Source organism: Heterodontus francisci, chromosome 15 (genome assembly GCF_036365525.1).
Source record: "Heterodontus francisci isolate sHetFra1 chromosome 15, sHetFra1.hap1, whole genome shotgun sequence".
NCBI classification, from domain to species: Eukaryota; Metazoa; Chordata; class Chondrichthyes; order Heterodontiformes; family Heterodontidae; genus Heterodontus; species Heterodontus francisci.
Window position 1 is genome coordinate 42,400,676 of NC_090385.1, and position 122,100 is coordinate 42,522,775.

Below are 122,100 nucleotides of genomic sequence, written 5' to 3' on the forward strand. Positions count from 1 at the left end.
GAAGATCACTATCTCATGCTGTCTGTGTTGATACTTCTCTGGAGCCGTGGAAATGCCAAACGGCATGTGCAACCATCTGTATCTCCCAAATGGTGTCCAGAATGTGGTTAGAAAGCTGCTGCTTTCATCCAGCTTCAGTTGCCAGGAACCATCCTTCGCATCTAGAGTAGTGAAGGTTTTTGTCTTTGCAAGTTGTGGCAAAATCCCTTCGATGGTTGGTATGGGGTAGTGAGGCCGCTTCAGAACTTTATTTAGATCCTTTGGGTCGATGCATACTGTCAGCTTTCCAGGTTGTTTCACTGCTACCATGCTGCTAATCCATTCTGTAGGTGTTATCACTTTGTTGATCACTCCCTTCTTTTCCAGCTCTTCTATCTTGTCTTTCAGGCTGGCCTTGAGGGCAGCTGGAACTTTCCTCGGCAGTTGCTGAATTGGTCTTACCCTCTCATCTACTTTGAGATGATATTCTCCAGGAAGACATCCTAAACCTGTAAATACTCTCAGATCTGTTCTGTGGTCACTGGTTTAGTGTGCTGCGACACGTTGAGAATATCTTTTTGCATGTTGAGGGTTACCAGTCCAAGCTTTAGACTTGCTCCGGCTGAGACGAGTGGCTTTTTCTTGCTGTCTATGATCTGGAACTCCAGATCTTCGTTCTTGCCATTGCATTGGGCTCTCAGAGTAACTTGTCCTCTCGGCACTAGTATGGTGCCATTATATAACCTCAACCTTACTTTCGAGAGCTTCATTTTTGGATTGCCATGTTGAGACATTTTGCACAGGTCTGTGAAGGTCATGATGTTGCACGACACACCAGTGTCTATCTGGCACTTTATGCTAACGTGATATTCTCCTTCTGCCATCATCATTCCAACAGTCACAAACCATTTATCACCTATCGACCTGACTGAACCAACCTGTTGTATGGTGTATAATGATTCGTCAGAATCTTCAGCTGACATCTCTCTAGTGGCCATCTGTACCTGTTTGTTGTGCTTCCTTCTAGCTAAACATTTGTGTGCAAAATGATTCAGCTTCTTTCAGTGAGAACACTGCTCTCCCCATGCTGGACATGCCTTCTTTTCCTGTGCATGATGTCCTCTGCAGTATTTGCATCCTGCCCTTTGTGATCTTTCTGCCCTTTCGGCCTGGAATGTCTATCAGCAGAATGCAAGGCCTGGTCTGTTCTGCCATGAATATGCTCTAGCTGCCGATTTACAACCTCAGCGCTTCTGCACACATGAATTGCTTTCCTGCGAATCAGTTTTTCCTCTAAGTAGACGTGTGCTCACTACAGGATCTCTTCTGCCTAATCCAATCCTGTCTTTAATTAGATCATCTTTTACTTGCACAAATTCACAGGATTCTGTGAGCTCTGTTAATGCAGTCACATATTGATCAATGGACTCTTTTTCATCTTGGGATCTAATATTGAACACATAGGTTACGTTCATTTGGGGTTCAAATGTGCCTTCAAGGCTTTCAAAATTTCTCCTGTCCATTTTTTTTTGTTCTTCAGAGAGATTTAGGATGGAATACACTTTGTAACAGTCTCTCTCCAACAGTGAAAAAAGTGTAGCTACTTGCAGCTGCTCTGGTTCGTTAATTAAATCTGTTGCGATTTCGTAATTTTGCCATTGCGAGTGGAAAAACTGCCAGTTCTGTTTCATATCGCCTTTCATTTTGACCAGCGCAGGCAGAGAAAAATTTGCAGCCATTGTCTTACCCTGTGCTTTCAGCTGTTTCTTTGTTCCCTTTCTGATGCTTCCTGTGGCTTTTAGCAGCTGTGACCATTCCTGTGGACTTTGTTCCATAGCTGTGCTTCTAAACAGCTCTTCAACACTCACCTCAGCTCCACTCTGACACCATGTTATGAGCTCACAGGACACTAGTCTGGTGGGACTCTGTCTTTAATGAAACTGCCTGTAATGGCTGCCCCCAGTCAGAGTCCCTCATGGTAGAGGTCACATGACTACGGCAAGCAAGGAGGCACATTGGTACAGTATTGCATTTCTATCCCAAACAATATCCTTGGGTTGGGTATGGAAGAATCAGTCAAGATTCCCACTCCTATTGACTATCCAGTGACCCCAGAATATGATGTACACATGAACAACAGGATGAAACACAGCTGTAATAATTGGCATGGTTGAATTCCTGCTGATACTTCACTGTCTTGTCTTGAACAAGAGGACTGGATATTTGGGTGAGGTAACTGAGGGCTGCTGATGCCAGTGAAATTGTATCCCAGCATGAATTACTGCTTTTACGAATGGAGGGAGAAAATTGAAGGTGAAGAGGCAGAAGGGGTTTCAGTGACATCTTAAATCAGACAAATGAGGTTTGAGCAATCCCCAGCATCAGAACGTCAGTACTCAGTGCAGCTTTGTAGGTCCACCACACATTCCTTATGGTAAATCCCAGCTACCGTTTGCTCTTCAGTTCTGAAGCTTGTATGCGTGTCCAACCCCATCCACCTCTCCCCCACCACTGCCAGTATTAGCTGCTGCTGTTATTTTAGTGTAGAAGACAGGGAAAAACAGATAAGAGCGCTGTCAGACTACGCAAGTAATAGCGGAGGCTGAATTTTCGGGTCCTGCCGGGTGGGAATGGAAGTGGGCAGGGGTCCAAAATGCCAGGGTGCCTGTTTTTCAATGCCAGTCCTGGTGCCAGCCATTTTCACCAGGGTGACAGGAGGGCAGCACTGCAATCCCACCTGATTGATGATGAAAGCCAATTAAGATGTTTAAGGAGCTCATTAACAGCTTGTTAATGGGGGATGTTATGATTTTCGGGGGCACATGGGCTGCATGCATTGTCTGTGGCAGACCAGTGGAATGGAGGTGGGTACACAGTGGGGAGACAGTCATGGCCACTCCAGGGAATTATCTGGGTCTTATAAAAGGGCAAACAGTGGAGAGGGGGACTCAGCCATTGGGAAACAGGTGCCATCGGTGCAGCTCAGGTGGCAGGGAGAGTGGGCAGTAAGCACTCGGGCAGTGCTGGGGGTTGTCACCCCCAACATTGCGGGAGCAAAGGAGCAGTAGGATGTTGGAGCTCTTCATTCCAACTCCCAAAGTCTGTGGATGGATTCAAGGCTGCCATGTGCAACTGTGGGGCGATGGGGCACCTGATCACAAAGAAGGCAGAAGCTGTCAATGGGGGCACGTCACTCAGATTTTGAGCCCAGTGGTGATGAGGAACAACAACCTCTGCAGCAAGAGCGGAGACCTGGGCATCAGGAAGGCAGGGGAGAAGGACAAAGATCAAGATGGACATGGAGACCATACCCTCAGCATGGGATCTACCGCCAAAAACGGGGCTACCTGGAGATGACTGAGAACCAGTGCCGCAGGAGGCTGTGACTCTCCAGGCAGATGGTCACAGACATCTGTACCCTTGTCACAGCAGTCCTCACACCTCACAGCACTGGACGCTATGCCCTGCCAGTAGCCATAAAAGTCACCGTGGCCTTGAACTTCTTTGCATCTGGCTCCTTCCGAGGATCAGCTAGGACATCTGGTGGCATTTCGCAAATGGCAGCACATCACTGCATCTCTCAGGTTACTGTTGCCCTATTTGCTGGACCTGGGCAGTACATTCAGTTCACAACAGATGCAGCCTCACAGGCACAGAGGGCAGTGGGTTTCGCAGCCATTGCTGGGGTCTCCCAGGTGCAGGGCATCATTCATTGCACCCATGTGACTATCAAGACTCCCAGTGACCCCCCCCCCCCCCCCCCACTTAAATTCATCAACAGATAGGGATTCCACTCCCTCAACTTTCAGCTGGTCTTCAAACACAAGAGCTTTGTCCATGTGCGCTCGATTTCCTGACAGCTGCCACAACTCCTTCATCATGCCTGCCGCAGATGCATCTGTCCATGACAGTATTGGTAGGAGTGACCACTATACAGTCCTTGTGGAGACAAAGTCCCATTTTCACATTGAGGATACCCTCCATCACATTCTGTGGCACTACCACCGTGCTAAATGGGATAGGTTTCAAACAGATCTAGCAATGCAAAACTGGGCACCCATAAGGCGCTGTGGGCCATCAGCAGCAGCAGAATTGTACGCAACCACAATCGGTAACCTCACGGCCCGGCATATCCCCCACACTACCATTACCATCAAGCCGGGGGAATCAACCCTGGTTCAATGAAGAGTGCAGGAGGACGTCATACCAGACATATCTAAAAATGAAATGTCAACTTACTGAAGCTACAACTCAGGACTACTTGCATGCCAAACAGCGTAAGCAGCATGTGATAGACAGAGCTAAGCGATCCCATAACTAACAGATCAGATCTAAGCTCTGCAGTCCTGCCACATCCAGTCGCGAATGGTGGTGGACAATTAAACAACGAACTGGAGGAGGTGGCTCCACAAATATCCCTATCCTCAATGATGGGGGAGCCCAGCACATCAGCGCGAAAGATAAGGCTGAAGCATTTGCAACAATCTTCAGCCAGAAGTGCCGAGTTGATGATCCATTTCCGCCTCTTCCTGAAGTTCCCAGCATGACAGATGCCAGTCTTCAACCAATTTGATTCACTCCGTGTGATATCTAGTAATGACTGAAGGTACTGGATACTGCAAAGGCTATGGGCTCTAACAATATTCCGGCAATAGTACTGAAGACGTGCTCCAGAACGTGCTGCGCCCTTAGCCAAGCTGTTCCAGTACAGCTACAACACTGGCATCTACCCTACAATATGGAAAAGCAGGACAAACCCAACCCGGCCAATTACCACCCCATTAGTCTACTGTCATTCATCAGTAAAGTGATGGAAGGTGTCGTCGACAGTGCTATCAAGTGGCACTTGCTTAGCAATAACCTGCTCAGTGACGCTCAGTTTGGGTTCCACCAGTGCTACTCAGCTCCAGACCTCATTACAGCCTTGGTTCAAACATGGACAAATGAGCTGAACTTCAAAGGTGAGGTGAGAGGGACTGCACTTAACATTAAGGCAGTGTTTGACTTGAATCCGGAGCCCTAGCAAAACTGGAATCAATGGAAATCAGGAGGAAAACTCTCCGCTAGTTGGAGTCGTACCTAGTACAAAGGAAGATGGTTGTGGTTGTTGGAGGTCAATCATCTCAGCTCCAGGACATCACTGCAGGAGTTCATTTGTTTTTGATCTACAGATGTGTTGGTAGAATGTGTATATTAAGATCTGTTGGAGACCTGCTGAGCTGCCACTTTGGAGCTTTATTTACTACTCTTGCCCTTCCCATACCACCACTAGCACACGTTAACTTGTGTTTTCTCTCCCTGTCTGACTCTGACCATTTAAATCATAATTGTTCTACTGGTATTTTCAGTAGCGTTGAAGTGGAAGGCAGAGAATCCTGGGTACAATATCATCCTTGTACACATAGTTAGAAATAAACTTAAGGTAGGGAAGGGCACAGAGAAGGCTATTTTCACATCAGCCGATAATGTGGTTTGGGTCATGCCTCATTTTGTTTTATCATAATATGCCAGTAAAGTATCTTGTGTTGTTTTGATCATTGTCTCCCATCTTAGAATCTATTGTTCAGTGGTTTAAAAAGAATATGCTGGTTTGTTTCTGAAAAGCTGTCGAATCATTGCAAGGTTATAGTGCACGTTGCAGAAATTACCTGGCACAATTAACTGCACATACATGCATACCAACCAGATCAAAGCATATTTCTGATCCAGGGATAAATTCCATGCACAGGAAGATTTTCTCTTTATTCGATTTCAAAAGGGAAAGGATTACTTGACCAACCTCATTGAATTCCTTGGAGAGGTAACAAAGTAAACAAGGGCAATGGAGTACAAACAAGAAATGCTGGAAATACTCAGCAATTCTGGCAGCATCTGTGGAGAGAGAAGCAGAGTTAACGTTTCAGGTCAGTGACCCTTCATCTGGAATCAAAAACACAATTTCTAAATTGCAGACGACACCAAATTGGGAGCGATAGTCAACACTGAGGAGGCATGCAACACATTACAAGACAACAATAAACTTGCGGAGTGGGCATATATTTGACAAATGAATTTCAGCTTGGATAAATGTGAAGTATATAAAGTACAAAAGCAAGGAGTTATTTGAACTTTTAAAAAACACTGGTTCAGCCTCAACTGGGCACAGGATCTACAGAAGGTGGATTTGGTAGGAATATACCATCACCCTCAATGGTTTCAGCCCCGCTACTGGCCATGATCGTACCAATGATTGCAAACACCATCTCGTCGATGAGGGTGAGGGCATGCAGCTGTGTCTGTACCCTGCCAGTTAGGTCCTCTGCCTCTGATTATGCACCATCTTGTCCTGCCATAGACAGGACAGTGCGTCAGTGAGCATGGTGCAGCATATTTGAGTGATGTGCCTGTCATAGTTGAATAGCTGGCAATGTATGCAAGCTGAGTGTGAGGCTTGCAGCAGTGCTAAGTGTGTGAGGGTTAGCTGAAACTATGAATATTTGGTATGTGTTGTGCTTGATGGAGACTGTTGGTGGGTGAGTGAAAGGAGGATGGTGAATGGAGCAGCCTGTGAGGCTAGTGCCTCATTTGTCAGGATATGGTATTTGAAGATGAATATTCACTGACCGTGACCACTTGCGTGAGGTCATTGAACATTTTGCAGCAACGCATCCAGGTCCTTGGAGCTCGACTGTTGGCATTGACTGCAACAGCTATCTTCTCCCACTGCCTTCAGGTTTGTCCAGAGGGTCTCCTGGCCCCTTGAGGGAAGAGGATGCTTTCTGGTTTGTTGCGCCACTTGCACTCTTCTTGCTCAAACTCTTTCCTAACCACTTTCAAGCATGTTACAGCCAGATTGCATCTCACCTTTAAGAGGTGCAAGCTGGCTTTAAGTAGGGCAGGTTAGCTTTATGTGATGCTAGCCTCGCACAAACTTGGGCCCCCTGCTGAGGTGTACAACTGCTCAACAGCACACTTAGCACTGGGCTACATGCCATTATCATTTAAATTAGCAGGCAGCACAAAGTTTGCATGTTGCCAGCATCGCTCAGAATGGGCGTGGGTTAATAGTGCATAACAATCCCCATGCCTGATTACCAGTCTTATCCAATTTTTACCCCCATGGATCTGTAAGCACTATGATAATCGGAGATCCTGAAGAGAAATTTTATAGCTAGTGTAAAATTAAACGTCAAACAAGATTTCAAGTTAAGATTGCACATTTGCCCTCTAGTGGCAGTGACAAATATGACACCCATGTTCAAAATTGGAGACGGATTAATGGAGAAATTCTCTAACTACTGGTAAACTATAGAATCTATAATACAGGCTAACATTTCTAAGTACTTGGAGAAACACAAATGAATCGGGCTAGATTTTTAAAAAAAAATTAAGGTAGTTACCACTAGGAAGTAGAACTCTTCACATTTCAGGGCTTCAGTGGCAGCATGCTCATGTACAGAACAGTGTGATTGGAAGTAAAGCACCCTCTACTATGCCCCAGCCAGACCAGTGATTTTTTTTTTTCATTTCCCACACCAGCCACTTCAGAGTAAAATATCCAAATAGAAGAAAATTAGGAAGATTTGCGCAGAGGCCATGTTCCCCTCATTTGTACGTTGTGAATATAAACCGAGGGGCTGAATATCAGAAAATGGCAGCCAAGCAAATTTTGTTTTAGATTGCTTCTTTTTTCTACCCCACCTTACTTGGGTCAGGATCTCCTTGCCTGGTGTGGCCAGAATCACCAGAAAAGATCATGTGTATTGGTGGCATTGGCTGAGGGAAGACACAATGTTGGTTAGGACATCAGAAGAGTTCCCTGATGTTTGATTAGTATCATGGAATCTTTCGCATCCATCAGAGCAGGCAGATGGGGCTTCAGTTTAACATCTCATTCCAAAAGATACCAGCTCCAACGATGCAGCATTCCCTTAAATCAGCCTAGATATTATCATGGAACTTTGAACCCACAACATTTTGACTGAGACCAGAACCAATACAACACATTTGAAAGAAAGGCAAGGAAAGAAAATATACCTTAAATGATAAGGTTCTTAATGGACCTTGGTATGCAGATATAAAAAACAGTCAGCACTTCGTACTCAGACACATAGAAAAGGAGGTAATGGTGAACTTGTATAGGACCTAAATTAGGCCAAAACTGGAATATTGTGCACTTTTATGTATCTCATTATTGGGAACATATAAAAGAAATAGAAAAGGTACAGCCTAGATTCACTTGTGGCTGTGCTGGTGAGTTTAAACCAGAACTATCTACTACAGTTTCCAGCTTTCACTGCATGTTTATTTAATGCACTCATTAAGTAGCTATGAGAGATTCTACAATCCATATTTGAACAACTCTGCATGAAAAGATTTCCTCCAACCTCCCTCATTATGCCTCTAGCATTAAGCCTGTGTATATTCATCCTGTAACCAATGCATGACTAATAGAAAGAATCTTATGGAATATTTCACACTCCGTACCTCAATTTGAATGGAACAGGCAACAGGGGCAGCAGCTTCAACACGGTTGAATCAGGCAAAAGAAAGTTGTACCAACCCTCTATTCCATAGGGGAGATGAGTTTATGAAGTTGGGGGGCGGGGGGGTGGGTGGGTGGGTAGTGCAGGGGAAAGGACAGATATATGGTCAGGTTGGATACTGAAACAGGGACAGAGTAACCTGGCGTTATTTTTGCTTTCTTAGTTGCAGCTTTGAGTAGCTGAAAGACAAATGGTTCAAAAAACACCATATTTTAAAATGCTATTCATCTTTTTTCAGTTACCAACTGCAAAGAGATCAGCCATGTTAACATTTTGGGTGTATTCCCTGCATCAGAAATGCTAGTTTGTTCTCTTCCCGGATACTGACCTGCTGGGTATCTTCAACACTTTACTTTTATTCAATTTCCAGCACCTGCAGTTTTGTGGTCTTTAGTAAGCCATCTGGTTCACTAACGTCCTTTAGGGAAGGAAATCTGCTGTCCTTACCTGGTCTGGACTACATGCGACTCCAGACTCACAGCAATGTGGTTGACTCTTAACTGCCCTCTGAAATGACCTAGCACACGACTCAGTTCAAGGGCAATTTGGGATCGGCAACAAATGCTGGCTTTGCCAGCAATGCCCACATCCCATGAAAAAATAAATAGAATCTGCAACACTGAACCAGGCCATTCAACCCAACTGTCAGTGTTTACTCTCAAGAGCAGCCTTTTCCCCATATCCCTTTAACTTTTCTTTCAAACACCTATCTAAACTATTCTCAAATGTTAGCATAGCCTCTGCTACAATGACAAACTCCAGTACTGCATCCCACAGCCTCCATGTCTCTGTAAACCCCTAGTTTTATATTCAAATACTAGGTCAATGCACACATCTACAGCAGTTTTCCCTATACCCATTACCTCCTCAAAGAAGTCAGGTGTAACAAGCATAATCTTTCTTCTGTAATTGGTATTAGCTGCTGTAATCATTTTTTTCCCTCTAGATTGAGTAATTTCATCTTTTATTAAAGATTACAAAATTTGCCATAGCAGATGTTAAACTGCCTGGCTTGCAACTACCCAAGTTATCTCTAACTCAATTTTTGAAAATAGGTATTGCATTGGCCACTTCCAGTGCACACCATCTTACAATAGAAGCTTGGATAATGATCAGGCTTCCACTGTTGCTTCTTGCATTTCTTTCAAGATCCTTGGAAGTATCCAGTCAGTTTCCTGACTTATTAATCTTTTTTGAGATTTTCTTTATTATCCATTAGTACTATTTGCTTCAATAACTTTTTTCTGGTAACATTCTAAATCTCCCTCACTTTGAGGCAACAACTGCTTAACTTGGTTTTTTAACTAAGATTTTTTTTTTTTTTTAAGGCTGGCACCCCCACTACTTGAACCTTTCACCAGTGAATACTATGTCCCTTCATAATCCCCAAAATTTTAAATTGGGTCTTTTCCAAAGAATAAAATTCCAGTTTCTTTAACATTTCTTTTTAACTTGGAATGAATTTAATTTGATTTTTCATCTCAATCCTCAAGGGCATTATTCCTATGCATGACACTACTCCTAAATAGATTATACAAACAAACTTCCATGAGCTAATTAAGGCAATAAGAAGCTGAGTCATACAGACCACATAGGTCCTGTGTGATGTGTTGATGTTAGTTGATCACATTTGAGGCATTACAACTTACGGCCTTGTACTCCCATTAAACTGTAAATGGCATATATGGACATGAGTGAGGACAGTTTACCCTCAGCTTTGATGACATTGCGATCTTAGAACTTGTGGAGCTCACTACCAAATTATCATTTGTAAGGCTGAAAAGAAAAGGAAAAAAGTAAGTGAATCAATCCATGTGTAAGCTCATCTCAGTAGCATGACTGAAGCCAGAAGCCAGAAGCTTCTGGAGTTTATCAGTGTAGAATGTCATGCAAACAATTCAGAGACTCTTCACTGAGTTTTATACTGGTTATATATTTTTTAAAGCTTTTATACATTTAAGCAAATTCCAAACTTTTTGAACAAGATTTTTTAAAAGCAGACATATCCAACCCATCTACAGAAGTAAATGTGTTAACATAATTGTTAAATTAGATCATACAATTATTAAAAGCAATACATTATTCATGATTTAGATTATTATACAATAATTCATTCCCCTAAAGTCCTTTTGCATTTTGAATCACAGAATACTGAAAAAGCTTCAGCATTTCAATTCCTTCAAGATTTTGCTGCAAAAACATGCTCAGAATTGCAGCCATTAGTTTCTTACAGGTCGTTTCCCATTTATTCATTGCTTCTGCGGTGAATGTGTTACATTAAGGCGGCCACTTGGAGAGCAGCTTCTTTTTAAAAAGCCACGGCCGAGATGTAACTGGATCAACAAAGTCCATTTTGAGGGTCAAACAGAAGAATGCTGAACAAACAATCCTGAAATTAATAAAGCAATGAATATACAAAGATCAATAAGTCCAGTTGCAGCAAGGTTACACAACCAAAACATCAATTTGTGTTCTCTTCACAGAATCTGATGGAGCTGCTGTGTATTTCAGCATATTATTTCAAATTTCCAACATCTGCAGTTTTCAGTTTAAGAAATGATAGAGTCGGATGAATGGTCCCATTAGAATTGTGAAGGACATCAGAATCCTATCCTCATGCAGCATAGAAAGATCGGGGTGAGAAGCCAGCTGATTTCCCCTTCCCTAACCTCAATAGGTGCCATTATCAATTGCATCATTTCTATTACCCAAGGCAAGAACTGCGAACTCAATACAGACAAGGGATAAAACCACAAACTATCTATCCTATCTTTATAACTCAGATGGAAACTTTACTTCAGCATCAAGGTGACCCATTATTTTTTTGTTGAATACATGTAATCACTTTTAGTCAAAGAAAATTCCACTATAAAGGGTAGGACAGCCACTCAACAGGGTGCATTTCCACTTTAAATTTAGTGTTGGTGTGGAGCAGTTTCTACTTCAAACAGATGACATTATAGATGTGGAGTTGAGGTCTAAACCAACTCTGTAGCAAGTATTCCAGAGAATTTAACACTTTAATGTCAAGTCAGGCTCAGACTCAGGATTTAAGCTACATTTACTCTATAATAAAGTGAAACTGTTTCTTACAGACACTACATTTGTAGCGTAAATATACCCTTAAGACTGACAGTAAATATTATTGCTTTCATCATATCACTCCTGAAGCCAAAAGTGAAAAAACCCTATGGATTTAGATTCAAATTAAAATCAAAGCAACTATTTCATTGTGTGGATGGCAGGATGTAGAAGGGAAGGAAGTGGGAAATAAGGATCCTATCTGACCACTCCTACAATTAGTGACATCAATAACAAAATCACTCACAAGATAATCACTTCCATCATATCCAATCCCCAGATGTATTTCATGATCAAATTTACCAAGAAAACCGCTGGTGGAATTTTTAATTTAGAGTCAGGATAGCAAGGATTGCAACTCAGCATCAGCAGGATAAACTTTAGGTAGTTTTCCCATAACATACAAACACAAGCACACAATTTAAATCACGTCCCCAAAACATACAGTACTCTTTTTTTTTTAATGTCAAAATGGATTACCTGTTTATAGACATGTAAATATGTCACCTGTTTGTTACACAAATGCAGCTTTTCTTGGGCAGCTAAGAGTCAGAGAGATACAGCACTGAAACAGGCCCTTCGGCCCAACGAGTCTGTGCCGACCATCAACCACCCAGTTATACTAATCCTACATTAATCCCATGTCCCCTACCACATCCCCACCTTCCCTCAATTCTCCTATCACCTATCTACACTAGGGCAATTTACAATGGCCAATTTACCTATCAACCTGCAAGTCTTTGGCTGTGGGAGGAAACCAGAGCACCCGGCGAAAACCCACGCGGTCACAGGCAGTACCCAGAACCAAACCTGGGTCGCTGAAGCTGAGGCTGCGGTGCTAACCACTGCGCCGCCCATGAGACAGTTTGTTCTGCACAGTTTCATTTCTTCATTCCACAAACATGGTTTTTCTCTATTAAGAATGGAACTTTTGCAAAAGGTGCAATATTGTAGATATTTTGCTTTGATTCATTCATTCATTATGTGGGTGTCATTGACAGGGTCAGCATTTATTGCCCACTCCTACTGCCCTTTAAAGGTGATGGCAAGCTACCTTCTTGAACTGCTGGAGTCCATGTGGTGAAGGTACTCCCACAGTGCAATTGTAGGGAGTGTTTTCCAGGATTTTGACCCAGTGACGAAGAAGGGATGGCGATAAATTTGCAAGTCAGGATGGCATGTGGCTTGGAACTTGGTGGTTGTTGTGGGGATTTCATTTTATAGCCCTCTACTGAATAGCAGGCACACCTGTAAAAATCTAACAGTAGTAAGGATGGGAGAGAACTTCAGTACATTGTACACAATTCCAGATAATGAATGTTCACTAGAAGTCCAAATGCACCACTATCTACTTCTGTTTTCTTCCTTTGCAGATGAATGGTTTGTTGGAGGTATTAAATTAGGAGACACAATAAGTTGTGTGGATGGGAGGAGGAAGTTACAAAGGGACATAGACATACTAAGTAAGTGGGCAAAACTATGGCAAGTGGAGCGCAATACGAGCAGCAATGGAATTTTTGTCCATGTACAAGATAAAAGCTAGTGCGCAGATACAGAAAGGTGAATGGAATGTTGGCCTTTTTCTCAATAGGGCTGGAATTAGAAAGTGAGGATGTTATGCTTCAGTCATATGGAGCCTTGGTCAGACCCCATCTGGAGTACTGTTTTGGGCACTGAACCACGGGGAAGATATTATGCTCTTGGAAGCACAGATTCACCAGAATGATACCAGGGTTCAAAGGATTAAATTATGACACCAGATTGCGTAAACTTGGTGTTTATTCCTATGAGTTTGAAGGTTGAGGGGTGATCTAATCAAGTTGTTTAAAAAGATGGAAATTTAATAAGGTAGATACAAACAAGCAATTTCCTTTGAAGGTGCTATCCAGAATAAGTAGGCATAATCTTAAAATTAGAGTTAGGCCATTTAAAATATGGAAGCACTTCTTCCACAAAACGTAGTGGAAATCTGGAATCCTTTCCCCAAAAGGCTGTGGGTGCTGAAATTTTCAAGAATGAGTGATAGATTTTTGTTAGGTAAAGATATTAAGGGCATGTAAATGGACTTGAGGTACAGATCAGCCACAATCTAATTGAATAGCAGAACAGAAGAGAGTCTGAATGACATACTCCTGCTTGTATGGTGCAGGTTACACAAAATTGGGTTTCTGTTCCCCAGTAGCAAGGATCAGGCTAAGTCAATATTCAGGATTACTACAATACTTTGAAATGTGAGTAAATGACAATTTCCTTCAATCTTAAGTAGACAGTAAATAAATGTATTAAGAGCCTGCAGCAAGATCGCTCAAGCAATATATCTGGAGTATATCTGTATATATCTGATGCAGAGTCAAACCCATTCAAGCTTCCAATCTAAAGTGTTGCACAGGAGAGGAAAGGACAAATCTTTGACAGTCAAAATAGCAGCAGTTTCATTCTACTGAAAGAACAGCAGTTTTTGGAACAACTTCAGACATGCAAACTGTAAACCAGGAAATAACATTTCTTGGCCCTCACTGACAAAACTTCACACAAAACATTCTGAAGAGTCTTCACATGATAGGCAGACAGATTCCAAATTACAAACTCCTCCTCCATTGTGTCAGGTTATTAATACAAAGGCTGGATGTTACCCTATAGTGCTAACATTAAATCTTTTTTCTTTTAAAAAGGACCTATTGCAAAAGCACATGCTGCAATAGGTGCAATGTCTGAAGGACATTTTCACCACAGCTAAACTGGATAGCAAGGGTGTCCCATATTCTCCAACGAAGGTGACTGTTGCAGAAAACTAAATCTCCCCCTCCTTAAAAAGGCTATGATAATATCTAACAATTAAACTCAAGTACAGACCATAAAAGCAGCAAAAGGGGTTCATAAATGGCCTCAGTGCCCTGAATCAAGGAGGGAAAAAAAATTGGCAGCCAATGTTACTTCTACTGATCATTACTTAAGTGATTTTTGCTGTAAAGTGTATGATCAGACATCGGGTGAGAAAAGGATCAGGTTCAGCGGTGTGATGCCCCAGTGGTCAAATAGCCCAATGATAGTTATGTGTAGGCCCCGACACTAAATAAGAGTCACTTGGACAAGGCACCAGAGAGTGGCAGACACATATGGAGCTGTATCCAACAAAGAGGTAATACTTACAGGATGGAAGGGAAGAAAATTGGAGAAATCAAAACCATAGTTGAGAAAAAGTTAATTAGAAAAAATAAATATCACAATGGAGAGATTTCGTTCCAATGTAACAGCTGCTTCTCCATAGCAGGACCATCCCCTTTGCTTTGTACAGATGTGAATATCTAAAGTTCTGCCCAGGCAGTTCAGCCTGGGCAGAATATAAATGCTTAATATAATAAATGTCACAGTAGAATTCTATGGATTGATGAGAAATACTTTAAGTTAATAAGCAACAACTTGTAATCAGTCAGCTGTATACCAATCTCTTGAATGGGAAGACTCTGGGATAATTCTTACGAGTTCCTTTAAAAAAAAAGTCTTCTTTTGATTTGCAGCTGCACTGTACAAGGCAAGCAGTTCTCACAAGATCATACAGCAATTGCTCTCTCCAGTCTTCTCCCGATTTCTTTGACCTGGACCAAAAAAAGCAGAGCAAAAAAAACAACTGCAGCAAAACTGAAAAGTAGTTTCGTAGCCATTAAAGAAAACTAATGTTTTAGCTCCATCTTTTCCATTAGGCTACATTTTCAGCTATTCCAATAACTTTTTGGCCAGATAATCCTTTGCCAAGCTTATACAAGGACATTAAAAGCTTCCTTAGCCCACTTTCTCCACCACCACACACACCCCCAACCCCAGAGCACACTGGGTAAATGCCAGGTACAGTGAGCCACAGAGATCTGATGGTTCCAGAAATCTAATCTGTGCTGACATCATGATACTACTCTGATATGAATAGATCACTATTAACTTCAGCAAATGAAAAGCAGAATTAAACCTAGATTTTGGGGAATATGGAGGTAGGAGTGAGAAAGGAGGGAAGAGAAAAAAAGAAACAATGTTGCAGGAAAAAATGGCTTTTTTTTTAATTAACTATCTTGACCAAAGCAAGAGAGTCATTTCAATACACACATTCAGAAGATCATCAAGACTAGTAGCCAAATTGAATTTGCCTTTGCTAAATACTACTGTCTATCATACTTTTGGATATATTTTTAAATAGGGGAGGAAAAGGTCCTGCATTTGTAGGCACACAGAGGCAGGTCAATTTCAACATTCTCGCTACATTATGGTAAATTGTAAGAACCAATACTTGAAATTTTTATTCCGCCTTGACTGCAGCTGTAAGAAAGTTAGGAATAGCAAAACAGTCATCTAATATACACCACCCTCAAATCCTGCTGTGGTACTTGAAGGCGGCAAACTGACCAGATAATAACTGCCCCTCCTCAAAGAACACTGGCCCCCTCAACCCACAACATGGATGCCGTGTGTGCAAGTTAATGACCTTTACAAAAAGCGAGAGTTTCCTGGGGGCTTAGTTGGTAAATGCCTGGTGCGGCCCTGAGCCAGTCAGAACCAGGAAGTTCCAGGTTCAAACTCTCATCCATGCCAAAGTAATTGATAACAGCTACAACTGACATAAGCATGCAGTCAAGATTTCTATGCCTGTTATCCAAAGATGACTTCGGTAAGGGCACAAATGTGGACATTAAGCAAGGGCAGATTACAACTTCCGTGCAATACCCTCCATGGTTAACAACCTGTGAAGCTTGTAGACAAGCTTCACATGTACAGAATGATTATTTAAGTGATGTACCAGACAACTGCTGTTGGCACGCTGGAATCATACCTCAGCAAGAGTTACTGCTTTCAAGGGGTAGTGAATAAAAATTGAAAAAGCAAAAAGTTTTACACTATTCTTTTTAAATTTAATTGGTATTCTCCTGTAGTAAAAAAAGTGGGAAGGAACAGAAGTATGGAAACGCTTCAATAACTTCAACTTCTGAGTACACATTATGTAACCCAACGTTACCTTGGGAATTGGGTTCTGGCAATGTCTCTCTAGCAACCAAGTGCATCACTGTCATCCTTCCAGGAGGAAGCTTCAGAGCTGTCAAAGAAGGGACAAATGCTTTCAGAATACATTAGCAAGACAGATGTTATACCAGATGTGCACAGAATTGGAGGCAATCTTGCAATATAGGTTGGGAGGTAGGAGACAGTAGGATAAAGTATATGTATGCTAATTGTATATCAATCCTGTTTCATTATATGCAGGTGGAGGGCATTAATTGGGTTTCACTTGAGCACCTATACAGTGACACCAAAACTGATAGTGAGTTAGGAGGTGTATGCTTGTAAAGTTTCACTCTGTATATAAATGTTAGACTGAGTCAAGGTTGGCTCCAGAACTATCCTTCAACTGGCTTTCTGGAATGTAACATGTAGTCTGACTGGCAGATGTGGCAAGTGGTGCCCCCAGGGATCTGTACTGGGGCCTCAGATTTTCACCATTTTTAATCAATGCTTTGGATGAAGGAAGAGAGTAGTATATTGAAGTTGTGCAGATGGGAGCAGGAAGTTACAAAGGGACATAAGCAGATAAAATGAATGGGTGAAACTGTGGGAAATGGAGTTCAATGTGGGTATGGGTGAGGTCATCCACTTTGATTTTTTGTCTTTCTTGGATTGAGTATTTTTGTGGTGAGAAACTAGGAACTGTGGAGAAGCAAAGGTTTGGATGTCTGTACACAAATCACTAAAAGCTAGTAGACAAAAAGCAATCAGAACTGTTAATATAATGTTGGTCATTACCTCAAGAGGGCTGAAATACAAAAGGGGAGGAAGTTATGCTTCAATTGTACAGAGCCTTGAATTGGCCTTGGAGTGGGCACAGCACAAATTCACCCGAATGATACCTGGGCTTAAAGGGATAAATTATTTGCATACACACTTGGCTTGTATTCCCTGGAGTCTAAAGTATCGAGGGCTGATCTAATTGTGGTGCTTAAAATGATAAAGGATTTTGTAAGGTAGATACAGAGAAACTATTTCCTGTAGTGAAAAAAAGCCAGAATAGCCATTTGGCCTGTCATGTCTGTGCTGGCTCTCTGAAAGAACAACTCACCGAGACCTACTCCCCTGCCTTTTCCCCCTTGGCCCTGCAAATGTTTTCTCTTCAGATAATTATCCAATTCTATTTGAAGGCCTCAATTGAATCTGGTATTGAAAAATGGGACATAATCTTAAAATTAGAATCAAGCTATTCAAGAGTGAAATCAAAAAGCATTTCTTCACACAAAGGATAGCAGAGATCTGGTATGCTCTCCCCAAAAAGACTGTGGATGTTGGGTCAACTGAAACTTTCAAGACAAAGAATGATAGATTGGTTAGGCAAGGGTATCAAGGGATATGTAATAAAGGCAGGTAAAGAAATTGAGGTACGGATCAGCCATGATCTAACTGAAAGCTCAAGGTGCTGAATGACTTGTATTCTTATTTACATAAAAAGAGAATACACTGTAAACATTCAGCAGAGAAAATGTTCACCTATCTTTTCCTTTCAGATACTGATAATCTGAGACCTTCCAGCAATTTTATATTTCAGATTTCCATTTAAAATCACAGAATGCAGGAGCAACACTGCCAAATCTTCACACAATCTTTTAAATTACAAAAGAAAGTCACACAAAGTTTGCAGCTTACCCCCCAAGGTGACATTTCCATGTAAGAATCTTCCTTGGTAAATGAGCCGAAGAATGTTGGGACTACTGACCTGTTCTTCATCCCAGTCTGTAAGGATAACAAAATTTTACCATCAACTACAAAACAGACAACCGTTTTGGAGTCTAATTTTAAAGTATGTTTACTGAATATAGCATCGCATCCAACACTTTTACTGGAGGGCAGTGCCATTTCAAAACGGAAATAGCCACAAAATCTAAAAAATTACTTGAAATAAAAATCAGGGCAAGCACATAAAAGTTCTCCACAAATCTAAGTTGCATCTTCAGCTTCTGAACGGGAAGCGTGGCTGTGCCACTGGAACCATATCGCAGTACGAGTCAAACTTTCATGACAGGAGAACAGAAAATCGGAAAAGAAATAAAACAACTCAGTTGGAGGAGGAATATCTTAATTTTTAGTGTAGATACAGATGGAAAAAAGAGAGTGTGGTAGTCAACAATTGGGTGGGGGGTGGGGGGGGGGGGGGGGGGAATAGAAAGACAACAGAGAAATATGCTTAAAATTTTTATGATAGGACTCCTCAGATGAAACTGCATTATCCTGTACAATTCTGAGCCATGGATACCAGAAGGTCCCACGGTTTGATTACTTCCTGATGATTAAGCAATGAACCCTGGTATTAAGCATATTGATTAAAAGGTAGGACTGAAAATTGGGTTTGGCTGTTCCCCCCCCCCCCCGAACCACCTGATGAAACACACTGTACACTTCACACATGAAGAATGGTTTTACCTCCCCTCCCAATGATGGGCATGATAGATAGTGGTACATTAAGAATCAACTCAACATGAATAACCCTGTTTTTTTTTAAACCCCTGGAAACCCAACTTCTATTAATAGGTAAATAGCTCTGGGTGATCTTGGCAGTTATCAAATTGGAGTGGTTGACTGCTACTTGAGAGATTAGGATTTGTAACAAGTGTAAAAATATAAAATGGAGCATACTCAGTGGCACAGAGCTGATCATTTCCTACTTGATCTGTGTGCTCATCTCCTTATAGGCTAACTCGGGCTTGTGCTATGACCTCCGTTCTGTGAACATTCTTAACATGCCAACCCTTTTATAAAAAATTTCTATTCCGAAATCAGTTTCTCTCCAATACAATGATTTTTTTTTGACTCGAATGCCTGCAACACCTGACCTGCAAAATCCATCACTACGCTCAAGATTGTAGGCTACTAAGAAATCCACAGATGTAGAGTTTTTGTTTCCCTGAAATGGGCTACACATACTCTCTGAAGAGACAAGCCCCATTTAACCAAATTCAAAGAGCTTAAATGCAAACTGACAAGAGTCACAGTTTAGCAAACCCCACCCCAATTCTGCACGGGAATATATGTCCAACCAACTAAAACTGCAGTTTGCCAGCAGAGAACACTGGGGTAAGCCTTCCATTGTTTATCCAACAAGGACCACTCCACCTGTTGCCTTGTAGAATTATAATGGTGAAAAATCCCAGTATCCAGTGACAGGTCTACCTCTCTAGCTTCTCTCAGTAAGCCAAGCTGGCTGGTCAATCAGTAATGTGAACATGCCTGATCCCGTTTTTTTTCCTTGGCACCAAGATAACTGAGCAGCATTATTAGTAGAACCCATTGATTTACACTTCATAGTCCAACTGAAGAAAGGGAGTGTTAAACTATTACAAAAAATAGAACAGAATTTTTAGTATTTTATGATAAATCTGTAGCAAGGATATCAAAGCCGTTAATCCTTCAGTGTGATCCTGACACAAAGACATTGATTACTACATTCAGTGCTTCTCAAATGTCTCATCTTCTGCCTCCCAGGCTCAAAATACACCAATCTACATTTTCATCCTCATTTCATTTATACTCAATTAATGACTCATGCACCACCTCCCTCTCTAACTCACCCTTCTTTAGGATTTCAAAATTATGGAATTCCTTAACCTGCTCAGTCTTCCCCTTTTCTTATAAGCTTGTCAAGCCCAATGTGCTGTCACCAAACTAGCATTTGATTTTTTCTACCTCCCCTCCCGTCAACATTGGTGGTATTCTAGGCTTTCAGCATTGATTTCATTTAAATTGAAATTATTGGTATAAAAACAGAATTGTTCCTAAACCACAAAAAATTGTACATATAAAAACGATACTGAAGGATTATATCAAGGCAATAAATCATGCACTGCTCTAGCTTTGCTCCCATGGTTCGGCATTTCATCCCAAGTTAGAATCAGCACTCTTGTGTTACCCCTAGAAATCTAGTACAGCTACTAACACAAATATCCTGTGGAATATTGAGGACACTTACCCATGGGCCAGTTTTCATAGACATGTTTGGCAATATCCGCAGCAGAAGCATTTGGTGAAAACACAAACTCCTGTGTCTTCCCACTAACTAAAATAAGGCGCAGGTTTACCTGTGGGCAATAGAAATGAGAGGAAGAAATGAACTGGTGACTGAAGACAGAACCAAGCAAGGTATCCAGTGCAGCCTGAAAGAATATCCCATACAGACCACAAGAGCCTCAATAAACATTTCTGCAATATTCATCATGGATGAAAATGAGAGAGAGAAAACAAAAAGAATTTCTCACCAGACACCCTTATAGCTCAGAGTGTGTAACTGCACAGTCCACAATGCAAGTGAGCTGTGCAGATGAAGACTGTGTTTTTTGGCCTATAATGAGTTAGCTAATTTCAGTGGGGGTGATATTTTAGATGGCCTACAATTGGTCTCACTGATGTGGGCTAGGCATGGGTGGGGAAAAAAAAGAAAAAAATCAGCCAGGATTTCAGTTTCCAATTACCATCCATTCATAGTCACTAGAAAATGTGCATTTACAGATGCCAGGGAAGAACAGAATCAGCCACAATGCCCCCCACCACACAATGGTTAAGTAACCGGCTGACATTTGTTGTCTAAATGGCAATCAACTGCACAGCAGCCAACAGGTGTACAACTGCATGCGTCCATGACTTCAAGAAAAGTGAAGCAAAAGACACATGAGAAAGGCAAAAATTACATTTATGTCCAAAAAAAAACTTGTAATAAGTCTAAGCACGATACACAGTGAACATATTCGCCAGGAAAACTACATTTAAATGAACTCCGGCACCCTTTAACCACACAAAGTCTTCAGAAAATGTACTAAAGTGACATTGTATATTAATTCAATATTTACAGGAAAGACTGACAGTAGTCATTAAATATTAATGGTTCCTGTAGAGTTCTGTTAGAAGCATGATGAGTAAAGGATACTTATAAAGCTTTTTGATCCTTGTAATGATACCAGGGAACAATTCTACAGTATGAACAAAAACAGTACTTATGATAGGAACAGACTGAAGACAAAAATTGTTTAGATCAGTGAATTTGGTTGCCTTAGAGCCTTAAGCTACTGAAGGGGAGAGATTTCCTGGTACAATTATTAAAAGGTACAATTATGAAATATCAAGAGGTTCAAATAATTGATGTGGAATGGAATCCAAACAAACTTCAAGGAATTTCAATTAGCATTTATATAGCACCTTTTAAAAACATCCCTAACTAGGCTCTTCACAGAGACACAAGGAAAATAAAGATACTAAGCAAAAAGAAATATTAGGAGGGTTAACTAAAAGCTTGGTCAAATAGGTGGATTTAAGGAAGTTCTTAAATGCGGACAGGGAGGTGCAGAGTTGGAGGATTTAAGGAAGGGAATTCCAGAGTATGGAGTTTAAGTGGATAAAGGCATTCCTGTAAACAATGGGGCTGAAAAAGGAGGGAATCATTTAACATGTTAGCTACATTGGGATCTAAAGAACAGGAGGTCCATCGCATGGACTAGAAACTAGAGAAAAATGGAGAATTGGGGCTAAGGAAAGGTGAGAAAGCAGCAAAGATAGCTGAATGAATGATCTCAATCTTAAGTGAAAAAGTTCATGAGTTCCATACACTTGTTAAAAGAAAAAGATAGACTTGCATTTATATAGCACCTTTCATGACCACCGCACCTCTCAAATCACTTTACAGCCAATGATGTACTTTCGAAGTGTAGCCACTGTTGTAATATAGGGAATGCAGCAACCAATTTGCACACAGCAAACTCCCACAAAACAGCAATGTGATAACATTCAGGTAATCTGTTCTTGTGATTTTGATTCAGGAATAAATATTGGCCATGACATCAGGGATATCTCCCCTGCTCTTCTTCAAAATAACACCATAGGATCTTTTATGTTCACCTCAGAGGGCAGACAGGCCTTCGGTTTAACATCTCATCTGAATGACATCACCTCCGACCAGTGCAGTACTGAGGGAGTGCTGCACCGAGTGCCAGCCTTGGTTTATGTGCTCAAGTTCGATAGTGGGACTTGAACCCAGAACCTTCTGACTCAGAGACAAGAGTGCTACCAACTGAGCCAAGGCTGACACCGTTGTGAAAGTGAGGATGAAGGAAGCAGAGAAGAGGTATTTAAGGAGACAGTAGCAGAGAAAAGTGGCTGGGTTTATTTTGCTGTCTAGGATTATCTTGGAGTAGGGAGAGGATGGGGAGGGTGATAATGCTAGGAGATACACGAGCAAAGTCAAGAGGATATACTCATCAAACACAACTCGCATTTATGACATCTTTGACAGAAAAAAGTCCAGCGAGGAAATTCCTCGACTTTGTACACCCCCACGACAGGACTCTTACAGATAAAGGAAAAATAGCTTCCTGAAATCAGACTTAAAGCTGCCTTCACTACTTCAAATTCTGAGGATACAACAGGTTCTAAGTAATCAAGGATTTATCTCTTCCATTTTGTTAACAGTGTCAGTTTGGCTTCACGGTAGCACTTATACTTGCAAGCCAGAAGGTACTAGGTTTAAGCCCCATTCCAGGGCTTAAACAACTGGCCCAGGCAATCCTTAGACCTGGAATCAGGATAATTACACCTGGTAGCCCTGGAGATATTGTGCAGTAGCTAGCCTCACATTTGAGGTCTTCCACAACTGGTGGGTACTGCAGGGCATTAACTATCACTGATGAAGAAAACATGATTTAGGTTTATTTTACATTATACATTTCTTAGTTTGACTAGACCATCTGCAGTAGAGTTGTATTAGTGGTGCTTTCCTCCTGAAGGCATATAGTGCTGACTTTGTCATGGTGACACTGAATACCATGCATCACCCGATTGTTTCTAATCAAAGCAGACCATGATTAACTTTTATATTTCAAAGCTCACCTCTCTGGTATCTCCAACTTTGAACAGCTCACGTTTAACCAGTTTTTCCTTGGAATTGAGTTGTTTGACATTAGGGATTAGTGTCAAGGTTCTTCTCTATACGGTCTCCAGCACTACAGTTTGATCATAACTTCCTATGATTTGTATTCTACTGCTCTGGCTCAACATTCTATTGTCTTTGTTGATTGCTATCCTGCATTGATGATGGACTTGATGTTAAACATGTCCTAAGACTCACAAGTCATCCAAGACTAGAAAGTCCCTGCGCAGAATTTTTATCATGTCGAACTTGCTTAGACACAACAAAAGTCAGATATGAACAGCAAACCTGCAGTGCAAAAAAGCTGCAGGATATGGTCCAGCAACATATCAGAATTGACAAACGAATGTTTAAGCATACAACCTCCTGTCTGTTTGACATAGGTTCACCTTATTAATTCTAAGTTACAGCCAAAACATTAAATTTTCAGATCTTGATAAACCTGTGTGCTTTAATTTCAAGTTTTCAGCATTCAACTTTTCCCTCCTACTATTACAATGTTGCAGTTTCAGTATTATGCCATCAGAGGCCCTTGGTAAGCTAGCGCTCTCCTGAGGCAGTAAACTGGATCTACAATACACGAACATACATTGTAAGTTCTAACAAAGATACTTGCTGCAGGTTCTGATCCCTCTCAGTCCCAATAAATGCTGGCACTGTATCTCAGAGCAATTGGAACCGTCACCAAAACAGCACTTGACAAAGGTCAAAAAATGTGTGTAAATTCTGCAGGGCATTTTAGTGATACGGAGACTAGTTAGTTTATTAAAAAAATATAGCTCATCTATACACTAGTCTTAAAAGAAGTGGCTGTAGAGATAATGGATGCATTGGTTGTAATCTTCCAAAATGTCCTAGATTCTGGAAAGGTCCCACTGGATTGGAAAACTGCAAATGTAACACCCCTATTCAAGAAAAGGGTGGGAGGGGCAGGGGGTGGGAGGGAGGGAACAGAAAGCAGTAAATCATATGCCAGTTAGCCTAACATCTGTCAATGAAAAAATGCTAGAACTCATTAGAGGTAGTAGTAGCAGGACATTTAGAAAATCATCATAAAACCACATTGAGTCTGCCTGATTGTATGAAAGGGAAATTGTGTTTGACAAATTTATTAGAGTTCTTTCAAGATGTAACAAGCAGGGTGGATAAATGGGAACCAGTGGATATAGTGTATTTGTATTTATAAAAGGCATTTGATAAGGTGCCACATAAGCTACTGCACAATATAAGAGCTCATGGTGTTGGGGGTAATATATTAGCATGGATAGAGGATTGGTTAACAGGAAACAGAGTTGGAGTAAGTGGAACATTTTCAGGCAAACTAACTAGTGGAGTGCCACGAGGATCAGTGCTGGGGCCTCAACTATTTACGATCTAGATTAATGACTTGGATGAAGGGAGAGTGTATTTGTAGCCCAATTTGCAGACCACACAAAGATAGGAAAGCAAGTTGTGAGGAGGACACAATGTCTGCTAAGAGATATAGATAGGTTAAGAGAGTGGGCAAAAATCTGGCAGATGGAGCATTATGTGGGGAAAATATTAGGTTGCCCGCTTTAGTGGAACAACAGTAAAGCAGATTATTTACATGGAGAGAGACTGCAGAATGCTGCAGTACAGAGGGATCTGGGTGTCCTCGTACATTAATCACAAAAGTTTGCCTGCGGGTACAGCAAGTAATTAGGAAGGCAAATGAAATGTTGACATTTATTGCAAGGGGATGGAGTATAAAAGGAGGGGAGTCTTGGTACAACTATACAGGGCACGGGTGAGACCTACACCTAGAGGACTGCGTACAGTTTTGGTCTCCTGACTTAAAGAGGAATATACTTGCATTGGAAGCAGTTGAGAAAATGTTCACAAGGTTGCTTCTTGGGATGAAGGGGTTGTCTTATGAGGAAAGTTTGAGGAGGTTGAGCCGATACTCATTGGAGTTTAGAAGAACAAGAGGTGATCTGCTTCTGAGGTGGCTCAACTGGGAAGATGCTGAGAGGATGTTACCCCTCGTGAGGAATCTAGAACTAGGGGGCAAAGTTTAAGAAGGGGTTTCCCTTTTAAGATGGAGAAGGAGGAATTTCTTCTTCTGAATCGTTAATCTTTGGAGCGGGGAGGAATTTCTTCTCAGTTGTTAATCTTTGGAGTAGGGGTGGCAGTGTCATTGAATATATTCAAGGTTGAGTTGGACAGATTTTTGATCTATAAGGAAGTCAACGGTTATGGGAACAGGTAGGAAAGTGGAGTTAAGGCTACAATCAGATCAGTCATGATCTTATTAAATGGCAGAGCAGGTTCAAGGGGCCAAATAGCCTACTCCTGCTCCTATTTCTTATTTTCTTATGCACAGGGATTCCCAGTCTTTTTGCTTTCAAATCCCTTTGTGTTATACAAATTCCATGAATCCCTGTAACAAGTATTTTTTCTGTATAAAATGTAGTTATATGATTTTGTTTTATTTGTGAAACTTGCTGCTGGTGCTGAGCAACAATTCTCAATTCCAATGCTGGAAACACAGCAGGTCAGACAATATCGATAGGGGGGGGAGAAACAGAGTTAACCTTTCATCAGAACTGGTCAATATATAAACATTAACTCAGTTTCTCTGTTCCGAAGAAGGGTCACTGACCCGAAACGTTAACTCTGCTTCTCTTTCCACAGATGCTGCCAGACCTGCTGAGTGATTCCAGCATTTCTTGTTTTTGTTTAACTCAGTTTCTCTCTCCACCCGCTGAGTGTTTTCCAACATTTTCTACTTTTAAATTTTGCATTTCCAGCATTTGCAGTATTTTGCTTGCTTATATGTGGGATCTTAAATGCAGAATAATCCCGAACACAAAAAAAGTTAGATGGAAATTTCACAGACAGATATCAAAAAAGCAACATCAATATTGCGGAAGGGGCATAAAGTTATAGAACGATGAAACTAAGAGACCTGTGAATCTCCCCCCACTCATGTTGGTTTAAACACGACATACTATGGATACCACTGATGATCAAACACTGCTTTATGTACTGAGAAGGGCTGCAATCCACCTCACTCCTTGATGATTAACCTGATGCCCAGTATTGCCCCAAATTCTTTCTAACCACAGATTCCTTGCTGCAATCATAGTCCAATCACCAAGCAGTGAGGTATCTTTCTGTCCTGAACTTAAGTGCAGCGCTGAACATTTCACTCAAGCTATGTTGAGGCCCATCGCACTGCCTTACCTATTCATTCATTCAAAGGCTCCAGCGCCACTAACTTGCCAGTGCACTGCATGTACAGGCCACGAAAGCAGACAAACATCAGTGGGGCTACTGCATTTACCGCTGTGCATGAGCAGTCCGATAAATTGATGGTCAAAAGGCAGCCAAGAAGACAGATGAATAGTAGGGATTTTACCAGTGGCAGTGCTGAAAGGGAGGACAAGCTGCTGTTTGGTTCGTGAAAGTGGTAGTGTGCAGCTATGGTACAGTATTTTTTGCAGATTCCTTGAAAGTTTCTCGCAGACCCCAGGTTGAGAACCCCTGCAACAGTAGAGTATTATGTAACTGGAGATGTCCTCTGGTTGCAGAGTGCCAAATTAGAATGGGACCCAAATATACCTTATTCCTTCACCCCCAATTTTCTACCCATCTTTTACTGGCCAAGGCACATGAGGGAGGATGTTATGTTAGAACTCTATAAAACACTAGTTTGACCGCAGCTACAGTACTGTGCACAGTTCTAGTCACCGCATTACAGGAAAGCTGTGATCGTACCAGAGAGGGTATAGAGGAGACCTACGCAGATTTTGCCAGAAATTGAGAATTTTAGTTAAGGGGAAAAATTGGATAAGCTGGGGGTGTTTCTTTGGAACTGCACAGTCTTATGGCATCAAGTCAAACAAGGGAAAGGAAACCTCTTGCTGATTACCACTACCGCCCTCCCTCAGCTGATAACTCAGTACTCCTCCATGTTGAACACCACCTGGAGGAAGCACTGAGGGTGGCAAGGGCACAAAATGTACTCTGGGTGGGGACTTCAATGTCCATCACCAAGAGTGGCTCCACTACTGACCGAGCTGGCCGAGTCCTAAAGAACATAGCTGCTAGACTGGGTCTGCAGCAGGTGGTGAGGGAACCAACACGAGGGAAAAACATATTTGACCTTGTCCTCACAAATCTGCCTGCCGCAGATGCTTCTGTCCATGACAGTATTAGTAGGAGTGACCACCGCACAGTCCTTGTGGAGACGAAGTCCCGCCTTCACATTGAGGATACCCTCCATCGTGTCACGTGGCACTACCACCGTGCTAAATGGGATAGATTTCGAACAGATCTAGCAATGCAAAACTGGGCATCCATGAGGCGCTATGGGCCATCAGCAGCAGCAGAATTGCACTCAACCATAATCTGTAACCTTACGGCCCGGCATATCCCCCACTCTACCATTACCATCAAGCCAAGGGATCAACCTGGTTCAATGAAGAGTGCAGGAGGGCATGCCAGGAGCAGCACCAGGCACACCTCAAAATGAGGTGTCAACCTGGTGAATTTACAAAACAGGACTACCTGCATGCCAAACTGCGTAAGCAACATGCGATAGACAGTGCTAAGCGATCCCATAACCAACGGATCAGATCTAAGCTCTGCAGTCCTGCCACATCCAGCCGTGAATGGTGGACAATTAAACAACTAACTGCAGGAGGTGGCTCCACAAATATCCCCATCCTCAATGATGGGGGAGCCCAGCACATCAGTGCAAAAGATAAGGCTGAAGCATTTGCAACAATCTTCAACCAGAAGTGCCGAGTTGATGATCCATCTCGGCCTCCTCCTGAAGTCCCCAGCATCACAGATGCCAGACTTCAGCCAATTCGATTCACTCCGCGTGATATCAAGAAACGACTGAAGGCACTGGATACTGCAAAAGCTATGGGCCCTGACAATATTCCAGCAATTGTACTGAAGACTGGTGTTCCAGAACTTGCCACGCCCCTAGCCAAGCTGTTCCAGTACAGCTACAACACTGGCATCTACCCGGCAATGTGGAAAATTGCCCAGATATGTCCTGTACACAAAAAGCAGGACAAGTCCAACCCGGCCAATTACCGCCCCATCAGCCTACTCTCAATCATCAGAAAAGTGATGGAAGGTGTCATCAACAGTGCCATCAAGTGGCACTTGCTTAGCAATAACCTGCTCAGTGACGCTCAGTTTGGGTTCCACCAGGGCCACTCAGCTCCTGACCTCATTACAGCCTTGGTTCAAACATGCACAAAAGAGCTGAACTCAAGAGGTGAGGTGAGGTGAGAGTGACTGCCCTTGACATCAAGGCAGCATTTGACTGAGTCTGGCATCAAGGAGCCCTAGCAAAACTGAGGTCAATGGGAATCGGGGAAAACCCTCCGCTGGCTGGAGTCATACCTAGCACAAAAGGAAGATGGTTGTGGTTGTTGGAGGTCAATCATCTGAGCTCCAGGACATCACTGCAGGAGTTCCTCAGCGTAGTGTCCTAGACCCAACCATCTTCAGCAGCTTCATCAATGACCTTCCTTCAATCATAAGGTCAGAAGTGGGGATGTTCGCGGATAATTGCACAATGTTCAGCACCATTCGTGACTCCTCAGGTACTGAAGCAGTCCGTGTAGAAATGCAGCAAGACCTGGACAATATCCAGGCTTGGGCTGATAAGTGGCAAGTAACATTCGTGCCACACCAGTGCCAGGCAATGACCATCTCCAACAAGAGAGAATCTAACCATCTCCCCTTAACATTCAACGGCATTACCATCACTGAATCCCCCACTATCAACATCCTCGGGGGCTACCATTGACCAGAAACTGAACTGGAATAGACATATAAATACTGTGGCTACAAGAGGAGGTCAGAGGCTAGGAATCCTGTGGCAAGTAGCTCACCGCCTGACTCCCCAAAGCCTGTTCACCACCTACAAGGCACAAATCAGGAGTGCGATGGAATACTCTCCACTTGCCTGGATGGGTGCAGCTCCAACAACACTCAAGAAGCTCGACACCATCCAGGAAAAAGCAGCTTGCTTGATTGGTTGTAGATGGTGTGCCATTCACACCCTCCACCACCGACGCACAGTGGCAGCAGTGTGTACCATCGACAAGATGCACTGCAGCAACGCACCAAGGCTCCTTGGACAGCACCTTCCAAACACACAACCTCTACCACCTAGAAGGACAAGCGCAGTAGTTGCATAGGAACACCACCCCCTGCAAGTTCCCCTCAAAGCCATACACCATCCTGACTTGGAACTATAATCGCCGTTCCTTCACTGTCGCTGGGTCAAAATCCTGGAACTCCCTCAACAGCATTGTGGGTGTACCTACCGCACATGGACTGCAGTGGTTCAAGGCAGCAGCTCACCACCACCTTCTCAGGGCCAATTAGGGATGGGCAGTAAATGCATGAATGAATAAAAAAATCTATTACTGGGGTATGTTTTGGATGCCAGCAGCCCTCTGGTACTCTACTAAAGTGGATACCCTTCATACTTGAACCTAGACGATGAGCACCAATAAGCTATTCCCCAATTAAGGACATCACATCAGAGCCAGATGATACTCAACAAAATATTTATCTGGGCAGGAAAACAAATGAAACTTAATATAGACAAGTATAATTACAGTGGGGAGAAAGGAAACGTGCAACGCGTACACCACGACTGGTGTTGAAACAGCCAAAGAAGTTGTTGAAAGACTTAACGTCTGTGACTCAAGGTTCAATGTCAAGCAGAATGCTGAATTGTTAAACCAGTGGAACGGAAGTTAGTGGAGATAGCCTTTATACTGTGCCCAGTTTTGGTCGGAGAAAAAAAAAGATATTCAAGTGCCACAGACAGTATAGAGAAGAGCCAGTGGCTCTTTAGTGTAAACAGGTCTATATTGTGAGAGAAAACTAGAGAAACAAAGCTGTTTAGCCTGCTGAGGTGGCACCTGAGAGATGATACAAAGTAGTAAAGGGTATAGAAAGTCAGAATATTACTTTAAAGTAATATGCAAGAGGACACAAGTTTAAACTAAGGTACATTTAAGACCATCAGCATGAAGTTCTTCAGAGAGGTCAACACTTGAAATGGACTCTTAGATGGAGTAGTGGGAAGCAAAAAAATCTTGGAATTACTTAAGAAAAAAATTAGGGAGGGGATCAATGAGGAAGGCAGGGGAACCTGGTTCACTTCAAATATAAACATCTTCCAAATTTGACGGGAAGCCTTTTGACATTTAATACATTTATCTAAATTTGCTTGGTCCTACTCATTTTTGGAAGTTATTTCTCAGGCTTTCTAGTTTAAATTGGAGAATCTACTCGAAAAATGATGGATTGGGGGGTGGGGGGAGAGAGGAGGGGAGAAAGTCACGACTATGTACCTACAAAGGTACATGATAAACCACTGAGCTGAAGTAAACATCCCAAATTTACCTAGCTATATCTAGAAAAGTTAAGTATTTCCCGGGACATGAAGCGTGAGGGTTTGTCAAGAGCTGAACACAAAAAAACAAGAATGCCCTTTTGTCCTACACTCATTAACAAAGTTAACAGCTTGCTTAATTCAATAATTAAAAAGATTTCAGTTTTACTTTCCCTAGTGAAACTAAGCTTAGTTGCTTGAGATTTTCTTCCTAACTTAGTTTCCCCCCCCCACCCCAGGTCTGGAATCATCCCAGTCACTAAACCCTTAGTAATAATTCTATGTAGCAGCCACAACACACAAAGTAACTCATTGGCTGTGAAGTACTTTTGGACTTCAAGCTAAAGCACTACATAAATACGAGACTATCTGCCTACATCCTTTTTGAGGTAGGGCCACCACAACAGCACATTATACAATGAGGAGTTGCATGCCATTTGATTAAAAAAATAGAAAAAGGAATTCAACGTCAGCAGTCAAATTTTAAAGATGGTATCACCCAGTTCCTCTCACTCTATGATTAGAGCGAGATAAAAATAAAGTATGGGGGAGGATGAGAAGCTAGAGAAAGGAAAATGCAAGAAAAAGATTAAAAAGCTATAGAGCAAGCAACTGACTGGTGCCACTGACTATAGACAACCAAAAAAGCAAAATATCTGGAAACAATAGGTTCAAGCAAAGTCAGAGCCTATTTCACTGGTCCTTGCAGTGCCATCTGTTGTAGCCAGACAAGGGATACTCTCAGACTGGAAGACAATTACACATTCTTAGTGAAAAATGTCAGCAGCAATAACTGGAGAAACACAGCGAGCATTTTAATTAGGAACAATGTCAACCCCCACCTTCCATCACATGCGCGCACACACCTAACACATGACAAACTAAGATTTAAAACTGCAATGCGTTAGAACAGCACGTGCCAGTGTCTAAATTCAGCCCTGGCTGATGATATGGCAATCTCATTGCATGTTCCTTCTGTACTGGTTTTAATGTCCAACTGTAGATAGTTTGTACACTCAATCCAATTACTGAGATACAAGTCTGAGGCACAACACTCCCATCAGTTTGGTAATCTCACTTAGAATGCCACAAAGATACAAAGATGGCTGATAATTTTGAATTATCTTATAAAACATTCTCGTCTAGCAGGACAAATGTAGGTGTTTTCCTTGGTGGGCTGGAGGCAAAGTAATATTTGGAGAGAAAATAGAATTGAAAGCCTAGATGATGCTCTGACAACCTGACCACCTGTTGAATCAAGGTGATTAAAGCTCATCTTGATGGGAAGTCTAGCACTTTCAATGTAAAATTAATCACCCCCACAACTTTAAAGTTTAAAAAATAAAAAAGCATTTCTACCCAGAAGCTGCCATCTTCAATTTTCTCCTATTCGGGCAAATTAATTGCATCCACTGGTGGCCTGCATAGCTAATTTAGGTTATAAAAACGATCCATATGCATCCTATTAGGACTTGGTTTACATGATATATAGTTACCTCGTCTGCTGACATGCTAATTTTATTTGAATAATGCTCCATCTGTGAAAAATGCTAAATGTCAGCGAGCATCAGCAGAACTGTACACTACCAAGAATCAGTCTTCAGAAGAGGGATGAGGGAGAGAGAGAGAAAGCGAGCGAGTGAAAATACAAACAGGAGAATAAAAAGAGCCCTCCCCACTCCTATTTTAGTTACCTATATGGGTAAAACATGGTCTAAATAAGTAACTTGAAATGCTCAAGAGCACAGACTTGCATTCTTCATAGAAAACAGGACACAAAAAGAAACAAACATTACATTCCCAAAAGCATCAACAAAATGCATGAAACCCTGAAATTGCGCAATAAACTTAGTCACCCATAAAGTAGTGGGTCCATTTATAAACGGATAACATTCCAGAATGCAATTCCCAAGACACTAGTAAATATCCCAAGCTAAGCCAAATTCAGGAGTTTGCAAGTTCTCCATGCGTCTGCGTGGGTTTTTGCCGGGTGCTCCAGTTTCCTCCCACCACCAAAGACTTGCAGGTTGATAGGTAAATTGGCCATTATAAATTGCCCCTGGTATAGGTAGATGGTAAGGGAATATAGGGACAGGTGGGGATGTGGCAGGGAATATGGGATTAGTGTAGGATTAGAATAAATGGGTGGTTGATGGTCGGCACAGACTGGGTGGGCCGAAGGGCCTGTTTCAGTGCTGTATCTCTAAACTAAACTAAAGTAAGATGGACGGTCTTGTATATATATATACTATAACACCATCCAGGACAAAGCAGTCCGCTTGATTGACACCCCATCCACAAATATTCATTCCCTCCATCACCGACGCACAGTGACAGCAGTGTGTACCATCTACAGGATGCACTGCGGCAATGCACCAAGGCTCCTTGGACAGCATCTTCCAAACCCGTGACCTCTGCCACATAGAAGAACAAGGGCAGCAAATGCATGGGAGCACCACCACCTGCAAGCTCCCCTCCAAGTCACACACCATCCTGACTTGGAACTATATTGCCGTTCCTTCACTGTCACTGGTTCAAAATCCTGGAATACCCTTCCTAACAGCACTGTGGGTGTAAATACCCCACTTGGACTGCAGCAGTTCAAGAAGTCAACTCACCACCACCTTCTCAAAGGCAATTAGGGATGGGCAATAAATGCTGGCATAGCCAGCGATACCCACATCCCATGAACGAATATAAAAAAATTATGGCACTCCGTGAACTCACCTGGGGATCTATTATACTCTGCTCACCATCTTAAACCAATAGGATATCATGGTACATGTTTTAAGGGAAGTATTATGACCAGGATCCCCTTAGAAGCTTTGATTTGAAGATACAAAGGGAGTCTGTCTCAATTACAGGCATCCACCAAAAAGGAATCAACTTGCAATGTGGGCACAAGGTGGTCACATGGAAAAAGGATCAAAGAATGATTTTATTTCCCCAAATGACAGGAACATTGGAACACAGATCAAACTTGTGGCATTCAAGATATGTTCAAACAGCTCGTCTTCATGGTCCACAACTCTTTAGCATGCAATAGAAAGACTTTCTTCGACCTTGTGTGATCTCAAGGACTTATGACAAAAAAAAGGAGAAATGGATACACAGAAGGAAGGCTTCAACTTACACCTACCAGTCACTGAAGAGAATGGAGGGGGAAGCCAACCTTACAGCGATATGTTTGCTTGCCAAAGCCTCGCACATGGGTACTTGGGATTAATCAGGTGGTGAGAAGCAAGCCTGGTCAGCAACTTTGCCGATGGCTGGCATATCACAAGTTACCTTGAGTATTCCTTCCACCATGTTCAAACTGATGCAGCTTTCACATTTCAAACGACTGTCATTGGGAAGTTTTTATGTCCGGGCTTTGTTAGCTACAATTACATTGATGCTCTGCACCTCTAAACGGTGGAATGGATGGGATATGATGTGTTCCCACGCTGTGGTTAGGAGGATGTTGGCAATGCACTTACACATTTTATATTGAGTTGAGCTGCACACCATATTAAGTGTGAAGAGTTCATGGTACCTGTTTAACTAGCAGGTATTAATACCCTCACTATTCAGTTGTCTGACCAACTACAGATGATCCTCCTAATGAGGGAGAGGGGAGGTAGGAGGAAGGAGAAAAAATTCTCATTACTGGAAATGATCCAACCCTCAATGTCCTGTTGGTAGGAAGATGCCAACAAGACAAGCAGGAAGGTTACCAGTGTTTTGTGCTGCATCTAAGCACTCTGCAAGTAGGATGCGTCATTGCAGGACAGACTAGTGACTCATCCTGCAAATGAAAAATAAAAAAAAGTATATACCGAACTGTCAATTTTGGAAAGGAAGGGAGGACACTAAAGAGAAGCTTGTTTGATCAATGCCATCATCAGGATTAGATCTATAAATCCATTGGGAATTTAATAAAACTACAAGCACCCCAACAGCTCAATTACTATTCAATTATTCCTGCTGGAGGAATGCATATACACACACAGGATAAAGCTCGACTGTGTTGCACAGCATGCCCTGGACTCATTAGAACTGCTCTGACTTGTTACATCTCTGACCACCTTCAAAAGTCTCTTCACAACCTACCTTTAACCTCACCTTTAGTTAGCTTCCTCAGATGTTCTCCCTATTCCGATGTGGATCTGATGCCACCTCCTTTTTTGGTGAGACCTCTTGGAATATTTCATGTTAAAAGCAGGATATCAAATGTAAGCTACTCTTATTGTTGAACTGTCATTTAGACAAAGTACTACAAGATTTCTAGCAACTATATCGGACGAAGGTTCAGTGGGAGAAAGGGGAAAAGAAAACCTACTATAAAAAAAAAGAGTGGGTTGATAGGATTTTTTAATGAGAGATTGGTAAGTTTGTAAGAAATGGCTGAGATGGTACCTATGCTCCATGAACCTGATGGCTAGCAAAGGCTGAAGTTGACATAAAAACCATGGACTGGATTAAGAACATTTTTCTTTGTGCATTCAAGTTGAGTACAGTGTAACCATACAAAGTCAAGTGACACTTAAGGAAGACTGGATATTGTCTGATACTGATAGACAATATTTGTATCAAATCATTGCCCATCTCACCCAGAACCAACAGATAAGGTAATAACTATGAATGGAGCATTCCCACTATTCTTTTGCACAAGAAACTACAGATAACTGCTGTTCCCATGCAGTCTAAATTGAAATGCTTATGATCCAGTCACAAAGCATAAATATCTGTCTCAATAGGAGAGACAGACAAAAGTAACAGACAAAAATTGGCAGCGTGGTTGATAGTGAGGAGATAAGCTGTGTCGACTGCAGGAAGATATCAATGGACTAGTTAGGCGGGCAGAAAGTTGCAAATGGAATTCAACCCAGAGAAGTGTGAAGTGATGCATTTGGGGAGATCAAACAAGTCAAAGGAATACACAATAAATGAGAAGATACTGAGACATGTAGAGGAAGTAAGGGACCTTGGAGTGGATGTCCACAGATCCCTGAAGGTTGCAGGACAGGTCGATAAGACAGTTAAGGCAAATGGAATACCTTCCTTTATTAGCTGAGGCACAGAACATAAGAGCAGGGAGGTTATGCTGAAGATATTGTATGTTTATTCTAGTGCCACTTCTCCACAGGTCACAACATATATTTAAATTTTTTCTCACTTACCGATGTAGTTAATCATAGACTCTATTTTTAAATCTCAGAACGAAACAACCATCCAGGTTTCGTAAACAAAATTAAATTATAAAACAAGTCTTAACCAGTAATGAAGTACAGCATCAACACACCGATTGAATGAAATATTCAGACACAGACACGCACAAGTTAACCAGAAAAATAAAGGGAATTTTGTTTTGAGCTCTACTCCAGACAAAACACTAGCTGAATAATTGTTAATTCTTGAAGAAAACAGATGTGATATGTTGTGTTCCAAAACTGCATACAGTCTGGCCTACGAGTACACGTAGATGGGTCACTGGGATCTTTTGAAAGAGTTCTTTTCAGGCGGCATTGAGAATTAATTTAGCAGGCTTTTCTTCAAAGATAGGAAACAAGTTGACACAGTGGACGTCGCAGGGACTTTGAGGTGTGCTGGAAAGCTGAGCTGGGTTGTGGTCTTCTCTTCCCTCCTTGGAAGTTCTCTTCCTTTTATACATTTCAACCCAAACTCAAAACAATTTGAAAACAAAAACCAACAGGTGGTCAACCTTTTGACCTTCATCAATCTTGACAGGTCACTTTTTTGTAAACAACTTCTCCAGGTGTCCAAAGCTCTGTTGTTTATTGAGCTGGAAGTCAGGTGGTTTCCCGGAAAGGCTTGTTGTTGCTGGAAGTCAAGAGGTTTTGCGGTAAGGCTTGTTTTCTTCACAAGACCTCTCAGCGCCCCTTTTAAAAAACATTTCCAGGGACATTTTCAAAGTCAAGTGGCCTTTTCATGATCCCCTTTGAAAACCCCAAAATTTAACATTTCTTCAATCTTTCAAAAATGCATCCTCGAAAAATATATTTAACAAAACACAGGCAGTTTCATAACACTATATAAAACATTAAATTAGGCCACAACTTGAGTACTGCACGCAGTTCTGGTCACCTCACTACAGAAAGGATGTAATTGTACTAAAGAGGGTATAGAGGAGATTCACAAGGATGCTGCCAGAACTGGAACACTGCAGCTGAGCAAAGATTGGATCGGCTGGGGTTGTTTTCCTTCGAACAGAGAAGGCTGAGGGGAGATTTGATTGAGGTCTACAAGATTGTGAAGGACCTGGATAGAGTGGATGTGAAGGAGCTATTTCCCTTAGCAGAGGGGTCAGTGACTAGGAGGCATAGATTTGAAGTGATTGGTAGAAGGATTAGAGGGGAGATAAGGAAATAGTTTTCCATCCAGGAGGGTGAAACTCACTGCCTGAAAGGGTAATGAAGTCAAAAACCCTCAACACATTTAAAAGGTGTCTGGATCTGCACCTGAAGTCCTGTAACCTCCGGGGATATGGATCAAGTATTGGAAAATGGGATTAGGATGGGTGTTTCGTTTCTCGGCCAGCACAGATAAGATGGGCAGAATGGCCTCCTTCTGTGCCATAAATTTTTCTACATTTTCTAATTATTCTAAATATCTGAAAAGGAGGAATGTCCAGGGATGTGGTGAAGGAGCAGAGAAGGCAGTACGTGAACTGCTCCTTAGGAGAGCCAGCACGGACAGGGTGGGTCAAATGGCCTTCTTCTGTGCTCTAACAATTCTATTCTATGAGCGCAAAGGTGGGGAAAATAATTGAAGAAAAGTTGAAAGGCAAAGACAGAATCGCAAAGATGGTTAAACACAAAGGAAAGCCTAAAGGTGGGTTTTTAAATGTTTCAGCGCTATAGTCAAGGTCAATGGCAGCTGACAGCAAACTAGATAACTAAGGGGAATGAATGGTGACTGTTAGGTTCACAAAAGGAGATTGAAAGAAAAGATCCAATATCTTTCTTACAGAACACTTCTATATTTGTCATCAGATCTTTCAGAACAGGCAAATGTGAACTGAAGAGGGATTGTGGAGTCTTATAATATGGAATGCAGCCAAACAAGAAATCCTCATCCAGCTTTTGGGGTTCTTTTATTATTGATCTCCTCAAGTCATGAAGATCTTGATGCCCTTGCCCATGACACGTCAATAAGTGGTCATCTTTTAAAACATACTGCACTATCAAGATGAAATGCGGATGAGGGCAGTGCTTAAAAAAAAACATATCCTAAACCACAGCTTTATATAGCATTTGACTTGCCTCTAAAACTTACAAAAATTCAACATTAAGAGGTCCCAGAGGTATTGGGATCAGGTCGTTTACTTTTCCTATCCCCAGTTTCATGCAGACCTTTGAAAATCCACCCTATCAAAACAGATAAAAGACAACCCTTGCAACAGAACTAGGCAGACAAAGACAGATCTATGAGCAATGTATTACATACTCAACACACAGTTCTATGGATTTTCAAAATCTACAATATACATTCATATATACATGCACACAAATGCTATAAGAGATTAGGAAATTCTCTAAACTTCCTCTCAATTAGCAAACAAATGATATTCCACAAAGTGTAATGTGACTGGTCAGCTGTCAATTTTGGCATATACTCCAACCAAACTCATTAACGAACATAATAAATGGTGCAATGGAGGAGAAAATTGAAACGATGTCAGAGAACATCCTTAAATCAACAAAAACCATCAGCACATATTCAGCTCTCAACTCAATACATCCAAAATACCCATTCATATTCCCAAGGCCGACTTGAAAACAGGAAGGAAAAGTACTGAGACTTCTTGATAGAGAAATATACTCCCAATGATCACAGGCACATAACTCGAGGCAAGGAGTTACAGAGCACGGGGGGAGTTCACAAAAGACCAGAGGAATGAAGAGTTCAGGGAGGTGTGTTGTAGGACAGGAGGGGATACAGAGTTTGAGGAGGAGGAAGGGGTGGAGACAAAACCATGAGCAGTTTCAAGACAAGGAGTAGAGTTTTATGTTTGAGATGCTGGGGAAATGGGAGAAAAGTAGTTCAGGAAAAAAGGAATAATCGGTAAGCAGGACTTGCTGCAGGATACTTTAGAACAAAGAACAGTACAGCACAGGAATAGGCCATTCGGCCCTCCAAGCCTGCGCCGATCTTGATGCCTGCCTAAACTAAAACCTTCTGCACTTCCGGGGACCGTATCCCTCTATTCCCATCCTATTCATGTATGTGTCAAGATGCCTCTTAAACGTCGCTATCGTACCTGCTTTCACCACCTTCCCCGGCAGCAAGTTCCAGGCACTCACCACCCTCTGTGTAAAGACCTTGCCTCGCACATCCCCTCTAAACTTTGCCCCTCTCACCTTAAACCTATGTCCCCTAGTAACTGACTCTTCCAGCCTGGGAAAAAGCTTCTGACTATCCACTCTGTCCATGCCGCTCATAACTTTGTAAACCTCCATCATGTCACCCCTCCACCTCCGTCGTTCCAGTGAAAACTATCCGAGTTTATCCAACCTCTCCTCATAGCTAACGCCCTCCAGATCAGGAAACATCCTGGTAAACCTCTTCTGTACCCTCTCCAAAGCCTCCACATACTTCTGGTAGTGTGGCGACCAGAATTGCACGCAATATTCTAAGTGTGGCCTAACTAAAGTTCTGTACAGCTGCAGCATGACTTGCCATTTTTTATACTCTATGCCCCGTCCGATGAAGGCAAGCATGCTGTATGCCTTCTGGACTACCTTATCCACCTGCATTGCCACTTTCAGTGACCTGTGGACCTGTACGCCCAGATCTCTCTGCCTGTCAATACTCCTAAGGGTTCTGCCATTTACTGTATACTTCCCACCTGCATTAAACCTTCCAAAATGCATTACCTCACATTTGTCCGGATTAAACTCCATCTGCCATTTCTCCGCCCAAGTCTCCAACCGATCTATATCCTGCTGTATCCTCTGACAATCCTCATCACTATCCGCAACTCCACCAACCTTTGTGTCGTCCGCAAACTTACTAATCAGACCAGCTACATTTTCCTCCAAATCATTTATATATACTACAAAAGCAAAGGTCCCAGCACTGATCCCTGCGGAACACCACTAGTCACATCCCTCCATTCAGAAAAGCACCCTTCCACTGCTACCCTCTGTCTTCTATGACAGAGCCAGTTCTGTATCCATCTTGCCAGCTCCCCTCTGATCCCATGTGACTTCACCTTTTGTACCAGTCTGCCATGAGGGACCTTGTCAAAGGCTTTACTGAAGTCCATATAGATAACATCCACTGCCCTTCCTTCATCAATCATCTTCGTCACTTCCTCAAAAATCTCAATCAAATTAGAGAGACACGACCTCCCCTTCACAAAACCATGCTGCCTCTCGCTAATAAGTTTGTTTCCAAATGGGAGTAAATCCTGTCCTGAAGAATCCTCTCTAATAATTCCCCTACCACTGATGTAAGGCTCACCGCCTATAATTTCCTGGATTATCCTCGCTACCCTTCTTAAACAAAGGAACAACATTGACTATTCTCCAGTCCTCTGGGACCTCACCTGTTGCCAATGAGGATGCAAAGATTTCTGTCAAGGCCCCAGCAATTTCTTCCCTTGCCTCACTTAGTATTCTGGGGTAAATCCCATCAGGCCTTGGGGACTTATCTACCTTAATGCTTTGCAAGACACCCAACACCTCCTCCTTTTTGATAATGAGATGACGGAGACTATCTACACTCCCTTTCCTAGGCTCATCATCCACCAAGTCCTTCTCTTTGGTGAATACTGATGCGAAGTACTCATTTAGTACCTCGCCCATTTCCTCTGGCTCCACACATAGATTCCCTTCTCGGTCCTTGAGTGGGCCAACCCTTTCCCTAGTTACCCTCTTACTCTTTATATATGTATAAAATGCCTTGGGATTATCCTTAATCCTGTTTGCCAATGACTTTTCATGACCCCTTTTAGCCCTCCTGACTCCTTGCTTAAGTTCCTTTCTACTGTCTTTATATTCTTTAGAGGTGGAATAGTTTAGGATGAACTGAAGATTATGGAAAGTGAAGGATGGAAGGCAAGCCAGGAAAACATTGGAATAATTGAGTCCGGAGGTCATAAAGGCATGGGTGAAAGTTTCAGCAACAGACAGCAACATACAAATGAGGAGGAGAATGAGGCCATGGAAGAAACCTTTAAGGGAACTCCCGAGGCAATGGTACAGTTGGGACAAGTAGTTGGCGGAGATGCTCCAGCTACAATTGGATGAGCAAGAACAGAACTATGTGAAGGAGAGGATGGTGTGGTCAAATGTCTCAAAAGCTGCAGAGAGGTCAATGAGGGATAAGATACCATGATCAGAGTGATCTCAGGTGACTAAAGGATCAGGGTTCAGCTGTTATGTCCCCCACAGTTAAACTGCCTATTGATGTGCAATGTCTGGACATGTAAAGAATGCTCACTAGGAAAAAGTAGCACTGACTGCTGGCACGCACATGGAATGGCACTGGAATCACCAGAGTTCAGTTGTGTCCTCACATATCCATACATTTGAACTTCCAGCAGGGGTCAAGGGAGCCATCAGGTGTAGGAGCTCCGTATGGTTTTCTCCTGCCTAATACTCAGGCAAACTGCACCATAACATTGCTACCCGACCTCAACGGGACCAGAAGACATGTGTTGGGTTGGGGTCGGGTTGCTCTTCCGGGTCCAGCATTCAGGCTCTGGTCGGGTCGGACACACCATTACCACCTCCGGTATGTGGCTCGAATGTTAATGTACTTTTCGGGACTTGAAAGGTTGCTTAGTTAGTTTTTTAAAGCTTGTGCAGATTAGCAACAAAGTGAAAAACTGAAGCTAGGTTAACTGACGGTCGGGTCGGACGCGGGGGAAAAATGAAAGGACTCGGGCCGGATGTGGTTCTGTCAGACTCGGGTCGGGTTTCATTTGCAGACCCGAGCCAGCCTTTAAACTGTAGCACCCCAAAAACTCCACAGCTAGGATCACCAAACTCAGCACAGAAGGAACCAAATTTGCAATTGACTAGATACATTATGTGGAATATACAGCAAAGTAACAGGCCATTCAGCTCAATTAGTCCATGTCAGCATTTATACTCCACTTGAGTCTCCATCTTTCCTGAATTAAATCTATCATAACACTCTATTCCCTTCATAGGTTTGTCTAGCTTTCCCATAAATGCATCGATGCTATTCACTTCAACCACTCCCTGTAGTAGTGAGTACCACATTCTTCCCACTCTTTGGGTAAGAAATTTCTTCTGATTCCTTATTGGATTTCTTGGTGACTATCTTATATTGATTGCCTCCAGTGTTGCACTCCCCCACAAGAGGAAACATTCTTTCCGCATCCACTCCATTAAAACCTTGCATAATTTTAAAGGCCTCTATTAGGGCATCTTCTATTTTCAAGAAAAAAAGAGCTCCAGCCTGTCAATCCTTTCCTGATATGTATACCCATCTTCTCTGCAACTTCTCCAGTGCCTCTATATCCTTTTTATAATGTGGCGACCAAAACTGCATGTGTTACTTCAAGTGTAGTCTAAATCGAGGTTCAATACAGATCTAGCATAACTTTCCTACTTTTCAATTCTATCCCTCTAGAAATAAAGCCTAGTGGCTTGGTTTGCTTTTTAAAAAAAGAAATGGGTTTGCTAACCTGTGGTGCAACTTTGAGTGATTACTGTATTTGTACTCAGATCTCTTTGTTCCTCTACTCCACCTAGATTTGTACCTTCCAATTAATAAATGACCTCCCCATTCTTCCTCCCAAAATGTTCCACTACACATTTATCTGTGTTGAACTTCTGCAGTGTTATTAATGACCTTCCTGTAATTTGTGGCAGTCCTCCTCAGTACTGACTATCCTCGCGCCCCCACCCCACACATTTGGTGTGATCTGCAAATTTAGAAAGCGTTTTTGATTCCAAAGTCCAAATTGTTAACGTAAATTGTGAACAGCTGTGGTCCCAGCACTGATCCGCGTGGACCACCACTTCCTACCTTCTGCCACTCTGAATAACTACCCTTTATTCCCATTCTCTGCTTTCTGTCTTGAAGTCAACTAGCAATCCATTCTGCCACTTGTCTCAACTCCGCATTCTCTGATCTTATTCATTAGTCTATTATTCATTTGTCTAATATGGGGCAGTTTACCAAAGGCATTTTGAAAATCCAGATAAATTACACCTACTGCATTACAATTGGCTGTGGTAAGAGAATAGACAAAAAAAACCCAATAACGTTGGAAAAGCAAGAGTTTCCTTCTTGAATCCATGTTCTTCTATCCAGAGGGTGGTGAGTGCCTGGAACTTGCTGCCAGGGGAGGTGGTGGAAGCAGGTACGATAGCGACGTTTAAGAGACATCTTGACAAATACATGAATAGGAAGGGAATAGAGGGATATGGGCCCCGGAAGTGCACAAGGTGTTAGATTAGCCAGGCATCAAGATTGGCGCAGGCTTGGAGGGCCGAATGGCCTGTTCCTGTGCTGTACTGTTCTTTGTTCTCCACTAGTAGGGATTCCATTATTTTTTCCTCGCACCGATGTTAAGCCTCTAATTTCCTGGGCATGTTCTGTCCCCCCCTTAAATATAGAAATTACATTAGTTATCTACCAGTCCTCTGACACACCTTTTTCTAACGAATTATCATCTATGGGTACTCATGCCTCTGCTATCACATCCCTAGATTCTTTTAAAATGCATGGACATCTGGACCAGGGCTTGACCCTCTGAGTGCGATTAGTTTATTCAATACATTCTCTTTTCTATTTACTTGAAATGCACTTTTCTCATTACTCAGCACATCATTCAGTGGCATGACTACCAGTTCTCTCTCTCTCCTTGGTAAATTCTGAAGCAAAATAAATATTTCTGCCACCTAACATTACCTGTGGTATTATCCTGTCTATCCCTTAATGGTCCTATTCCCATCACAGCCTTCCTTTTGCCAAAAAAAAAATTGATGTGTCTGTGAAATACTTTACTAGTTTGGTTTTTTTGTTCCTTGATAATTTAGTTTCATAGTTCCTCTTCACCTTCCCAATTGTTTTTGTGACTTCTCTCCTAATCTCTTCATATTCTCTTATCATGAACTCCTCTGCTGTATGTAATTAATGTATGCCTTTTTCCAACGCACGATTGTTCCCTGGTGTCTTTGTTTATCTATGACAACTCACTAGTTTTTAAGTTTGTCTTTTCATTTTAACGAAATGTATTTTTCCTGCACTCTGTTGAACACTATTTTAAATGTTAACCATCGTCGTTCTACATCGTTACTTGCCAATATTGTTGCCCATTTTATTTTCCCCAAGTTCTATTCTCAGCCCTTCAAAAATCGGCTTTTCTCCAATCTAAAGCTGGTTTTAGTCATTCTTATGTCTATCCCCTATTATCTTAAAGTGTATTATATTATGGTCACTTTGGCTTGAAGTTCCCCTCCTTTTACTTCCCTTATCTGCTCTAGTTCATTCCCCATTACTAGATCCAGTAGCATCTTCCCTTGTTGGGTGCTTTACATATTAGGCTAGAAAGGAGTCATGGACATATTATAGGAACTGCAATCCCTTACCTCCTTTACCTACCTTTTCTGTCCAATAAATATTGGGGTAGTTGAAATCCCCCATGATTACTATTGTTTTTTTTTTACTGAAATCCCTAATTTGTTTGCATATTTCTTCCTCCACCTCTCACTTTTCGGTGGTCTATAGACTAAATCTATTAGTGTGATTGATCCTTTATTTTTTATTTCTACCCATATGGATTCTATTTTTGCCTTGCTGATGGCAATAGAAAAAAGGGAAACCGCTATTATGTTATCCCTAATAACTACAGCTACCCCACCTCCCATTTTTCCCTCTCAATCTTTTAAAAGTATGTTATACTGTCCAATGTTTAATTCCCAGTCCTAATTTTTCTATAGTCATCTCAGTAATCTTTATGTCTGGTTCCTCCCAATACATGATTGCCTCCAGCTCCATTTTATTATAGACATTGAGTGCATTGCTGTACAGACATTTTAAACTCATTTTTAAAAGGATTTCCTCTCACTTTATTTTAACCATCTTTTTAAGACTGTTGCTCTATAACTCTACTTAGTCCCTTGTCCTCAATGTCTCTCTTACTTTATTCTTCCTATGCTCTCCTTCACTGTTTTGTTTACATTTAGGCTGCTTAGGTTTCTTGTAGATTCCTCCCCCACCCCCATCTTATTAGTTTAAAGCCTTTGCTACACTCCCCATTAACCCTTTCCACTAGGACACAGGTCCCATCTCAGTTCAGGTGGAACCTGTCCCATTAGTACAGTTCCTTCCTGTCCTAGAACTGGTACCAGTGTTCCATGAAAAGGAACTCTTCATTTCCACCCCTGCCCTTTAACCATGTGTTAACTCTCCTGCTCTGCCTGCTCCTATCCCAATTTGCACAAGGCTCAGGCAATAATCCAAAGATTGCTACCCTCGCGGTCCTACTGTTTTAATTGAGCCCAAATCCTGATACTCTTTCAGCAGGACTTCCTCCCTGTTCCTACTTATGTAGTATGTTCCAACATGATCACACAACAAGATTTATCCCCTCCTTTTAAGAGTTTCTCTCTGGTTGTCATGAGATACCCCTTACCCTGGAACCCTATAGGCAACACGCCCTTCAAGATTCTCGTTCCTGACTGCAGAGGATGCTATCTATCCCTCTAATGATAGAGTCCGCTATTATTACTGCATTTCTATTCTGCTCGTTTCCCACACCCCTCCCCACCACGTCCCGCCACATAGACAGCCTGTGGAGCCCGGGTGTCTGTCTGCATTGTGGTTGTCCTCCCATGTCTTTCACCTTGTCCTCACAGGTAGCGAGTACATCGTACCCGTCGGACAGGACCAAGGTCTGTGGGACCTCCTTCTCAATCTCTCCTAAATCCCTGATACCCAGCTCCTAACAGTCACTCCCTCCCTTTCCTGAATCTGTGTTTCCTTTTGGGGTGTGGCTGTATTCTGGATAAAACTGTCCAGAAATCTCTTCCCCCTTCCTTATGTGAAGTCTCACAATGACCGAGTCGGAGAGGTTCGAGACAGAGACATTTCCAGCAGTGTTTGCTCAGGACATCCTCGCTGTCCACAAACTCCCACATTTGCAGGCCAGACACAACCTGCTCTGCCTTATTTCATGAAAGTCTTTATTTAACAATTATTTGTAGCTATATTCAGGAGTTTAACTGGTTAAGCTATAAATTTAATACAGTACTTATATTTTCCCATTCCTAATTTAAACTACTTTTCTAGTTTAGAGGAGAAAACCTTAAAACCCACCGATCACCTACCTGCTCATCTAATTAATGCCTCTGGACTTCAGGTCTCGGGTCTCGCTATCTCCTGCTCCCCCTCTCAGACTGCTTCTTGTTTTTAAGATATCAGAACAGCATCTCTTCCCTCAGTCATTTCCCAAATATTCTGTAGAAGCAGTATTGCATTGAGCTGGACTCTGTGCATTAGCAAAAGCCTCCTTATTTATACTGACAAAAATTCCAAAGATCGGAGTCCGGCCCTGCTGACCAGGTAACCAGTTCTAACTAGTCACCTAATCAACTATGCAGCTGCCACTAGCAGGCAGCTTGTTTACCAGTGACGTGACATTGCAAACTAGATTAAAGTTAAATGCTAAATGGTAAACTTGATGAGATTTTACAAAGAGATCAATCCTTACAATTTCCTCACTCAAATTCCCCAAGTTAAGTACTCTGTCGAATGGGACTTTGTGCTACTTTCTAGCAAATATAATTTCTTACTCGATAAACTTACTGAGCCATCAAGAAGCCTTAAAAGCTGCTTACAACCTGATCAGCAGCTCATGTGACAAGTTCACAATGCCAGCCAAGTCAAAGACTACTCAATAGGAAGTGACAGAAACTGAGAATCACATGGTTTCCTCCATTCCCAACTTCCTGAAATTTCAACAACCGGAAAGAAACATTTTTCTAGTCCATTTTCTGGAGAAAATGTATTCGTCACTAGGGAGATTAATCAGAATGAAGTAATACATGGCTTTACAGAAGTAAAACGAACCCTAATGGCCAAAATCTATACTCACTGCCATTAGAAAAACCCAGTCTGATGCCTCCATCATACAAAAAAAAAGGACAAAAACTGCCCCATTTACTTGCAGTGTACATCATTCCTGGTCATGGCAGAAACAAAACAAAATCTTCAGCAGGCACCCAGTTTGTTAAAAATGGTACACCCTACTAAGTCATTCAATTTCACGAATCACAGAAGCGTTACAGCCCAGGAAGAGGCCATTTGGTCCATCATGACCGCACAGACTCTCCGACTGCTACCAGAAGCTGAAAACCAACCCTAACAGACCTACCATTAAGTCAGTGGAAACAGAGGCCGTACGTAGCAATTCTACTATAACCATGGCAGTGTCACACCAGACACTGGACAAGATGAATTACAAATCAATGCAGCCATTGGGTCCATTAAAACTCTTTCACCCAGAGACATTCTAACATTCTCCCATTGGAACCATTTAACAATTAGATACAACAAAGTTTTTCCCTTAACACAGCGCGGCACAGTGGTTAGCACTGCCGCCTCACAGCTCCAGTGACCCAGGTTCAGTTCTGGGTACTGCCTGTGTGGAGTTTGCAAGTTCTCCCTGTGACTGTGTGGGTTTCCGCCGGGTGCTCTGGTTTGATAGGTAAATTGGCCATTGTAAATTGCCCCTAATGTAGGTAGGTGGTAGGAGAATGGTGGGGATGTGGTAGGGAATATGGGATTAATGTAGGATTAGTATAGATGGGTGGTTGTTGGTTGGCACAGACTCGGTCTATAACACTGTCAGTTTATTTGAAACGATGGGCACACTGTGCACAGAAAAAATTCCGGCCCTAAGATTACCTCTTACAAGTTTGAACTTGTGCCGCCTTGTTCTACTCCCAGAGTATAAATTAGCATCCCATGTTAACTTTTCCCTATACTCTTCATCCGGTATACCTCCACAAGATCACCTTTCAGACACCTTCTTTCTAAGCTGAAAGGCCAAGTTTTTCATCATAACTCAGGTTCCTGACACAAGGGATCAACTTTCTGGCTCTTCTCTGCACTGCCTCCAAACACAAACATCTCATCTCAAGTTTCTCAGCAACCTAAACTGGACCAGTTTTATCACTGCCTCCTCTGACTTCTATTCTACTGTTTTGGCTATGAAGTTGAAACTTGCTTTATTGACTATGGTTCTGCAGATTTTAATAATTCATTCACAGGATGTGAGCATCACGGGCAATGCCAGCATTTACTGCCCATCCACAACTGCCTTTGAGAAGGCGGTGGTCCATGTGGTGCCACCGCCTCTGGTGGGTTGCCCTGCCAGTAAGGCAGGACGTACTGAGGGATGGTGAGGCAGGTGACTGGTATATTGGTTGAAGGGTATGTTTCTGTGGGTATGACTTGGTCAGGCTGTTGCTTGACCAGTCTGTGGGACAACTCTTCTAATTTTGGCACAAGCCCCCAGATATTAATGAGGATGGTTAGGTCAACTGGGCTGGTGTGCCTTTGTCGTGTCCTAATCCGATGCCTAGGTCGATGCAGGGTGGTCCACCCGGTTTTCTTATTGTGCTTTGTCATGGTGGTTTCGTACCAACGGAGTGGCTTGATGGGCCATTTCAGAAGGCAGTTAAGAGTCACAGAATCATAGAAATTTCTGGCACTAAAGGAGGTCATTGAGCCCATTGTGTCTGTGCCAGTCAAAATAAAAGGAGCTATTCAGCCTATCCCACTTTCTAGCTCTTGGTCCATTGCCTTGTATGTTACGGTATTTAAGTGCATATCCAAGTGCTTTTTAAATGCAATGAGGATTTCTGCCTCTGCTACCCTGTCAAGAGTTCCAGACCCCCACCACCCTCAGAGCAAAAATAACTCTCAACTACACAAGGCTGTGGGTCTGCAGTCACATATAGGCCAGCAGACCTCCTTCCCTAAAAACGAAAAGAATGTTAGTGAACCAGCCGAGTTTTTAAGATGACAAACCTGTAGTTTCATGTCACCATTATCGATACTAGCTTTTTATTCCAGATTTATTTGAACAACATTGTAGTGGTCGGATATGTTTAGCATTGGGTGTAGCAAGACTCCTAGATCTCTTTCAGTATCACCTCTAGCTATTTCAACACCAGTCTGGAGTATATGTGCCACCTATTTTTCTTTCCTATATGCAACTTTACATTAGTCTGCATTAAATTAGCTTAACATTTATAACTGCAGTTCATGAAATGCTGACCAAGTAGAAAGATATTTGCTACCAATCTAGCAATGAGTTTAATCAAGCTTCAACTACACTGAATACCAAGACTGTCAGGAAGTTTAATTTTATTGACTTCTTGGTTGATCGGAAACTCCAAGTGAACAGTTGCAATTTTAAATAGCCTCTTGGGAATTAGTTAATAGGAACACAATTAATCCTATGACTGCTGTGGGGTGGTGTTTAACAATGAAAACAACTGTAACTACTGCATCCTCCAATGCAGTGGTACCTTGAGTCAGAACAACACCCTCCACTCAGACTATTGGTTGAAAAGAGACAAACAATCCATCTACTTCACTGTGTAAGCCACTCAGTTAATTTCCAGCCCCTTCTCACCTTATCAATCCATATTTTTATTTTTATTTTTTTATAAACACACTGCCGAACCAGGAATCGATGCATTTCCTTTTTTGACTGGTCAGTTGGGTCTACCTTCATTATGCTAGGCAACAGGCTGTTAAATAAACCATTTCCAAGGAACAACTACTTCATGCTTCAACACATTTACATTACAAGTTCTTTAGCTAAAGGCCAGCATTTATTACCCATCCCTAATTGAGAAGGTGGTAGTGAGCAGCCTCTTTGAATCACTGCAGTCCATGTGGTATCGCTATACACACAGCGCTGTTTGGAAGGAGTTCCAGGTTTTTGACCCAGCGACAGTGAAGGAACAGCAATATAGTTCCAAGTCAGGATGGGGCGTGGCTTGGAGGGGAACTTGCAGGTGGTGGCGTTCCTATGTGTCTGTTGTCCTTGTTCTTCTAGGTGGTAGAGGTCACAGGTTTGGAAGGTGCTGTTGAAGGAGCTTTGGCAAGTTGCTATCTATCTGAGATGGTACACACTGCTGCCACTGTGCACCAGTGACAGAGGGAGTGAACGTTATAGGTGACAGATGGGGTGCCGATCAAGTGGGCTGCTTTGTCTTGGATGGTGTCCAGCTTTGAGTATTGTTGGAGCTGTACTTATCCAGGCAAGGGGACAGTATTGCATCACACCTGATTCCCACCTTGTGGATGGACAGACTCTGGAGAGTCAGGATGGGATTTACTCGCCACCGAATTCCCAGCCTCTGACCTGCTCTTGTAGCCACGGTATTTATGTGGTTGGTCCAGTTAAGTTTCTGGTCAACAGTAACTCCCAGGATGTTGATGGTGGGGGATGGAGTGATGGTAATGCCATTGAATGTCAAGGGAAGATGGTTAGATTCTCTTGCTGGACCTGACACTTAAGTGGCAAGTAACATTCACACCACACATCAGTCCAAGCTTGAACGTTGTCCAGGACTTGCTGCACGCGAGCATGGACTGCTTCACTGTCTGAGGAGCTGTGAATTGTACTAAATACTGTGCAATGAACGTGGAGGGAAGGTCATTGATGAAGCAGTTGAAGATGTTTGGGCCTAGGACACTACCCTGAGGAATACCTGCAGCAATGTCCTGTGGCTGAGATGATTGGCCTCCAACAATCACAACCATCTTCCTTTGTGCTAGGTATGACTCCAGTGAAGAGTCCCTCAGCTGCCCCCCTCCACCTCCCCAATCGATTCCCATCCACTTCAAATTTTGCTAGGGGGTTCTTGATGCCATACTCAGTCAAATGCTAACTTGATGTCAAGGGCAGTCACTCTCACCTCACCTCTGGAATTCAGCTCATTTGTCCATGTTTGGACCAAGACTGTAATGATGTCTGGAGCCAAATGGCCCTGGCGGAACCCAAAAGGAGCATCGGTGAGCAGGTTACTGCTAGTAAGTGCTGCTTGACAGCACTGTCGACGACCTCTGCCATCATTTTGCTGATGATTTAGGAGTAGATTGATGCAGCGGTAATTGGCTGGAGTAGGTCTGTCCTGCTTTTTCTGTACAGGACATACTTGGGCAATTTTCTAAATTGTCAGGTAGATACCAGCACTGTAGCTGTGAACAGGTTGGCTAGAGGCAGAGCTAGTTCTGGAGCACAAGTCTTCAGTACTATAGCCAGGATGTTGTCAGGACGAATAGCCTTTTCTGTATTCAGTGCCTTCAGCTGTTTCTTGATATCACGTGAAGTGAATCGAATTGTCTGAAGACTAGCATTTGTGATGCTGGGGACCTCAGGAAGGGGCCAGGATAGATCAACCACTCAGCACTTCTGGCTGAAGACAGTTGCATATGCTTCAGTCTTATCTTTTCCACTGACGTGTTGGGCTTCATCCCCATCACTGAAGACGGGGATATTTGTGCAGCCAGTTCTTCCAGTTAGTTGTTTAACTGCTCACCACCATCCACAACTGGAAGTGGCAGGGCTGCAGAGCTATGACCTGATCTGTTATTTGCAGGATTACTTAGCTTTGCCTATCGCATGCTGCTTCCGCTGTTTAGCATGCATGTATTCCTGTGTTGTGGCTTCTCCAGGTTAGCACTTCATTTTCAGGTAGGCCTGGTGCTGCACCTGGCACATTCTTCTATACTCCTCATTGAACCAGGGTTGATTCTCTGCCATTGATGACAATGAGGGATATGCCAGGCCATAAGGTTACAGATTGCAGTTGAGTACAATCCTTCTGCTGATTACCCACAGTGCCTTATGAATACCCAGTTTCAAGCTACTAGATCTATTCTGAAGCTATCCCATTTAGAACAGTGGTGGTGCCACACAACACGATGGAGGGTGTCCTCAGTGTGAAGACAGGATTTCATCTCCACAAGGACTGTGTGGTGGTCAGCCCCACCAATACTGTTACAAACAGATGCATCTGAGACAGGTAGATTGGCGAGGATGAGGTCAGATAGGTTTTGTCCTCTCTTGTTGGTTCTCTTACCATTTGGCACAGGCCCAGTCTGGCAGATATGTCTTTCAGGACCTGGCCAGCTTGGTCAGTAGTGGTGCTGCCAAGCCACTCTTGGGTGATGGATATTGAAGTCCCCTACCCAGAGTACATTCAGTGCCCTTGCTACGCTCAGTGGTTCTTCCAAGTGATGGTCAACATGGTGGAGCACTCATTCATCAGCTGAGGGAGAGCAGTAGGTGGTAACCAGCAGGAGGTTTCCTTGCCAGTGTTTGACCTAATGTCACAAGTCTTCATGGGGTCCGGGAATCAATGTTAAGGACTCCCAGGGCCACTGCCTCACCACTGTGCCACTACTTCTGGTGATGGAGGAGTCTGGGACATTCACTATAAGGTATAATTCTGAGTGCATATGTCAAACTGCTGCTCGACTTGTCTGTGGGACAGCTCTCCTAATTCTGGCACAAGTCCCCAGAAGTTAGTGAGGAGGACTTTGCAGGGTCTACTGGACAGGCTATGCCTTTGTCGTTTCCGGTGCCTAGGTGGATGCCGGGAGGCCCGTCCTGTTTTATTCTTGGTCAACCTTCTTATAGCGGTTTGATACAACTGAGTGGTTTGCTAGGCTACTTGAGGACAGTTGGGAGTCAATCACATTGCGAAATGCAAACAATAAACTGGCTAGAAGTCTAGAAGTTATTGTTTCAGAAAAAGTGCAGTAGCAGACACCATCAGTAGATATATTAAAACAGAAATCTTACAGATGGGCACTGTTAATTTGAACCATTTTATTTAAAAAAAAAACTAGATACACTCAGCATTGCCTTCCTGATTGTAGACAAATATTTCACAATGCAATGCAAATTATTCAAACACTTAGTTATGTCAAATTTCCTTTGTAAATGTTCCATGCACAGCCATGCTTTGAAGTACAATGAGTACAGAACAAATGGGAGCTCCAACCCTCCTCTTTTTAATCTTCCAATGCATTTCTGAGAAGCATTTTAAAACACAAAACTAACACTTAAACAGAAGGTAACATTAGAGGAAACTTGAAAAATGCTGCCAGATTTACCCTGTCACACTTTCTTGAAGTCAAAACTAAGCAAACTGAAAACCTATGGCTGTACAGAATCTTTGTTTTTGCTCCCCGTGGGGTAGCATTCAAAGCTGTAGGCCATAAATTGTTTTTCCCCTCTGCTTATGCAATACTAATACATGATCTCACTGTTGCCATGGTAGTGTTATTGGTGCAACGGTCAGTTTGAGGTTTTTCTGAACCTTTTCAGAAACTGAATGCCTTGTTTATGCAAGTCGCATACTTCTGTCCACAGCAATAGTTATACCCATGCCAACTGATTAAATGGAATAAAAAATGGCTGAAGGCACTGGATACAGCAAAGGTTATAGGTCCTGACAACATCCCAGCTGTAGTACTGAAGACTTGCGCTCAAGAACTAGCTGCACCCCAGCCAAGCTGTTCCAATACAGCTACAAAACTGGCAATATGGAAAATAGCACAGTGGCGCAGTGGTTAGCACCGCAGCCTCACAGCTCCAGGGACCCGGGTTCGATTCTGGGTACTGCCTGTGCGGAGTTTGCAAGTTCTCCCTGTGCCTGCGTGGGTTTCCTCCGGGTGCTCCGGTTTCCTCCCACATGCCAAAGACTTGCAGGTTGATAGGTTAATTGGCCATTATAAATTGCCCCTAGTATAGGTAGGTGCTGGGAAATATATAGGGACAGGTGGGGATGTGATAGGGATATGGGATTAGTGTAGGATTAGTATAAATGGGTGGTTGATGGTCGGCACAGACTCGGTGGGCCGAAGGGCCTGTTTCAGTGCTGTATCTCTAAACTAAAACTAAACATATGTCCTGTCCACAAAAAGCAGGACAAATCCAATCTGGTTCAAATACTGTTCCATCAGACTACTCTCAATCATCACAGTAATGGAAAGTGTTGTTGACAGTGCTATGAATTGGCACTTAAACAGCAACAACTTGCCCACCAATACTCAGTTTGGGTTCTGCCAGGGCCACTCAGCCCCAGACCTTATTACAGCCTTGGTCCAAACACAGAGAAAAGCGCTGAATTCAAGAAGTGAGGAGAGAGTGACTGCCCTCGACATCAAGGCATTTGAAAGTGTGATTATCAAGTGGCAAATAACATTCGTGCCACACAAGTATCAGGCAATGACCATCTCCAACAAGAGAGAACTAACCATATCCCCTTGATATTCAATGGCAATGCTGAATCCCCCAACATCATCCTGGGGGGTTACCATTGACCAGAAAAGTAACTGAACCAGCCATATAAATACAGTGGCTACAAGAGCAGGTCAGAGGCTGGGAATTCTGCAGCGAGTAACTCACCTCCTAACTTCCCCCAAGCCTGTCCACCATCTACAAGGCAGAAGTCAGGAGCTTTATGGAATACTCTCCACTTGCCTGGATGAATGCAGCTCCAACAACGCCCAAGGAGCTCAACACCATCCAGAAGAAAGCAGCCTGCTTGATCGGCACCCCACCCACCACCTTAAAACATTCACTCCCTCCTCCACCAACACAGTGGCAGCAGCGCGCACCCATCCACAAAGTGCACTGCAGAAACTCCAAGCCTCCTTCCATTGTGTCTTCCAAACCCATGACCTCTACCACCTAGAAGAATAAAAGCAATAGATGCATTGAAACACCATCACCTGCAAGTTCCCCTCCAAGCTACGCTCCACCCTGACTTGGAACTATATCGCCATTCCTTCACTATCACTGGGTCAAATTCCTGGAACTCCCTTCCTAACATCACTGTGGGTACACCTACACCACATGGACTGCAGCAGTTCAAGAAGATGGCACACCACCACCTTCTCAAGGGCAATTAGGGATGGGCAATAATTGTGGCCTTGCCAGTGATGCTCACCTCGAATGAAATTTAAAAAAAATAAACTATGCAGAATGTATTTTGCTGCAGGTTTGTAGATAAGCATTTATTGTGCCATGTTGCAATGAATGGTAAGGATTCAAAGACTGTTAATCTAGTTGTTCCGTTGGTAATTCTGGAATTATTTTTACCTACAATTGTAATGAATTAATTCTGGAATTCAGACATGCACTTGAAATGCTGTAATCTACAGGGTTACGGACCAAGAGTTGGAAAGTGGGATAAGACTAGATCGCTCTTTATCGGCCAGCATAGACATGATGGGCCAGCAGGCCTCCTTGTGTGCTGTAAATTTTCCATGTTTCACTATCTCATTGGCACTAAGCACTCCAAATCAGGAAGATATGTTCAATCCCCATCTGCACCAAGTTAGTGAAAGCAGAAAAACCTCTAGAATTGCCTGGTGCCAAAACTAGGGAAAGGGAACAATAAGGTAATGGCTCTCATCCCTGATCTCTACTCATTCAGTATTGTGTGGAGATCAGTCAGGTTGCTTGCCAAAATTTATTGCCCAGATTGTTAAATCTGGGTGATGTGGAATTGCAATCCACTGCAGGTTAAATGCCCTCAGGAAAAAGGTCAAAAACTGGAGACAAATCATTTTAAGATAGTGTTGCATGAAACTTGCCATAGAAAACATGCATACATCATCCAAGGACCATTTTCAAAGACAAATTGAGAAGGCATGACAGCTACTTAAATCTTTAATATGCGTAACAGGGCTAGTCACACTACTTCAAATCATTTCCCCATTACTGGAGTCTTTTCTCCATAATACAGCAGAAATACAAACAACCAACATTCAAAACATTATGCGTCATAAGTAATTTTCAATCTGAAATAGAATCACACAAAGGAGATATTAGGGCAGCAGCCCCAAAGTTTAGTTAAAGAGGTAGGTTTTAAGGAGCATCTTAAAGGAGGAAAGAGAGGTAGAAAGGTGGAGATTTAGGGAGGGAATTACAAAGCTTAGAGCCTTGGCAGCTGAAGGCATGGTCATCAATGGTGGAACAATTAAAACCAGGGATGCTCAAGAGGCCAGAATTAGGAGCGCAGATATCTCGGAGGCTTGTGGGGCTGGAGGAGATTACAGAGATAGGGAGCAGCAAGGGCATGGAGGTAACTGAAAACAAGGATGAGAATTTTAAAATTAAGGCATTGCTTAATCAGAAGCCAATGTATGTCAGCAAGCACAGGGGCGATAGGTGAATGAGACTCGGTGCGAGTTAAAACATGGGCAGTGTTCTGGATGACCTCAAGTTTATGGAAGGTAGAACGTGGGAGGCCAGCCAGGAGCTTGTTGGAATAGTTAGGTCTAGAAGTAACAAAGACATCTATGAGGGTTTCAGCAGCAGGTGAGCTGAGTCAGGGACGATGCTAAGGAGGTGGAAAGAGGCGGTCCTGGTGATGGTGTGGATGTATGGTCGGAAGCTCATTTCAAGGTCAAATATGACACCAAGGTTGCAAACGGTCTGGTTCAGCCTCAAGACAGTTGCCGGGGAGAGGGATGGAGTTGGTGGCAAGTGAATGGAGTTTATGGTGAAGAAAATACTAAATTGAGGAAATTTCTGCTCATCCAGTACTGGATGTCTGACAAACAGTTGGAAAATTTAAAGACTGTAGCGGATCCCTCCCTGTCTTCTGATTAAAATGCAACATGTTGCGCCAATCTCCTGCCATGCCCATATAATCCAAATACCCTGCGTGTCAATTAACACGCACATAATACCTGCCAGTGCAGACCTAAACTCATTACTGCTATATACCCTTCCATCCCTCCCCATCATCCACCCAGCCCACTGTTCATTTCTCTCCTCTCAAGCACTTAAGCTTTCCTCCCCCAATCCATTACTCTTCCGCCTTTGCAGACTTGAATTGTCCTTGAATAAATACATAGCTACCTCATGTAAAGTTTTTGGCATTCTCCAAAGGGTTCACTGACACACCCATAGGTGCCTCCCTCCAAGTAACAGCCCAAACATTTTTCTCTCTTGCCCATCTTCCTGCTTTACTTACCCACTGGAGCATAACCTGACCAACTTCCTACCCATCCTGCTCACTCAAGCAATGAATGCTCCCTTGGACTCCACCAGATAAAAATCTCTGCCCCTTGTATTCTCCTTCAGAGCACTTGTTCCTATTGAACAAAACCCTCAGCATCCAGGACCTTATTGCAGATAATTGTATTGGCATCCGGGCTTTACTGAAAGTTAATTCAACTGGAAGGGGAAAACTAGAAAAACCTTCACCATCTCCCATCCAGGTTGTATCTTCTGGTTGTGTCCCAATTTAAGCTCCCACATATTTAAGGAATTAAGTCTGGAATGCATCTAGTATGCAACTGGTTTGGCTATCCATCTCCAGATCTGGCTGGGTCACAAACTCTACCAGATCTCATTCCTTTGCCAAAATTGCCTATTACACCAAGATTAACCAAAATTAAAAATAATCACGGTCTTCTTTTCTCCATCATCAACTACCATCTTCACCCCTGTCCTAACAAGTGCAAGAGCTCATGGATGCTTTGTCACTGAGAAAGAGACCAATCAGTAATATCTGTTGCTTCTGTGCCCTTACAAACCATGTCTCCCCTAGTTGCCACCCCACACTTAACTCATTAATTTATATTCTCTCCCATCTCCTCTCTTCCATGGGACATCACCCCACTTCCTTCAACCACTTTCCCCAAGCTACTAATCATCCAATTTCCCATGTTCATTCATACTGTAGATAGCTTCCGCTGCTTAGGCGATTTCTTCCTCCCTCTCAAACCTACCATTATAACCAGTCCTCCCCCAACTCTAGAAAATCATCCTCTACCCTCCTTTTCTTTCAAACCATCTGATCTCCCACATTCTTACCAACACCATTCAGTTCTACATCACCATCATCTCTCCTAAACCCTCCATTGCTTCTGTGCTGCCAGGCTTCTTGTTCGACAGCCAGTCTCAGGTCATTAATGTAATGTCATGGCGAAACACTGGGACAGCCAATGCTATTGTTTTCAGCTTGTCACAAGCTCCATTTCCTTGTTACTGAATATATCTTCCTCCCTAGCCACTGTCGCAGGCTGAACCAGAAAGTTCACAACCTCAAACATGCAGTTGAACAATTCCAACAGTATTAGTGCCTTCAACACATAAAAAAAAGTTTTGGATTATTAAGTCTGCAAAGAGAAAACTGCCACAATTAGTCCACCGAGTTAAAGTTAGAAACCTACCTTATCAATAGATGCAGAAGACATCTTGGGGTCGTTTGGAAACTAAATGCAACACCCAATATAGGCTGAAGACAAGGGATCTATCGGACTGCGATATTAGAAATCCAGAACAGGGCTTGGCGGGGAGGGAAGACAAGTCTGTGCCTTTAATCGGATCTTCGAGGTTGGCGTGGGGGGGGGGGGGGCAGATTTTTAACAAGCCCAGCCCTGTTCAGACAGTGTGGAAGACGCTGACTGCAGAGCCTCACACTGAAAGGCAGGTGTTCTGCACTGGAAACAACCTGCCTGCCTCCACCGGAAATATCTCACGGAAAATTTTTATTTCCCTGTTTTACAGCAAGTCGCCTTCTCGTGCTGCATCGGATCCCCTCGGTGTCCGGACTGGGAGAAGCCCCTTCCTCCCCCAAGTCCCGGCTGGGTGACTCCCTCTCACCAGGTCATCCTGTCACCAGCTGACAATTTCCCCCACATAAGTAATCCGAGTTAAATTTAAAGATTTTTTTTTCACTCCTTTAAGCAGTGAGCTATGTATTAACACTCGCCATGGCCGCAACTTCACCTCTTCCCCTGTTTATAGCCGGAACCCGGCACCCAGCAACATGGCGGCCAACACCGGAAACAACACGTCAATTCCGGTCCTACCACGTGCATTCTGGGGGTTGTAGTCTTTTACCTCCGCTGCGGAACTGCATTATCGTAAAGAATCATTCAACAATGTCATTACATTATTATAATGTTTATTATCTTTATCATAATCTCATTATCTATGAAATTACTATCTTTATGAAAAAGTATGGTTGGATGACAGGGAAGCACCTTCAACTGTCCATTGACATTGTGTGTGTCCATGCTATGGTCAGGAGGATGATGACTGTGTACTTACACATTTTTATGATGTGTTGTGCCGCTCCTGAGATGCTTCTGGTATCTGTTGTGCACCTAGAAAGGACTGACACCTGCTGTCTAATAACTAACTAATAACAATCTTTCTTGGCATCTATTTGGGATGCAGTTGACTCTAAGGTGACATGCCTAATGGTGTGATATTGGAATGAAGTCAATATTCCTTGGGAAATTTGGTACTCTGATAAATAAACTAGGCATGTTTGCCTAATGTATTTTTTACAGATTTTTATGAATAAAGTATATTATGGAAATTTTTTAAAAAAGTAAAAAAAAATGTTTGCCATGGGAAACCCCTCAACTGTATCCAGAAAATATTTGTTTCGCTGTAAAATGTACATGGCATGTAAAATAAAATGGAAGGGTTGTGAGGCAACTCACTCCTGTATTGAAGGAAACTAATCTCTTTTGCACTCTTTGTATTATTTGATTTTGTGCTTTTTGAACTGTTTTGTAATGTATTTTTTTACAGTTTTTTTATGAATAAAGTATATTTTGGAAATAAAAAAAAAGTTTGCAGTATTCTAGGGCACCTTTTATGCCTGACTCATTAAAGAGGGACCTAAAGAGTACTTTAGGAACTGGAACTCATCCCATATAGCTCCACATAACCCTGTACGCCAATGTATTAACAGCTGTGAGCAGGCAATTTGCTTGTGCTTTGTGGAACAAAGGAACAAGTATCGGCCATTCAGCCCCTTGAGCCTCCTCCACTATTAAATTAGATCATAGCTGATCTGTACCTCAACTCCATTTAACCATGTTTGTACCCTGGATATCATTAACTATTAAAAGTCTGGAATTGAAAGCTGGTCTCAGTAATGGTTGCCGTGACACTATCATCAATTGTTGTAAAGACCCATCTGGTTCACTAATTTCCTTTTGGGGAAGGAAATCTGCCATCCTTACCTGGTCTGGCCTACATGTGACTCCAGACCCACAGCAATGTGTTTGACTCTTAACTGCCCTCTGAAATGGCCTAGCAAGCCATTCAGTTGTCAAAGGAAATTCGGGGTGGGCAACAAATGCTGGCATTGCCAGTGACACCCACATCCCATGAAAGATTTTTGTTTTTTCTTTTAATTCTATCAGTTGTGTTGTAGGCTGCTTTTTTTAGCTAGTTTAACTTCAGCAGTATTACATGGATACTCGGGAATAACTAAGCTTTAGATCTTGCCACATTATGCCTCAGTTCTCTGGAATCTGTCCCTGTGAGGAGACAGTATGCACTCAATGTCAGGCCAATCTACTCTGCTGATGTATATTTCTCAGTTTATTTGAGGACATGAGGATAATTTTCTGAGTGTTTGAGAAACCTGGCTTACCAAAAAAAAAGGGTACTACAAGTGGTGGTGTTAATATTCCATATGACATAGAGAGAATAATAGAACAACAACAATTTATATAGGGCCTTTAACGTAATAAAGCAATACAAGATGCTTCACAGGAGCATTATAAAATAAGACACTGAGCCATATAAGGAGATATTAGGTCAGATGGCCAAAACCTTGGTCAAAGAGGTAGGTTTTAAAGAGTGTCTTAAAGAAGGAAAGCGAGTTGCAAAGATGGAGAGGTGATAGAGAGAAAAACAGAAAATTATCAGCATCAGAATGAGAAAAAACAAATTATTTTGGAGGAGATCCTTTGTCAGAACTAGCAAGATAAGAGAATTGTTTCATACAACTAAAACGGAGGAAAGGGAGATTAAAATAAAACAATAGGGACAGGTGGGGATGTGGTAGGAATATGGAATTAGGGTAGGATTAGTATAAATGGGTGGTTGATGGTCGGCACAGACTCGGTGGGCCGAAGGGCCTGTTTCAGTGCTGTATCTCTAATCTAATCTAATCTAAAATCTAATAATAAATGCATAATACTAAATTAGAGTCAGCTATGCTGTTTGTAGCATGCTCGCCTCTGAGACAGAAGGTTTGGGTTCAAGTCCCACTCCAGAGACTTGAGCACAAAAATCTAGGCTGACACTCCAGTACAGTATTGAGGGAAGTTTGCACAGTTGATGAGACACTTTTGGATGAGACATTAAACTGAGGCCCCGACTGCTTCTCAGATGGGCACAAAAGATCCCATGACACTATTTTGAAAAAGAGCAGGGGAGTTATCCCCAGTGTCCTGGACCAATATTTATCCCTCAATCAGCATCACAAAAATAGATTATCTTGTCTATAACACATTGATGTTTGTGGGAGCTTGCTGTGTGCAAATTGTCTACAGCATTTCCTACGTTACAACAGTGACTACACTTTAAAAGAACTTCATTGGCTGTAAAGCACTTTGGGATATTCCGAGGTTGTGAAAGGTGTTGGATAAATGCAAGCTTTTCTTTTACACACACAACCACCAACTATTAGGGCAAAGAAGTGTGTAATGAGATTAATAGCATGCAAACATATTTTTTAAAGGCGCTGCAAAGAGACATACAGACATACAAAAATGACAGACAGAAAAAGACTTACTGATCCATTTAGGCTGTCCCGTATAGTTGTCATGGCCTATATGCATCATGGTACCGACACTTCTGATCTACCCAAAGCCATGCAATCGTCTGAGAGAGGAAAAAAACAGGTTAAAAACACACGTCAATTAGGGGGAAAAAATCTTGAAAATTCCTCTCCAAAACCGCATGGCTGGGTGACATTCAAAAATTGTCTCAAACAAGCAGTTAAAAGGCATTCAAAGACAAAAAGTAAGTAAAAGAATTAAATGGAATGTGATTGGGAGAAACTGCAAGAAAATGAAAAAAACATCTCTGATCTGAAATTGCTAAAGCCACAGGGCAAACCAGATGGCTGCAAAGGCCCAAAAGATCACATCCAGTCCTTCAGTTTGCATTGACCTTTATTGGACAAACGAAGAAATCAAAGACTGGGGAATGGCAATAGGAGGTGGGGCTGAAGCAGAAGCCACAGGGATTATGTTTCCGAACAGAACAGATATACTTGCAAAGCAGGTACTTAATCTGCATTCAGATTTCAAAATCTAGAGGAGACAGCGCTGTAAACCATGACAACAGCATGCTGGATAGGAGGAAGTACAACACAATACAGTAGATTATTTGTTTTTGGAAACTTTACCTGTAATTAGTCACATCCTTCAGGGATTAATAAATGGTGAGTGTAGGTTCCATGACATTGCAATTGTACATAAAATGAGAAAGGATTTGTTGACCTTTTTAGCTTGCTTTTTCTGGGAAATGCAATTTACAACGCCATGTACTCTTTCCCAACCTTCTACAGACTGCAACACCACCGAAAAAGCTTCCAAGAAGAGAGAAAAAAATGGATACATTCATGGCTTCCTGTGATAATGACCATGCAGACCAGGAAGAACCCAATTTAGAGTTCTACTCTATTCTGAGTTAGCTGATCTTAGTTGGGGGCGCATAAGGAGCACTTCAGTTGACCTGGCACAGGGATGGTAAAATTAGTCAGTGTTCTCATTCCTGATCATGACCCCATGATCCATGCTGAAAAATGTGATGACCCAAGGTCAAATTGTTTGCTAACACTCAAGAATCTGAGCTTAGCTATTATGAATGGCCACTTGGGCAAAGTACAGGAGAATGACTGGTGTCTGTGAGACCCTAGCCCAGTAGTAGTCAGCAGCACAGAACAGAAGGGGAAGAAAATGGCTAAGCAAAGAAAGCAATAATGAGATGGGGATAAGTTTAGCACCTGTTTAATTATGAGCTGTCTAGAAATTTCTAAGATGGATCCTGGATCCCAGAATTTTTTCTTTAAATTGAAAGCTACTTTATCCATTCACTTTTCTGCTTTACGATATTTCAAGATTGCTTGCTGAGAATAAGATTGTGATAAATTTTCATTAGCACCAAGGAAATCTTAGAACCCGAGCTATGATCTCCGCCCCCCCACCCACATCACTCTTTTCATCATTGTTTCTTTTTTGGTCTTGGCTGTGAATTCACACACAATGAAACAGCTTGTCTAGGCTTACACATGAAGAATGGCTTCTTCAATGAGATATTAGAGGTTGACTGGTGCACATGGGATGGCAAAAGAAGCCTAACATAAATTAGCTCCCTTCAGGAAAGGAGGGGGAAAATTAGAAATAATAAGATGCAGCTATGAGTTCTCTGTTACTGACAAAAGCAACATTCATTTGGCTCACTCACCCAACACTAACACTGCTGTAGATGAAGTATCATTAATGCAGAATAATTCTGTTTGTATATTATTATGTTACTCAACCAGAGAACATTAATTTACTAAGCATTCTCTAGTAGCTATATCAGACCTTCAATGTGCCTAGATTACATTGCCACCATTTGAGGAGCCAATTATTTAAGACCATGACTCACTCACCTCATTCAATTATTGTATATGCTATTATTTATTACAAATTATATTATCAAGTTTTTAACTGAATATAAACCATCTTTTTCCATAGGGGATAGCTATAATGAGTTGAAATGACATGCTATTAAATCAAATGCATGACAGCTTACAAAAAAAATCACAAAAGGGTTTAATATATTTAAATTACATAAGAAATATGATTTGTACTGTAACGGTGAACAAAAATGATCCTGTGTACTTAAGTATTGTGCATTCATAACATTTTGGACAAAGACATCATTCATCCAACACGGATAAATAAAACTTTCATTGTTATAAGGGATGCTGATTAATTTGTATACGCTAATATATCACACTGAACTTTTGGTGACATATATGTTAATGTGTTACAACTTACACTCTCATTTTATTAATTGCAGAAGTTTTAAAAACATTTTTTTCACTCACGTTCTCTCCCTCTCTCCTGAAGGTGCGGAATGTTTTTTAGTGGTTAGTTTCAGGGGCACCAGCAACTCTTGAGGAGCTCACACAAGTGGCCATTCTTCACTTGTGAGCTGAGACAATGATCTGAAATTTTGGACTGTAGATGGCACATTACCATAAAATTTTGCAGCAAGAAGGAGGCCATTCACTCTGTAATGCCTGAGCTGGCTTGCTGAAAGAGTTGTCCCCTTATTTCAAATCTCCTACCATTTCCCATATCCTTTAAAACTTTTCTTCTTTAGATATTTATATATTTACTTCGTAAAAGCTAGATTGAATTCTGCTTCCATCACTATTTCCAGTAGGACATTCCAGCCTAGGCTTTCTGCCCTCTTCCCTCTCCCCAACCCCTGACCCCAATTTTTCAGTGGATCTGGAGCAAGCTTTGTGGAAAGCTACCAGAGGGTGCACTCTGCTGCATTGCTACCTTCTTGCCATTTCGAGAGGTCAAATACATCCACCAAGTGGCTAAATATCAGTTAACTTCATGCAGATGAGGGAAACAGCCTCTGCATCCCCTTTTCACTGAGTGAAATTGGGCACAGAGATTGCCTCTTGTACCCAGGCATCCACTTTTCAATAAAAGCAAAATACTGTGGATGCTGGAAATCTGAAATCAAAACAAGAAATGATGGAACCACTCAGCAGGTCTGGCAGCATCTGTGAAAAGAGAAGCAGAGTTAACATTTCGGGTCAGTGACCCTTCTTCGGAACTGACAAATATTAGAAAAGTCACAGGTTATAAGCAAGTGAGGTGGGGGTGGGGCAAGAGATAACAAAGGAGAAGGTGTAGATTGGACAAGGCCACATAGCTGACCAAAAGGTCATGGAGCAAAGGCAAACAATATGTTAATGGTGTGTTGAAAGACAAAGCATTAGTACAGATTAGGTGTTAACGGACTGAACATTGAACAGTAGCAAGTGCAAACCTGAAAAAAAACAATGGGCAAGCAAACTGAACAAACTAAGATGAAATGAAATAAATGCAAAAAAAAGATTGTAAAAATTGTAAAAAAGAGAAAAAGAAAAAAAGAACTAAAAATGAAAGTAAAATGGGGGGCTGTCACGCTCTGAAATTATTGAACTCAATGTTCAGTGCGGCAGGCTGTAGTGTGCCTAATCGGTAAATGAGATGCTGTTCCTCGAGCTTGCGTTGATGTTCACTGGAACACTGCAGCAATCCCAGGACAGATATGTGAGCATGAGAGCAGGGGGGAGTGTTGAAATGGCAAGCAACCGGAAGCTCAGGGTCCTGCTTGCGGACTGAGCGGAGGTGTTCTGCAAAGTGGTCACCCAGTCTGCGTTTGGTCTCCCCAATGTAGAGGAGACCACATTGTGAGCAGCGAATACAGTATACCACATTGAAATAAGTACAAGTAAATCGCTGCTTCACCTGAAAGGAGTGTTTGGAGCCTGGGATAGTGAGGAGAGAGGAGAGTATCCACTCTTCAATATCTATGTGCTGCCATCTGCACTCAGGTCGGGCTATCTCACACAGGCCCAAGAAGACACAAGAAAAAAATTCAGTTTTGCATAGAACATGAAGACTACTGACATCATAGCACAGCTGTGGGCCCCTGAGGCTGCAGCACCCTAACAAATAGGGTTGTAGGGGGTGGGGAGGTTGGAGGCAGAATGATTAGGCTTTCATGTCTTTAACAGCCCTCTGAGTAAAATAATGGTATTCCCCATAACCATTTAATTTTTTTCTTTTATCCACTTCCCTGTTAAAAGCTAGAATTGATTCTGCTTCCATCATTGTTTCTGGTAGTGCATTCTAAGTCTTAACAATACTCTGTGTGAAAAGAAAATCCCTTCTGCTCTCCCCACATTCTAGAAACCAGTCCTGAATCCATTGTAGAAACCCCTTTTTTCCCCATTAATTTTACTTTTACTCCAGTCTATCTTCAGATAATAAGTTATCCATTATTATTGCCCTGTTATCTCTGCATTTTTTCTAATCTACCTTTTCCTCTATTTCCTTTCTGTTGTTTGGTGGTTCATAATAAACTCACCAGCTGGAAAGTGCCTGGGTGCATCAGGTGAAGGTAAGATGAGGCTTGGCTGATATGCTCCCCACAATTAAATATCTGCTGATACTCATTGTCTAGGCTGGTGAACAATAGGTGCCTGGATGAGAATGAGGTCTGGAAAGACTAGTAACTGTTAAAATGCTGTGTTTGTCTCCTATTGTTACTGTGTAAGCATTCATGTGCCAATCGTATCATATGGTGTACATCAGTTGTAGCAATTATTAAAATCTGATTATTTGATTTCATTCCATTTTATTAAGATTAAATTCCAAGAACCTTGAAAAAATTAGCTTTATGAATAATACAGAATTATATCAGCTAAAAGCTGCTGATATATTTACATTAAATATTTAAAGTCACGATTGAGCTATTTATTAAGGATGTCATTAAAACTAATACTTTGTAGAAAATAATTTTTTGGGATTGTGTGGCCCTGAAGAGGCACCATTCCTGTTTCCTGAGAGCTTCTCACGCTTTGCTGTTTCTCCTTTGGAATGGTGATTGACAGCAACATTCAGGACTCAGGAAAGTAGCCAGGAAAATCCATTAAACAGCTCGTGTAATGGCCATTAATACTGAGTACTGGATTTCCTATGCAGCGGTAACAAGCGTGTCTTGCTAAATATAATTAATCATACGATCAATAGAATGCAAATGCATTTATCTTTACATCTACTTGTAGTTTTTTTAGTTTCTCCCATCCCCACTTCAATTTTTCTCCTATGCTTTGCTGAAGGAGTTACTTCTTGCGGAAATGCAGTTCCACAGGTGGCAGCTACATTTTAGTACCTCAATCAAATGGCCACCTTTCTATGGAAGAGCCAAGATAATGTACATCATTAGGTGCTCCAGTTATGCAGGAACGAGTGTATCACATTTGAGTTTGATACTGTCTTCACTCACAGACCACATATGTATACCTTCCTGCAGATGTCAATGAGTAGGGATCAAGAGTGGGAAAACTTGCTGATCCCACCAGCCTCAGCCATAGCCTGTATTAGATCCATTTGTTTCACCCCTTCTACTGCTCCTGCTGAGATCAGCTGACTCAATATAATCTGAAGATGTAAGCTGGAACCTTCTGGTCAGTCTGGGTCAGTAGAATGGGTGATGTAATTATCTGATAAGCCACAAAGGGAACTTTATTGTGCTCTATATTGCAATTATATTCCAGAACCATTCACATTGTCAGGGCTTTCCGGTTCCCTTGTTGCTGAGTATAATGCTCTTTATACTGCAAGTGGATCCACAAGATATGCACATGTGTAATTGCTTAGAATTTGCAAACATGACGTTAATGCAGCATGCGCAATTATTGCAAGACTACACTTGTACTTTCATATCTGGCCAGGACCTTTCCCAATGTCAAGACATTGTTGGTACAAGATAGAATTGATTAAAAAAAGCATTTCATAAATGCACAAACAGACTGAACAGCCAGAACTAAAATGATAAACTGGATACCAATACTGGCAACAGCTATTATTTACCTTTCAGCTGACAGCACCCAGTCATTTGAGATTCCCCATCACACCTTCTCCGATGGGTAGTTTCAATGCCTCCAACAGTACTAATACTGAATTGTTTACATTACATGGTTGTCTCAATGGTATTCTTGATGTGAGAGCATATCTTGTAAAGTTAATGGGGTATTAAAGCTCCATTGGGCCCATAGCCATCCCAAGGCTATGGGCCAAGTGCTGGCAAAGGGGATTAGGTAAACAGGTCAGGTGTCTTTAATGCATCGGTGCAGACTCGATGGGCCAAAGGGCCTCTTCTGCACTGTATTATTCTGTGATTCTGTGATTCTGTGAATTTTGTTACAATCCTGGTAGAGACCAGTAACTTTTTAAAAAAGAAATTCTAACTCCCAGTTATTAACTGAAAGAATTACGCCACAAGATTTCACATTTGAAACAAAAACCTTTAGTGTACAAGAGTCAAACAAAGCAAGTACTATTAACTTAACACTATATTTGTAATCACTTATATTTTAAACCCAAAATCTCAATAGAACACTCCCCGTTTGACTTTTACTTCCACACTTTCCAGGATCTTTAGAGTTCATTCACTGAGTTATAAAGAGAGATTGGATAGGCTGGGTCTGTTTTCCCTGGAGCGAAGGAGGCTGAGAGGGGACATGATAGAGGTCTATAAAATTATGAGAGGCATAGATAGGGTAGATAGCCAGAATCTGTTTCCCATGGGAGGGGTGACTAAAACGAGAGGGCATAGATTTAAGGTGAGAGGGAGGAGGTGTAAAGGGGATCAAAGGGGTAAATTTTTCACACAAAGAATAGCGGGTATCTGGAATGAGCTGCCTGAAGAGGTAGTGGAGGCAGGAACAGTAGCAACATTTAAGAGGCATCTGGACAGGTACTTGAATGAGCAAGGCATAAAGGGATATGGAATTAATGCAGGCAGGTGGGATTAATATCAATAGGCATTATGGTCGACATGGATGAGGTGGGCCGAAGGGCCTGTTTCTATGCTGTACGACTCTATGACTCTATGACTTCTCCTGCGACCAATCCAAAGCATACCACAGCTCTCAGGAATGCACTTTAACTCTCCTTAGTGGTACAGCTATCCTCCAAGGTATGAGATTTCTTGGGGATCCTTTTGCTAGCATCTGGCAAGGTGAACCCTTCAACTCTCCTTCAACACTTCATGATTATGGACTTCCCAGATCAAGCATGGCCTTCACTGACACTTTTGCATAGTGACTTTGAATCAGAAAGCATCCTTGGCTCCTGATAGCCCTTTGCTACTGGGTCTAGCTGCTTCCAAACACTAACTACTGGCAGCTCTCTCTCTGCTACCCCAGCTGCTTCCAAAACATCAACTGAACTTTCTGTGAGCAATCACAGATAAAATCCCAAGACCAAAAGGCATCTCCCTGCATAATCAATCTCCTTAGCAATGTGGTACCTCTGGGATGTTCCAGATAGAAATTTATACTAATTTAACTTCTGGCTTCAAAACAAAATCTTTGATCCTGAGCCTACATGAATATTTCACATTATTCTCCTCAGGCTTACTGTCCTCAGTTCTCCAACTAAATGGTGCCCACCTGTTGTTTTATGGGTTTCATCCCTCCTGCACTGCTGGTCATTTTTCAAAATTCTATAGACTCTGGAACAGTTCCAATGGATTGGAGGGTAGCTAATGTATCCCCACTATTTAAAAAAGGAGGTAGAGAGAAAACAGAGAATTATAGACCGGTTAGCCTGACATCAGTAGTGGGGAAAATGCTAGAGTCCATTATAAAAGATGTAATAGCAGAGCACTTGGAAAACAATGACAGATTCGGACAAAGTCAACATGGATTTTTGAAAGGGAAATCATGCTTGACAAATCTACTGGAATGTTTTGAGGATGTAACTAGTAGAATAGATAAGGGAGAACCAGTGGATGTGGTGCATTTGGACTTTCAGAAGGCCTTCGATAAGGTCCCACATAAGAAATTAGCATGCAAATGTAAAGCACATGGGATTGGGGGTAAGACACTAACATGGATAGAGAACTGGTTGGCAGACAGGAAACAAAGAGTAGGAATAAACGGGTCTCTTTCCAAGTGGCAGGCAGTAACTAGTGGGGTACCGCAGGGATCAGTGCTAGGACCCCAGATATTCACAATATATATTAATGATATAGATGAGGGAATTAAATGTAATATATTCAAGTTTGCAGATGACACAAAGCTGGGTGGGAGTGTGAGCTGTGAGGAGGACGCAAAGAAGCTCCAGTGTGATTTGGACAAGTTGAATGAGTGGGCAAATACATGGCAGATGCAGTATAATGTGGATAAATGTGAGGTTATCCACTTTGGTGGCAAAAACAGAAAGGCTGATTATTATCTGAATGGTGATAGATTGGGAAAGGGGGAGGTGCAGCGAGACCTGGGTGTCCTTGTGCACCAGTCTCTGAAATTAAGCATGCAGATGCAGCAGGCAGTTAAGAAGGCAAATGGTATGTTGGCCTTCATAGCGAGAAGATTTGAGTACAGGAGCAAAGATGTCTTGCTGCAATTATACAAGGCCTTGGTGAGACCACATCTGGAGTATTGTGTGCAGTTTTGATCTCCTTATCTGAAGAAGGATGTTCTTGCTATGGAGGGAGTGCAGTGAAGGTTCACCAGACTGACTCCGAGATGGCAGGACTGACGTTTGAAGATAGATTGGGTCGATTAGGCTTGTATTCACTAGCGTTTAGAAGAATGAGAGGGGATCTCATAGAAACCTACAAAATTCTAACAGACAGACTAGATGCAGGAAGGATGTTCCTGATGGCGGGGGAGTTCAGGACCAGGGGTCACAATCCAAGGATAAGGAGTAAGCCATTTAGGACTGAGATGAGAAGGGATTTCTTCACTCAGAGAGTGGTGAACCTGTGGAATTCTCTACCACAGAAAGCAGTTGAGACCAAATGATTAAATATATTCAAGAAAGAGTTAGATATAGTTCTTAGGGCTAAAGGAATCAAGGGATACGGGGAGAAAGCGGGAACAGTGTACTGAGTTTGGACGATCAGCCATGATCGTATTGAATGGAGCTGCAGGCTTGAAGGGCCGAATAGCCTACTCCTGCTCCTATTTTCTATGCTTCTATCTCTTACCCTTTAAGTACACATGGAAAGACCTTTGCATGTAAATACCTTGGGTGGTCTGGCCATCTCTAAATTTCAGAGTTCAATTACCTTACATTTACAAATTTAATTCCACCAAAACTAAAGGTTACCTCTGAAAATATTAATATTAACCATGGACTAGATGATTGTAACCATATAATTACTTAGCTCCTGTTGAGTTAAATGCACAGGACAGTAAAGCTGAGTGACTTTAATGAAGTTTCAGATAGGGTATCTGAAGCAACATGCTATTACAATGAAAAATAGTTTGATATTTTAGTAATGATTCACAATCACTGCTACTACATGAGCTCTATAACTATTCATTTCAATTCGGCAGGAGTCAAGGCCAACTTATGCTGGCGGATTTCATTTGCAGGGGGTGCGGTGGGCAATGTTGCTAAATGCTGACAGCAGAGTTAGGCTTAGTTTGGGCACTGTGGCAGATATTTTAATGAGATTTGTCACCTCAAGCCTCGACTATGCCAATGCTCTGCTGGCTAGCCTCTCACCTTGCACCCTGTGTAAATCTGAACTCATCCAAAACTCTGTTGCTTGTATGCTTACTCACCTGTACCTTACATACATTGGCTTGGACCAACAACACCTCGAATTTTAAAATTTTCATTCTTGTTTTCAAATCCCTACATGGTCTTGCTCCTCCCTACCTCTGCAACCTTTATAAACCTCCATGATCTCTGCACTCGTCCAATTCTGGCCTCTTGCACATCCCCAATTCCCATAATTGACGGCTATGCCTTCAGCTGCTAAGTTCTGGAATCCACACAACCCTCTTCGCCTCTCCTTCCTGTTTTAAGACACTCCTTAAAACCTATTTTTTGTCATCTGCCCTAATATCGCCACATTCGCTCAGTGTCAAATTTTGATTGATAACGTGTCTTAGGACATTTTATACATTAAAGACGTTATTATAAATGCAAGTTGTTGTGGCGACTGGAAGATGCCCAGAATCTGCAACTAAAGGATAACACACAAATTTACAGGAAATTATCCAGGGACAGCGCAAGTTTTATTGGGAATTTGGCATTCCAAGCAAAACGCTGATTGAGATCACTAAACGGATCAGACTTTCTTCCTGGCAGAAACCAGTTCACTTTCCCCCCATTTCTGGACCGCAAAGCCCAGGTCAAGGCAAACGGACCAAAAAACTTGCAACTCCAGGAAGTGAACAAGCCGGAGCATGAATCAGGGAGGACCGGAAATGGCTGGTGTGAGGAGCTACAGGAAGTAGGTGCTGGATTTCATCCATGGTGAAGTGATAATTTGTGATTCATTAATGTGGTGGCGGTGGTGCACGGCAGGTTGGTCTCTCCCTTTCATTTATTCTGAGGGATATTTACTCGGATTTTTATTGTAGAATTTTCTCCCCTCCTGCCGCTGGGATCCCGCTCGCCATTCACCGCCTCACATACTCAGCCGTCCCTAGTATCTGGGATTGAATAGGGGAACCGATTCACCCACATCTTACCCCTGCCCTCGAAACATTCAGGTTTGGCCCTCGGCCTAGCGACCGGAGCAGGAACCGTGGCTGATCTTATTTCCCTCCATTGCGTAGTCTGGTGGGATCATTGCACCCAAGAGCTGCCCCGAGTTAAAAAGAATTATTGCAATGCTGGTTCATAGGAACAGGAGCAGGCCATTCAGCCCATCGAGCCTGCCCCGCAATTCAATATGATCATGGCTGATCATCCACTTCAATGCCTTTTTCCCACACTGTCCTCACATCCCTATGTCATTTGTATTTAGAAATCTGCCAATCTCTGCTTTAAACATACTGAATGACGGAGCTTCCACAGTCCTGTGGGGTAGAAAATACCAAAGATTCACAACCCTTTGAGTAATTAGAAATTTCTCCTAATCTCTGTCTTAAGTGGCTTCCTCCTTATTTTGAAATTGTGTCCCCTGGTTCTAGGCTCCCCAACCAAGGGAAACATCTTAACTGCATCTACCCTGTCTATCCCTTTAAGTATTTTGTAGATTTCAATGAGATCACCTCTCTTTCTTCGAAACTCTAGAGAATACAAGCCCAGTTTCCGCAATTTTCTTCATAGGACAGGCCCACCGTCCCGGGAACAAGTCTGGTGAACCTTCATTGCACTCTCTGTATGGCAATAACATGCTTCCTAAGATAAGGGGACCAAAACTGCACACAGTACTCCAAGTGCGGTCTAACCAAGGTTCTATACAATTGAATACAAAAGAAGGGTCCGAAGAAGGGTCACTGACCCGAAACGTTAACTCTGCTTCTCTTTCCACAGATGCTGCCAGACCTGCTGAGTGGTTCCAGCATTTCTTGTTTTTATTTCAGATTTCCAGCATCTGCAGTATTTTGCTTTTATCTATATAATTGAAGCAAGACTTCACTACTCCGGTACTCAAATCCTCTTGCAATAAAGGCTAGCATACCATTTGCCTTCCTAATTGTTTGCTGCACCTGCATGCTAACTTTCAGTAACTTATTGACAAGGACACCCAGGTCCCTTTGTACATCAACACTTTCTAATCTCTTACCATTTTAAGAAATACTCTGCACATCTGTTTCTGCTACCAAAGTGGATAACCTCACATTTTTCCACATTATATTCCATTTGTCACGTTCTTGTCCACTCACTCAGTCCATCCAAATCCCCTTGAAGCCGCTTTGCATCTTCCTCCAACTAGTTTTGTGTCATCCGCGAACTTGGAAATATTAGATTTGGTCCCCACATCCAAATCATTGATATGTATTGTGAACAGCTGGGGCCCAAGTACTGATCCCTGTGGTACCCCACTAGTCATAATCTGCCAACGTGAGAATGACCCGTTTATTCCTACTCACTACTTTCTGCCTGTTAACCAATTCTTAATCCATGCCAGTATATTATCTCCTATCTCATGTGCTTTAATTTGGTAACCAACCTCCTGTGGGGGGCTTTATCAAAAGCCATCTGAAAATCAAGTATACCACGTCCACCTTTATCAATTCTGTTAGTAACATACTCAAAAATCTCCAACTGGTTCATCAAACATGATTTCACATTCATAAATCCATGCTGACTATGCCCAATCAGATGATTATTATCCAAGTGTCCATTTATCACATCCTTTAGAATAGATTCTGGCATTTTCCCAACGACTGATGTAAGGCTAACAGGTCTGTAATTCCCTGTTTTCTCTCTGCCTCCTTTCTTAAATAGTGGGGTGACATTTGCTACCTTCCAATCTGCAGGAACCATTCCAGAATCTGTAGAATTTTGGAAGTTGGTTCAATCCCTGGGCTGGGCTGAGTTAACTGATCTGAGCTGTGACGTTGCAATTAGTCTCAATGGGCGGGGGTGGGGTCTCAGGAGGGAGAAATTAGTCAGGATTCTTGATCATTATTCAATAGTTTCTGCTGGAAAGTGTGTGTATGTAGATTTCAGATGATCAAGCTTAGTTGTGATGTTTCCTATGGTTGAACAGTCTGCTGGTACTCACTGTGTAGGCTGATATGAAGAATGCCTATTCGAGGATGTTTCATGCCTGTGGAACCAGACTCCCACATGTATCTGCAACTTCAGGAGACTAGTGTAGAAAGGGGAGAAAACTGGAGGTGGCGAGCAGAATCTAAAATGTGATGGATGATATGGCATCACTGAAATTCAGGACATGAGGTGTCCCTGCATCTTTAAGAAATATTACCTCGTACCCGTTTTAATGTTGCCTTTTTTGATAATATTGGGATAAATGGAAAAAAAATTAAAATAATTCAGGCTTTGAAGCCTGCAATGTTTTGGAGCTGCAGTGCCATCTAATGCCAGGTATTAATATTGACTGCAAAAACAAGAAATGCTGGAATCACTCAGCAGGTCTGGCAGCATCTGTGGAAAGAGAAGCAGAGTTAACGTTTCGGGTCAGTGACCCTTCTTTGGAACTGACAAATATTAGAAAAGTCACAGATTATAAACAAGTGAGGTGGGGGTGCGGCAAGAGATAACAAAGGAGAAGGTGCAGATTGGACCAGGCCACATAGCTGACCAAAAGGTCACGGAGCAAAGGCAAACAATGTGTTGAAAGACAAAGCATTAGTACAGATTAGGAGATGTTGCCAGACCTGCTGAGTGATTCCAGCATTTCTTGTTTTTGTTTCAGATTTCCAGCATCCGCAGTATTTTGCTTTTATTTTAGTGATTAATATTGACTAATTCAGCTATGGCAGCTTGAGTGACTGAAAATAAGTTTGAAACCACACATACAACAGAAAGGAAAGTTGAATAAATATGATAAAAATTAGGAAATTAAGATAAAAATGTAGATGTTGTGTGGTTAAGTGGCCACAAAGACCTTTGTTAAGTCTGTCATATATGTTTTCCAGTGCAATTCTGCATCTGCATATGGGTGTGTAAATTGTAACAGGTATGTGCTACCTCACACACATTCCTATATTAACCTCATAGCAAACAATAGATGCAACAATGCATTGTGAACTCAAAACAATGAAGAACAACACTTTCAAGCTCACCCCAATGGCCTGTGGTAAATTGAACTGCCAAGGGCAAGAATGTACCAGGTTCGATCTTTGGTTCAATCTCTGGGGCAATGATTTGATGCTGCAATTGATCATTGCCCTTGGGTTAGGGAAGAGTAAAATGGCCACGGTTCCTGCTTATTGTTTATTGCAGTGACCATCCCGGCTAGACAGTGCATCAGTCTTGTGAGGGAAAGATTGGCCTGAGCTTTAATGTTTGTGCTGTGCTTGGATCCAGGCAGATTATCCAATTGTGTGATTGCAGGGTTAATACAATACCCAGTGAATGCCTGAACATTGATGCTGTTTGCTGCGTCTGTCTGGACCAGATTTCTAGGACCCAGGCCTTGAGTACAGGAGTTGTGGTTGAGTGTGGCATGATAATCGTGTTAAATTTGTGGTGGAAGAAACATGTGAAAGAAGTTCTGCCTTCTAGTGATTTAATTCAAAACTTGGTTGTGTTTCAGGGTGATGAATGAGCTTTGGACTCCGATTGCGAAGCAGTACAACCCACTAAAAGCTGGAAGCATCGATGGCACGGATGAGGAGCCCCACGACAGAGCTGTTTCAAGGGCGATTGCAGCCAAGTACAGACCAAATAAGGGAGTGTTAGGAGACCCCCACCTGACGCTCTTTGTTGCCCGGTTGAATCCTCAGACATCTGAGGAGAAACTGAAAGACACTTTTTCCAGATTCGGGGACATCCGCAGATTGAGGCTCGTGCGTGACATTGTCACCGGGTTTTCCAAATGCTACGGCTTCATTGAATACAAAGATGAGCGCTCACTATTAAAGGCGCATCGGGACAGCAATAAATTAGTGGTGGACCAGAATGAAATATTTGTGGATTTTGAATTGGAGCGGACTTTGAAAGGATGGGTTCCACGGAGACTTGGAGGGGGATTAGGGGGTAAAAAAGAATCGGGCCAGCTGCGGTTTGGTGGGCGTGATCGTCCGTTTAGGAAACCTATCAGCCTCCCAGCACTGAAAGCAGAACTGTACACAGAGGCGCAAGTAGACAAACTGGATAGGTCAAGTTCCAGAGAGCTATCGAGGGATAGTCGGCAGTGGGAGAGAGGTCGAGAGTGGGAAAGGCGAAGAGAGGAGAGAGGCGAGGGAAGGGAAAAGCGAGAGGGAGATAGAGAGCGTTACAGAAGCAGGGAAAGAGATCATAAACGACAAAGAAATGAAGATCGACATAAAGATGAAGACAGACACCAACGCAGGGACTGGCATAAAACCCGACGATAGAAGCTGTACTAGAGGCTTACCCTCCTAGGGAAGGCCCAATGAAAGTAGAAATATCTTGCCAAACTCTATTCCATCATAGTCTGCCCTTGTATTTATGGCACAACAGAAATGTAAAGTATGGATGCAAGAAATAATGTTCACAATTTGCTCATAAGCTGCTATAAGTTATTGGAGAGGGATAGTTGTGTCAGTTCCATGAAAGTTCTGTTTAAAAAAAAAAATACAAAAAATGTGATACCAGTTTCCCTCAACAGTTTTCTTCCCTCCTTTCCTCACTCCTCGGGTACTTGCCACTCTTTAGGATCTCTCTTATCTGTCCATTCTTGAAGGGTCCTAGAGAATGGGAGGTTGGTCTATCCTCAACTAGCATCCACTCATGAGTAAGGTTTACTAAACAGTGATCAAAAGCAGGAACACTGCCGACCCACCACCTCAGCCCAAGGAAAGTGAAGCCAATTGTGATAAGCCAGTTGATGCTGTAGGTGAATTAATACTACCTACCAAGAAAGAACCAGAGACTTTCCTTGTCTATATGATTCAGTACTAGATTATATATTTATCAAGTGAGTCATTGTATGGAGGTTGTGATAGTTTATTTTTCTCACATTCAAACAATTCTCACTGAAGCTAAAGATTAATGGCTCTTGTAGTCACTTAAAATACTGATTTTTTTTAACACAGATTTTACAGTATTGTAGACTGTCAAATTTGAATAAAAGACCCTGTTTCTGTTCAGCTTGAACAACTGTGAAGTGAGGTTCAAATGAAGAGTTTGATGTCTGATTTAGAATAAATGTTTTTCCACCCAGTTGCAATGTTTTTTGTGGTGTGTTTACTTATGGTAGTATATGGTGGTATTTCCATGATGCAGTTGACCAGCTTCCTTGCTAGAAGGCTCCTCCATTGGTATCTCATTATATTCCAGCAGTTTCACTTTCCTTCAGTTTTTACTTCTCTACAAAAGGATGCTGACTAATGCTGGGATATGACTCTATTGGTGCCAGCTGCCCTATGCATCTCATCCAAGGTGCCATAAGTTCAGACTGGGTGTACTGATGGATTGTTCCACTTGGTGAGTATCAAAGCTGAAACCAGTCCTAGCTTTGCAACATCCGTGTGCATACATTTTCCAACAGGCATCACCACTGGATAATGATCAGGAGAGAGAATGTTCACTGATTTTTATTTTTCCTCTCTCCAACCTAGGTGTGTTGTAGTCCAATTGCAGCACACCAAAGGCTGTCCTGTTCCATTTCAGCTAAGGTAGCACAGACTAGAATCAAACCCGTCTTTGATATAGCTTCTCAAAATCTAATCAGGGAAGTGGATGAGTGCATCTTTACATAGAGAGCATTTGCTCCAAGATAGCTCAAAGCAAGGTGCTTATGTAGTGGTAATGGAGTGGAACTAATTGTCAGCATTGGATAGATAAGAATAGTGATCACGGACTCATGAGCAATGCCATGGGAGGTTAACTAATTAAATGATTTTGGTGTTGGATTTCTTTCTGAAATGTCGCTGTAGGAACCATTTGTTCCTGATGATGGTGACTTGAGGAAGAACTAGGGACTGGGATTGATACCAGAATAAGGCCTGGAAGGAGAGCCCGCACACATCCGCTTGTTTATCGGTGTTGCTAATTCAATCCCTCATGAGTTAAACAAGAAAGAACTTGTATTTATATAGCCCCTTTTCACAGTGTCTCAAAGTACTTCAGAGCCAATTAAATACTTTTGAAATGTAGCCACTGTTGTAAGAAATACAGGAAGATAAATGTTGGACAGGACATTGGGAGAGCTCTTCTGCTCTCCAAAGTGCCATGGGATCTTTTATGTCCCCCACCACCCCACCTCTCCAAGGGTTGATGGGGGCCTCAGTTGAACCTACCAACCAAGAGATGGCACTTCTGACAATATAGCACTTAATTATTACTGCACTGAAGTGTCAGCCTAGATTATGTGTTCAAATCTTTGAAGTGGGGCTTGAACCCATAGCCTGACTCAGGTGAGAGTGGTACCAGAGCTCTTCCTTGTATTATTCTCCACCTACATCACCCTTCCACTCCCCAACCCTACCTCCTTCTGTATCCTCCCCTGGAAAAAGCTATCCCCCAATTCACTAACAACTGCACTGTCAAAATCCCAACAGTTTAGCCTTTGGCCCTCCATTTGCCACAATTTTAAGGCTATTGATTTGTTCAAATGCACTCTCACCTCCACCTTCGATGCTTGAGCCCCAATAAAAGGATTACTGTTTCCCTGGATGTTCTCCTGGTACGACCCTAATCTGCGCTCACTTAAGTCCAAGGCGCGCAGACTCAAAAGGATATGTCAGACGACTGGTTTACCCATCCACCACCAGGTCTGACTGGATCACAAAAAGCGGCTAAAACTGCTCACTATTTCAGGATCATGACGTTTCCCGATAGGGCATCCCCCCCAAAACAGTATCCAAAATGGTATACTTGTTCGAGAGGGGGATAGCCACAGGGGATTCCTGCACTGACTGCCTGCCCCTTCTAGCGGTCACCCATCTATCTGCCTGCACCTTGGGTGTAACCACTTCTCTAAAACTCCTGTCTATGACACTTTCTGCCACTTGCATGCTCCTAAGTGCATCCAGTTGCTGCTCCAACCGATCCATGCGGTCTGTGAGGAGCTGCAACTGGGTACACTTCCTGCAGATGTAGTCATCCAGAACGCTGGAAGCGTCACGGACCTCCCACATCTCACAGGTGAAGCACTTCACCCCTCTATCATTTCTAGCACTAATTAGTTAATTAATATAAAATAAATACTTATTAAATCCTTACTAAATTGTTATAATTAACTATATGGTCCCGAGTGCTAGATTTCTACTATAAATATTAAATGCTAACTAAATACAGTAATCTCCTCCCTCTGGTTTAGTTACTCTACTTATTAGTTAATTAGGGTTTTAATCAATTTTTATCAATGTTTTATTTTCAAATTCAGTACAAATTCCCTACCAGCCAATCAGGTCACAGCTTTCCTGTGACGTCACTTTTTGTAGGTGCTGGAAATGTAGATGCTGGAAATCTGAAATAAAAACAAAGTGCTGGAAGTACTCAGCAGGTCTGGCAGCATCTGTGGTGAGAGAAGCAGAGTTAATGTTTCAGGTCTGTGACCTTTCGTCAGAACTGGCAAAGGTTAGAAATGCAATAGGTCTTACAAAATGACTCCTGACAACCACAACCCCAAGTACTGTGCCACTTAGTAGTTACATTGTCAGCAAACGCAGCCTCGGTTTTAAGCAAGTAAAGCGTGGGGGGAGGGGGAGAGAGAACAAAAGGGGCGTGTGATAGACAGAAGAGATAACTGACAAGGAGGTCGAGGGGCCAAAGCAAAAGGAGTGCTAATGGTGTGGTGATGGACAAAGCATTAGTGCAGTGATAATGACAGAGTAATGAACAGCTCTGTCCAAAAGCACAAACATGAAAAACCAAGTTTAAGGCAGGCGCATGGTTGAAAAAAAACAAAAATAAAAAAGGGGCCAGTTATGCTCTGAAATGATTGAACTCAATGTTCAGTCCAGAAGGCTCAAGAGTGCCTAATCGTAAAATGAAGTGCTGTTCCTCGAGCTTGCGTTGATGTTCACTGGGAACATTGCAGCAGGCCAAGGACAGAAATGTGGGCATGAGAGCAGGGGGGTGTGTTGAAATGGCAAGCAACCAGAAGCTCGGGGTCATGCTTGCAGAATGAGTGGAGGTATTCCGCAAAGCGGTCACCCAATCTGTGTTTGGTAGAGGCGACCGCATTGTGAACAGTGAATACAGTGTTCTTTTCTTTTTTCTTTTGGGCCTCCTTATCTCGAGAGACAATGGATACGCGCCTGGAGGTGGTCAGTGGTTTGTGAAGCAGCGCCTGGAGTGGCTATAAAGGCCAATTCTGGAGTGACAGGCTCTTCCACAGGTGCTGCAGAGAAATTTGTTTGTCGGGGCTGTTGCACAGTTGGCTCTCCCCTTGCGCCTCTGTCTTTTTTCCTGCCAACTACTAAGTCTCTTCGACTCGCCACAATTTAGCCCTGTCTTTATGGCTGCCCGCCAGCTCTGGCGAATGCTGGCAACTGACTCCCACGACTTGTGATCAATGTCACACGATTTCATGTCGCGTTTGCAGACGTCTTTATAACGGAGACATGGACGGCCGGTGGGTCTGATACCAGTGGCGAGCTCGCTGTACAATGTGTCTTTGGGGATCCTGCCATCTTCCATGCGGCTCACATGGCCAAGCCATCTCAAGCGCCGCTGACTCAGTAGTGTGTATAAGCTGGGGATGTTGGCCGCTTCAAGGACTTCTGTGTTGGAGATATAGTCCTGCCACCTGATGCCAAGTATTCTCCGAAGGCAGCGAAGATGGAATGAATTGAGACGTCGCTCTTGGCTGGCATACGTTGTCCAGGCCTCGCTGCCGTAGAGCAAGGTACTGAGGACACAGGCCTGATACACTCGGACTTTTGTGTTCCGTGTCAGTGCGCCATTTTCCCACACTCTCTTGGCCAGTCTGAACATAGCAGTGGAAGCCTTACCCATGCGCTTGTTGATTTCTGCATCTAGAGACAATTTACTGGTGATAGTTGAGCCTAGGTAGGTGAACTCTTGAACCACTTCCAGAGCGTGGTCGCCAATATTGATGGATGGAGCATTTCTGACATCCTGCCCCATGATGTTCGTTTTCTTGAGGCTGATGGTTAGGCCAAATTCATTGCAGGCAGACGCAAACCTGTCGATGAGACTCTGCAGGCATTCTTCAGTGTGAGATGTTAAAGCAGCATCGTCAGCAAAGAGGAGTTCTCTGATGAGGACTTTCCGTACTTTGGACTTCGCTCTTAGACGGGCAAGGTTGAACAACCTGCCCCCTGATCTTGTGTGGAGGAAAATTCCTTCTTCAGAGGATTTGAACGCATGTGAAAGCAGCAGGGAGAAGAAAATCCCAAAAAGTGTGGGTGCGAGAACACAGCCCTGTTTCACACCACTCAGGATAGGAAAGGGCTCTGATGAGGAGCCACCATGTTGAATTGTGCCTTTCATATTGTCATGGAATGAGGTGATGATACTTAGTAGCTTTGGTGGACATCCGATCTTTTCTAGTAGTCTGAAGAGACCACGTCTGCTGACGAGGTCAAAGGCTTTGGTGAGATCAATGAAAGCAATGTAGAGGGGCATCTGTTGTTCACGGCATTTCTCCTGTATCTGACGAAGGGAGAACAGCATGTCAATAGTCGATCTCTCTGCACGAAAGCCACACTGTGCCTCAGGGTAGACGCGCTCGGCCAGCTTCTGGAGCCTGTTCAGAGCGACTCGAGCAAAGACTTTCCCCACTATGCTGAGCAGGGAGATTCCACGGTAGTTGTTGCAGTCACCGCGGTCACCTTTGTTTTTATAGAGGGTGATGATGTTGGCATCGCGCATGTCCTGGGGTACTGCTCCCTCGTCCCAGCACAGGCATAGCAGTTCATGTAGTGCTGAGAGTATAGCAGGCTTGGCACTCTTGATTATTTCAGGGGTAATGCTGTCCTTCCCAGGGGCTTTTCCGCTGGCTAGGGAATCAATGGCATCACTGAGTTCCGATTTGGTTGGCTGTATGTCCAGCTCATCCATGACTGGTAGAGGCTGGGCTGCATTGAGGGCAGTCTCAGTGACAGCATTCTCCCTGGAGTACAGTTCTAGGTAGTGCTCAACCCAGCGGTCCATCTGTTTGCGTTGGTCAGTGATTATGTCCCCCGATTTAGATTTGAGGGGGGTGATCTTCTTGATGGTTGGCCCAAGAGCTCTCTTCATGCCATCATACATTCCTCTGATGTTTCCGGTGTCTGAGGCCAGCTGAATATGGCTGCATAGGTGTTGCCAGTAGTCGTTTGCGCAACGCCTAGCTGTTCTTTGTGCAGTACTTCTGGCTGCTTTAAGTGCTGCGGATGTTAAATCGCTGGGGGCTTTCTTGTAGTTCAAAAGTGCAATGCGCTTAGCGGCTATGACAGGTTCCAGCTCTTCATTATGAGATTGAAACCAGTCTGCATTTCTCTTCGCACTTTTGCCGTAGGTGGTCAAAGCTGACTCATAGATGGCATCTCTGATGTGGGCCCACTTGGTCTCAGCATCCCCTGTGGGAGTGTTTTGAAGGGCTGTTACAAGTGAATTTAGAAATTTTTGTAACAGCTGTGGGTGAGAAATTCTGCTCGTGTTGATGCGCGGGTGGCCCTTCTGCTTGGAATGATGCAACTTCTTTGGTCTGAGTCTAACCTTGCTGCACACCAGGGAGTGGTCGGTGTCGCAGTCCGCACTGTGGAAGCTGCGTGTGATTTGAACACTGTTTAAGGCGGCTCGCCTTGTGACAATGAGGTCTAGCTGGTGCCAACGACGTGATCTTGGGTGCCTCCATGAAACCTGGTGACAGGGTTTAGTGTGAAAGAACGAGTTGGTGATGCAGAGGTTATGATAGGTACACAACTCAAGCAGTCTCTGCCCGTTCTCATTCATCCTTCCAACGCCATAGCGCCCAAGGCAGGAGGGCCATGAGTCATGGTCGGCCCCAACCCTGGCATTAAAGTCCCCCAGCAGGAATAGGTGTTCGGTGTTGGGGATGCTGCTAATGATGTTATGGAGTTGTTCATAGAACTGGTCTTTAGCTTCAGGTGCGGAACAGAGTGTTGGAGCATAGATGCTGAGTAGGTGTACTGGACCAGAGGTGGTGAGCAGTCGGATGGACAGTATGCGTTCCGAGCCATTTGAGGGAGGCTCTATCATGCTGAGCAAGGAGTTTCTGATGGCAAAGCCCACTCCATGCTGTCTTGGTTCTTCAGGATCCCTGCCCTGCCAGAAGAAGGTGTAGTCTTGCTCTGCTAGAGAGCCACTCGCGGGGAGGCGAGTCTCCTGAAGTGCTGCAATGTCCACATTGAGTCTACTGAGCTCGTTGTTAATGATGGCAGTCTTCCGAGAATCGTTGATTTGTGTAAGGTCTTCCGACAGGCCAGGACACATAGTTCTGACGTTCCAGCTTGCAAAGCGAAGGGCTGGTACCTTCTTTCCTTTTTTCATGTTGTTTGGTGCGGTGTATCAGTCCACCTTTCGGGCAATGACCCTGAGCTCCAAGCACCCATTGAAGCAGGCAGACTGTGGCGGGACAGAACCTTATTGACCGGGGGCTGCCCGGTTTGAGGCGGGCGGTAGCTGTCCAGTGAGGTGCAATGACCTCTCCCACCGACAAAGGCAACCCGTGGCGCCCAGTTTCTACGCCAATTTATCTGGACTTATAACCCGTAACTGCTGCCTTCCGTGTTGTTTCAGTCGCTGTGAGGCAACTATGGAGTGACCTCTCCATGGCGCATGCCTGGGCAAATTTATGGAGGTTGAGAGTTGCCCAGTCGTCAAAACCCCCCTCTCGGCCTTTCTGGTGGGGTCCAAAGGAGTGCAGGACACGACGTTTGGCACCAGTATGGCTGCAGGAACTGCCGGAAACATGCCAAAGGTGACACATGACCGCCTACGGGGTTCCGCTCCGGATTTTCTGTTAGGGTTTACTCCCTTAGCCTTGGTCTCTCCCGAGACGCCCACAAGGCAGTGGGGTTGTTGGGGCCCCTACACAGGTGTAGGATGGTGCCGGTGGGAGGAGGGGATGCAAGGGGGAGGGGTAGAGGGAGGGGGTGGGTGCAGGGGAAGGGGGTGCGGGGTGAAGATGGTGCGAGGGGGGGGCGGGCTGGGACGGGGTTGTGAGGGGGTGAGCTGAGAGGGTGGAGCAGGGAAGGGGACGGGGGTGGGGGGGTGTGGAAGGGGGGTAAAGGGGGGGGGGGAGGGGGGGTGGAATCTGGTGCAGGTAATAAGCCATTTCCTCAGTGCCCACCATCGACGTCCGGAAAGCTCATCCACGTCCTTCGGGAGGTGAAGCATCATTTGGCAGACTTAGAGGTGATTACATTTGCTAAGGGTTTTTTTTTTGCAGTGGTTTAAATAAAGGCATGCAGCATTGCCGACAGTGCGCTGCAGATGCTCTCCGAGCCATCTCCCGCGGGCGCTTTGAAGTTGCGGCCGGGGGGGCCGTTCGTGGATGTTTTGGGTGTTCGGGGCACCTTTTCACAGGACTTCTCTCGGGTCCCGCAGCTCCTTCTTCACCTCAATGGACTTACCGCATGCCGTGGCTGCAGACACTCTGGACTGTGAAGACAGCAGGATCGGAGATTAAAGTATCGGCAGCTGTTCTCGTCAGTTTCATCCGGATCAATTTCATTGAGAAAACAAAGAGCAGGTGTGGCTGGGGGCGGGCAGTGGGCCCAGGTAACATACACTAAACTAACTGTTAACTTTTAGATAGGGCTAAAATGAACTGATTTAAAGAGCCAGGGGAATTTAAACAGTTTAAGAGGGCAGATTGGGGGAGAAAACGTTAGGGATGGGAGCAGATGGCCATGGATAGAGTTGAACAGCAAGGGAGCTTCCTAGGGAGCTTCCAGCCCAGGAGCCATCTTGAACCCTTCAGTGTACAACTTTCAATTTAGTATAGGTAAATCACTGCTTCACCTGAAAGGAGTGTTTGGGCCTTGGATGGTGAGGAGAGGAGATAAAAGGGTAGGTATCACACCTCCTGCAATTGCATGGGAAGGGGACGAGGTGTCGGGGGTAATGAAGGAGTGGACCAGGGCATTGTGGAGGGAATGCTGACGGGAGGGGAGGATGCGTTGGGTGGTGGCATCACGCTGGAAGTGGCGGAGGATGATTCTTTGGACATGTAGGTTGGTAAGGTGGAAAGTGAGGGCAAGGGGAATCCTGTCACGGTTCTGGGAGGGAGGGGAAGTGATGAGGGCAGAAGTGTGGGAAATGGGTCGGACACAGTTGAGGGCCCTGTCAACCAGAGTGGATGGGGGTTGAGGAAAAAGACAGACATGTCATAAGTGCTATTGTGGAAGGTTGCATCATCAGAAGAGACCCGGCAGAGACGGAGAAACTGGGAGAATGGAATGGAGTCCTTGCTTAAAACCTATTACATTTCTAACCATGTTTTTATTTCAGATTTTAGTATTCTGTATATTCTACAACCATTTCCAATATCATGTGCAGATGTTTCTTCTGAATTTCCCTGTTAATAGTGCTGGATAGATTCAAAGGCTGTTGCCCATGCTCAAACAACTATGTAACAGCTCGCATGCCACGCTTGTAACCTCTTTCTGCTTCTGGACCTTTGCTGATGTTCAAGTGAAAGGGGCAGAGTACCATACCACCAGCAATATGAAAACTGAAAAGCTGATGCCCAGATAAAACAATGCTTCCCATTGCAAGTAGTTGTTTTTGTTCACCAGGGCCTTCTTTGTCCCTGGGCGTTGGGGAGCTAAGCTATCTTTTGAGGTAGAGTTCTGCATCTATAGCGGTATCTGTGAAATAAACTGGGCACACAAAAAAATTAAGCAGAATGCACAATGGGTCAGTTAATTAAACAAATTCACAGATTTTAAAAATTCATTTATGTATATTTTTATTGGTACAAGACAATCCACTACAAAAAACACATGGTATGTACAAGTTATACACTGAATGACAAACAGTATAGTTATATATACAAACATAAGCATACAAACTAGAGCATGAAATATTTACAGACATTTTCTCCTGTTTTAAATAAGACTTAAAAAAAAAATTTGCAATGTTTACTATTAATCTTTCAAGTTAACAATAAAACATAATCTATTTTTAATTTATGAAAAAAAATCATGAAGTAGGTAACAGCCTCTTATGGAAGACACAACTTGATACATAAAAGACTCCAAGAAACAAAATTGTCGTTTGATAATATTTTCCTTTCTTTGGTCACAATGGACATTTACAAATACTTTCGCAAGCACTTTCCTATTTAATCAGCACATTCACTTTAGTGAAGGCTTAATTAACAGAAATGTATTACCTACTGACACTCATGGTTAACAATGTTAACTTTTCAAATCAGCTTGTGTTTACTGCCATTTTTTTTTTTAAGTGTTGAAATGTTTTAATAATGATACACATTAAAACCAAAGAATCTCCAATCAAGTATCATTGCTTCAGAGTAAAATTTCCCTGGATGAAGTCAACTGAACTGAGACAATTGAAAATTTCAAGATTAAGGGCATTATCCACCATGTCAGGGTGAATCCTTTGTAAAATGCTGTCCTGCATGCACACTAATTTATATACAGCCCCTTTCCCACCATAGGTCCACCACTTTGTTAATTCAGCCAATATAAAAACTATTTCACCCATTTGCTCCTTTAGTTCACAATATTTTGTTTAAATTTTTCTTTTTTACAGCTGTTAAAACAGTTCATCTCTTCACTGTAGGAGTTTCATACACATTGGGGTGGATTTTCAGTTTGCTGTCCAGGCAGGAAACTGGCATTGCTGAAAGCTGCCCATTATGAAAATCCCTAATTTTCATTTCTATTGATTTTATTGGAAAAATCGGGCGCTTTCTATAACACAGCAGATTCACAACAGTTTCACATTTTGGCAGCAAGTTCAAAATCTATCCCATTCTTTCTTAAACCCCAGCCTTAGAATTGACACTTGAAGAAAGCCAACTGCCTCCCACCCACCCAAGTCTTTTAGTTGTAATATGAAAGATAACATTTATAAAATACCAGAACATTTACATAAAAATATAAACAACCAAGCTGGTGTCTTTTTTTAAAAAATCCACCAGGAAAGAAGAAACAGCCACAAGGATCTGAGTTACAATCACAAACTGACAAGACATTTTCATCAACCCTTTCCCATACTACACAATATTGCTACAGCACAGCATAGTGTATAGCATCTGCATATCAATATACAAGCTTGGCAGTGAATATTTATCAAGCAGCAACTTTGTATCACAAAGACACCCACATTTTACAATCCTGTAAAATAGCTGAGATATTCATGTATACTAATCATTTAACCGAAATGTAGTATCTGCGCTGGTCAAATCACAATAAAAGACAGGAGCCAACAAATAGAAAGCAATTCTTCTCTATGTAAAGGGCAACAGGCTCCAGCATGTGATTCAAGGAAGTACACAGTAGGGTGACACCAGTTTAATAATCCATTTACAGCACAAGACTCTAATCTTTCCCATTTTTACTACAAAGGTGATGTAGTAACACCAGATCCACTGCACATGTACAGGATGCAGGTATTGTTAACTTTCTCATTCAGGCCTTGAATTATACCCAAGAATGGAGAAGCTCCTTGATAGTTTGCCATGTTAAAGTTCCACCTGTGTAGGCAGAATGAGAGCTTAGTCACATCAAAATGGTGGTCCTGATGTCAAGCAATGCCAATGACAGTCACTGACCATTTTCATCACTAGTACTTTGTCTCTGGGAGTAAAACCATCTTGTGATTCCCCACTTCGGGAGGTCTGTACACCACCTCATTTATGTTACCCGTTTAAGTGGGCAGCAATGAAATAGAAACAGGGCCAAAGATGTCATCTCAACTTGTTATATTCTGCTACTGCCTTTAGCACAATGCAAACTGTGTTATCTTGTATATACAGTACATTGATTATAGAACAGGTTGTAAACAAGCCCAAATCCTTTAATAGATTATCTTTATAAAAATTGAAAAAATAAACTCCTGGCAATATCTTCGAAAAGCATTTCGAGCAGTATACTCCCCAGGTACAGTTATGCGCCTTACTAACTCCCATATAAGTTTTTTAAAAACAAGCATTAATGAATGTAACTAGTAAGGAAGTGTACGTTTCAGCAATGTGAGCTGGGATCTCTCCTCTCAGGCTTATTCCTTTCATGCTGTTGCTATTTCCTTCATTTTTTCCACAGGGAGTAAAGTGTTGCAGTCAAGCATTTTATCCATTTTCTCTTGGCTTCCTGAGCCCACAGGAGTGAAAGAGGATCTCTGGCCCTCAGAGCTGTTCCAGATTCCATAACCAAAGTAGATGCCAAAACCTACAGAAATTAAAAGATGAATATAACTTTAAGTAACATTTTTATTGAACCTTCTCCAGAGGAATAGGTCTCAAGATACTTTATATTGATAGGGAAATATCAATTTTTAAAAAATTCTTTCATGGGATGTGAGCATTGCTGGCAAGGCTAGCATTTGCTGCCCATCTCCAATTGCCCTTAAGGTGGTGGTGAGCCACCTTCTTGAGTCGCTGCAGTCCATCTGGTGTAGGTACACCCACAGTGCTGTTAGGAAGGGAGTTCCAGGTTTTTGACCCAGCATCAGTGAAGCAATGGTGATACAGATGCAAGTCAGGATGATGTGTGACTTGGATGGGAACTTGCAGGTGGTGGTGTTCCCATGCTGCCCTTGTCTTTCTAGGTGGTGGAGGTTGCAGGTTTGGAAGGTGTTGCTGAAGGAGGCTTGACAAGTTTGCTGCAGTGCATCTTGTAGATGGTACACACTGCTGTCACTGTGCACCGGTGGAGGAGGAAGTGAATGTTGAAGGTGCTGGGTGGGGTGCCAATCATGCGGGCTGCTTTGCCCTGGATGGTGTTGAGCTTCTTTTATAAAACATAAAAACAAAGTTTCAAGGCAGATCTACCACATGCAAATGTTTGCGTCAATGCTAAAAAATTTTTTTTCGCTCTACAGATGAACTACACCAGCAACATAAAACACCTTACAATAACCTCAGGATGTCACCAAAGTCTTGTATTTACATCGCGCGCCTGACATACCAGTAAACATCCCTAGGAATAGATACACTGGACAGTAATAGGTAAATTTTAAACTCCCATCTATGGTCCAGGTGGGGTGGGGGTTAAGATGGCAGGAGTCATATTGTGTTTCCATCTCTCACCATCATAACCTAACTGAGAACAGGCAAAGGAGGACTGCCCACTGCTGGAAGAGCAGTAGACTACTTCACATTGAAAAGTTGTGACTGATCAAGTCATTGGTGTCACAATAGCATTTTAACTTCTGCATTTAGGAGGCCCATTTGCGGCCCATCCTAACACCACAAGCATATTGTCCAGAGAAGTTGGAAAATATTACTTCTATGTGGAATCATTGTGGGACAGGAAAAGCACAAGTGTTCCTGGCATCCCCTCCCCATTCCTGGTCTATACCCGCCACCCCCACTTAATTTGCTATTTCTGTGGGAGCGTATTATATAATGCTAGCCTTTTAAAAAAAAATAAGTCTAGATGAAAAGAGCAAGAATTTGGATGTGATTACTCACCATTCACTGAAAGTGCTCAATCAATGCAAATATATTCTTAATAGAGCTAATTAAAATAAAGTGTGCAACTTAAGGCCATTTGACTAAAAGTTACTCAAACCTTGTACAGATGACTTTTTGAAAAGTGGCCAATTTTACACAAAAGAATAGTGATTCATTAAAGAAGGCTCATGATTTTTGGACTCTTAAGTAATGGAAAAAGTGTTTCAGAGTTGAACTTGGAAAAGACTGAAACAGAACATGATCCTTGATCTTCAGGGGTGATCTAACAGTCCACAATGATTTCTGTGCTGCTGAGGGTGAAGTGGGAGTAACTGATGGTGTGCAGAGGGTTGCAGGCCAAGATTGAAGAGTGGAGATGTGAGTATGCATGAGTATTGTGAATATTGCTCAATAATGTGGATTTATACAAAAACGTTTCCTCAAGAGGTACTATGGGGCATGTTATTCAAGATTGGGCTGATTGTGCATGGTCTGTGGCAGGAGATGGACTGAAACCTTTTTTGTTCTGTGCTTTATTTAAAAAAAAACATTTTTCAATTAAATATGAAAGCTAAATCATAGAATAGGAATGGTAATTTTCATGAAATGAGTTTATCCACTATCTTAACTGGAGTGTTAACTGTACATTTATCACAGTTATTTTTGGCCTCAAGACTACAAAAGTATATTTACCTATCAGCATCCAAATTCCAAACCGGGCCCAGGTGGCCAAATCCAACATCACCATCAGGTAAACATTTACAAACACACTGACAATAGGCAGGAAAGGAAGGAGTGGTACCTGCGAAGACAAAAGGAATCCGTCAGTAAGTTTTCCACTGGGCGCACTTATATAAGCTGCAAGAACACACTTTACTTTTTGTTCTATCAATCACTCATGAAAATCACAATTTGTTCCCCTCCTTCAATATTCCTGAAGGTGCTGAATTTTGCTGAGAGAGAGTTCCATGGTGACTCAGCCCTCAAAATGACCATTTTTCAGCAGCTGAGATATCAAGTGTCAGCAGACTGTCCACCATCACAGGTGACACTGATCCAGGCCTCACCTGAAAACTGCAATCTCCAGCAGAGGTTGTTGAAGGATGATCAAGATTGCAATTTTCCACTCCTTAATCTGGGGCTAGTGAGGTCAATTGTAAAACCCCTTCTGCTGCTCCAGCTGAGATCAAACCAGGGACTGAACCTGGCAGTTTACTGGTCCATATGGTCAAGAAGGCATATTTAAATACTAATGCAAATTCCATAATCATCTTAAGTGTTTATGCATTCTCATACCCTATGTATTGTAAGGGTCAGATTTTCAAAGGGCCACGGGGTCGGGAACTAATGTGGACGTGATTTGAAAATCGCAGTCCTGGATATCATGTCATCTCTGGAACCGGACCCCTCCAGGACAGTCCAAAACTTTCACCATGCGGGTTGGGGGAGTCTCTCGCCTCCAATTAAGTGCCCAATTAGGAGCTTGTTAAGGGGTCGGGTGGGGTCCGCACTGTAATTTTTAATTGTGATTCCGGTGAGCCTGATCAGTCTGGTGCGTGATAGTGCACAGCTGTCGGGCTCACAGCGGGCAAACTTTATTTCTGCACGATTAATGTTTTGGGTCCACGGGGATCTAGCACCAGGCCAAGCGCAGGATATTTTTTTTTTTAATTCTGGAAGTGCTACCTCACCTCTTTATTCTGCAAGCCCTCCATGGAACTGCCTGCAATCTGTGGCAAGGCAGCAGCAGCAGGCCCCATCATGGCTGCTGCCTGTCTTTGCTGCTCGGGCACTGCAGGCAGCTCTTGCCTCCTGCAGATGCTCAGCGCCACTATTTGGGCGCTGAGCTAGTCTCCTGCCCAATTAGGGCATTATCATTTGAAGATTGCGTTGTGATAGCGGCGCAGCTCAGGTGCGGAGTTGGAACCCAGAAATCATCTGGATGTGGGGTTCCTGACCCCATTTTGAAAATTCAGCCCTAAGTATCTGGACAGCCTGTGGGACAATACATATTTGGGCAGGGTAGTTGTTTGAGTTTATTGGACACTCATGTGCATTTCTCCTGCACCCCCAAGTAAATAATTACCAACTTCAAAAAATGATTACACCATAGTTCAATTGTGCAAAGTATTAAGCAAAGTGAAGGAGCATAGTAAAATAATGTGCTAGTCACAACATATTACACTCCCAACCATAAAGGTGGTTAGATGGCACGTTGGAGCCGCAGTGTGCAGTACATTATGACTGAGGTACTGGAGAACAGCCAGTATCTGTGGAATTGTACCCAAGTGGGAGTTAGTTCTTTTAGGAGAAAGGGAAATGGGAATTTTCTCTCCTTTTCCTAGTGATTCAGAAAGAAAAGATTTACCTTAAAAGTAAGTGACACGTCATTCTGTGGCTGTTTCCACATAATGAAAGTAATAACTGCAGCAAGCAGGCAGAGTATCACAAGTAGCGTCACCCAGAGGGCATGTCCGTTGAATAATTCCTTGTAACATTTCGCCAATATGACGCAAATACAGGTCAAAACAATCGCTAGAATGGAATAAAAACAGAAAACTTAACTAAAGTAAAAAGTAACTGTATTCTATTAATGAAAAAAAGGAATGGGCCTTGTGTTGAATTAACTTAGGCTGACTGGATGAAAGACTCCCCTATTTGATAGGGTAGGCACAGAGCTAGGCTCCCTCTACTCCCTTCTCCCTAATCACATAAGAATGGTGAATGGTGGTGGACAATTAAACAATTAACCGGAGGAGGAGGCTCCACAAATATCCCTGTCCTCAATGATGGGGGAATCCAGCACATCAGTGCAAAAGAAAAGGCAAAAGCATTTGCAACCACCTTCAGTCAGAAGTGCTGATCCATCTCAGCCTCCTGTTGAGGTCCCCAGCATCATAGATGCCAGTCTTCAGCCAATTTGATTCACTCTATGTAATATCAAGAAACAGCTGAAGGCACTGGATACTGCAAAGATTAGGGTCCTGACAACATCCCAGATGTAGTACTGAAGGATCTGTGCTGCAGAACTAGATGCGCCCGTAGCCATGCTGTTCCAGTACAGCTACAACACTAGCATCCACACGACAATGTGGAAAATTGCCCAGGATTGTCCTATCCACAAAAAGCAGGACAAATTCAATCCAGCCAATTACTGCCCCATCAGCCTACTCTTAATCATCAGCAAAGTGATGGAAGGTGCGTCGACTGTGTTATCAAGTGACACTTACACAGCAGCAACCTTCTCACCGATGCTCAGTTTGGATTCTGCCAGGGTCACTTGGCTCTTGACCTCATTACAGCCTTGGTCCAAACGTGGACAGAAGAGCTGAGCTCAAGAGGTGAGGTGAGAATGACTGCTCTTGATATCAAGACAGCATTGATCGAGTGTGGCATCAAGGAGCCCTAACCAAATTGAAGTTAATGGGAATCAGGGGGAAAATTCTCCGCTGGTTGGAGTCATCCCTGGCACAAAGGAAGATTGTTGTGGTTGTTGGAGGCCAATCATCTCAGTCCTAGGACATCACTGCAGGAGCTTGTCAGGGTAGCGTCCTAGGCGTAACCCACTGTGGACATTGGACTTCAGCTGGTATCTCAAAAAGACTTGAGCAGCTAATATTTGAAAGCAGGACAAGGAAGTAACTGATATTAATTTCTCAGGCAGTCACCTTATTAAAAGGTACAATCTTCCCTGCTACCAGAGTAACCATTTGCACAGTGTCTATTACACATACCACAGAAGTTATGTCATAGTATGTCAGCCATGATACTTACAGAGGATTCCAACACTGGTATAAATAATTAATCCAGAACATTTAGTAGGAGTAGTGTGTTCTTCTGGGTAGAACAGCAGCTTTAAGGTCACTGAGGTTTTCTCTTCTGGCTGATAATCTTCACTGTTCATTTGGCTTGCCAGGCTACTTTTGTTTTCGCCAAACTGAGTCATTTCATACAAATTACATTTGAGGAGCTCAGAAGGCTGGTATCTACAGACAGAATACAGCCAAGATTAAACCTTTGTGCAATGTATCAGGTTTTAATTAGTAATATGCAAGAGTGACTTGGGATGACAAATCATGCAATTCTCTCTACATGTGGAGAATAAAATTGCTTATGCAAAGTGGAGGAGAAATCTATTGAGGATGTCCTGCTGAGTAGTGTATTGTACTGGTACACCAATCTTACAGAGAATGGAAGGAGCAGGAAAAGAAACCCCACAAGTCCACCCTACCAATAATACAACTTCAGTCCTGTTTCTATTGGGCCCTGAGTGCATTGCACAACAGCCCACATGTAGCTTCAGCAGCATTATGGCAGTAAGTTGCAAGCCTTTGCTCTTGGCTGGGGAAGGATGGCAGTAATGATTTTATTAACAGCAACAACCTTCACTCACCTGAGGATAAGAACACAAGCAGCCACCAGGGAATAGGCAAGTAGTGTGCCAATCGACATGAGGTCAACCAGAACATCCAGGTCAAACAGCAGAGCCATGATAGCTGGAACAAATGCAAAAAAAATGTGAATACACTTGCAGGTACATCATACATCAACTCAACTTCCCATATATTCCAGAAATGCTGTTATCAGTTCAGAGGAAAGCTAGTATGGCTATTCAATTTATTAATCTCACTGTCTCTCCTCCACATAAAACCAAAGAACATTTTCCAAATCTCTTTTTGGGTACAAGCAAAAAAATGCCCCAACCCAATCTATCTTTTCCTTTGCTCTAGGGGAACTGTAATCATAATAAGAATCTCTTCTTCAGCATTCTTTAGTCTTCTGCAAGTGGCAGTGACTTGTGTCAGGGTAGGGATCCACAGAGCTGGCTGTTTTATGATACCTCATTGAAGTGCTCATTCATGAAGAGCAGCATCACAAGAAAATCCTATCATCTGTTAATTCGATTGCCACACATATACACCTTAATTCACTGAATAGCTATCAGGAGCAGGGAGCCCAGCTAATTTTCCCACTCCTTTTCTTCATCCTTTCATTAGGAAATGGTATATATCAATGATATAGACTCAGATTTAGGGGGAATGATTATGAAGTTTGCAGATGATGCAAAAAATAGCTGTGGTTGATAGTGAGGAAGAAAGCTGTAAACTGCAGGAAGATGCCAATGGACCAGTCATGAGGGCAGCAAAATGGTAAATGGATTTGAATCCGGAGAAGTGTAAAAAAAACGAGTGAGGCTACAGCTACAGTACTGTGTACAGTTCTGGTCAGCACATTACAGGATGGATGTGATCGCTAGAGGAGATTGCCAGAACTGGAGAATTTTAAGCCGAGAAAAGATTGAATAGGTTGGGGTTGTTTTCTTTGGAATAGAGGAAGCCGAGGGGAGACTCAACTGGGGTGTATAAAATTATGAGGGGCCTAGATAGAGTGGATAGGAAGGACCTATTTCCCTTAGCAGAGAGGTCAATAACCAGTGGGCATTGGATTAATGGAAGAATTAGTGGGGAGTGAAGGAGACATTTTTCACCTTGAGGGTGGTGGGATTTGGAACTCACTTCCTGAAAGGGTGAAAGAGGCAGAAACTCTCATCGCATTTAAAGAGTACTTGGATATGCACTTGAACTGCCGTAGCCTATAAGACTACGGACCAAGAGTTGGAAAGAGGGATTAGGCAGGGTAGCTCTTTCTGGGCCAGCACAGACACAATGGGCTGAATGGTCACCTTCTTTGCCATATGTTTCTATGATCCTATGAACTCAAACAGACAAATTGCCTGACCCCAATAAAATGACTAACAAAAGCACTAGTCATAAACCATACTCACCAGCAACAATGCCAGAAACGATGGTCGCGTGCACTGGCGTTTTCTTTTTTTTGTGCATGTTCCCCAGGAAACGGAAAAGTAATCCATCCTCAGCCATTGCATATATGACACGTGGCATAGGGAACATGGAGCCCAGCAGGCTGGATAAAAGGGAAAAGGACATCAGTAAATTCATTAGAAGCTGTTGAGAGCCTAGCCCATTGGCTTCTCTTATCTTCATGTGCTCTTAGTGCACAGAGATTTATGAATCTCTTGCTGGCTTCAGAATGACTTTGTGCTTTTGATCAGATTCCATATCTACTATCTGCTAGCTGTTCCGGAATCACAGCTATCGGCACTATTTGGAGTTCACTGACATATTGTGCTTGTTTACTTAACCCCGCCCACTGCCCCCACCCGCCCTCAAGGCGCTGATCTTTGCTGGAGTATAAAGAGGTGCAAACGGTCTTCCTAAAATTGCCCAAGTGGAGACTATTCACTTGCAAGCCTAGACAGCGAGTGATGGCAAACTATGTAACTGGAAAGGAAGTATCAGTCTAGCTAATTCTATCTTTACAATGTCAACATATGCACATTTCCAACAATGGGCAGGGAAGCTGTGGATAGTAAATCAGGAGCAGGAACTTTGCCAGATTTCTCCACAACCTTAGCCTAGGTACAATAGTATGCCTTCCACTGCTCATCAGAGAGTCATCAACTCAGCACAAACCAAATTTGAGCGCTTGACTTTTCTGCTCTTTCTGGCTTAGTTTCTAATTGAGGAGTCTTCATCAGAAGCTTAGTTAAAAAGTTTCATTGTCAAATTCCCTTTAACAAAAGCTCTAAATACCTGGTAGAGAGAGCACAGAGAGAGCCAACAGCCACAATGTAGCGCGCGGGTTCCCAGCCAACGTGTTGGAAGGCCTCGGGCAGTGGGCTTTGCTTGTTCAGTATGTAGTAAGGCATCATGAGTGTGAGAGCAGCAGACACGCCAAAGTAGGCAACAAAACAGATCAGCAGGGAAACCACAATTCCAACAGGAATTGACTTCTGAGGATTTTTAGCTTCCTCTCCTGAAACCAACAGTAAACAAGACATATAAAACAGCAGAACAATATACAAGAACACTGGAAATCTGAAACAAAAAAACAGAAAGGATAAAAATACATGGGCTGCCAGCATCTGAAAAGCAGCTCAATCTTTTAGGTTCTGAGATGGAATAATATCCCTTTCTCTTTCAGTTGCTTTCAATTTTACATTTTCTACTTATAGAACAAATAAAAAACAATTTTATATTAAAATATAGCAGCATTAAAAATGGCAGAGAAATGTTTTAAAATATGAATACTAAATTAGGTATTCTAGAGATAAGATACTATTTTAGTTCATGAAGTTGATTTAAAGCACCATTCTGAGCTCAGCATTCACTGCCAAGCCACATAGACCAGCAAGGTACCATGTTCAATTTCAGATCTAGGCTGAGTTAGTTGACCTCAGCTGGGATAGGGAGGAGTAGCAGTGCTACAATTAGCGTCACTGCCTCTGACATAGGGAGGAGAAAAATCAGCTGGGGCTCCTGCTTCAGATCATTCCTCTAGTGTGGCTATCAGTTAATGACAGGATTGAGCTCAGCTGCAGTTCCCTCTATGCTCAATTAGGTTGCCAACAAGTACCAACTAGGTTCATACCTGTCCAAGATAGCACTGGTAGAATTAATCACCACACAGTCTAGTGAAAACAAACTCTCATCTCCATGTGAGGATTCCCTCCATCGTGTAGTGTGGTGCTACCACTGCAGTAAGTGGAGCAGACTAATGACAAATCTGGTAGGCCAAAATTGGGCCTTTAATGTGGTGCTGTGGGCCCTCAGCAGCAGAACTGTATATAATCACGACCTGCAATCTCAGTCTAGCACATCCCTCACTCCTTGATCAACATGAAGCTGGGAGACAAATCTTGGTTCAATGCAAGAGGACATGCCGTAGCAGCACTAGGCACACCTTAGAATGATGCATCATCCAAATGAAGACACTAACACAGGGCTACCTGCATGCTAACCAAAAGGAGCTAAGTGATCTCACAACCAACAGGTCAGAGCAAGCTCTGTAGCCCTAACACATCCAGTTAATAGTGAACAACCAGGCAACTAAGAGGAGCAGGAGGCAAGTCACCAAGTTTACTTTGACAGCACCTCCCTCCCCTGCAATCTGTACCACTAATTCAGACAAGAACAGCAATGTTGCAGAAACACTACCACCTTCAAATTCCTCTCCATAGCACACACTATCCTGTCTTGGGATGCAAGTCATTGTTCCTTAGTCACGATTGGGCCAATATCCTGGAATTCCCAATCTAATATCATTGTGGGGGCACATCAGCACCAGGACTGCAACAGATCAAAGCGGTCAACCAGCATGTTCTCAGGGCAACTAGGGATGGGCTAAAAATACAGCCCTTCCACCATTACAGACTCCCAGAAATAAAGAAAAAATAAATCACGTTTTAGTGATGTACCAGAGGCCAACCCGCTCCTGTAGAACTGCATCCTGGACAGAGTAAACACCTTCAGAAAATGGGAGAAATTTGAAATTTAGTTTCAAAAAGGCTTGGTCCTTACCTGTAGTTGCAATACAGTCAAATCCTACAAAGGCATAGAAGCAAGTTGCAGCTCCCGTGAGAACGCCAAAAAATCCAAAAGGGGTGAATCCTCCGGAACCAAATTTCCCTGGTGCAGATTTATTACTGAGACAGACACAAACATAATACATATACATGAACAGTTAACAAATATTGTACAACCAAACAATCAGAAAACTCAGAGGCATAAAGTCATACAAACTTCACACAGAAGGGGGTAATTTTAATTCCCAAAATTAGGTGGGTTTAGGTGGGGTGGGAAGTAAATTTTTAACATTTCAAACCTAACCCACCCACTTGCAGTTTTAATGGAGGCTGGCAACCAATCCACTCTCAGGAAGTCGGTCTTTGAAATCCTTTAAGGAGGCTGCATGGTTAATGTTTAACATTATTTTTATTCTTAAACTAATATCAGACGAGTTTTCCAGGGCTCGGAAAGCCAGCAAGTAAAATAAAACGATATGGGCTGGATCCATAACATAAGTGCTTTTAGAACACTGCCCGTGAGCCAGGAGGAGCAGGAGTGTTTCCCCGAGCCCAATCAGCTTACCTCTTTAAAGACCTTATGATTGGCTGACCCGTCCGCCCCCACCCTCTGGCCCCGACCTCAATCTCTGCCCCCTCAACTCAGCCCAGACCTGGTCCAATAGAGAATGTTCTTCCGAAATATGTTTGGGATACAACAGAGGGAACTTTAAGTGTCCCATCCCACAGTGCTAATACTGAACATCTTATATATACAGTTTTGTTTTAAATTTAGCCCCTTCAGTAGCTCCTGACTCCCCAAAGCCTGTCCACCATCTACAAGGCACAAGTGAGGAGTGTGACGAAATACTCTCCACTTGCCTGAATGAGTGTAGCTCCAATGACACTCAAGAAGCTCAACACCATCCAAGACAAAGCAGCCCACTTGATCGGCACCCCAACCACCACCTTCAACATTCACTCCCTCTACCACCGATGCACAGTGGCAGCAGTGTGTACCATCTACAAGATGCACTGCAGCAACTCACCAAGACTCCTTAGACAGCACCTTCCAAACCTGCAACCTCTACCCAACAAGAAGGACAAGGGCAGCAGACTCATGTGAACACCACCATCTCAAAGTTCCCCTCCAAGTCACACAGCATCCTGATTTGGAACTATATCACCGTTCCTTCACTGTCACTGGGTCAAAATTTTGGAACTTCCTCCTAATAGCACTGTGAGGTTACCTACACCACATGGACTGCAGCAGTTCAAGAAGGTGGCTCACCACCACCTTCTCAAAGGAAATTAGGGATCGGCAATAAATGCTGGCCTTGCCAGCGACACTCATGTCCCACGAACAAATAAAAAACGAAACTGAATATTATGATTGGCATTAGTTTAACACTGGCTTTAATCCATTTTAAATAAAGAGGTTAAAGCCAGAATTAAAATAACATCGACCAGAAAATTTAAGCTACATTGTTGAGGACTTCCCAGTACCCATGTGATCATTATCCAAAATAAGTCAACACTTTCAAACAAAGAGAAGGGGGGGCCGATGGAGAGAAAACCAATGATGACACAAAGTGAAAAACTCACACATTTTGAAAGAGAAGGAACACATATACACACCTGCTGATGTAGTCATCATAGTCAGACTCTGTTAGCTGCCAGTTCTTGATGTCACCTTTCACAAAGCCCGTTATAATGACGAAGCACAGGACCATTAGATTTATGGCAGTAAAGATTTTATTCACTAGTGCTGATTCACTCACTCCAAATGCCAGAAGAGCTTTAAAAGTACAAGCATAAGACAGTTATACAGAGGCATTGTACTTATCCATCCACTTAAAACTATTTAACACAATTACTGATTTTCTTGTTATTTTCAGTTAATTTTTTTAGTGGGCTTAATAAATTCCTGACGGAGGAGGATATTGCAACACACCAGAGTGTGTGGATTATTTAACTTCTCTTCGTGATGCATGATGAGTGATCTTGGTTTTGGAGCTTGCTTGGTTGCCTTATGGAGTCAGGAAGAAATTTCTCAAAGTATTAAAAAAATACCTCCTCTCCTAGCGGTTAACATTTCTAGCTGTTGAGGAGGGCTGTATACAAGGTTGCACCATACAGTGCTGGGATATCCAAACTGAGATCTGAGCGCCTATCCAAAGTTGCAGTGAAACAATTTCTTTAGTTTGTTTCACTAATTAGTTTGTTTCACTAATTTTGAAGCTGACAGTTTGTAAAGATCTGTGCTCAGGTTTGCTGCCTCATGATGGAAAATTCTAAATCAACATGTAATGCAGTTTAGATGCAGTGATTTGAATGATGGATGGTGGGCCAGCGCTCCTGTTGTAATTATTTATATGATGGCCAGGTGAGAGGTGTCCACCTAACTTCCACACTTACTTTTCCAAATTTTAACTTGTGCTCTTGGTACTTGAATCCTTCACAACAGTTAACAAATATGTCTGCACCAATTTGTCAATTCATATTCTTATAAACGTCAACTAGGTCACTTCAGAATCTCTGCTTTCCCAATGAAAGCAAGCCTGGCATCATTTTATCATTTCAGTTTTTGATGTCCAGAATAATTACAAAGCCAATTAAGAAATGCTGTGGCCTAAGTTCCTTATCACCCAAAATGAGGGTGTGATTCTGGTAGTGCAGAGTGATGGCACACTGGAACGGAGAGGTTCAAGGTTTCAAAGTATATTGTCCTTGGGCCTTAACAGAATAAATTAGGCGAGCTGTGAGTACCAATTAAGTGTGTTGAACATTACGAATTTCAGCCGGTGCCAAAACTCAGATATGCCTGGGGGTTGTGGAGGGGAGGAGTGAGGCGATCAGGAAGGGGTACAAGAGTTGCCTGTTATCAGTTCCCACTTTTTTTTCTGGAGCTAGGAAGAGCACTCATGCATGTACTTATCGTCTCTAAAAAAGACACTAAAAAATTTCCAAGTTGTTGGGCGTTTTCACTGCAGCCTCTAGCAGCCCCTTTGAGGACCACTGATTAGACCAGCCAGGGACCAGAAATGCCAGCTGGAGCTCATGTATAGCAAGTTCAGAATAGAGTAAACAAATGTAAAAGTCTGTATCTAAAATAAGTACAGTCTTTATTTCAATATTGAAATAAGGTCTGTGCTGCTGCCTAGAAGAAGATCCAGACCAATTTAGCAGTGGCCCAAACATTTGTGCAGATTGGACATGGGCCTCCGCACTGCTAAATTGTTAATGTTACATTCATTTTAGGCCCTTAAAATGGGTGAAATGATCTTAAATTCAGACTCACTGGTCATTCAGTTAATTTCCACAACTACTATTTATTTACATTGGTGGCTTACCTGTGAGAAGCAAGATTAAGATGACTGCAAATATATCTGGATATTTTGCAAGCACGCCTGGGCAGTTCATGCTCAGGTACTTTCCAAAGAAAGTAGAAATTTTTTGGTTAATGAGATTGTCAAAAGTAGAACTCCAAGCTCGAGCAACACTTGCTGTGCCTGAGAAATAAAGGCAAATGTCAGTTCAGACAGGTTTCAGTTTGGACAGAGTTAACTGCTTTTCTCCTTATTAATACCTAACTATACCTGGGATTATTTGATGTGGACTGGGTAGGTGACAGAAATGGGAAAAAAATGTGCTCCATTTGCCAACACTGATACTCTTCTAGATGAAGAGCACAAAAGTTCAGTGGGTCTAGCTGAGATGCTCTCAGAGGGCTGGCATGGACATGAAGGGCCAAATGACCTCCTTCTGTGATGTAAGCTCCAAATTTTACAAAATTGGACCTGAAGGCATATGGAAATGTTGAATTTACCTTTAAATATGGCATACAATTTCTTTGTTGAAATATATTTAGGAACTCAGAAATGTATTGACAGGAAAAGATCAACCAGTGATGTCCATTTGGCCAGACCCAATATCAAAATTTTTGAATCTTATACTCCTCAATCATTTCTTTTACTAACTTTCCAGCCACATCTGGCATATTCCAACATAATCTGCCTTCACTGACTTCTTGGGCAATTGGTTGTACACCCAATGCCCTTTCTACAAAGTAGTTAAATCTAAACTGTCTCTGCACCTTCCCTCTTCTGACCTAGAGTCTGTACCCTTGGTTACAAAGTGTGTCGTTGTGGCAAACAATTTATTGTTCAATTTAATCATGCCCCTTAGAATGGTGAAAAATTCAATAAGGTCTTCGTGAGTTCGCTTTTCTACAGTATGAACATTCTCACCTTCTCCGATCTCTCCTTGTATACCCATTTCTGATATCAGTTTTGTTGCCCTCCTCTGTAAAACCAGGATGCCCCCATTGTAGCACAGTGATCAGAATTATAGATAGTACGCCAAATGGAGCAAGTCAGTGCTTGACACAAACTCATTAGTACCCCTTGGGACTTAAACTCTCTGGCTATATGCATCCTAAAATAGTGTTTGTACTTCCACTGATCTGATTATAAATGCAAGTTTGTTTTCTTTAAAGTGCATTTCATGTCCTGAGGATATCCCAAAACACTTTATAACCAATGATGTACTTTATTAGTCACTGTTGTTTTACAGCCAAATGTCCCAAATTACCATTTAATCTGATTTTGGAGGTGTTAATGATAAATATTGATATCATGCCAGGGGAGCCCCCTGCTCTTCTTCCAATAGTGCTTTGGGAACTTTTAACATCCATCCAAGAGGGCAGACAGATCCCACTTTAAAGTCTCAACCAAAAGACGACACCTCCAATAGGAATATTCCCTCAATACCACACTGAAGTGTCACCCTAGCTTGTAGTGTAGAATTTCCATTGGGGTTCTCCTGATCACCTGCCATAACTTTGGCAGAAACTCAGATGAAATCGCATAAATTGCCATTTATGCGGTTTCCGCTGCAGTTACCGTAGATGATTGGGAAAATCCTCATGGAAATTCTATTCCTATGTATTCAAGCCCAGTACTGGTGCTTGAAGCTATGATGTCTGACAAAGAGACAAGAGCGCAAAAAAAAGTTTCAAACAGAAACACTAAAGCTAAGCTTTAAACCGTTGGCCAGATTGAAAAAACTCAATTAAACTCAAACTTACCCAGTACATATGATAAGATTAAATTCCAGCCGGTTATAAAAGCCCATATTTCGCCCACAGTGACGTAGCTGTAGAGGTAAGCAGATCCAGTCTTGGGAACCCTGGCACCAAACTCAGCGTAGCAGAGGCCAGCAAGTACTGAGGCAAGAGCAGAGATCAAGAAACAGAGGACAATAGCAGGACCTGCCTTGTCCCTGGCTACTTCACCTGCTAAAACGTACACACCTGCCCCAAGAGTACTGCCAACCCCCAGAGCAATTAGGTCCAATGTTGTCAGGCATCTGACAAACCGAGTTTCATCTGTGCTGCAGTCAACAATTCGTCTACGAATTAACTTCTTCCCAAAATTTTCCATCATCTTACTTGCCATATTGATAGAAGTGCTGTATTTAAAAGAAAATCATCCATTACAAAATGTTAAAACCTACACAGCATCCATAACACATCTCAATGCACTTCACAAAGGAACTGGTTGAACAGCAATCAGAACTGCAGAGATGTTAGATGAGGTTACTCAAGGGGTGGTAAAGAAGTTCTTTTCGAGGTGACGAGAGAAGCAGCAAAGCAGAAAGGTAAAAAAGAGAATACCAAAACATAAGGACATGATGAGTAAAGACACATGCAGAGAATAAGCACAGTAGTTCGGACTCAGAACAGTGGAGGCTGAAAGCTGGGAGGTAGTATTGAAGGAATTTGTAGTGATAAGTTTGCTCTGAAGTCATGAATGTATTTCTAAATGAAGCACTCTTTGCTAAGGGATGTGAAGCAGGGATAGACAGGCATTGCAGGTTGATAAGGACTGGGTAATGGGACTTGAAATGGTTGAAATGATGATAGAGCTCTGGATGAGTTAAGTTTGTGTAGAAACCCAACTAGGAGGAAGTTGACAAAGTCAAGATTAGAATGAAGTGGAGATGACAAAGGCACAAATGAGAGGACACTATCACACCAAAATCAAACAGACTCTGAAACTGAAACTAATTGTCAAAGATAAAAGCACTTGCAAGAAGGCATTGACATCTTGTGTACATAGTAAGGGGCTGGTATCATACCTACTTGAGAGACCAAATCATGGATTACTGATCAAGTCATATTGGATAAAAGATGTCTTTTTTTTTAAATTGAAAAGTCTAAGATAAGAATGAACAACATCACCAAAGTTGAAAATAGAAAAGAACACGAGATAAATTAGAACTAGTCATTCAGTGACACCAAAGTTGGTTTCTAAATGTCTCAAGGTGGTAAGAAGAGGGGAAGATAGATAAGCAACACAGTTTGATATGTTGTTCTAGTGTGAGAGATCTTGCCTGGTTTAATTCTTAGTATGTGCTACGAGTTCACAAGAATGCCAGTCTGTGCTGTTTTAATGCAATTGTTAATCTGTTTATTTTAAATTAGCACACAGAGGGAATGGAATGCATATTTATTTAGAGATACAGCACTGAAACAGGCCCTTCGGCCCACTGAGTCTGTGCCGACCGACAACCACCCATTTATACTAATCCTACATTAATCCCATATTCCCTATCACATCCCCACCATTCTCCTACCACCTACCTACACTAGGGGCAATTTACAATGGCCAATTTACCTATCAACCTGCAAGTCTTTGGCTGTGGGAGGAAACCGGAGCACCCGGCGGTCACAGGGAGAACTTGCAAACTCCGCACAGGCAGTACCCAGAACTGAACCCGGGTCGCTGGAGCTGTGAGGCTGCGGTGCTAACCACTGTGCCGCATATGTTTAACAAGAGTTAAAATCCTCATGTTACAGAGCAATTGTTAGAATTGTAGAGCTTCTGATTAATAACATATGAAGGACAGAAGATACTAGAACACAGTAACCACTCAAAAACAAAGAAAAATGCTAATGCCCATAGTTAATTTATTTTCCAAACAGACATCCAAATAACAAGTGGGTTGGATAGTTACCTGTCCGTTTCCTTGCCTGCTATATATAAATTGGTCATCCGGCAAGGCTTCCACCTGCACAATTTCCAAGCCCAAGAAACTTGTGCATACAAGCAGTGCCCAGGTGCACCTTTCCGATTAAAGTACTCACTGCTCCACATCCTAGCCACCACTCCACATTTACATCCTAACCACTGCTCCACAATTACATTCTTCCAGCTAAATCCAAAGGCCACAAGTACCAGACCATAACTTGTACAGGGTTAATAAAGCCAAATTACTACAAAAACAAACTTCTTGCTGTTCAAACCTTTGACAGCTTTGGTTATTTAATCTCTCCTGCCCTCTGCCCTATCAAACACCTTCCCCTTTGTTCTCTCCCCCATCCCTGTCACTTGCTTAAAACCTAATTCTTTTCTAACTTTTGCCAGTTTTGATGAAAGGTCACAGACCTGAAAAGTTAACTCTGCTTCTCTCTCTCTCCACAGATGCTGCCAGACCTGCTGAGTATTTCCAGCACTTTTTGTTTTTACTTCTTGCTATTCAAACCTTTTTCTTTGCAGTAGAGACCAGTGTAAAAGAACAATTTAATGTTGTTGCCATCCAATCCCTCCCAGCTCTTCAGTTGCTTCCAATCACATGGCTCGAAAACAAAGATGAAACCCAACAGTATCTGTACATAGATCACATGCTTCTTAAAACCTGCCCAGCTCCAAACACTGCTTCTTAAGCAGTTATACTCATACGCCAACAATAATTTTGCACAACTCAGCTGTATTACCCAAGATGATTGGTAAGAAACATTTTTAAAAATCCATCTTACAAAAGCAACCTCGATGAGTGCTTTAGACAGTAGTCCGGTGAGTCCAATAAGAGAAATTACATTGTAGCACGTATCACTGATAAGCAAACCGCCTGTTAGCCAGTTCAGAATTATACATATGCTCTATAAATTTTCACAGCTTCTTCACACCACTTTTCAATCTGCCACTAATGTCTGACCAGGTGAAAAGCTGCCCTCTGATACACCCTGTCGGCACTGCGCAATATGTCGTCTTCAAATGTTGACTGTGGAGCTCCTTTGCTAGTTCAATCAGTTGGTCTCTCGTCACAACTAAAAATATGGCCTCGACCATTGCCTGTCTTGGTCTCCTTATACTGTTCACGATTTCAACAAAATGCTATAACTGACACTTTGATCCTGCTAGTAAATCTGCAGCATCTCCCTGTAGTTTAAATTCAAAATGAAGTAGCCTTTTCCTACAGCCTGCACTGACTAGTCGTTGCTTGCCTAGACAAATGTGCCACAGATCATCTGTAGTATTCAAATCCTAATTATTACATTCACTTCTCTATCATCTCATAACTAGTCCACATTTTGTATGGTATTCCATTACTTCCTTGTTCTTACCTTCACGTTCCAAATTAACAATAATCAGGGAGGCTAGAAACGTCTAAATATTTATAGTAGAAGGAAATGTTGACTCACTAAGATCCAACTTACTCCACAATCAGGGGGAGTGTTCTGAACACTGAATTCATTGAAACATATTTTAGAACTTCCTTAATCCATCAACAGCATATTACAGTTAGTTAGATCCGATTACGTATAAATTGCTTTGCCACTAGTCCTTTCAACAAGGAATGCACTGTTTCACTTAAAGGATCACATCACAAACACATGACAACACAGAGCAAGATCGACAGTTTCATATCGATTTAACCCCATTATTGTGCCAGACACTGTAGGTGGGATCTCAAATCATGGGGCATCACCCCAAGGTCATGATGACTTCCAGGTCCAACCATCGCAGACACGGAAATGCACACGCGTCGCTATTTTTAAATCAGTAAGAGCTTAATTGGCTGGAGTCGCATTCGCCGTCCAGTTAGCAGCAGTGGACATGGGAAGGAGGTGGGACCGTGGCAGTACTGGGCCTAATTTAAAGGGCGAGTGGCAGCCATTGCTGAGACTGCGGTTCGTCCAAAAAAAAAAATGCAAGCACAACCTAAACAGAAGGCAGTGGCCAGGGAGGTCCTCATGCCAGGGAGGATCCTCATGCCAGGGAGGGTCCTCATGCCAGGGCATCCCACTGTTTTGCTGACGACTCGCTGGACATGCTGCTGGAGGCGGAGACTGCACGCAGGAGTATTTTCCTCCCTGCCAGTGGCAACAGAAGGCCCACAAGACTCACTAAGAGGGCATGGCTGGACGTGGCACTCCCTGACCCTATGGCTGCCGAAATCAGCAATGACGTCTGCTGCTGCCCCATTGCCATCCTTAAAAACCTGCTGGGGCTCTGATGCCCTGCGGCCCCTGTGCACTCCTTGTAAAATTCAAATGGGCATATAAAATGACGTACAATTGAGTTTTCAACGATCTTAACAAGCTCTCAATGCAGATTTTGATAAAGTGCACGCCATTCTCACTCAACTTGTTGTCCACTGCAGGTGTGGGGTGGCGTGATGACGGATGTCCATCCTGACACCACCCCACACGATTTTACGCCCCTCGCTCCACCTCCAATGCCGTCCTCTTTGGACCCGTAAAATTATGACCAAAGAGTCATAATTGCATAATTAGGTATTTTCCTAGACAATCAACTATATATAAATACACACCATCATCCTGACTAATGGTATAAGGTCATCCAACCAACTGTGAGTCTACATAGTGCCAACAGGATATTTTTTTTTTAATTTCCAAAATATACTTTATTCATAAAAATCTGTAAAAATTACATTCCCAAACAGTTTAAAACAGCATCAAGTCAAAAAATACAAACAGTGCAATGATGATCAGTTTCCTTCAATACAATCATGAGTTGCCTCACAACCCTTCCATTTCATTGTCATGCCATATACATTTTTATATTTACAGCACACAAAATTTTCCCGATACAGTTCGAGGGGTTTCCCATGGATCCAGCCCCTCAGTTCAGCTTGGTGGGGGGACCTTACACTGTGGCCTTTCCCCATTGAGCCTTTGCTGCGGCTGCCCCTAGCTTTAGTGCGTCCCTCAGATTTGACCAAGGTGGGGATGAATCACAGCTGAACCTAATACTGATCTTGTCCTCACCAGGCAAACAGGCACCTTCCAGCAGGTTCACAGTATAGTGATCATGACCATCCTTCGCCCAAGGGAAAAGAAGCCAGTTTTAACTTCCTGTTAGAGATTAGCTAACAGCATAGCTTAGAATCCAAAAAAAAAAGTGGCCTTCCTGGTCTGTATGACCGAGCAACACATTTACCCAATGAGCCTTAGGACAGTCACTAAAAGGAAGAAAGGAAAATTTGAAAGACTTGCATTTATATAGCACCTTTCACAATCTCAAAGTGCTTTACAGCCAATTAAGTACTTTTAAAGTGTAGTCACTGTTGTAATGTAGGAAGCGTCGCAGCCAATTTGTGCACAGCAAGCTCCCACAAACTGGAATGTGATGACCAAATAATCTGCATTTGTGATATTGATGGAGGGAGAAGTATTGCCAGGACACTGGGATGATTCCCCAGCTCTTCTTCAAAATAGTACCATGGAATATTCTATGTTGACCTGAGAGGGAAGACAGGGCCTCGGTTTAACACCTCATTTGAAAGATGGCACATCCGACAATGCGGCACTTCCTCAGTACTGCATTGGAGTGCCAGCCTAGACTTTTGAGCTTAAGTCCCTGGAGTGGGACTTAAATCCACAACTCAATGATCAAAAAGGTCTTGATCAGTTCTTGGCTGGACCATAACGTGAAGTAACGTGCAATAATGGAACTCACTCAATGACAAGACCTTCATCGTGCCACCCCACAGCAATTCACCTCCTGCCTGACATCATGGAGCTTCATGGCCCACTCAGGGTACACCAGCCTGGTAGCCCATTTATACGGAGTCCAGATGATCATTGTGACTCAGCCCCTCAATCCAAATTCTAGCCATTAGTAATTCGTACAAATCGTGTTTTGGTTTCATCATATTTGAAAGTATTTCTCAGGGATTTTTCATGGTTTATTTTATGTCTTTCAAAAGTCAGGAAAAGACAAGGAAGGGAAGAACAGGTCAAATTTTCAGAGGAAAACGCAAGGAAAAAGTAGTAATCTTTCACAGCTGAATAATGGTTGTGTGCATCTTATTTTATTGGTATGCTCTGTGTCTCACTGTGTAATACTTTTACATTTGTATCAGAGCTTAATCAGAAACTTGAAGCAGCCTTTACAGCTCAAATCAGGCAAAATAAAATGTCAAAACAATGGGGTTTTAAATTAGAGAATGGAATGCCAAAATGGAAGAGGGTGAAAAGTCAAGAAAAAAATCTAAATGGCCTGGGAGGAGGGGTGGCGTTTTTTTGTGAAAGGACACAAATCGAAAAGCAGGAGCTCTTCTAATTGGACAATTGGTACACTTTTAAAGCTACTTCGAATATGGCTTCAATCAGGTGCTTGTAGTGCTGGTTCATGACGTACAGCATTGTCTCGAACCAGTTCCTGGAAACACCTGGTAAAATAATGGACACACAAAACCCATACACAAGGAACAGGTAGCAAAAGCACCTCAAGGCTGATGTCAAAGCAATGCAAGACTCTTTTGTCATGACAACCATTCACTATTCTGCAATAGGAGTACAGGTACATCATTGTTTTAAAAACAAAGAGTGGGTTTATGTTTCTCATTGGCAGTCTCTAAAGTTGGTAGAACATCTCTCAAGCACACTACCAACACCCACTTACAGGAAATGAATGCCTCCATTTTATATGCATGATCTCCTCATACTAATTAATTCTAAGTCAAAACAGTGGCTAAGACATGCCGTGACTTCCCCTGGTTTTGCGCTGCAATTTTCCAACATGAGTCAGAAAAAACACGAGATGTTTAATCAACTGTTTTGCAACTTTGGAAGAAAACTGTAACTCATGAGAACATACCCCTTCCTGGTTTAATGGCTATTTCTTCAGGCTAATGATTTCAGAGAAATGAGCCAGTAAATCCCATAGGAACAGAATGTTCAAGCAGCAACATTCACAGATCCTGTAACTTTCAAATCAGCTACATTACATACATTTGCTTTTATAATTGTTTTTCCTAATCTCTCCTCCTCCACCCCAAGGCCAGAAATGGCAAGGCGTGCTGCCCACTGGTCTCATCTCTTAGCATGGTCCAAAATACACTGTGGCATCAACATCATTCCTGAGCTGTCCTGATCTGTGACAAACCCATCTTTTTAAAATCAGGATGAAACACTCTAGTGCCATAGGTAGAAAGTTATTTAATTCTCACTTGCCCTCTAAAACGGACCCCCCTCCTCCCCAGGAAATGCTAACTTTTGCAGTCCCATGTGCACCCAGCAGTTCCCTACCTAGCACCTTGCCTACATGTGTCCTGTGAAGCCAAACAATGTCAACAGGCTATTTAACACATGGAGTGCATTACAGCCATGCCAAATTCTGCCTTTCACACACAGATATTTTCCAGCACTACAGTATTGGATAGTTCTCCAAAATAGAATCATTTTTGGAACAATTCATTTCACACTTAAGGCAGACCCCACACATTTAGATACACAGATATGAAAATTTGCACTACCATTGGAAAATGCCTGTTGCCATTTAAACTCATTTGGAACTTCCAAATGAACCTCTGCCTTTACCTCTTTATAAAGTGCAATGTTATAGCCAGCAGCAACCAGAAATAATAAAACCAAGTATTGGCAAAGGAATAAAAAATGAAGAGAAAAAAAAAATGAATGCAGAGAGTAAAAGGCAGGAAGAGTAATTAAAAACCTCCACTAGAAAACTTTTTCATAGAATTTTAAATTTAAGAGCTCTGTATGAGCAGGGCAGGTCTTTGTATCAAGTTATGGATAAGAACCATGCTAAGGATGGAGTCTCACCAACAGCCATAAGATTCAGTGTAGGTTTCTCTTAAAGGTACATTTGTATATTAAAATGAGGCCATATATTCTAGTAGCACTTTTCCCCTCTAAATCGCCCATTGGAATGGTGAAATCAGTTTTTCATCACCCCATTTTCTGAACCAATTCAGGGTCCTGCAAAAAAGATTTTTTTTGGCTGCATGACAACTGTCATCACACTCTTTCTAAAAAAAAACATTGTACAAAGCAACTTGAAACACTTCATTCAGACAAATGTTACAGAAATACAAAAAGGGGAAGACTGCAATGGGAAAGAAGAAAAAAAACTGATTAAATCCAATTTTGAAGCACAAATGCAGAGACTTTCTTTAAACTCAAAAGAACTGTGGTACGAAACACTTTTTAGGGTGCTACAACATTTCACTTCAAAAGGTGTAGCTTTCATACTCTATCTGCATGTCACTCATTTTCCTGACAATGGACAGCAGCCTTAAAAGAAAGGTTTTCAAGTTTGTTAGTCACCAATTAAATCATTTCTCTTCCTGCTTTTCATAACTAATTTACTGATACACAATTTGACAGAGAACAGGAAACATGCTTTTGATACTCAGCCATGAGGAACTCAATTAAAGTTGTACTTGTACAATAAGGCTCATGTAATTAAAGGAAAGATTTGTAATCTGATCTTTCCATCTCCTCCTCTCTCTTTGTTCTTACTCTTCCAGGGATGGTGACTCATGCTGACATACTGATTTACCATCTGGGCTACTTGCCTCAAGTGGCTATTCTCAAGGCATTCCATAATATAAACTGGTACTTGTAACCTTGTTCACTTTAACTATCTGATTTTATAGTAACTGAAATGAATATAAAAATAGCACTCTCAGACCTCTCCAAAGTAAAAACTGGAAAAACCAAGTGCCCAGATCTTCATATTACATAAACCATAAATGGTGAGGAAATCATGGAAATAACCGGGGCTGTGACTCTCCAGTTACATATAATGAAGACAAGGGAGGCAAGAAATTCATGCAAAAATAATAGACTACTTAGGTTCAGGCTAGAATCAATTGTTGCCCAAGGACAGGGTTTTCCCTGTCAGCTGATGAACCCTGCTGTCAGGCTGAAATGTGGGTCAAAAGACTGCACTGTTTGGGAAACAGTTACTCATTGTGATTTTCCCCAGGGCAGCCAATTTATGGCCAGTGGGTGGGCTCGCTTCCAAGTAAGGATGGTGGGCGGGCTCTCAAAGCTGGAGGGCCAGAGACCTTTCCAGCTTGTTAGGAGCAGCAGCCTGCAATGGAGGGTAAAATAAGGAAGAGGGCGCCCTCTCTCCAACTTTAATTGGCCTTAAGTGGCCCTTAACGAATGATGTTGGCTCCCTGCTGGCCTCCCATCCCACCTCTGCAAAAATGGCCCGGGGTGAGATGGAGTCGGAGAACCGGCACACCAGCTGGTGGCGCTATATTTAACACCCACCTACCTCCAATCCCTGCCCCGGCGGGGGCTCAAATTAAGTCCCAAGAGTTAGTTGCAGGCAATGAAGTTACCATCCTTTATGGACAAGCGTAAATGCTAACTGGATACACAACTATTGGAAACCTGACCCAATATCTTCTCCTTTGGCTTACTATCATTTTTTTGGTCTTATTTCGCTCCTCTGAAGCACCTGGAATATTTTACTACATTAAAGGGAATGCAAGTTGTTGTTGTCACCATGCTAATTCTGATCTGGTGTTTTCTTTTTTGTGCTAATTCTCATCATAGAATCCTAGAATGGTTACAGCACAGAAGCACGCCATTTGGCTCATCATGTCTGTGTTGGCCCTCTGCAAGAGCAACTCAGGCAGTCCCACTACCCCATCTTTTGCCTGTAGCCCAGCAAATCTTTTCTCTTCAGATAATTATCCAATTCCCTTTCAGAAGCCACAACTGAATCTGCCTCCACCATACTCTCAGGCGATGCATTCCATATCCTAACCACTTGCCCTGTAGAAATGATTTTCCTCGGGTCGCCTCTGGTTCTTTTACCAATCATCTTAAATTGATGTCCTCTGGTTCTTGATTCTTCCACCAATGGGTACAAGCTCTCCTCATCTATTCTGTCCAGACCCCTCATGATTTTGAACCCCTCTATCAAATCTCCTCTTAATCTTCTCTTCTCCAAGGAGAACAGGCCCAGCTTCTCCAACCAATCCACAAAGCAGAAGTTCCTCATCCCTGGAACATTCTTGTGAATCTTTTCTGCATCCTCTCTAATGCCTTAACATCCTTCTTAAATTGTAGTACCCGGAATTGGACACAGTACTTTAATTGAGGCCGAACCAGTTTTTTTATATAAAGGTTCACCATAATTTCCTTGCTTTTGTACTCTATGCCTCCATTTATAAAGCCCAGATTCCGTATGCCTTATTAACTGCTTTTAATGAAAGAGCCGACTCTCTCTCCACAACATTCCATTGGTGGTCATTCTTCATCTGTACACCTGCAGAGTGTTACAGCCAGGTGGTGAGGGAAGTGGGTGGTTCCCACTGTTCACCTCCCGACTGACTGCAGTAAGTGTTTTTGTTACTAGGGTTTTTAACCCACTGTGTCTGTCAAATAAACAAACAGCAACAGGTTTTCTTGTAGGTTTAAAACAGATTAACTAATTATTGAGCGATATTCATTCCCGAAATGGTCGCAACTGTACCTACACATGTATTCGCTTGCATGCACGCGCACACACAGACACACACACGTACGAATAGATAGAAAGGAAAAGGGCAAGTGGCTTGAAGTGAGGTAGGTATTCGGGGTTCACGGTAAACCCGTTGAATCTTCTCGGAGGACAATTTTTCTATTAAAGCTGCAGGTCTGGGTTGCTTTTAGATTTTTCTGGCAGTTGAGACTTCAGTCTGGGAGGCAGTGAACACTTTCAGTTCTCTGCTGCAACAAGGTGAAGTGTAGAATTCAAAGCAGGGCTCCTTCTTTGGCGTTTGCTGGATCTCTCACAGCTCTTGGCTAGACAAGCTTTTGTGATATTGTTCTGATCCCTCTCTCTCCAGAGAGCTACTTTTTAAGGCCAATATGTCTCACATATTGCCTCTGTTAGGAGATGCAGAGCCCCCTCCCTGTGATGACCAACAATAGATCAGGATGTGGCTACTTCACACCCTTCTTTGTTTCAGAAGAACCCATTCAATTAAAAAATGTCCCTTGATGGGTTCAGGATGGGTGTAATTGACACCTCTTAGCTTGGAATATATCCTTTTATGCTTAACAGACAGTAAGACAATTTGAATATAGAGGGCCAGGTCATTTGGCCTTCGGTGGCCATTTTGCAGCACATTGTCCACTTTATTAAAGGAAAAGTCAATTTTTATAACTCTTCAGTTTGGGTTCTGTATTTTCATTGCTGCACTTCCTGTGAGCATGACAAGAGTAAATGTTAATTGGCTACTTGACCAGAGTGGGGGTGGTATGGGGTGGCATGGTCAACCCTGATCCTATTCTCCCTCACCATCAACACCAGTATTGGGTACCAATCAGGATGATTTTTTTTTTGGCCTCTCCACCCTAAACACAAACTCCCAAACCAAGATCAGCTAACTGAACACTGACTGCGATTTAAATGAATGACCTTCTAGTCTGTGTCGTTCATTAATGCATTAGGTGGTGCCTTAACCTTCCAAGTCATTAGGTATGCTGTCAACTTTTTACATAGTTTCTTCCCCAAGGAAAAGGAACTGAGCTAATACTAACACTTGTACTACAAAATGCACTCCTTAGTTAAAAACAGTATTTTGTAATCTTGGAAGTGCCTGTCTGATGCCACTGGCTAAGGAATGGGAGGAGTGATCCCCAAATGACCTTTTGTTCAAGGAATGGCACACTAAAGATACATACTGTAAAGAGTGAGAAGATTATTTTAAATGATGGTACTTGTGCAATACTATCTGTTCCCTGGTATGTTATAGGATTTCCCAATAGCCCTAACAATTTAACTTCCTGAATCAACTTTTGCCAAATATGGTTTATGACTATGGCTGCCACAAAGCCCAGAGTTGAAGCTAGTACAGCTGATACCTCATCCATAATTAAATCTTATATTTATTGAAGGAACATAATGCAGCATAAGACCTTGTCAAAAAGTGTGTTTCAAAAATACAACCATCTATTGATTAGAATAGATTTTCATGAGGTGCCCAACTACACCAAATCGATTTGGATCTCTGTTCTCTTCAAAGGTCAGGCATTGAAACACCAGCACTCAAATTAAAAGTAATGAACAGTGGTTGTTAGGAAGTACAGACAATAACAAACCCTGTTAAGAAACCAGCTATTACACTGCAAGTTAAAATATTTATCAAATTAAACTCATTTATATTCATTTAAACTAAGCAGAGTCTGTGTGTGTATTCTTCTGAAGATAGTAACCCTTATAGTTACTTTGCAGTATTTCAACCAAGAAGCTATTCTTCAAAGCAAGCCCGATACTGGGTATCAGCAGGCAATTTAATTTTTTTCTCTCAAAATATACTTTATTCATAAAATTGTAAAGCTACTTTACAGTACATGGCACTCTAGCCAAACCTGATATTACCCAATGTGGGAATGCTGCCTGATTCTTTGGGCCAAGCGTGACAGAGGGCATGTTAAAGCCACAGTTCAGTCAGGGCAAGTGAAGATGGACCTCTGATATTATGGGCTGAATCGTAACTCCCAAAAATGGGCAGGCTGGGGTCATGTCAGAGGTTAAACTGCAAAAGAAAAATCTGGAACAGGAACTGAACCCACCCACTTCTGGTTTTAACAGAGGGGGAAGTACATTGGCCATTTAAGTATTATAATGAGGTTCTGTGCCTTTATTTTAACAGTCATTCTATTTTTAACCACAGGTGGCCGAGTTCCCCAGGTCATAGAAACTCAGCAGTTTAAAGGGGCTAAATCCATGAGGTAAGTGCCTTTGCAGCATTGCATGTGGGTCAAGAGAAGCAATGCTTCCTTCAGACACAGCAAGCTACCATGTAACATAACAATCTCCCCCCCCACCCCACCCCAACTATCTGCCACCATCCGACCCTACCCAGGCAATTCAGACCTCCACCCCGCAACCACCATATGATCCTTTCCCCATGATCGGGAAACCCGAACCACCATGGAATCTGCCCCATGATGTCTCTCACTTCCCCAACACACCCACCTGCTCTCGTAGGCTTTGACCCTGTGAAGTAAGCTTCCCACCTGAAAATCAATCAGGCTGCGGTGGGCGGGAACCCCACTTAAAGGAGCTGTGCAATTAAGGAACTCTGCCAGTGCAGATACGATAGGCTGAATGGCCTCTTTCTGTGCCGTAACTTTTCTATGATTCTATGAAATTCTACAGGACATTTGAGAAACCCGTTCTTCTGGGCTTCTCGAACACACAACTGTATCCCCACACAGAACCCAGCTCCAGGTTAAAATCCAGGGCAATATTACTGTTTACACATATATGCCGTTGGGCTAATTTTGATCAAAAATACAATCAATGTTTAACAAGCTGATTAAACTATAAATCCATACAGTTAATCATAGTAAACAGTGTGACTAACATTTCAATCCTGTGGGAGATGTTACTGAAGTTAATTTAAAAGTCAATTGGTTTATCCATTCTCTGTCCGTGACTCTGAATAAGTTACATTTTAAATTGAAGTGCTGCATTTAATTTAAAAATGCTCATAAGCCACTAAACTACAGTAGCTGTCTGCCACAAAGTCTAAAACACTTTATTTCGTGTTGCAACTAATATCTTATTAGAAAGCAGACTGTGGTTGGTAGCAATTGAATGCTCCCATGAGGAATGGTCAGGTGAAGTACCAGACGCTGACAGAACCTATGGAGCTATACGCCAGCATGAGTCAGCACCATCAGGACAGAGGGCTAGAAAAGAAAAGAAGAATGGAGGAAAAATGTAATTCAGAGTTGGCCCCATTAGGAATTCTGATGGACCAAACCAATTTCCCTTCTTGATCCAGTTTGAGTTCCACTGGATGTTCTCCACCCAAAATATTAAATTGTTTTTTTTCCCTTTCAGATGCTGATAGAACTGTTCTCGTCTGTTTCAGATTTACTAATATTCCCTTTTCATCCCCTCCCCTCCAAGCCCAGTTATGTATGGTCTGTTTTCTTTTACACATCGCACGTCATCTTACAGACAATGTCCCAGACACTGCAATCACTATCCCCGGGAATGTCCTGTCCCACCAGCAGGACAGACCCAGCAGAGGTTGGGGGACAGTGGTCTACAGTAGGGAGGGAGTTGCCCTGGGAGTCCTCAACATTGACTCCGGACCCCATGAAGTCTCATGGCATCAGGTCAAACATGGGCAAGGTAACCTCCTACTGATTACCACCGACCGCTCTCCCTCAGCTGATGAGTCAGTACTCCTCCATGTTGAACACCACTTGGAGGAAGCACTGAGGGTGGCAAGGGCACAAAATGTACTCTGGGTGGGGAACTTCAATGTCCATCACCAAGAGTGGCTCGGTAGCACCACTACTGACCGAGCACTAAAGGACATAGCTGTTAGACTGGGTCTGCGGCAGGTGGTGGGGGAACCAACAAGAGGGAAAAACATACTTGACCTTGTCCTCACCAATCTCCCTGCTGCAGATGCATCTGGCCATGACTGTATTGGTAGGAGTGACCACAGCACTCCTTGTAGAGACGAAGTCCTGCCTTCACATTGAGGATACCGTCCATCGTGTTGTGTGGCACTATCACTGTGCTAAATGGGATAGATTTCGAACAGATCTAGCAATGCAAAACTGGACATCCATGAGGTACTGTGAGCCATCAGCAGCAGCAGAACTGTACTCAACCACAATCTGTAACCTCATGGCCTTGCATATCCCCCACTCTACCATTACCATCAAGCTTGGAGACCAACCCTGGTTCAATGAAGAGTGCAGGAGGACATGCCAGAAGCAGCACCAGGCATACCTCAAAATGAGGTGTCAACCTGGTAAAGCTACAACACAGGACTACTGCATCAGCAGCATGCAATAGACAGAGCTAAGTGATCCCATAATCAAGAGATCAGATCTAAGCACTGCAGTCCTGCCACATCCAGCCGTGAATGGTGGTGGACAATTAAACAACTAACTGCAGGAGGTGGCTCCACAAATATCCCCATCCTCAATGATGGGGTAGCCCAGCACATCAGTGCGAAAGATAAGGCAGAAGCATTTGCAACAATCTTCAGCCAGAAGTGCCAAGTTGATGATCCATCTCGGCCCCCTCCTGAAGTCCCAGCATCACAGATGCCAGACTTCAGCCAATTCGATTCACTCCACGTGATATCAAGAAACAACTGAAGGCACTGGATATTGCAAAGGCTATGGGTCCTGACAATATTCTGGCAATAGTACTGAAGACCTGTGCTCCAGAACTTGCCACACCCCTAGCCAAGCTGTTCCAGTATAGCTACAACACTGGCATCTACCCGGCAATGTGGAAAATTGCCCAGGTATGTCCTGTACAGAAAAGGCAGGACAAGTCCAACCCGGCCAATTACCGCCCCATCAGTCTACCCTCAATCATCAGCAAAGTGACGGAAGGTGTCATCAACAGTGCCATCAAGCGGCACTTGCTTAGCAATAACCTGCGCAGTGATACTCAGTTTGGACTCCGACAGGGCCACTCAGCTCCTGACCTCATTACAGCCTTGGATCAAACATGGACAAAAGAGCTGAACTCAAGAGGTGATGTGACAGTGACTGCCCTTGACATCAAGGCAGCATTTGACCGAGTATGGCATCAAGGAGCCCTACCAAAACTGGAGTCAATGGGAATCAGGGGGAAAACTCTCTGCTGGTTAGAGTCATACCTAGTGCAAAGGAAGATGGCTGTGGTTGTTGGAGGTCAATCATCTGAGCTCCAGGACATCACTGCAGGAGTTCCTCAGGTAGTGTCCTAGGCCCAACCATCTTCAGCTGCTTCATCAATGACCTTCCTTCAATCATAAGGTCAGAAGTGGGGCTGTTCGCTGATGATTGCACAATGTTCAGCATCATTCGCGACTGCTCAAATACTGAAGCAGTCCGTGTAGAAATGCAGCAAGACCTGGACAATATCCAGGCTTGGGCTGATAAGTGGCAAGTAACATTTGCGCCACACAAGTGGCGGGCAATGACCATCTCCAACAAGAGAGAATCTAACCATCTCCCCTTCACATTCAATGGCATTACCATTGCTGAATCCCCCACTTCAACATCCTAGGGGCTACCATTGACCAGAAACTGAACTGGAATAGCCATATAAATACCGTGGCTACAAGAGCAGGTCAGAGGCTAGGAATCCTGTGCCGATTAACTCACCTCCTGACTCCCCAAAGCCTGTCCACCATCTACAAGGCACAAGTCAGAAGTGTGATGGAATACTCTCCACTTGCCTGGATGGGTGCAGCTCCAACAACACTCAAGAAGCTCGACACCATCCAGGACAAAGCAGCCCGCTTGATTGGCACCCCATCTACAAACATTCACTCCCTCCACCACCGACGCACAGTGGCAGTATTGTGTACCATCTACAAGATGCACTGCAGCAACGCACCAAGGCTCCTTAGACAGCACCTTCCAAACCCGCGACCTCTACCACCTCGAAGGACAAGAACAGCAAATGCATGGGAACATCACCACCTGCAAGTTCCCATCCAAGTCACACACCATCTTAATTTGGAACTGTATCGCCCGCCGTTCCTTCACTGTCGCTGGGTCAAAATCCTGGAACTCCCTTCCTAACAGCACTGTGGGTGTACCTATCTCACATGGACTGCAGCGGTTCAAGAAGGCAGCTCACCACCACCTTCTCAAGGGCAATTAGGGATGGGCAATAAATGCTGACGCCCACATCCCATGAATGAATAAAAAAAAATTTGTCCCTCTTTGAGCTGAGCAATATTCCCAGCTGTGAGGCTGAACTCCAGCAATCCACAGATCAGCTGGTCACTGTGATACTCAGTATCTGTCACTCCATTCACTGAGTATGGGCAGGCTATTCAAGTGGAAAGTATCACAGCTGAGCCGGATTCTTTCTTCAGCCAACACCCACTTACATTTCTGACTGGGAGTCACTGAATAGTAATCCGCAGCAGGAATCATGGCTAATTTTCTCTTCCCTGACCCAAAGGCATAGAGGTTAACTATTGCACCAACAGAAATGACAGACCTGAAATGGATCAAAGTACTAAAATTATCCTTTGAAAGTATATTATAGACATCACACTTTCAGAAACAGGTCAAGAAAATCTGCAGCAGTAACAATGACAACCTGTATTTATGTAACACCTTTGATGTAGTAAAACGTCCCAAGGAGCTTCACAGAATCATCATAAAACAAAACAAAAGTTGGCATTAAGCCATATATGGCGATATCAGGGCAGATGACTAAAAGCTTGGTCATAAAAGTAGGTTTTAATGGGTGTTTGAAAGGAGGAAGGAGAGATCGAGAGGTGGAGAGATTTAGGGAGGGTATACCAGAGCTTAGGGCCTTGGCAACTGAAAGCACGCAGCCAATGGTGGAGTGATTAAAATCAGGGATGCTTAAGAGGCCAGAATTAGAGAAGCGCAGATATCTCTGGGGATTGTAGGGCTGGAGGATATAGCAAGAGAAAGGAAGGGGTGAGGCCAGGGAGGGATTTGAAAACAAGGATAAGAATTTTACAACTGAGGAGTTGCTTTACTGGAAAATCCAATGTAGGTCAGCAAGCAAAGGGCTGATGGGTGAATGGGACTTGGCATGAGTTAGGACACAGGCAGCAGACTTTTGGATGACCTCAGGTTTACAGAATGTAAAATGTGGGATGCAGCCAGGTGTGCGTTGGAATAGTCATGTCTGAAGGTAATAAAAGCTTGAATGAAAGTTTTGGTGGCAGATGAGCTGAGGCAGGGATGTACAAGATATGTCTTTAGTAAAAGAAATTTGTCCAAAATTGGAGTTTTAATTGTGGTATACTATGGAAATATCCTGGGCATTTTCTAACATGACGTGGCTAAATGTAACAGCAACCCACAGTACTCGGGTAACAAACTGATCAATTATTTACTCCAAACCAATTCCACAGATATACAATGGCACGTGTACCAAACTGAATTAATATCAGATTTATTTTAAATAATATAAACACATTTATGTGAAAGCAAACCACATCAAATGCCAGGTTTATTCTCGGGAGGCAGAAAATATTTTGTGGATTTTAACAAGCTGTGTATCCCCACGGTTCTCAAAGCACATGCCACTGAGTCCTAGTTACACTTAAATTTCTTATTCACAAGTTTGTTCTCTTTGAATGTTAAAAGCCTGGAGGTTCAGAACAGGCTGTTCTTATACTGTTGCTTAATTGGTGAGATAAATCCTATACCAGAACACCAAGAGCTGATAGTATCAGTAACTTGAAATGTGCACACATTAATGCACTCCAAAAGCTCAATACTTATGCAACCCATAAAAATAAAAAACTTTGACATTCCTCATCCATAATAACCAGTGCTCCCTAGTTCCTGGTGACCACAGACCATAACAAGCAATAACATCATAATGACAGTGACATCATGGAACAGGTTCAGCTAGTTTTTTGGGGAGACAACTTAAAAAAATTGTTTTATCAATATCACTAACAGGAAAAAATGGTTCAACATTTCTTCCCATTTATTAGAAAACAAACAATATGGCTGTTAGTTCAGGTAGGCAAGTAATGCAATAAGCAGAGCTTAAATAAACAAAAATGGTATAATATGCATATACCATTTTAAAATTATTTGTCTGTAATACAGCAGGAGATCAATTAACACTAAGGAAACTTTATACTAGGATTGTCCAACCTTTTCGGGCAGAGGGCCGCATGACAATTTTTGCTTGACCCAGGGGGCCGGTGAGCAAATTTCGAAAGATAAAGGCATTAAAAAATTTTCTTACTAATAAAAACAACAACAAATATGCATTTTTGTGAAGAAGCTTTAAATGAGAAGACTAATTTACTAACTTACTTTCTCGTCACTATATTGAAAACTGATTTAGTGACATATCTGGCATTGTGTTTGCTTGCATAGGTCGTCAATCTCTGCCTGCACACTTGATATAGTCTTACAGAGTATTCTGATTAGATGTCCATCTTTCAGGAAAACCCATTGATCTCGCTCCCCCCCTCTGTGTCTGTGTGTGTGTGTCTCATTCTCTCTTCCCTCCCCTCCAGGACTAGGGGACACAGATTGAAAATTTTGTGCAAAAGATGCAGGGGGAATATGAGTAAACACTTTTTTTTACACAGTGGGTGGTAATGACCTGGAACTCACTGCCCACAAGGATGGTGGAAGTGGAGATGATCAATGAGTTCAAGAGGAAGTTGGAAGGCCACCTGAGAGAAATAGACTTGCAGGACTACAGGGATCAAGTCAGGGAGTGGGACTGACTGCATAGCACT

At 42.7% G+C, this 122,100-nt stretch overlaps 3 protein-coding genes across 5 annotated transcripts in view; 1 reads left to right on the top strand and 2 right to left on the bottom strand.

Annotated features, from left to right (window-relative positions):
• Positions 1 to 10,417: 10,417 nt before the first annotated feature.
• Positions 10,418 to 58,738, bottom strand: LOC137377619 (ubiquitin-like protein 3). Of its 2 annotated transcripts, none has more exons than XM_068047460.1 (5): positions 58,136 to 58,738; positions 20,575 to 20,683; positions 18,258 to 18,344; positions 16,585 to 16,662; positions 10,418 to 10,893 (listed from the first exon to the last, which is right to left on the bottom strand). In XM_068047460.1, the coding sequence occupies exons 1-5, from the start codon at positions 58,157 to 58,159 to the stop codon at positions 10,865 to 10,867; spliced, it is 327 nt and encodes a 108-aa protein (XP_067903561.1). In that variant the 5' UTR covers positions 58,160 to 58,738; the 3' UTR covers positions 10,418 to 10,864. The 2 variants fall into 2 exon arrangements, with proteins under 2 accessions (XP_067903561.1, XP_067903560.1); XM_068047459.1 differs by having other exon boundaries at positions 10,418 to 15,181.
• Positions 58,739 to 71,677: 12,939 nt separating this feature from the next.
• On the top strand, positions 71,678 to 77,080 carry snrnp35 (small nuclear ribonucleoprotein 35 (U11/U12)). The gene is made up of 2 exons (XM_068047948.1): positions 71,678 to 71,842; positions 75,495 to 77,080. Exon 2 carries the CDS (start codon positions 75,499 to 75,501, stop codon positions 76,276 to 76,278), a length of 780 nt encoding a protein of 259 aa, XP_067904049.1. The 5' UTR covers positions 71,678 to 71,842; positions 75,495 to 75,498; the 3' UTR covers positions 76,279 to 77,080.
• An 8,660-nt stretch (positions 77,081 to 85,740) lies between these two features.
• Positions 85,741 to 122,100, bottom strand: part of LOC137377620 (cationic amino acid transporter 3-like) — a 43,631-nt gene continuing 7,271 nt past the window's right edge. Inside the window, exons 2-12 of one of the 2 annotated variants that reach the window (XM_068047461.1) lie at positions 102,887 to 103,269; positions 101,151 to 101,309; positions 99,436 to 99,595; positions 97,814 to 97,938; positions 96,047 to 96,269; positions 95,218 to 95,357; positions 93,826 to 93,928; positions 93,207 to 93,418; positions 91,801 to 91,967; positions 90,126 to 90,234; positions 85,741 to 88,206 (exon numbers count right to left, since the gene is read on the bottom strand). In XM_068047461.1, coding sequence (XP_067903562.1) covers positions 88,046 to 88,206; positions 90,126 to 90,234; positions 91,801 to 91,967; positions 93,207 to 93,418; positions 93,826 to 93,928; positions 95,218 to 95,357; positions 96,047 to 96,269; positions 97,814 to 97,938; positions 99,436 to 99,595; positions 101,151 to 101,309; positions 102,887 to 103,256 — 1,929 coding nt within the window. In that variant the 5' untranslated portion in view covers positions 103,257 to 103,269 and the 3' untranslated portion in view covers positions 85,741 to 88,045. The remainder of the gene's footprint in view (positions 88,207 to 90,125; positions 90,235 to 91,800; positions 91,968 to 93,206; positions 93,419 to 93,825; positions 93,929 to 95,217; positions 95,358 to 96,046; positions 96,270 to 97,813; positions 97,939 to 99,435; positions 99,596 to 101,150; positions 101,310 to 102,886; positions 103,270 to 122,100) is intronic. The other variant, XM_068047462.1, reaches the window with a different exon arrangement.

Coding starts and splice junctions, on each gene's coding strand:
- LOC137377619 (XM_068047459.1), bottom strand. CDS start 58,159: ATGTCTTCTGCATCTATTGATAAG. Junction 20,684..58,135: donor CTTCTGCATCTATTGATAAG/GTAGGTTTCTAA, acceptor TATTGCCCACAG/GTAAACCTGCGCCTTATTTT. Junction 16,663..18,257: donor TGGAAATGTCACCTTGGGGG/GTAAGCTGCAAA, acceptor CTTCTTTGACAG/CTCTGAAGCTTCCTCCTGGA.
- snrnp35 (XM_068047948.1), top strand. CDS start 75,499: ATGAATGAGCTTTGGACTCCGATTGCGAAGCAGTACAACCCACTAAAA.